Source organism: Peromyscus californicus, unplaced genomic scaffold (assembly GCF_007827085.1).
Source record: "Peromyscus californicus insignis strain IS unplaced genomic scaffold, ASM782708v3 Scaffold_10__1_contigs__length_136768540, whole genome shotgun sequence".
NCBI classification, from domain to species: Eukaryota; Metazoa; Chordata; class Mammalia; order Rodentia; family Cricetidae; genus Peromyscus; species Peromyscus californicus.
This window is the reverse complement of record NW_026294391.1, coordinates 38,318,607-38,462,785: the sequence shown is the minus strand read 5'-3', so window position 1 is coordinate 38,462,785 and position 144,179 is coordinate 38,318,607. Positions and strand designations below refer to the sequence as shown.

General features: G+C 38.2%; 1 protein-coding gene across 1 annotated transcript; it reads right to left on the bottom strand.

The window, feature by feature from the left end:
- Positions 1–113,542: 113,542 nt before the first annotated feature.
- Positions 113,543–113,848, bottom strand: LOC128116492 (histone H2A-Bbd type 1-like). The gene has a single exon (XM_052747793.1). It carries the CDS (start codon positions 113,846–113,848, stop codon positions 113,543–113,545), a length of 306 nt encoding a protein of 101 aa, XP_052603753.1.
- Positions 113,849–144,179: the final 30,331 nt, after the last annotated feature.

The following is a 144,179-nucleotide window of genomic DNA, read 5'->3' as shown; positions in this document are numbered from 1 at the left end:
CAACAAGAAAGATATAAAGAACCACAAAAATTAACATGAAATAAACACTAAATCTTTCTAAGAATAAATGAATTAATGAACTTGTAATTTGCGTTATATTGGTAAATTTTAGTGTCAAAATAGAACAATAAAAATAAAGAAATACCAAATGCCGGAAGGGTGTAGGATGCTGTGGGATGTTCTGTATATTAAATGTGTTGCTCTGATTGGTTAATAAATAAAACACTGATTGGCCAGTAACCAGGCAGGAAGTATAGGCAGGACAAGCAGAGAGGAGAATTCGGGGAAGTGGAAGGCTGAGAGGGAGAGCTGCCAGCCACCGCCATGAGAAGATGTTAAGATACCGGTAAGCCACGAGCCATGTGGCAAAGTACAGAATAATAGAAATGGATTAATTTAAGATATAAGAACAGCTAGCAAGAAGCCTGCCATGACCATACAGTTTATAATTAATATAAGTCTCTATGTGTTTACTTGGTTGGGTCTAAGTGGCTACGGGGACTGGCGGGTGAGAGAGATTTGTCCTGACTGTGGCCCAGGCAGGACCAGAAAAACTCTAGCTACAGTAGGAAATGATTAATCTTTTTGCACTGCTGGTAGAAATATAAAATGATATAGGCACTATGGAAACAAATAGATGTTTCCTCAAAAATTGAAAATAGATCTATCATTTGATTCAGCCATGGTATATACTTGTGATAGCTAGTCTTAGTTGTTAAACTTGACTACATGAGGAATCCACCCAAACAGCTGGGCACATCTGTGAAAACATTTCTTTTTTTTTTCTTTTTTTTTTTTTTTTTGTTTTTTGGAGACAGGGTTTCTCCCTAAACTTTTGGTGCCTGCCCTAGATCTTGCTCTGTAGACTAGGCTGGCCTCAAACTCACATAGATCTGCCTGGCTCTGCCTCTCAAGTGCTGGGATTAAAGGTGTGCACCACAGCCACCAGGCAAAAACATTTCTTGATTTGATTAATTGAGATAGGAAGATCCACCCAAAATCTGGGTCCTACTTCTGGAAGCAACCCATATAAAAGGTCATGGAAGAATGAAGCTTTGGTTTTTTGCCTGCTTTCTCTTAGTCTCACTGGCAAGTTTATCTGTCCTGTTGTGGAGGCATTCCTTAGCTGCCATTGTAACCTTCTTATTTAGGATCCTGATGTAAACTAAAGGCAAGCCGAGACATCTAGAATTGTAGACTAAACAAATACTGGATTCTTGACCTTTTAATTGAGAAATAGCCATTGTTGAGTTGGCCTAGCTGGCCCACAGCCTGTATGCTACTCTAAGCAATCCCACATATATCTATATTATATCAATTTTGCTCCTCTAGAAAACTCTAACTACTACAATTCCCAAGACTCTAAGTCAATGTACCACAGGAAAACTTGCACACCCATGTGTAGCTAGAGTTTTCCTGCCTGGCCCACAGTCAGGGCAAATTTCTCTCACCCGCCAGTCCCACAGCTGCTCAGACCCGACCAAGTAAACACAGAGACTTATATTGCTTACAAACTGTATGGCCGTGGCAGGCTTTTTTAAATCACTGATTGGCCAATCAGCAACACATTTGACATACAGACCATCCCACAGCACCCATGTTTATTGTAGCACTATTTTTAATAATGAGAAAATATACCCAGTCTACATGCACACCAACAGTTGAACTGCTAAGGAAAAGATGATGCATATACAAAATGAAATTTTATTTAGCTGTAAAGAAAAGTGAAATTGTGGTATTCGAAGGATAATGGATAAAACCAGGAACCAGTATGATAAGTAAATGAAGACAGGTTCAGAAAAAATAAGTAACACTGTTTTCATTCATGTAGGGAACCTAGATTTAAATACGTGTGCGTGTGTGTGTGTGTGTGTGTGTGTGTGTGTGTGTGTGTGTCTGTTTGTAGGTCATGAAACTAGAGTAAGAATTGAGAGGGGCAAAGAGGAAAGGGAAGGATATTAGAGGAGTGCAGAAATAGGGAAGCAATTTATAATTGAATGCTAATGATAAGAAACCAGAAGATAACATCATCTGGGGAAAGGAAGGAAACCATTCCGAAGGTGGTAAGGAAACAGGGAGGTCAGTGGGACAGGGGAACAAATAAGAACAAACTATGACAAATATGTATGAAAATGCCATAATGAAGTCAAATGATGGTGTACTTTGCCATACAGAAGTTATTCAGTTTTATGAGGTCCCATTTATTAATTGAATATAGCAAAAATGACTCCTAATGACATTCTGCTATACTCATAGAACAGTATCTTGTTCAGCCATCATCAGAGAAGCTTCCTTATGCAGTAGTTGGGAATAAATACAGAGATCCACAGTTGTACAATGTGCAAGAGAGTCAGAGACCTTGGAACACACAATCGTAAATGGGATGTTTCTATGAATTCCTTACCATTCTGGTAGAGGGAACCCTACAGAAGAGGAGGTAGAAAGAATGTTCAAGACAGAAGGGATGAAGGACATCAAAGTAACAAGGCCTTCTAAACACAGTAGGACCAATGAACATATGAACTCGGAGACTGTGGCAGGATGCATAGGGCCTGCACAGATCTGTGCCAAATGGGGTCCCAGCATAGAGAGAAGTGAACACAAATCTCCATCATTAACCTAGAAGGTATCTCCAATTGATAACCACATGCAAATGAAAATAATTGTTTTCTCCAATGGAGTCTTACTGCATATACAAACCACACTTAAGACCAGGTCCCATGTCCTGTAGGCAACACAAAATAAATTCAATGGCATTTCAGGAGTTTGTTTTGTCTCAGTGCTTTTTCTGAGCATTTTAAAAATTTTCACTTTCAAATTTTTCTTACATTACGTGTCTTTTGCTTATATATTATGGCTTCCAATTTTGCATTTTAGGAGCATTTCTTTGCATGCTAATGTGTGTGTCTTTGTGTCTATATGTGTTTCTTGTGCTTTTTCTTTGGCTCTTTTCCCCCCTGTATGGTTGTTTTCTGATATTCAGGTTTGTTTGTTTTTACATTATTATTATTGATTATTGCCATTATTATTACTATTTAAATGCCTGTTTGTTTTCTAATGACTGAAAGCTAGAATAATTATGAATTTGGGTGAGTGGGGAGGTAGGGAGAACCTGAGAAGATTTGTGGGAGTAGCAATGACAGTCAGAATATAAGAAATTAATACACTTAAAAATATAAATAAATGTGGAAAGAGAAAACTGAAAAATGTGTAAGATACAAAATTTTAGTTATTATAATAAGCAAGGAATTAAAATCTATGCTTTGTTTTTTTTGTTGTTGTTAAGCAATACTCTGAGATGTGTGGATTTATGTCAGGGTCTGTTTTCATTCTAATGCCAAGCTGTTTTTATTGCTATAGCTCTATAGTAGAGCTTGAAGTCAGGGATGGTGATACCTCCAGAAGTTCCTTTATTGTGCAGAATTGTTTTAGATATCCTGAGTTTTTTGTTTTTCCATAGGAAGTTGGGTATTGTTCTTTTGAGGTCTGTGAAAAATTGTGTTGGGATGTTGATGGGGATTGCATTGAATCGGTAGATTGCTTTTGGTAAGATTGCCATTTTTACTATATTAATCCTACCTATCCATAATCATGGGAGATCTTTCCATTATCTGATATCTTCTTCAATTTCTTTCTTCAGAGACTTAAAGTTCTTATCATATAGGTCTTTCTCTTGCTTAGTTAGAGTTACCCCAAGGTATTTTATATTATTTGTGGCTATTGTAAAGGGTGATGTTTCTCTGATTTCTTTCTCACCCATTTATCATTTGTATATAGTAGGGCTACTGCTTTTTTCTTTCAGTTAATCTTGTATTTCACCATATTACTGAAGGTGTTTATCAGCTGTGGGAGTTCTGAGGTAGAACTTTTGGGACCATTTATGTATACTATCATATCATCTGCAAATAGTGAAAGTTTGAATTCTTCCTTTCCAATTTGTATCCCCTTGATCTCCTTTTGTTGTCTTATTGGTCTAGCTAGAACTTCAAATACTATATTGAATAAATATGGGGAGAGTGGACAGCCTTGTCTTGTTCCTGATTTTAGTGGAATTGTTTTGAGTTTCTCTCCATTTAATTTGATGTTGACTGTCGGCTTGCTGTATATTGTTTTTATTGTGTTTAGGTATGTTCCTTGTATACCTGATCTCTCCAAGACCTTTATCATGAAGGGGTGTTGGATTTTCTCAAAGGCTTTTCCAGCATCTAATGAGATAACCATGTGTTTTTTCTTTCAGTTTGACATTGACAATTTTTATATATTGAACCATCCCAGCATCTCTGGAAAGAAGCCTGCTTGATCATGGTGGATAATTTTTTAAATGTGTTCTTGAATTTGGTTTGCCAGTATTTTATTGAGTGTTTTTGCATCAATGTTCATGAGGAAGACTGGCCTGTAATTCTCTTTCTTTGTTGCATCTTTGTGTGGCTGTGTATCAGGGAGGAGTGTAGATGGGAGTTGGGGGGAGGGAACAGGAGGATAAGAGAGAGGGGAAACTATAGTCGGTATATAAAATAAAGGAAAAAATGTTAATTGAATAAAATAAACTTTAAAAATGAGACAAAAAGATTAAGGAATGGAATAAAGGGAGTGATGACTTCAAAGCAAGATCCCACCCAGCTAAGTTTCCAAGTTGTAAAAGGGAATTAAAGAGAAGCTTAGAGCTAGGTGTGGTGGTGCCCACTTTTAATTCCAGCACTCTGAAGGCAAAGGCTAGCAAATCTCTCAATTTGAGGCCAACCTGGTCTACAGAGCAAATTCCAGGACAACCAAGTCTAGGTAATGAAAGTAACCTTTGGAAACAGAGAGCTGGTGAAGATGTAATTGCACCGGGGAGGGTTATGTTCCAGCGCCAACACTTGGCAGCTTTGGCCAACTTGTTCTGGATTTACCATTAAGCATAGAAGAAAGGAGTCATGGGATAAAGGTACTCAGGCCAGGCTTGTGTCAAGGGTGTCCCTGAATGAAGGCATAGAGAGGCTGTTGTGTGAAGCTGTGAAATTGAAGCCTTGGAGACTCTAAGATGCTGGAGATGCCATACTCATGGGATATCTGCTGAGGAGAGCTACTAACAGGGAGTGGAAAGAGCCCAAAAGTAAGAAGTATGGTGTACTCAACAAAGCTGAATGGAATTGAAGATCTGAAAAGGGTTTTGATATCAGCCATGGACATACAGAGCTTAGAGTTTGCCCAGCTAGGTTTCAGTCTTGCTTTGGTCCAGTATTTCCTCACTGTGCTCCCTTACCTATATTTTGGAATGGTAACATATATTCTGTGCCATTATATCTTGGAAGTATGTAATCTGCTTTTTGATGTTGATTTTTCAGGGGATTACAGTTAAGAGAGTTCATGAATCTTAGAAGAGACTTTGAAATTTAAAACATTGTTGAGACTGTGATAGACTGTTGGGACTTTGAAGTTGGACTAAATCCATCTTGTATTATCATATTATTACAAGCCCAGGGAGTGGTATGTGGTAGTTTGAATGTAAGTAGGCCCCAAAAGCTCAAAGAAGTGGCAATATTCAGAGATGTGGTTTTCTTGGAGTAGGTGTATGACCTTATTGGAGAAAATATTTCACTGTGGGTGAGCTTCTGGTCTCATATATACCCAAGCCATACCCAGTTGCTAGTCCACTTCTTGTTGTCTTCTGATCAAGAAGTAGACAGCACCATATCTGCCTGCATGCTGCCAAACTCACTGACATGAGGATAATGGACTGAACCTGTGAACTAACCTGCCACCTCAAAAAGTGTGTTTTCTTTATGAGAGTTGTTGTCATGGTATCTCTTCAGAGCAATAGAAACACTAACAAAGACACTTTATAACAGAATAAGCAGAATGGAAGATGAATAAATAAAGGGCTGAGTTCAGTTCTTCTGTTGAGTAAGCAGTAGACCAAAAGAGAATTAGAAAGAAAAAGCAGCATCCTTCTACCCTTCAGTCTTGGAAGATTGGTCTTCACTTCACTATTGTCAATAAAACAAGAAATCAAAAATATGAAAATTCAAATTCTAGTATTTATTTATTTAAATTTTGTTGCTGCTGATGGATTTTTTACCCATCTATCACTTCTAATTCTGAATATTTTCACAAAACAAATTTTATCCCTCTAGATAATGTCCTATATGTCACAGAAGAATACTCTACAAATAAAGTTATTTTTCTATGTTCTTTAAAAATTCTTGTTTTGTTAATAATACAAACTATCAACTGAATTTATTGTTAATACATTAATATTTAGTTATCACAAATAGGTAATATTAAAATTAATTTTTAATGGATTTTTTATTTTTGTATTTTGATATACCATGATTCAGCTGAGGAATTTATCAATATGAAAGGAAATACAATGATAGAAATAATACTTATATAGTTGTAAAATATCTACAAAATCTTCTGATATTTATTACAAATACCACAAGAGTATACTAGCTAATCAACTTAAGAAAAAGAAATAACCCTTTAAAATAAATATTTATAAAAATTTACAGACTACAGAACATCAGAATAATGGTTATGAATAGTGGAGTAATTTGAATGATTATGACCCCCATAGACACATGTATTTGAATATTTTGTTCTCAGTTGGTGGAAGTATTTGGGAAGGATTAGAATGTATGGCTTTGTTGGAAGCAGTGTGTCACAGGCGGGGGGGGGGGTGAACTTTTTGAGGTTTCAAAAGACTCATGCAATTTCTAATGTGACCTTTTTGTCTGACAGTTGTAGATCAACATGTGATTTCTCAGCTGTAAACTAAATTAAATGCTTTCTTTTATAAGTTACATTGATCTGATGTGTTATCATAACAATAGAAAAGTAACTAAGACAGCTAGTTTATAAAATAATATATGAGCTTGTCAAGTTTTTACGTACTAATACTCCTAACATTAAATAACATTTAAGACTATATTTAACATTGACTTTTTTCATGTCATTAAGTCATGAATCACTCAATAGAACAGTCTTATTCATAAAATCTTCAAATTTTGACAAATGGACTTAAATCTAGGACTGCAGTTGGAATGATAGCATCTCAAAAATTCACACTGACAGTCAATTATCAATACAATAGTACTTAGTATTATGTTTGAGGCCTTTAGAAAGTAATTAAATAAAAAACACAGAGCCCTCTTTGGAATTGCAGTCAGTTGTAGAATATTATTTTAAGATACGTTACATTTGTTTATGCTATAGAACACTTGTTTAATGATGTAAAAATGTGTTGCATTCCTTTATATTGCAATTATTTAATTCTGTGAAACTGTGTTACTTTGCCTGTATAAAACACCTGATGGTCTAATAAAGAGCTGAAGAGTCAATAGCTAGGCAGGAGAAAAGATAGGTGGGGTTGCCAGGGAAAAAGAATTAATAGGAGAAATCTGAGAAGAAAGAGCAAAAAAACAAGGAGAGTAGGATGCCGGGGGCCAGTAGGATGCCAGGGGCCAGGCACCCAGTCACACAGCCAGCCATGGAGTAAGACTAAAAGTAAGGTATTCAGAAGTAAGAGAAAGGTAAAAGCCCACAGGCAAAAGGTAGACGGGATAATTTAATTTAGAAAAGCTGGCTGGAAACAAGCCAAGGTAAGGCTGGATATTCATAAGAAATATTAAGTCTCTGTGCATGATTTATTTGAAAGCTGTGTAGTGGGTCCCCCCCAAAAAAAACCAATAGTAAAAAGAGCAAAAACAACCAACAACTGTCTACTATGGTTATGATAATGTTTATTTGCTCAGTAAATACTTAGCTGATAGAGGTCTTGTATAGGGTGATAGTATTAAAAAGTAACATAACCTAGCCGGGTGATGGTGGTGCACACCTATAATCCCAGCACTCAGGAGGCAGAAGCAGGCGGGTCTCTGTGAGTGTGAGGCCAGCCTGGGCTGCAGAGTGAGTTCCAGGAAAGACTCCAAAGCTACAGAGAGAAACCTTGTCTCAAAAACAAACAAACAAACAAACAAACAAAAAACTAACTAACTAAATAAATAAATATAACATAACATTTTGTAGTTTGGGACTAGTAGTTTGGGATCCTCAGATAATTGAAGATAATACCCTAAGAAGAGAAGACCAGTCTCCTAGAGGGATATCTCCTAACAACATTTTATAAAAGTCTTAGTCTGATCTTTGTGTTGCTCTGTGCTTCTTATATTGCTCTGTGACTTCCATCATCACAAGCTCTGACATTCAGCATGGGGTTTTGAGTAGATCTATGTCAAACTGCTTGGATTTTCTATCTTCATAAGGGTGAATTAAGTAAAATGCCTTTCTTCATAAATATAATCACCTTCAGAATTTAACTATAGTATCCAAAGTTGACTAATACAAACTATTGATACAGAAAGTATGTTGTAGGCCATGTGAAAGGAACAGCAAGCAGCTTCAGAACTCATTAACATGGCTTGGCATTCAGCAAAAACATGTCCAGTGAGCCTTGGAATGGCAGAGCTCAGAGGACTAAGTGTCCTAAGGACCTCATGCTGTTTTTGACCATAGCTCTGCTTATTACCTTCGTGGTCACCACATCCCTCATAATCTATGAGTTGTATGAAAACTCTAAAAGGGTTTCTAGCCCCTAACTTGGGCAATGTTACTGGTACTTAACACTGTGATTGATTTTTTCCAAGCATTATTGCTGGAACAGATTAATGATTCAACCACCACCCTTAGAAAGAATTTAGTCATATAGATTAGGTTAAGATGTTTTTATTAATGGCTGTGATGTAGAAAATCTTGGAGAACAATTTAAAGTTTAGAAAGGCACACTTTAATGGTTGAGTGGGGGACTCATTGAGGTCAAGGGAAAAAAATGGCAGCTTTGTTATTACTATCTGACAAGCCTTTCTTGCTAAAGATGGGTTGGTGATCAAAGGTGAAGGTTAATTCCTTGTACCCGTTTTTGTCCTCAGCTACCTGATATGATTTAATAAAAAAAAAACTGTTGATAAGTGGGTGTGTACTCTTATTATTTAAAGATGAAATTACTAATTATTTTTCATATATATAATATATGTTTAAATTAGTGATTCTTTTAAGATTTTTTACAAGATTACCTTTTGAGATAAATAATACATTGATTGATCTTCTCTTTGTAACCACAAAATGCAGCCTGCAAGTAAAGGAACTGGCTGAGAAAAATACCTTGCTTGCTTACACTTTGTTAATTATAACAAGTTGCTCAGACATGAATGTATGAGGTCCTTGGGAATAATTTATTTTTCAACTGTAATACATAAAATACTTAATCATGTAAGGGAAATGAGAAACATGCTGTTTTTTACTTGTATTCATTGTAATCATTCACTTGAAAAATAGAGTGTAACCACACTGTAAGTTTTATACTGCTTAAAAGATTTTGCTCGGGTATATAAGCTGTAAGGGAAAATAAATAAGGAAAGTAAGAAGGAAAACATCAGGGGAGATACAAAAGGGAAACATCAAGAAAGAGGTAAGGAACAAAATAAGGAAAAGAGACCCTGACATCTTGAAGATGTTTGTGTGTTTTCCCTTTTTTGTCAGCCCTAGAGAGTTAAGTTTTGTTCCCTCAGATAAAAAAAGTCAGCTGTGTGGTCAGTCGCTGACTCCATGTCCTCTCCTCAGTTCCTGAGCTACTGGGAGCGGGTTCTCTGCAGCAGCAAAAGTGGGATTGATTCTATACCTATACCTAAGTTACAGGAGCAGATTTGGAATTAAGTTTCTGACAGAAGCTGAAAGAGAGATCTCGAGCTCCAGTGAGATGGAGAATATTTCACTTTAGCCAGAATGGCTGTTGTCAAGAAATCTGACAACAAATGTGAGAGCATGTGAGGGAAGGACACTTATTCACTGCTTGTGGGGGTGCAAATTAGCATAGCCATTATGGAAATTAGTATGCCTGTGCCTCAAAAACTTAAAAATACCACTACTATATGACCTAGCTAGACCACTTCTGGGCATATATATTCAAAATACTCCATGTTGTACCATAAAGATACTTGCACATTCACATTTATTGTTGCCGTATTCACAATAGCAAGAAAATGAATCAAGCTTAGATGTCTATAAGCAGATGAATTGGGAAAGAAACTGTGATATACATATACAATGGAATACAAAATCTTGAAAATTTCATGAAGATAGATGGATTTGCAAAGCATAATATTCATGAAAGTAACTCAGCCCCAGAAAGACCAAAGCTGCTTTTTCTTCCTCATGTTCAGATTCTAACTTGTAATGTACTCATGTGTATATAAACAGGTGGAAGTAAAAATAACATCTAAAAATCTAGAAAGTATATCAAGAAATTGCATATTAGGTAATGAGAGACGTCGAGAAGTGAGCAAAAGGACACATGGAACATGAAAGAGGAAAATATCTGGGGAAGGGAAAGTGTGCAAGGGGAATCATGTGTATTAGGGCATGGGAGCCTATGGGAAGGAGATTTTTAAAAATTATTTGAAAATATCATAATTGTTTCTAACATATATGCTGATTTTTAAAAAAATGAAAATACATAATAAAAGGGAATTTTAAAGTTCTTGGAGGAGCATGTGTGATAAAACCAGACTTCTGTAAACAAAATATTATAGGTATTTCTGGCAAGGAATACAGGAGACTAGATTTAGAAGGAAATGAGGAATGTATTGGAATTTAAACAAAAACCTTCTTTGTTGTTTATTATACCTTGACAAAGAACTTGCCTACATTATGCCCATGCTCTATGACTTTGTGAAAGGATGAAATTATGAATATAGGTTTGGTTTAATTGATTGAGAAAATGTCACAGTAGTAAAGCATTATGATGTATATGGGCTATTTTGGTCAGATTCACAGTGAGATGTTGAAGCAGTGGAACTATTTGGAAAATTCTATTTGACCAAAAATTATGTTATTTGATAGCATGGTTTTAAAAATTTTAAACTTTTGCCCTTTATTATTATTGTATGTGGTATGGAGAATGGATTTGGAACTTAGGGGACAATTTACAAGAATCAGTTGTCTCCTTCCTCCTGTGGGTCCCAAGGATTGAATTCAAGTTATCCGTCTTGTGCAGGAAGTACTGAGTCATCTCATCAGCCAAGTTGAGGGTGTTTTAAAATTATTTTGTATATTGATTTTTTTGCCTAATTGTTATACCAGTTATTGAAAAGGTGATATTAAAATCTCCAAGTAGAATAAATAATTTTTATTTTATTTAAAGTTCTATTGATCTTTATTACTTTTTGCTTCATGTGTTTTCATGTCTTCTATGCAATTTGTCATTTTTGTAAACATTTAGTGCTTCTTTGCCTTCTTGGAAGTGTTGCCTATTTATCACAATATAACAATCCTCTTCATCACTAGTCATTTACTTTACTTGTAAATAGACTATACCTAAGTAAAATATCTACCCCAGTTTTCTTTTGATTAATTCCTATATGACATAAAATTTAATATTTTATGTATGGTTAGTATACCTATATGATAATATTTAAAGTGTCTTTCTTGAACACTACATGAGGGGTCTTTCATTTCCATACTGTATGTCAATCTTGGTTTATAATTTATAATGAGTGAAATTGTTTTTATGGTCTAAATGTATGGTTCTTTTTTTTTTTCTCTAGTTTTTTTTATAGTTACAATTTTTTCATCTTCCACTGAATTAAAGTATATTTAAACAAATTTTATTTTGATTTATCCTTAATGTTGTATTGATCTTCTTTGAATCCTTCAGTCGTTACTTTGGGTATTGACATACACACACACATTTTCGTTATGAAAATTATCCAGAGGACATCACCATATACTAAATGTATCAAAACATTATAATGAGTTTCATAAATACATACAAACATTAGGTGTCAACCAAAATAAATAATATAGTTAAAAGAAATTCATATATAATGTAAAATCAGAATTCAGATAAAAACAACATCTCTATTTTCCCTTAGTCTCCTTTTTTATAATATAATTGTCTTACATATTAACTCAAATACAGTGATTATCACAGAAGTCAATACTATAAAATTTTGAACCAACCATCAATTATAACTTAGACTAGTAACAAAAAAATGAATGTACCTTTCCTTTACTCAAATATTTGCTAATCATATATGGTTCACTTTACTGTAACATATTTTTATATGTATTTGGTTAAACAGTAGTTTTGATTCTCCTGAAACAGAATCCTATATGATTATTATACAAACACTTAAAGTTAGAAGGGTCTGGAAAGATTTATTTCAAGTTCAAAAATATCACAACTGTTAATGCAAACTATTAAGCCCAACAAAACTATCTTTCAAAATTGGGAGTGTATGCTTGTGGGTGCATTTGCATGTGGAGGGTGACAATCAACCACTTGTTCTCCACCTTATTTTTTGAGATAGGGATCTGTAACTTAACACTGATTGCTAGATTGTTAGGTAATGAGGTCTAGGGACGTTCCTGTACCCACCACTCCACTCCCTTGGCCCTGTGGTTGCAGATGTGCTCCACCACACCTGGTATTTTATGTGGGTGCAGTGGGTCCAAACTCAAGTCCTCAAGCTTGTTTACTGACAGAGACAGCTCTCTAACCTTAGGTGCGAGTTTGTTTCTGCATTTATCTTATTTAAACTTAGCTCATTTTCTTGGAATTATAAATCACACCTTTTGTTAAAATTTGTAGATGAAATGTGTTGCTAGAGTTTTCCTGTCTGGCCCACAGTCAGGACAAATCTCTCTCACCTGCCAGTCCCACAGCCACTCAGACCCAACCAAGTAAACACAGAGACTTATATTGCTTACAAACTGTATGGCCGTGGCAGGCTTCTTGCTAACTGTTCTTACAGCTTAAATTAATCCATTTCCATTAATCTATACCTTGCCACATGGCTCCTGGCTTACTGGCATCTTCACATGCTGTTTCTCATCATGGCGGCTGGCAGTGTCTCTCTCTCAGCCTTCCACTTCTCTCCTCTCCTCTCTGTTCGTCCCGCCTTACTTCCTGCCTGGCCACTGACCAATTAGTGATTTATTCATTGACCAATCAGCAACACATTTGACATACAAACCATCCCACAGCACTTCCCCTTTTCTTTTCTTAAAAAGGAAGGTTTTAACCTTTACACATCTCCAAAGTCAGAGATATTTGGGAATTTGGGCGTAGCTTCTCTTAATACTTCCTGCTGGAGGGGGGCGCTGTATCTTATGGGGACACAAAGAATATTTTAGGGTTATGGAGTAGTCCATGAGGGTGTATCGTCTGAGCCAGTTGCCTTGAAACGGTTCTGGATGTTGGATCATCTGGGCCATGGTGTCATCGGAGACCTTTCAGGTGGTCTTGGCTGGTCAAACCTGATGTGTCTTAATCTGGAACAAATCCATAGCCTCTTGCTTTCTGTGGAAACAAAAGCAGAGACTCCTTTCCAAGGCAACACATTCTTACATCCAAATTTTGAAGTCAAGTTATCTTTAAAATATACATTTTGGCATAACTCAACAGCTTTTACAATCAAATGTTTTTCTGCAGTTAAAAATCCCAAAGACAACACAATCCAGATTCTCTGTGTAATATTCATCTTTACGTGGCTTATTTTTTATATTAACTTTACTGTCTCTTTAAAGACTTTATTTTTTAAAACAACAAAGATTTATTTCAAGTTCAAAAATATCACAACTGTTAATGCAGACTATTAAGCCCAACAAAACTATCTTTCAAAATTGGGAGTGTATGCTTGTGGGTGCATTTGCATGTGGAGGGTGACAATCAACCACTTGTTCTCCACCTTATTTTTTGAGATAGGGATCTGTAACTTAACACTGATTGCTAGATTGTTAGGTAATGAGGTCTAGGGACGTTCCTGTACCCACCACTCCACTCCCTCGGCCCTGTGGTTGCAGATGTGCTCCACCACACCTGGTATTTTATGTGGGTGCAGTGGGTCCAAACTCAAGTCCTCAAGCTTGTTTACTGACAGAGACAGCTCTCTAACCTTAGGTGCGAGTTTGTTTCTGCATTTATCTTATTTAAACTTATCTCATTTTCTTGGAATTATAAATCACACCTTTTGTTAAAATTTGTAGATGAAATGTATTAAATCTTTGACTATCTTTTTAGCCCCACAATTTTTCTCTATTCCTTTCAAGTAACTACTGAGACAAATGTTAAATATTTTCTGTTACTTTAGTTTTGCTCATTATTTACAGCCTATATTCTGTTTTATAGAATTAATAGTTACAGTTTTTCTGTGTTAAAATTCATTGATTATTTTCTTTGTTCTCTACATTCTGTTATTAAGATTAACTACTGAATGCTTCTTAAAATTTAGTTATATATTCTGTAATATACTACAATTTAATGGGATATTTAAGGTTGTAGCTAAGTGTAGAGAAAATTGTAGAGATTCTGCTTCTTTACATTTTCAGCCTTTTCCACTGTCACTATATTAAAGGGATAAGGTTTGTTAAAATTGATATACCTGTAATGTTACATCATTACTGCTTTGCATAGTTTGCATCTGAAGCATCACCAAAGATTGATTTGGTAAAGGCTTAGTTCCTATATTTTTGAGCTTTTAAAATGTTGAAACTAGAAGCAGTTGTCTAGGTAATTAGTAATATGTCTTTCCTTCCAAAACAAAGTAAAAAATGTTATTTGCCATATTCTTCTACTATAACATGTTGCCTTGTTAAAGGTCCAAAATCAATTGAGTCACTTGGTTACAGATTGAGGTTCAGAGAGGAACAAGGACCTTATTATTAACTGGGTTAGGGGCTATTTTTGGGATACTTCGGCAAAGAATATTACTGTATCCTGCTCATGTCTCCAGAGCTTGCTTGTGGCTAAGTGGGCTAATTACTTTGCAGAGGAAACTGCAAGACAACCCAGTGTTGACTCTGCTATATTGTTATTACTGATTATGCAGATCTATATTAAAAATGAGGAGGAAATGGGGCAGAAAGAAATGAAACGTGTACAGTTTGGAGAAAAAAGGAGAACTATCAATCGTAATGTAATTGTTGAAAGGGTGTAGTTTCATTAAGGAAAAACTTCTGGGTCTGCATTGGAAAGATTGAAAGGTTCCTTTTAGGACAAAAGACCACCCAGCTAAGCTTTCATCCAGCAAAAGGAGAAGGGTCAAGGAATCTCCTGCTCTTAGAAAGCAATAGCACAAAAAATGCTTTTCCTGTGGCTTCAGTGGGTATAAATACATCCCAACAGGCAGTGAGCTTGGCAGTGTCATGTGTATACTACTTGCTCTGGAAAGAAAAAAAGATGCAATATTGAGATAACTTCCTCTACATGTTCAGAGAACTATTGAGACAAGCGAACTTGTAGAAAGGTCAGATTTCCTCCAAGAATGCTTAAGAGGACATTTTATGAAACTCTGAATGTAAAATGTGGATTTCCATAGAGACTGTAACATCCTTGAGATAAAGCCATGAGATGCTTTGAGACACGAAAAGAGAACTGCCCAGAGTGAGTATAACCAGCCCAAGAAAGAGATGTATGTTGCAAGTAGAAAAGCTGTAGAAAAAAAGTGTATCCTTTAACACACACAAAAAATCATAGACCAGATATAGAACTTCCAGTATTTGTTTATTCCTTGCTAGCTTCTGGCCTTACTTTGTCTCCCTCCCTCTCTCATTAATGTGTATTGTGTGCCATCATATGTTGAAAATATACTGGTTGTTTATTTTACACTAGGTATCACAGTTAAGAAAAAATTTTGAGGGCCTAGCAAGAAGCTCAGTGGTTAAGAGTACTGAATGCTCTACCAGAGGAAAAGGGTTTGATTCTCAGCACCTACACTGCAGTTCATTACAGTCTGCAATCCAGTTCTAGGGGATCTTATGTCCTCTTATGCACAGACATACATGAAAAAAAATGCCCAAACACATAAAAATTTTTAAAGAGATTGCTTTGGATTTAAGAAGAGACAGGACTTTGGAATTTTTTTATTTTATTTTATAATTTAATTTAATTTTACATATCAGCCACAGATTCCCTTGTTCTCCCCCCTCCTCCTGCCTTCCCCCCATCCACCTTCCATTCCCATCTCCTCCAGGGCAAAGACTCCCCTGGGGATTGAGTTCAACCTGGTAGATTCAGTCCAGGCAGGTCCAGTCCCCTCCTCCCAGGCTGGCTAAGCAAAATGTCCCTGCATAAGCCCCAGGTTCCAAACAGCCAGCATATGCACTGAGGACAGGTCCCGGTCTCACTGCCTGGATGCCTCCCAAACAGATCAAGCTAATCAGCTGTCTCACTTATCCAGAGGGCCTGATCCAGTTGGGGGCTCCTCAGCTATTGGTTCATAGTTCATGAGTTTCCATTTGTTTGACTATTTGTCCCTGTGCTTTATCCAGTCTTGGCCTCAACAATTCTCACTCATACAAACCCTCCTCTTTCTCGCTGCTGGACTGCTGGAGCTCCACCTGGGGCCTGGTCGTGGATCTCTGATTCCAGATCCCTCAGTCATTGGATGAGGTTTCTAGCTCAACAATTAGGGTGTTTGGCCATCTTATCACCACAGTAGGTCAGTTCGGGCTTTCTCTTGACCATTGCCAGTAGTCTATTGTGGAGGTATCTTTGTGGATTTCTGTGGACTTCTAGCACTTTGCTTCTTCCTATTCTCATGTGGTCTTCATTTATCATGATCTCTTTTTCCTTGTTCTCCCTCTCTGTTCTTGATCCAGCTGGGATCTCCCGCTCCCCTAAGCTCTCTTTCCCTCGACCCTTGCCCTTCATTACCCCCACTCATGTCCAGGTTGTTCATGTAGATCTCATCCATTTCTCTGTCAATGAACGATCCCTATCCCTGTGTCTTTCTTGGGGTCCTGTTTTCTAGGAGAGGATGTGGAGCTAGGGGAACTCTCCTCCACTGCTGGTGGGAATGCAAGCTTGTACAACCACTTTGGAAATCAATATGGTGCTTTCTCAGAAAATTGGTAATCAATCTCCCTCAAGACCCAGCTATACCACTCTTGGGTATATACCCAAGGAATGTTCAATCATACCACAAGAGCACTTGTTCAGCTATGTTCATATCAGCATTGTTTGTAATAGCCAGAACCTGGAAACAACCTAGATGCCCTTCAACTGAAGAATGGATAAATAAAATGTGGTACATATACACAATGGAATACTAATCAGCAGAGAAAAACAATGACATCATGAGGTTTGCAGGCAAATGGACGGATCTAGAAAAAATCATCCTGAGTTAGGTAACCTGTGGGAGCCCATTCTCGGGTTCCTCGTGGCTTTACCCAGCAGGTCCACATAGAGGATGATTAGGACTACGGGCCTGAGTGCAGGTGTCTGAGATGGTCTGCACTTGGCTGGGCTGGGGGAGGAGGTCTTTTGCTCACCCCTTGGCGTCTCTATAAAAACCCTGGGGCAGAGACAGTCGGGGCCCATTGGAATAGGTTCCAGGCCCTCTCGAGGCTATCTTTTATTTTCTATCTGTTTATCTCCACGATATTCTCTGCAATAAATCCTTCTATCTAATATTTCCTGCTGCTCGCACTCAAGAAAACTCTGGGGAACTGTGGGGGTGGTTGGGTAAACGCCCCACAGAATGGCACCTGAACAGGGACTACAGAAAAAAAGGAACTAAAGAAAAAAAGGGGGACTAAAAAAAGGGGTGACTAAAGATAAATGAACAGGGACTAAAGACAAAGTGATAGGGACTAAAGATAAAGGAAAATAAGTTTTATTACAGAGTTTTTGGCAAAAGTGCTGAGTCAGCCCTGCCAGTGGATAAGGCATGCCGGTGTTATGGAAAATATATATTTTTTATATATATTGAGAGGCAGGGGTTTTATCCTCGAGAGAAAAGGAAAGCGGACTGGAAGGATGTCCGATGCTGCAGCGAAATTCTCTTCTGTCAAAATTTTCTATCTTCTATCCCTTTCTCAATTTCTATCTGTGAAAAATAAGGCATAGGGTAGTAAAATAGTGTAGGAAAAACTTAGAAGTGTAAGATTGTGTAGGAAAAAATAAGTAAGGCAACTAGACAGAAAAACTCTTCAATTTTCTAACTTTGAGGGCTATGAACACAAACTGGGGAAAAAAATCTTTCTTTGGGCTTTACAGGTAGTAAAACTCTTCTTTGAGCTTATGGGGAAGAAAAAGTTTCCTCTGGAAGCTTTTGACCTGGGGACAGCTGAAATGCTAAATCCAAGCGGCAAGAGAAAGTGATTTCTCCCTGAGGCAAAAATGGGGGTGTAAAAAGCCAAAGTTTAAAGTTGGGAAGTTTTGGGAAAAGTTGGTCTTTCTCTCTTGGGGAAAAAAATCTTTCTCTTAAACTAAAAGCTTTTCTTGGAAAATTTGGGGGGAAAAACTCTAAAAAGCCTTCATCTTTCTCAAAAGCTCTCAAACTTAAAAACTAAAGCCTTTCAGAACTCACTCTCTCAGAAGGACAAAAATCAGAATCACCTGAAGATATTAGTATGGGGACCATCTGTGATTAGCTCTAAGGGAAACCAACAAACCTCTTAAGACAGCAAAACCTAAGTTCTTTCAAGCTTTAAAAATCCTCCCTGCAATGCAGGAGGCAGGGACAAGTTCCTAAAAACCTCTCTTCTAAGCTCTGTCTCTTCAAGCCAGTAAAAGACAGTGGGTCAGAGTACCCTGAGGGAAATTCTTGGGAGAGTGTGGGTAAAGAGCTATAGAGAGCCCAAAAGGGCAGGAAACTTTACCTGAGAAAAGCAAAAACGCCAACTTTTCAGTTACAGCTGAGCTGAGGCATCAAGGATTTTATTTGAGTGTTTCAGAATGAAAAGGTGCTCCTAATCGTCCTAATGCAAAGATCTCCTGAAGCAATGCAAACTCTGTGAGCATTGCATCCTCACTTCTGACCAAAAACCCAGAGGTGACTGGCCAGCATCTCTGAGTTGGAGTGCATTTCGGGGATACTAGGGTTCCTGTAGTGGTAAACTTCCTGGAGCACAGAGCTGAGGCAGGAAGGTGCAGGACCCAAGGGAAGATTACCAATGAACAAACAAAACTAAATCCGGTGGGAACAGCACAGTTGCCTGCTTTCCTACAAGTCCCGGGTTGATAGGTCCACAGCTGCAAAAAGAAATCTGAGAAAAAGCTTTCCTATCAGAGAAAGGACCTTTCTGGGAAAACAGTAAAGCTGAATGAACTGTGTCTGAAGCAGTTGTGCTGCTGAGTCAGAACGCTGTCTGGGGAAAGAGCCCAAGCCAGGGCAGAACAGAACTATCCAGGAGTAAAGCTTTCTTTTCTATCAGAGAAAGCATCTTTTTGAGAAAAGCTTTGTTTCAACTGACTCCCTGAGATTAGAGACTGTAGCCCAAAGGGGTGATTGCCTCTGGCATAAACTCTATCCTTGAGCACCCAGACAAGCAAACACAACCCACTGGGGGACTGGGCCAGGTGAAGGCCTGAGGGAAAAAACACCTGTCCTAATGGGAGTTTTGAAATGGCAAAAACCTCCCTTGTTAGATTTTCAGTCTGTACGCAAACCACACAGACCTGGAAAAAAAAACGGACAAAAAGCCCCTACCTTCAGGAGCAGGGAAAGCCACGACTGTAGTGTCGGAAACTGTTTCTGGGGTAGAGGGGATAAATTGAGACCAAACTGGGAACTGTCTGGGAAAAAGACTCCGAAGAAACAGAGAAGGGACATAATCCTCCCCAGAAAATGTGACCTGAAAAAGCTGCTAGAATTTGAGGCAGATTCGGGGGGAGAAAAAAAAAGCCCCTACTTCCAAAGGCAGCTAGCAGAGGAACAGAGCCGCAGACAGATACTTGAAGCTCTGCATCTGGGGAAGGGAGGAACAAGCAAAATGAGATAGATCAGTGGGAGAAAATCTCTCTGAAAGAGCTATGGAAAAGCTGTTGTACATGATCTTGTTTTTTCACTGACTGGCTAAGACAAACACAAGCCCCTAGGAAAGTTGCTATCAGAAATGCCAGCCTCAATGCCGGCTAACGAGGTAGGTGCGGTTCTGATTTGGGGCCAGTGTCTGATGAAGGAGAAACACCTGTTAAAGCCAGTTGAGGCGAGAATAGAAATCTCCCAAAGTGCCAAAGCTGAAAATGTAAAATGCTTGTTCAAATCTCCCATTGCAAAAGCAAAAAACTTTGTTCAAACCTCCCTGGCAAGAATTGGTAAGCAAGTCTGGTAAAAGAGAACCAGTTGACTCTCAGACCCAAAAAGAACTATGGGAAATGACTGATATAAGGGAAATGATATAAAGGACTGATATAAGGGACTGATACTATTATGGACTGATATAAGGGAAATGCATTCTGGGAAAGGTAGTTTTCCGTTAAAGATGGCGACATTGCCCTGAAACACTTTTGTCAGCTCGAAAATACGTTCATGGTAAACTTTAAAATACAGCTTTTAAAAAAATGAGGAAAATTGTCTAAGAGTTTAAGTGTCAGTTCCAATGAAAAATTGAAAGGATACGGAACTAGATGCTTCGCGGTTTGGGGCTCCGTTGGTAAAATGCCTTATTTACCCTAGTAACTGTGCAAAGTTTTTACGATAGTTGGATGACAAAGAGCTACCTATAAGAGCAGACAAGCCACTGCGCAGTTTATACACTGAACGTTGTCTTAGATATGAAGAAACTTATGCTGAAATTTAAAAAATTCTTTACCTTTTGAACAAACTGCCTGCAATGAGTGATTCCTTTGCAAATCTAATTAAGGAGACAAGGAAACAGGCATTCAAAAAGAAATGACTGCTTTATAGATGGGAAACAAACTTCAGAAAAATCTGTCTTAAAAAAAAAAGCTTCACCTGAAAGTTCCTTATAAGAAATCAATGCTAAATATCACAGCTGCTAATAACATCAGTAGTTAAAGCTAATGAAGTGAAAATACTAAATACAGTTCGGAGCTGTGCCACTTGTGGCTTTACTAGCTCCTTTAGAAAAATACTTTATATCACCTAATAGCTGTGCAGTATTTGTCAAAGAGCTTTACAGCAGCTAAATACGGTAATTTCACCCTCAGTGTGAAGTGAAGTTTTTCCGTAGAACAAACCAAAAGTACTGCTGTAATAGAAACGTTTGTCTGAGTTGAAGTACTTAGGGTAACTATTATGAATTTGGGCGAAGGGACTAGTTAAAAACTGTCTACCGCTGACAGTGCATCTCTGCCAGTTCCGGAACAGCTGAGAGAACTGGCAATCTTTGGAGTGTGGCTTCATCCTGGGAAGGTTACAGTCCCCTAGCAACACGTAACACAATTCTATAACAACAACACTCACTAAATCCCAGTGCTTTATAACAAAGCTGACTATAAACTCTAAACTTTAGAAATGATGTACGTACTTCCTGTCTAGTTAAGAGAATCTTTCTAATAGAGATAGTAATAATAATTAAGAGTAAGAAATAGAAAAAGATGAAGATGTGAGTTTGTAAAAATTCTCTTGTTAGATCTCTGTGTTAAGAAATCTTTAGGTGTTTGCTAAGTTAAATATATGCTAATGGTAGCCCTATATAAGTTTGTAAAATAGATCTATAGAGTTCCTTTAAGAATATAAGCTTGTAGCCGGGCAGTGGTGGCGCACGCCTTTAATCCCAGCACTCGGGAGGCAGAGCCAGGCGGATCTCTGTGAGTTCGAGGCCAGCCTGGGCTACCAAATGAGTTCCAGGAAAGGCACAAAGCTACACAGAGAAACCCTGTCTCGAAAAACCAAAAAAAAAAAAAAGAATATAAGCTTGCAAGAAATATCTAAGGTAGTCTTAAGACATGTAGTAATAAGCTTGTAAGAAGTAAAGATGCTAGTTGTAAATGTAAGTTTAAATAAGAAATAAGATGGAATGAACATAAGAAATACATAAGAAGTAATAAGAAATATATTTGCTAAAGTAGTTCTATAGTTTCCTTAAGGAGTATAAATAAGTAGATGTTAATGTTAAGAGTTTGTAAAAACATGTAAATATTGAATGTGAGTCTAAATGCTTTGCAAAAAATGTTATATGTGAGTTTGTAAAAAAGTGTAAATGTTAAGTGTGAGTCTATGCTTAATGTATATGATGAAAAACCTGAGATACAGAGTTAGTGTCCTAGGAGACTGCAAAGCAGGCAGTCTGAGCGGTTTTCAAAAGCTCCAGAAGCCGCTAAGAAGCTAAGAATGGCAGACGCCAGAACCAGCACAAGGCATCCACAGCTGAGATCCGTGGAAAATCAGCGCAACACAGAAAAACCTGTCGTAACATCAAAAAACGGTGCGGTTTAGAATACTACTGTACCTAAAAAGGTCTCTGGCTTGAGAATAAGTTCAGAGACGCTTGTTTGAACAAAAATTGTTAACTGCAAAAAGTTTTGGTTGAAAAACGTCTCTTCATATTTTGAAGTGAAAGCCTAATACCAGAATTTATTTGTTTGAACTTTTTGAACTTAAAATGAGATAAAACTACAAAATGATTTTGGTTATGGATTTCTTCATATTTGGAAGGCTAGTACCAGAATTTATCATTTGAATTTTGGGACTTAAGAAATTAAATGAACAATAGAGATTCATTGCAATGGGACAATTTTGAGTTTACTTATAGTAATGACCTAGGAACTGTTTGCTGGAATTGGGTTAAAAATGGAACTATTTAAATGAAGAAATTTATTATTTCTACATAGAATCAAGATGCAGTTTTGTGTATGCATATATGCTTTATTAATTGGTGATTCATGAATTGTTTTGTGGAACTGTTTATGTAAAAATGAAATTACTTACAGAACTGTTTTTGTGTTATAAATTGAACTGTTTAAATGGAAAAGTTGGGTTTTCTTTTTTTTTTTTTTTTTTTTTTGGTTTTTTGAGACAGGGTTTCTCTGTGTAGCTTTGCGCCTTTTCCTGGAACTCACTTGGTAGCCCAGGCTGGCCTCGAACTCACAGAGATCCGCCTGGCTCTGCCTCCCGAGTGCTGGGATTAAAGGCGTGCGCCACCACCGCCCGGCTAAAAGTTGGGTTTTCTAACGAGGCTTGAGATTTTGCTTAAATTATAAAGAAAAGGGGGAGAGTTAATATTCCTTAGTCTAATTTCAAAAGTTGTTTGAGTGGATTAATGTCATGTTTTTGTTAGTAAGAAATGCAAATGGGGTATACTAAGACTAAAGTGTGTAAAGAGTTTTATTAAGAAACTGCTTTTGGATGTTTTGCTAAAAGTTTTCCAAGTGTTCATGGTTAGATTGAAAATATTCCTTTTCAGTATGGGTTTGTAGGAATTGTATAAGTTTGGGTTCCTCTAACTAGGTTTGAGATTTTGTTTAAAAAATTATAAAGAAAAGGAGGAGTTATGAGATTGAATTACGTTTGTAGAAACCTATTGATATTAATGCACCCTGGATTTGTGGAGTTAAGGAAATATTTAAGTTTGATGTGAATACATTGAAGTTTTTCCTATGTTCTGTTAGCAAGAAAATTCAAATGATTGAATTAAAGTTGTAAGACGAAGAAAATTGTTAACTATATATAGCACCATATATGCTAATTCAAATGGTTCTGTTAAGAGTTTGCTTTGAGTTGTAAGATTGAGAGAATTGTGGCTATGTATAGCAATATTTATGTTAACCTGTTAGTGGTAATGATGAAGCTAAGGGATTCTTTAAGTTTGTAGTCGCCTTAAGAGTTTTTGGTTTAGAAAGGGCTTGAGGCAGCGAAGACTGCTGTAGTCACCTTGGACCTAATTCAAAAGAGAAATGCCATCTTTATCATCCTCTACTCCCATACTGGGAGGTGCAACACCTATGGAGATTGCTGTAAGCCATTAATAGTTATTTTTTATATATTAAGAAAGGGGGACCTGTGGGAGTCCATTCTCGGGTTCCTCATGGCTTTACCCAGCAGGTCCACATAGAGGATGATTAGGACTACGGGCCTGAGTGCAGGTGTCTGAGATGGTCTGCACTTGGCTGGGCTGGGGGAGGAGGTCTTTTGCTCACCCCTTGGCGTCTCTATAAAAACCCTGGGGCAGAGACAGTCGGGGCCCATTGGAATAGGTTCCAGGCCCTCTCGAGCCTATCCTTTATTTTCTATCTGTTTATCTCCACGATATTCTCTGCAATAAATCCTTCTATCTAATATTTCCTGCTGCTCATACTCAAGAAAACTCTGGGGAACTGTGGGGGTGGTTGGGTAAACGCCCCACAGTAACCCAGACTCAGAAAGACAAACATGCTATGTACTCACTCATAGGAGGATACTAGATGTAAAACAAAGATGACTAGACTGCTACTCACAACTCCAGGGACTTTGGAATTTTAAAGAGAGTCAAAAATGTAAAAGATTGTGGAGAAGTTGGATTACATGCGTTTTAAATTATGAGATCAGCTTTAGCCTATATGCTCAACAAATGTGCTGGTGGTTTGAAGGAAGAATGTCCCCTATAAGCTCATGTATTTCAGCATTTGGTATCTAATTGGTGAAACTGTTTCTGGAGGTTACAAAACATTTAAGAGGTGCAATCATGTTGGGGAAAGTTCATAACTGAGGGCAATATTTAAGTATCTCATGCACTAATGGTATCTTTTATAGAGATGGAGTCATTAATCTTAATGAAGTCCAACTAATCAATTATTTCCTTCATTGATTTTGTCAAAGAGGGTAAGGACAGGTACTAGAGACAAAGCTCCACCTTTCTGCAGATAGCAGTCTGAGCAGCTTCTTCAGCTTTCTGGGAACCTTGATTCAGTTGAAGATGGACTCCTGATTTTGACAAAGAAAAGAATTTCTTAATGAGATAGAATGAAGCAGAATTTGAAGCAGAATTGGAGCTTATTAAAAGATATTTGAAACATATATTTCAAAAAATAACAGGTAAGAAAAAGGGAGGCAATTGGGAAGAAAATAAGACACACCTGGGAAAATAGATGGAGACTTCATACAGAATCACAATGTCTTTAAAGTAGCCATTTGTACTGTTGACTTCTGAAATTACATTTTGAAGTTGCTAAGTGTCTCAGTTTGGGTTTTCATTTATGTGAAGAGACTCCGTGACCACAGCAACTCTTATAAAGAAAGCATTTAATTGGAGTGGCTCACTTTCAGTTTCAAAGGTTCAGTTCATTATAATCATGACGGAGAGCATGGAGGCATGCAGACAGACGTGGTGCTAGAGCTGAGAGTGCTACATCTTGACCAGAAGGCAGCAGGAAGTCGACTAACACACTGGGTGGTATCCTGAGTATAGGAAGCCTCAAAGCCTACTCCCACAGTGTCACACTTCCTCCAACAAGGCCATACCCACTTGAACAAAGCCACACCTCCAAATAGTGCCACTCCTTATGAGATTGTGAGAGCCAATTACATTCAAAATATCACACTAAGGAACACAGATGACACGATAGGTTATTTCCTATGAACCAGAGAGAATTACAACTATTAATGTAATAGCCTTGATGATGATTTGTGGAGTAATTTGGGGAGTTTTTATTGTAAAGAAAGTTTTGATCTTGCTTTTGAGATTTCTAGAAAATGTCTGAGAAAGGAACAAAGTTATACTTAAAATGGAGTTATAGGAGTTATAGGTGGCTATCACACATGCTTGCCTAGGTGCTGGGGAATTTAAATTGTACTCTTCGTAACTGTGATGGAAGTGCTTTACCCATTCAGCCATCTCATCAGCACCTATGATATATTTTGAGTTGATATTTTTGATGGGTATAAGGTGCATGTTTAGATATACATTCGTTTGCAGGTGTTTGTTCAATTCTTTTATCACTATTTGTTTAAATTTGTTAAGGAATTAAAAACCTGAGTTGATTCTTTTATAAAAATAAACATCTATCTCTGTACAGAAAATTTCCATTTTTTAGTTATTCCTGATGTGTGAGGGAGTGAGTCCAACCTCTGAAGCCAGGAATGAATGAGAGTGACATCAGGCTGGGTTGAGGAGAATGGACAGAGCCACAGACAGATAAAACACACTTTATTCACCAACCTACAGGACACTAGGCAGGCAGACAGTAGCAGGCATCCAGACACACACCAATACTCATGGGCCACACATAGGCAGGCATAGGCTCATATGAAGGCTGTCACACATGCCACAAAGAAGTGGGTCCACAGACCTATACAGACAGGCTGACAAAGACAAAGGCACTTTCCTCTGACCTCAAGACCAATTTATACAGAATCCAGATTTCACCATTGTTTAACTTTGTATTTCCAGTATATCTGCTGCCAGCCATTTTTTTGGTGACTCATAGTTCCCTGTAAGTCCAGTTTTAGATATCTTGGCCCATGCTGAATTAGCACCAAGTTGCCTAAATAATAAACTGGCCCTTATTTCCCTCTGTTTACTACAGATGCCTGCCTTATGATTTTTATGATGATTATTGTCTGTTATATCATTCAAAAATCTAAGCCATTTTGATGGTGATACCTTGATCTTTTTTATTCCACCTTTGTAATTTTCCTGAATCTTAGTATGTTTCTTGATTTTTCAGTTGGCCCCTGACACTTTCTGTTATAATGCCAAATTACTCTGGAAGCTGTTTAATCAAATGTTTTAGCATATATATTCTTATGGCAGCCAAGCACAAAAAAATGAGTGTTAGGTGTTCTACCTTGCTTATGGCATGTGGATCTAGCTTTTCTACATGTACTCCAGTGGTGCTTAAGTTGTAAGGGACTTCTTGTTACTATCTGACACATGGGAACACATTTGGATTCCATAAGATTGCTGTTGATACCACACTGTGTGGAAAAGAGTCATCTATATAGTGCTTTCTGCATGGCTTTCTGGACACTGTAGGTGGTAGGAAATTTGTCATTGCTGAACAAAGTAAAAGGCCTAGTTCTCTACTGTGCCACCTCTGGCATTGCCCCATGAGGAGAAAGAAAGAGGAGAACTAAAACTACTCATTGTCATTTCGTTGATTTGTTTTTTGTTTTTTGTTTTTGTCCTGTGTAATATTTGGACATGTGTTTTTGAAGGAACTACTAACTAGAGTTAGGCAGTGCAATAACATGTCTTAATATGAACTTCAAAATTTATACTTAGGGAAAATTCTTGGAAGAAAGGAAGATTTCATGAAAGGCACTGATAAAACAAAGGAGTGATAAAGGATCAAAAACATTTAATATTTTAATAATTTAACTTTGGAAAGAAAATATTATTGATTGGTTTCTGCTCCTATGGAAGCTGTTGATTCAGACCCATATAGGAAAATGTTAGGTCAGTAATCCATTCATGTATAAAATGAGACATAATTTCCACTGAGGTTCTTTGAAGTAAAAACAGTGTCCGTACACAAATGAGCTTTTTCTGAAGTGATAATTTTACAAATGCAGACTACACAGCAATAGCAAATGCCATAATGAGTTTTAATGAAGGCACAGCGATCCAAATAAAACATCACTCAGGGCAGGTGAAGAGACACATACTCTACTTTTTTATTATATTTGTACAGAATATAGGAAAGGCATTCTTCTTTTAAAAATCCTTTCAGTTTATTTTCCAGTGGCCCTTAGATTAAGGTAGCAAACAAAGCAAGAAGAAAATTACAGCCTTAAGAACTGTCAGACTCTTTGAATAGACTGCTGTTTTCTTTTGTATATAGTTAAGTGCCAAAGCTATAATTTCCCATTTACTTCCCTTTGTTATTGTATATATGGGGCATTTATTCCAATTTGATTCCATTTGCTCTTTGTCAGAGGAAGTCTTCCCACAGACTCATATTAACTGCAGTTTCTTTTTTAAAACACATTATAAAAGACTGTCCCCACCACTCTTCCTTTGACATTGGACATTTCCTATTACAGAGTTTAGTTCTCAGATGATTGAAAGCCTGTGTTATTCAGTTCTAATGGATTGTGTTTTAAACTGCTTTAGTTTAGAATAGCACAGCCCGTGGATTGTCAAGTGCACATGCTATGAAAGGATCAAGTTCTCCTGTCATTGTTGCCAGAGTACCTACCATGAAATTTTTCAGTGTATATTTTGTGAGGCTGAGTGCTTTATTTGAACAAAGAACCATGAAATAAAGGAGAGCTGGAGGACCTAGATTCACATTACTCAATATTGGGTAGTTTGAACAGCAATTGAAGCTGCACTTATTTTATTTATTATTTGTTTATTTATTTGCATATTTATTTATTTAATATACTGGTATTGATCTCTATATCAATTTTCCTTCAGCAATTTTTTAACTTAAATATTTTGGAATTGGAAAAGTGACTTAGTTTTAGATTGTATTTAAATGACAACATATTTTCTGTCTCATTCCTCCATCCAAACCATGCTATAAATCCCTCCCCTCTTTTCTTCTAATTCATGGAATTTTTCATCAATTGTTATTAAATGCATATATATAAATGTGCATATATATTCACAAGTATAACCAGTATCCATGAAAAAGCTAGAACCTCAGGACCCATGTTCAAGTGTTTCTGTAACCCTAGTAGTACTGCTGCTGAGCTGCAGAGGGTTGGAGATAGGTATATCCTCGATTACCCTTGGCAAGCCTGCAAAGACATTCAGTGAGTTCCAGGTTCAGTGAGAAACTGAGTCTCAAAAAATAAGGTGGAGAATGACAAAGCAAATATCTGATATTTACCTTGGCATAGACATGCATACACATACATGCTTTGCACATTATTATGAATACCTACATATGCACACACCACACACACAACATAAATAAATAAGCAAGCAAATTAACTAGTTAATGTAGACATGTTTTTAAAGACTGAATGTTCCCAGCAAGAGATAAAAGCCTTACCTTGACTATAGTGTTATTTTGGAAGAATTAGTTTAATGCATACTTTATAGTTGATTTTCCTTTACAAAGAATCTGAATATCTTATCACAAATTAATACTTTCTTCTAAAAAAATAAAATACTATCTACTACCATGTGAATTATCTTCCAAACATCTGAATAATACAGATCTTAATATATACGGCTGTTCTTTCCTATTGAGAGAGGCTGATGGTCCTTGATTATTAAAGGCATGGAGTATAGATGCTGGGGAGCCACATGGTCTCCTCTGAACACTTAAAAAAAGAGTCATGCTCATGAATTAATAATCCCTATGGTGACAAATTCACCATTTTAACACTCATAAATAGTTTAGTGTATAGGATTCACCAAGATGCAACTGGAAGTGAAAGACTGGAAGACAGGAAATACAAGGCTTATGTCCTAAATAGGATGGAACAAACATAATCAATACACTTACTGAGCCCATTGTATCTTCTTAGATTATCTCAGTACCAAGGGAAACTTGACAAGGTTCAGTCTTTAATTGTATTTGCAATTATCTGAGATCAGTTGGTGATTCTTCTTTACATTTAAATAAGAAAGTAAAATGAAATTACCAGTGTGTAATAAAGATTTGAATTGTTTGTCGAAAACCATATGTTCATAGGTGTGCGGATTAATGTCAGGGTCTTCAGTTCAGTTCCATTGGTCCACATGTCGGTTTTTATGCCAGTACCAAGCTGTTTTTATTACTATAACTCTATAGTAGAGCTTGAAGTCAGAGATCGTGATGCCTCCAGAGGTTGTTTTATTGTACAGGATTCTTTTGGCTATCCTGGGTTTTTTGATTTTCCATATGAAAATGAGTATTGTTCTTTCCAGATCTGTGAAGAATTGTGTTGGTATTTTGGTGGGGATTGCATTGAATCGGTAGATTGCTTTTGGTAAGATTGCCATTTTTACTATGTTAATCCTACCTATCCATGAGCATGAAAGATCTTCCCATTTTCTGACATCTTCTTCAATTTCTTTCTTCAGGGACGTAAAGTTCTTGTCATACAGGTCCTTCACTTGTTTAGTTAGAGTTACCCCAAGGTATTTTATATCATTTGTGGCTATTGTAAAGGGTGATGTATCTCTGATTTTTTTCTCAGCCTGTTTGTCATTTGTATACAGGAGGGCTACTGATTTTTTTGAGTTAATCTTGTATCCTGCTACATTGCTGAAGGTTTTTATAAGCTGTGTGAATTTTTGGGGTCACTTATGTATACTATCATGTCATCTGCAAATAGTGGAAGCTTGACTTCTTCTTTTCCAATTTGTATCCCCTTGATCTCCCTATGTTGTCTTATTGCTCTGGCTAGAATTTCAAGTACTATATTGAATGAGTATGGGGGGAGCGAACAGCCTTGTCTTGTTCCTGACTTTAGTGGAATCCTTTGACTTTCTCTCCATTTACATTGATGTTGGCTTTTGGCTTGCTATAAACTGCCTTTATTATATTTAGGTATGTTCCCTGTATTCCTGGTCTCTCCAAGACCTTTATCATGAAGGGGTGTTGGATTTTCTCAAAGGCCTTTTCAGTATCTAGTGAGATGATCATGTGGTTTTGTTCTTTAAATTTGTTTATATGGTATATTACATTGACAGACTTTCATATGTTGAATCACCCTTGCATCCCTGGGATGAAGCCTACTTGATCATGGTGGATAATTATTTTGATGTGTTCTTGGAGTCTGTTTGCCAATATTTTATTGAGTATTTTTGCATCAATGTTCATGAGGGAGATTGGTCTGTAGTTCTCTTTCCTTGTTGCATCTTTGTGTAGCTTGGGTATCAGGGTAATCCTAGCCTCACAGAAGGAGTTTGGTAATGTTCCTTCTGTTTCTATTGTATGGAACAATTTAAAGTATTGGTATTATCTCTTCTTTGAAGATCTGGTAGAATTCTGTGCTGGAACCATCTGGTCCTGGGCTTCTTTTTGGTTGGGAGACTTTTAATGAACATTTCTATTTCCTTTGGGGTTATTGGTCTATTTAAATAGTGTATCTGGCCTTGATTTAGTTTAGGTATGTGGTACCTATCCAGAAAATTATCCATTTCTTTTAGATTTTCCAGTTTTGTGGCGTACAGGTTTTTGAAGTATGACCTGATGGTTCTCTGGATTTCCTCAATGTTAGTTGTTATGTCTCCTTTTTCATTTCTGACTTTGCTAATTTGGATGTTCTCTCTCTCTGCCTATTGGTTAGTTTAGATAAGGGCTTGTCTATCTTGTTGATTTTCTCAAAGAACCAACTCTGTTTTATTGATTCTTTGTATTGTTCTCGACAAAGAAGCCAAAACTGTACAGTGGAAAAAAGAAAGCATCTTCAACAAATGGTGCTGGCATAACTGGATGTCAACACGTAGAAGACTGCAAATAGATCCATATCTGTCACCATGCACAAAACTTAAGTCCAAGTGGATCAAAGACCTTAACATAGATCCAGTTACTCTGAACCTGATAGAAGAGATAGTAGGAAGTAGTCTTGAATGCATTGGCACTGGAGATCACTCTTCCTAAATATAACACCAGTAGCACAGACACTGAGAGAAACAATTAATAAATTGACCTCTTGAAACTGAGAAGCTTTTGTAGGGCAAAGGACACAGTCAATAAGACAAAATGACAGCCTACAGAATGGGAAAAGATTTTCACCAACCCCACATCTGACAGAGGGCTGATATCCAGAATATATAAAGAACTCAAGAAATTAGACATCAAAATACCCAACAGTCCAATTAAAAAATGGGCTACAGAGCTTAACAGAGAATTCTCAATAGAAGAATCTCAAATGGCTGAAAGGCATTTAAGGAATTGCTCAACATCCTTAGTCATCAGGGAAATGCAAATCAAAACAACCCTGAGATACCATCTTACACCGTCAGAATGGCTAAGATCAAAACCACTGAAGACAGCTTATGTTGGAGAGGATGTGGAGCAAGGGGAACTCTCCTCCATTGTTGGTGGGAATGCAAGCTTGTATAGCCACTTTGGAAATCAATATGGTGCTTTCTTAGAAAATTGGGAATCAACCTCCCTTAAGACCCAGCTATTCCACTCTTGGACATACTCCCAAGGAAAGCTCAATCATACCACAAGGACACATGCTCAACTATGTCTATAGCAGCATTATTTGTAGTAGCCAGAACCTGGAAACAACCTAGATGCCCCTCAACTGAAAAGTGGATCAACAAAATGTGGTACATAAACACAATGGAGTACTACTCAGCAGAGAAAAACAATGACATCATGAGGTTTGTAGGCAAATGGATGGAACTAGAAAAAAATCGTCCTGAGTGAGGTAACCCAGACTCAGAAAGACAAACATGCTATGTACTCACTCGTAAGTGGATACTAGATGTAAAGCAAAGGTTAACCAGCCTGCAACGTACAACTCCAGGGAGGCTACCTAGTAAAGAGGACCCTAAGAAAGACACAGGGATCACCCAATAACAGAGAAATGGATGATGAGATCTACATGAGCAAACTGGGAGTGGGGGTAATGGAGGGCAAGGGTCAGGGGAAAGAGAGCTTAGTGGAGAGGGAGGTCCCAGCTGGATCAGGAGCAGTATGGGAGAATGGAGAGGGAGATACCATGATAAATGAAGACCTCAGGGAAATAGGAAGAAGCAGAGTGCTAGAGAGGTCCCCAGAAATCCACAAAGATACCTCCACTGTAGACTATTGGCAGTGGTCAAGAGAGTGCCTGAGCTGACTTGCTCTGGTGATTGGATGGCCTAACACCCTAGCTGTCATGATAGAACTCTCATCTAGTGTCTGATGGAAGCAGATGCAGAGATCCATGGTGGAGCCCCAGGTGGAGCTCCAGGAGTCCAATTAGTGAGAGAAAGGAGAGATTGTATGAGCGATAGATGTTGAGACCATGGTTGGAGAAAGCACAGGGACAAATAGCCAAACTAGTAGAATCACATGAATTGTGAACCAATGGCAGAGGAACCCCCATGGAACTGGACCAGGCCTTCTAGATAAGTGAGACAGTTGATTAGTTTGAACTGTTTGGGAGGCCCCCAGGCAGTGGAGCCAGGACCTGTCCTTGGTGCATGTGCTGACTTTTGGAGCCTGGGGCCTATGCTGAGATACTTTGCTCAACCTTGGTGTAGATAGGAGGGGTCTGGACCTGCCTTGGCTGAGTCTGCCAGGCTTGGCTGACTCCCCAGGGGAGAACTTGCCTTGGAGGAGGTGGGAGTGAGGGGTGGATTGGGGGTGAGGGCTGGGGGGGTGGGAGGAGGGAGGACAGGGTAATTCATGGCTGATATGTGAAATTAAGTTAATTATAAAATAAAAATACTATAAAAAGATTTGAATTGTATGGATTGAGTGGGGGAATAGGACAGTTGCTGTGATCATAAGTTTGGTATCTAATTCATTCTGAATGTGACATAATTAAAAATAGTGTTTTACCGTAAAACTCCATTATCATTTTAATGTAGTCCCAAGGGCAATTACAGCATAAGAATTTTCCTACTTCCAGGCACAAGGAGCCTATGCCATAATTAGTTATTGAAAATATTTAAGACACCTTCTTAGGCATGTCAATAAAGGCATACAAGTGTGTTTTAAATTGAGAAAAAATTAGATATTATTTCTGGATGGAATTTAAGAGAAAGGACATAGACATGCAGCTTTAAAAAGACAATTTTATGATCGTGGGGGCCTTGTTGAATGCTATTTTCTGACAAAATCATACATGACATGCTGATGCAGGCAAATTGCAATCTCACATACATTTTTTTATTTTCTCACCAGGTGTGAGCTAATATTTAAGATCTTTAAGTCCTCATAGACATTTGTGTGGAGCATCCCAGATTTTCTGAGGAAAAGGAACCATGAAACCCATATGTAAAAACATGATCCTTAGGAGATAAGAAGTAAAATTAAAAACAAAAACAAAACAAACAATGAGTATGAAAGCATTTACAACTATAGCAAAATGTTTACATAAGTAAATGTAGTGGGTGGCTGTTTGAGCCATGCCCTGAAGCACTGCCCCTAGTGAGGTAGCAGGTAACTGTTATACCTGCCTATGTCCTTAAGGTACATGCCCCTGGGGGACCCTTAAGACCTGGGATGCATGTACAAGCTCTATTTTGCTCTCTCTTTGCTACCTTGTGATTTTGGATGCTGGAACAGACCAGGGCAGAGCTCGCCAGAGAACAGCATTGAACCGTGCCTCACCTTTCCAAGATACTGTGACAAATTCCTTTATTCTGTCTTGGGAGTTAACCCCAAATAAATTCCTTTGCTCATTAAATAGACTCCTTGGATTGCTAGTGATATAGTCACAATAATTCTTCTTTGTATGCCAGAATGGCTAGAGATGCCAATTTAAATTAGGAAGTGGGAAGACAATCTATGACATTTTTAAAGACAATTTTCAGCTAAGAAAAATACACACACACACACACACACACACACACACACACACACACACACACACAAAAGAAGAAGGACAGAGAAACCATGTGATCTACTTACTAAACTCCTGGATTCTCCTGCCTTCACTTTGTAAATGCTGAGATTGCAGGTATATCTCTCCAGCCCAGGCATGGGTTTGTATCCCACTTCTGACACCAGGACTGGAGAGATATACCCACAATCTCAGCATTTACAAGGTGAAGGCAGGAGAATCCAAGAGTTTAGTAAGTGAACCACAGGTAAATAGTCAGGAAAAGGGTAGGATTATTAATTCTCATAGATTAAGCTTTTGGAATAATTTTGCAGGGGCATTAGAGAGAGAAATTATTACTTCAGAGAACACTTATTAACAGTGACTCTAAAGATATATTTTGCATCACAAGGCAATTCTTTCATATTCTTCAAAGTCTATCCAAAACCCAATATCATTCACTAGCCTCACTGGTTTAACCCTGTTTTAAGTTTCTATGGCAAAGGCAACTCTTCTGATCTAGTTTTCCTGTGTTCCCAATATACCCACATATTATTTTTCTTAAAAACTTGACATAACACACATAAAGACAAAAATCAAAAGAATTATTTTGATATAACCTAGTTGAATTATGTAGCTTTGCTGCTCCCAACCATTCGTGTGGAATCCTTCCATTCACAGAAATTGGCAAGTACCTTACAGTGCTAGCAGGCTCCATGTTGTCTATGCTCTTCTTCTTTTAATTTTCCACTGCTCATCTTTGCATCATTTTTCTTTAATGGTCCTAGAGTTATTTCATGAACGTATCAACCTGCTTCAGTCCTGAGTTCCATACATTAGATCTTTACCCTAAGAATGTTTTCCCTAGTATCTAGAAGACTAAGTGTTGGATATTTTTCAAATTTTTGCTCAATAGTGTCAATTTAGTAGGTCCTAATTTACCACCTTAATTAAAAGGTGAATATCCCTACAGACATGGAAACTAATAGACACATACATACAAAGACACTCCTTCTCCAATCAAATATACACATATACACATTAAGCCAAATCCTGTAATTATATTCTAATACATAGCATTTATTACATACTAATATACAATGATTTATTAATTTATTATGCTTTATGTTACTTTTCTTTTAATCATATATGGAAGTAAGTGTTATTTTCATGTTTTATTCATTGATATGTTCCCAACATCTTGAATAGTCTCTGACATATGACAGTCTTTTAACAAACATGTGGAAGAAAAAATGAATTACTGAAGTATATGAATGGACTCTATCTCTACTTTCTTGTCTTTGCATCTATAAGTTTAATACAAATTCATAGTTGAATGCCAGTTAAGCCTCTATATGAGAATAAAGAAACTGATCTATACTAGCAAATGCAGTACAATAGTAAGATACTACAAGGAGACTTATTTGCCTCTGGAGAGTCTCACAATTTTCCCAGACATGATGAATTGTTCTTAATCCATGTGCTCTACTTGGTGGATGGAGAAAAACAATTTTCAAACCATATTCTTTGACTATATATACTATGTGGTACAAATATCCACACACATACACATGCACATGAACATACACCCAATAAATGCAAGTTTTAAAAACGGAAGTATCAGAATTTGCAGTAACTCAAAATGATTACTTCTGGAAAAAGCTTTGAGACGATAAAAGGCAAACATTATCATAGATGGATCAAATCTAGTATTATCAGGGAGCACACAATAAATACACCTAAATAACGCTTAATAGATCAGCCATGGTGACACATTCTTGCAATGTCAGCACATAGGAAGCAGAGTCAGAAATGTTGGGGGTTTGCAGCATCCTAGACCATAAAAAGTTGTTTCAAAGGAAAATTAAGTATAAGCAATAAACATAGAGAATATAGCAAGTAAATTTTAGTTACTAAAAGGTTTTCTTGTGTTTTAAGTCTTTCTTTAAATGTATTCATCATACACATTTTCATTCTAGAGCAGTTTCTACTTGCTTTTATTTGTTGACTAGTAAGTCTTTAGAGTCATTATTAACAAAAATATACTTAAATGCTTTAGTCATTAAATCATATAATTGCAACACATTATAAATATTTGAGTGATTAAAGTCTTCCTAGTACTTATATTTTATCTTTACTACTATCACCAGAATTAATGAGTCTCTGCTTCAGTGTTAATTGCTTTCTACTTATATCAAATTGGGGAGGGACCTCGTGAGTCTTGTAACTCTCTGAGTTTCCTAGGCATAGTAAGTTTTCACAGTTTTGTGAGTCTTCTATGTTTCCCTTCCCTCTCTCCAAAGACGTTTCTATTTGAACAGAAGTGCTGCACAACCAGGAACATCTGCTATATAGGCAGTTGTGAAAATACTGACTTTAGAAGAGCACAACCTCACGTTTGGAGGAAAGGGGAGAGTATTTTAGTATACACAGAGGTACACAGAAGGAAATGAAACTATTTTGTTCTATGGAGTTCACAAGCTTGTAGAGATGCCCAATATGAATGCAAATGCAGAAAGGGTGAACAGTACCCATCAATTTCTTGACTCCCAGCTCAAATGCTCTCCTCTTTGTGATTCTGCAGCTGGACTTCTCCAATATCCTGAATTTTCTTTTTTCAGGAAAAGCAGAAGGTTACTGCAAAAGAAAGGAGCCTCCTTCCTGGTCATTGTAAATATTTTCTTTTTGATTTTAGTAGATTATATTTGCCACTCTTCTCAGCAAAATTTGACAATACCTCAGAGGGCAGATTCCCAGTGAGTTTCAATAATATTTTGTGACTTCCTGTTTTGTGTAAGTACCTTAATGAGGCCGAAGAACACACAGTACCACTTATCATTAGAAAACTGTGAAGATCACCCAGTGAATAGCTTCTTAGGGAATTTTGCCAGTGTACCAGTTCCTGTCTTTGAAGAAGGGATCATGTCACCCTGCTGAGGACTTGCCACCACTTTATACAAAGAGCCTAGCAGATGCCTTCTCAGAAAACTTTGTAGGTGTCTTAACTGGTTAGTAAACCTCATTGGACACTCTGTTGGTGATTTCTCATCTAGAGCCTCAGTTTGTGGCAGCTTAGCATATTTCTTAATTATGTAGTGGGCTTTGGCTACATTTTCATTGTGAAATGTTTTTCATATTGGCAAATATTTATTATCTACAGATGATTCTTTGGCTCAAAAATGCCTGTTTCCAGGTAACATATTATAGAGCCAAAGGAAAGAAGTTACTTATTAACATATTTTATAGTTACATATTGTTCACATGGGGTGAAGATATTTATATAATATAGTGTTTTCTGGGTCTTGCAAAAATTAAAAATGAAAATTTCTCTTTCATGGTTTCTTACATAACATATTTTTGTCAGTAGTGAATCTACTGATATGATGGGGGAATAATGCCCTATGCAAATAGAACATTCCTATGTTATAAACACCATAAGCTGAGCATATCAGATAGTCTGTCAATAAAGAATTTTAGTTGACTTTTAGTTGGGGAGATTATCCAAGTCTTTCCTATATAAACAAAGGGATATATGCTAGTAGAAAATTAAGACAGAGAAAAGGGTAAGATAAATGGGAGCCTGAGCCAGATTTGGTTCAATATTACAGGTTTTGAAAAGGAAGAAATGGCAGAGAAGTCAGGTGTCAAGAATGAGGGAAGCTTTTTGAACCTTGAAAAATGAGGAAACACATTTTCCCCTAAAAATTACCTAAAGAATAGTGCCAGCTAATATCTTCACTTTATCCTGCTGGTACTCACTTATTTGGCTTTTTGATTGTCTTAAATGTGGGAAAATAAATTTGCATGCTTTCAAGTCAGCAAATACTTGGTAACTTGTTACAGCAGCAATAGAGAACAAAGAATTGCTTAGCATGAGTGTTGTGGCTATGATTCGCCTGAAAGGATGGAAATAAGAATTTTGATTTTTCCTAAAATTCTGCACTTTCACTGGCATTGTATATATCATGTTATAGTATACTAAAGTATTTAATGTCTTCAAACAGGCTTGTTTGTATGTAACTGCTTGAAAGTATTTTAAAAGAAGTATTTTATAATTATCTAAAATGCATTTGATACATGGCTTGAAGATATTTATTCATTGTTTGATTGCTGCTTAATCTTCAGTTTCATAAAGCAAAGTAGTATTCATAATAGTACTGAATATCAGATGAGGGATGATGCACTCTAATTCTCTATGAACAAAACATTTATAATTAAGATGAATGTTACCCAGAACTATAATTAGGTGAAAAATGCACAATGTGGAAGAACCACTTTTTGATTCTAATTATTCAGAGACAGATATATCTTATCTAATAGCTGTGTCGGAACCCCTAAAGTTGAAATTATTCCTTTCTCTAATTATCATATCAAATACTAAAATCTTTGTATAACAACCACAGATTTCTCAAAAATTAATATTGAATTCTTCCTTTTAGTGTATGCAAGTCTTAGAAATTACGATGATGCTGACTCTATAAATGATATAATTTGTTTGTATTTTCTTCATTGCCTTATAGAAACAAAGACAAGGTATAGAAATGATGAAGGTTAACATTCTTCGTATCATGACATAATAATGGGTTCTGCTTATATGATCCTTTGTGACACTGGTGAAAATTGTAAAAATGGAAACTGAAAATTCAGGAAAGGATCCTAAGGAGAAGCAATAAACAAATAAAAACCTAGTCAATAAAACATATAAACATTTTATCAAGCACCAGGAAACTGGATGTTTAAAAAAATCACTTCTTCCCTCATTCCTCTCTACTCTGTGTGGAAGAAACTTCACACCAGAGTCAGTGAGATGGTTCAGTAATTAGAGAAGGAGGAGATATTGGGCTAAGAATTGTTCTCTGACCTTCACAAGTGTGCAGTAGCATGCATATGCCTGTGTATACACACACACACACACACACACACACACACACACACACACACTAATTTAAAAGAACAAAGAAAAATAAACTTTAATCCATAGTAATATGTCAAAGAGCACAATGGTTCCCTCTTCCCCCAGCTTCAAATGAAAGAGAGGCTTTCTTTCCAAGAAGAACAAGACTTTAACAGTTTCCCATTTTACCCTTCCCAAGCTGCCCTTTGCTGAAGGTAAATCCTGGATGAGTGTTAGCAAACGTATGAGGGTTATATTGTTCCTTGTTATTTCAATCCCCCTCACAAGTAGGGTTAAAATATAGTGAGTATACATTGGCTATCATTACTCCTACACTTGGCTTGTAGTGTGATAGTTCAGTGACAGTCAAGACTTTTTGTTTTTTCACAAGTTACTGTTACTGCCTTTGCCCTTCATTTATCAAGTCCTGGGGCATTCAAGTGTTCTACTCAGAAAGACACCATTTTCTACATGCCTAACTCCATATCTTGGGTCAGAGAATTTTCCTATTAGAAGAGGAAAGATGTATAACAGACAACTCCTAATATTTTCTGGATGAACTGGTTTCCTTTGCAGGAGAGCACCTAAATTCGACTTAAAAATATCTCATTAGTTGTGATGAGAAAGTAGTGAGAAGAATTTTGCAACCAAGAGAAGAAACAGCCTATACTGTAAGCTATCCAGTTTGCAGGAGAGAGTCTGAAAATTAGAAAACTGAGAGGAACTTTCCTGGGGTCAAAACAAATATCAAACGTTGACTCCAGAACTATCATTTTAAGGGAATCACAATTTTGACTCCTTTGTAGAGGGATTTATTTCAAAGAGCATTGTTGAATGCAGTTGAGCAATTGCTTGCAAGTAATGCAGTTATGGTTAAAAACAATGACAAGTTTGAAAACCATAGCAATATCTCTCTCATTCTAGGAGGACTGTGGATGTTCTTAACTCATGGATTATCCATGAATAATTGTATGTTAAGGTTAGTATCTTGGATGAAAGAAGAATAGATTTCACCAAGTAATCATGTTGCTCACTAAGCAAATATGAATAAGATGGATTGAAGGGCAGGTCTCAGACTTGAAACACTGTATCAAACTTATATTCTGGAAAAAACTGAGAGTGAACATAAAATGGGAAGTGTTACCCATGTATTAGGAAAAGTAAAAAAATTAGAAATTATTCCTCATCAGAAACAACGGAAGCATGAAGAAATGAGATTTGAACAAATTTTTAGAACAAAACCCTTAGCCTTAGTAACCATAATACACTGAGTTCACTACCCCATTACAGTATGCTCATTAAAGGGATGAGGATCTATAAAAGCAAAAATGATTTTATTTGAAAAGAGAAACAAATAGAGGGAATAAATTACCTCAAAGGGGAAAGCTTTTCTCAAATTCCTGTGAGGCAAGCACAATTGGGCCTCAGGTTTGTGGCCACATCAGTCAAAAGTAATTGGTTCTAAAATTTCAAGTTTACTAGAGATGTTGTTTTCACTCTGATATGCTTACCTGCTCAAATATGCTGAAATAGACCAAAAATTCCCTGACAGACCTTAAGCAGAGATAGTATATTGCAGTAGACATGGGAGTTTGTGTTCTTGGGGTTAGATAAGGTCTAGGGTACATTCTTCCAAGCAGAGAACCTGCCTTTAGATCAAATTCTTAAAAATTTCTAAGAATTGTGAATTTATTCTAAAGTTTGGACTTGTAGTCTTCTGTTATTACTTGTGTCTTTTGTGTTTTCTGGCTTAACCTTTTGTTAGTAGCAGCATATGAGCCATCTTGTCTCTGGTTACAGAGCAAGGGTTTCAGTAGAAAGCTGTTCATTCTTTTTGCTTGGTTGCCTTCTTAATTCTCCATGCTGCTTACAGTTCTAATCACTTTACTAGGTGTTGCAGCAACTTTTATCTTTTTCAAGCTCACTCCTCTCTTCCTTTCTCCTCCATCCTTATTCCTTCTCCTCTTCCTCTTCTTTCTTCTCTCTTTCCTTCTACCATTAATCTCATTTTCCAAACTTAGAATCTCAGCACATATTTTTTTTCTCTGTGTTCCATTCTCTTTCTCATAGCTTCAGACAAAGCATTTCTATCCAGCCATCTTGGATTTTTCCCCTCCACCATTTCTGTAGTGTATTTGAAAGTGTGTGTGTGTGTGTGTGTGTGTGTGTGTGTGTGTCTGTGTGTGTGCGCGCGCGCGCGCGCACGCGTGTGCCTACTCATGTGTGTGGTATACATGAGAGTATGTATGTTCACATTCTATATGCAGGTACACATACATGTGTGAGCAAATGCATGTGGAAATCTGAAATTGATGTTGGATATGTTCCATAATCACTCTCAAGTTTATTTATTAAGGTAGATTATTTATTGAATCCAGAGCTCTCCAATTCTTGTGAGCTTAGCAAAAACATTTGTCCTGGAGAATCCTTCCTTGTCTCTGCCTCCAGAGTGTTGAAATTATGTGTAATCTGAATGCCTGATGGGCTTTATTGTGTGCTGGAGACCCAAACTCCACTGTTCTCACTTGTGTTTTATCCATTAAGCCAACATCCCAGCCCTCTGGAGAGATTAATCAAGTAATATGATTCAATGATTCCAAGATTGTTCTTTGTTTATTATGATTGCTTTGTTTACTTTGAGGAATTGGTAAGATTTATTTCCCCTATTTATGCTAAGAAAACAGTGAATCTTTGGATACTTAAAAGTGATATGAACAATTTAATAATTTTAATTACTTCAGTCAATGGATAAAGAATAATTTTCCAATTATCTATACCCTCTTTAATTTCTTCAATTAGTATTTTTTTTATAGTTGTCATTGTAGAGATAGTTTACTTCCTTTGGTAAATTAAGTTTTGGTTATTTCATTTTGTGTGGTTTTCATATTTACCTGTCATAAAAGGTATTTCTTCATTTTTGATAGTCACTATTATCACATAAAAATGCAATTGATTATTTCATGCTGCTTTCGCATCTACAACTTTACAGAATTTGAAGATTTAAAAGAAACAAACAAACAAAAATCACATGCTTTTTTTTTGAGCCAGCTATTCACTGGCTATTTCAATGCTCATGAAATATATCAAGCTTTGCTTTGGCTTTGGTTTCGGTATACTGATAGAGTGTTACTTTTGAGTGCCACAATATCAAAAAGGCTGCAATAGACCTAGTAAGAAGGCACACAGTTATTCACATTATATTTAGTTCTAGTATTTTTTTACTTTGGTTTTTTGAGATAGAGTTTCTCTGTGTGGCTTTGTAGCCTTTCCTGGAACTAACTCTGTAGCCCAGGCTGGCCTCAAACTCACAGAGATCCACCTGGCTCTGCCTCCTGAGTGCTGGGATTAAAGGCATGCGCCACCACCACCCAGCTTCAGTTCTAGTATTAACATAGGTCTCTCATCAATAAATTTGATAGAATAACTGGATAATTTCCCTCTGACAAATTGTTTGAATGTCATGTTAAAGTGAGAATAATAATCTTTTTTTTTAAAGCACAAGGTACATATTTACTGAAACTTTCAGCAAGTAACTATTGGCTTATGCAGAATATTCACATGGTTGTGGTTCTGTGCTGGACCCTTCTTCTTCTCAAAACTGATCCCAGTATACACAAGCCATAACTCCCTATTTTCTGGGGTCAATAAGGAAATTGATAGAAAGTAGAGAATTAGAAGTGGGAATAGTTTTTAAAGTCTCACAATATTTAAACCTATTGTGCAAAATAAGCACTGTGGAAACTGCACTAGCATTTTTGAAGCCATGCATTGGAATGATAGTACTGAATAAAAGAAGAAAGGGACAAAGGAATGGAAAAGGAGAGTAACAGAGGGAGGAAAGAAAGGAATGAAAGAGGAACTTCTCATAAAATATGTTAGATGCTATGTTTTTGTTGGGTGTCCAAAATGCTTGTATTATATATGTACATGCATTTGTGTCCTGTGTGTGTGTGAGTGTGGGCATATGACATGAGGTCAGGGGATGCCTTGGCCTTCCTCCTTATTTGAGACAAAGTTTTCTTCTTTGATATTGCAAATGTCAGGCAATTTGGCTTGTAAGCTTCTGGGTATTCTCCTGTCTAAACTTCCATATTACCATGAGAGCACTGAGATTACAGATGCATGCTACCACACCCATATTTACTTGCATTCTTGGGATTCAAACTCATGCCCTCATGTTTGTATAGCAAGAGATTTTTGCATTTAACTATTCCTGGGTCTCCTAGTATCCAACCCAAACTCATATAAAAGGCCTCATCCCCTAGCAGGAGGCAATTAGTTAATTAATGAGGGTTCTGGGTTCTGGTCATATAAATAGGATAAATGTCTCTGTCCTGAACTTTCCAGACTCTAGACCTGTTAAAAATAAATCTGTGTTATTTATAATATATTACTAATTATATATATATATGTATATATATAAATTTGGTGTTATCACAAATGAAAGAAAACATCAGAATTTCCAGTTCTTGTAGACACATTTCTTAAGGCCTTGCTAATAAAAGAGAGTATGCCCATAGGGTCAATGTTGGTTGCTCTAAAATCATTAGCCAAAAGTGCATGTGTTTCACTATCAGCCCTGGAAAATCCTGACCTTTTCCAATGACAATTGAAGAAATATAATTTATTGCATTGTCAGCTTTTGTGTTTATGTTAGAGCTCCTTACTCTTATTGTAGTCAATTATTGAAAATATTGCATTACCGTGGCATTTTGACCAATACCTGGAAACATTTCATAAGGCAAAAGAATTTTGTTTGAAATATTTTATACTATGTTTGGTGAAATTTTCAAAAAAGCTGACTACACCCAATGAAAATTAAACCATGCTACTCAAGGTGAAACTTTCATTGGTTTGAACCAGTGATCATTTGATTTAGCATTGTTTTATGATTCCAACATGGTCAATTCCTGCTAGTCTATTGCTATCAAAAACAACAGAAAAGTATTTCTGTGTTTATAATTGTATCTCTCTGAAAACTAAGATACAGAACACAAATATTTAGGACATAGCTTCCTATAGAAACTAAATTCTCTCCTGGTTCTGTCTTCATGTGATGACTAGTTTACATTTCCTGTTATTTATTTGTAAAGTCTAGTGGCTTGTTTTGACACTGATGTAAATTGTGTATATTACAGACCATAGTAAGAAGCTAAGCAGGTGGATTCTTCTGATTTACTTCTTCTGTTTTGATGCTTATTTGTTATCATTATGTTTTCTGGCTTTCATTGCCAAAACAACTCATCTACCTTGTCCCCTTACACAAATGCACACTGCTACAATACCAGCTCTAAAACAAGAAACATTCTACATTTAAATTTATTTGAATATTTCTTCCTAACACAAACCTTTAAAACTTCAGCAATAACGTTGAAGCATGAAATACTATTGATAGAAAAATGAACCAGAGAAATGAGACATTCATATTTGTATTAGTTACTTTGGTTTGTGACAAAATATTTTACAAAAGCAACTTAAGAAAGAAGTATTTATTTCAGGGCCCAGTTTGAAAACATCCTATACATCATGACAGGGAACTTGTGGTGGCATGAACAAGAGGCAGCATAAACAAGACATTTACAGGTTCAAGCCAAACTGGACCCCATTATTAAAAGTGGGAAATTGACACATGATTCCATCCCTAACTAAGAACCTATTTATGATTGATATTCACTGAAAAAAAAAGAAAATTAGTTTCTCCTTCATAGTCTTACTGGGTATATCAACCACACTTTAGAATAGGCCCTTGTTCAGGACTTGTTGACCAATACAAAATAAACTCTGTGGTTGTATAAGGGTGTGTGTGTGTGTGTGTGTGTGTGTGTGTGTGTGTGTGTGTGTGTGTGGTTTTTTTTCACTTTGGCATGTTTTGGCTTATTGTTTGTTTACTTTGAGTTTTAATTTTGTGATTTGTATTTTTTGAAAGAGAGAAAAAAGAAAAAGAGAGCATGCACAAACTTGTTTGGGTAGGGAGTTAGAGAGGAGGAGAGAATTTTGGAGGAATTAGAGGATGAAAAGGCATGATAAAAATATATTGTATTATAAATACTTTTACATATGGAAAGAAACAGCATATTCCTTAAAAATCCCCATTGTTCTTAACAATTTCAACAGCATTCCAAAGTGTAAGTTCATAGTCTTTTGTAAGACTCAGACAATCTCTTTATTGTGACCCACTAGAATATCAGAACACAAGTCACACATTTCCAACATGCAACAGCACAGTGTAGACATTCCAGTTCTGAAAGAGAGAAATTGGGACAAGTCAATGAAGTATTAGAACAAAGTAAGACCAAAGCCAGCAGAAGAAACACCACATTTTGAAGCTACATGTACAGTACTTAAAGTGCATAATAGAACCATTGGAGCCCTGGACGACTTGAATAAAGCTCTTCCATTCCAGCTCTGCCACTTGCAGCACACATAGTCTCCCTCTTGTGACAAACTGTGTGCATGAAGCTTTCCTTGGCAGACATCCTATGTCTTCACATCTCCAAAATTCTGGAGTCTTCCCTGCAACTTAGGCTTCACCTTCACAGCTTCACAGTATGGCTTCTCAAGGCTACTTTGAAATAAATTTCATACTGATACACACTGCTGATTCTCGGGAGCCTTCTAGAACCTTGGTGCAGGCCTCCATGACATCCTCATTTTTGTATCTATTTTGTCTTCAAAGCCAGTACCATGTGGGCAATACTACCAAATTATGCCTACTAGCTGAAGATATAGGTGTATTTTCTACTCCTTGAACCTTACACCAACTTCTACATGCCTTCGAAACTGACCCAGGAGAAACATTTCCCAAAGCTAATGTTTTTAGCAAGGTACTCCATTAACGGCTTGTTTAATTCAGGTCCTCTCCTTTCAAGTGAATTTTTATTTTCAGAATGTATTCTTTAACAGGTTCTGTCAAGGAAACTTTCCTATTGCCCCAGTATAGACCAGAAAGTACACACACACACACACACACACACACACACACACACACACACACACACATATATATATGTTGCATCATTCATACCTACGTGTGTGTGTAGTGCAAAGCTATACAGAGAAACCCTGTCTTGAAAAAAAAAAGTAAGTCCTGTAGTTTTTAACCCAGCCTCACTCAAGTTCTCAGAACCTGGATAGAATGTACCCAGAATCATTTCCAAAATATTACATGAATAGCCTCTAGCACAGGACCTAATAGAGTCCTTATTTTCCTTTAAAATTTCTTGAGTCCATCTTACACTATCCAATTTTTTCTCTCATAATTATTTTCTTCGAAACCCCCACCAGAAAGGTGAGTTAAAATCTATTTACAGCCGGGCGGCAGTGTTGCATGCCTTTAATCTCAGCACTCGGGAAGCAGAGCCAGGTGGATCTCTGTGAGTTTGAGGCCAATCTGGTCTACAGATCGAGATCCAGGACAGGAATCATACACAGAGAAACTCTGTCTTGAAAATCAAAAAAAAAAAAAAAAAGAAAAAGAAAAAGAAAAAATCTGTTTACAGCATTATAGGACTTCTCTAGCCTAAATTTCTAAACTCATCATTTCTCCTTCAAACAGTTACAAAGGTTGAAAAACCACATGATCAGACTTATCAGAAGAATGATTCTACTTTTGGGTGCTAATTTTCTGTACATGGCTTTATAGTTGCTGTGTCAAAATACCTGGCGAAAGCACTAAGGAAAGTAGGGTTTTTTTTTTTTTTGGTCAAAATATGAGAGGATACAGTCCATCGTGATGGCTGTTATTTTCAACTCCATAGAAATTAAAATCACCTGGGAAATGGGCCTCTGGACACATTGGTGAATGATTGATTATCTTGATTGTGATCATGGAAGTGGGAAGACGTACTAATTTTGGGTGGCATCATTCTCCAGGCAGAAGATCCTGTACATTATAAGGTGGAGAAAAATTAACTAAGCACTACTATATATGGATTCATTGTAGTATTTTAACTGTGAATGTAAAGTGACCAGCTGCTTCATGTTTCTGTTTTCTTGGTTTCCCCCACCATGCCTATGCCTTGAACTGTGAGGTAAAATAAACTCCCCATTTCTTAATTTGCTTTTGGCAAGGTATTTATCATAGCTAAGAAAGCAGGGAACTTGTGGTGGCTTAAATGAGAAATTCCTCTAAAATATCAAACATTAGAACAGCTGGTCTTCAGTGGGTGGGTGTTGTTTAGGGGGGTAATATATAGTATTGCTGGAAGAAATAGACCACTGTGATGGGTTTTGATCAATTATAGCCTTATTCCACTTCCAATACACCCCCTTTGCTTCATTCTTGTGGCCAAAGATTGGCTCACTCAGCTTTCTGCTATGCTTCCCTGCCATGGTGGACTATTTTTCCCCTGAGACTGTTATACTCAAAATAAACTTTCTTCTGTAAGTTGTTTTTGGTCATGGTATTTAATCACAGCAACAGAAAAATTAGTAATATAGAACTCATATTGGTAGGATTTTGAGGTAGCTAGTTGCATCTACAATCAGGTATTACACATATATAAATACTAGTACTCAAGTTGTTTTCTCCTTTATATTTATTTACTCCAGTACCATATAGCTCATGCTATGTTGACCCTCATGTTTAGAATGAGTCTTCCATTCCAACTAACCTAATGAAGAAGTATTCTCTCAGGTATATGCACATCCCTGTTCATTGTGGATCTATCACAATAGCTATGAAAAGGGATCAACCTAGATTTCCATCAACTGATAAATGGATAATAAAAAATATGGTACATATACACAATGGAACATTATTCACCTGTAAAGAAATATGAAACCATGATTTTTTTTTTGGTTTTTTGAGACAGGGTTTCCCTATGTAGCTTTGCGCCTTTCCTGCGGTGGTGGCGCATGCCTTTAATCACAGCACTCAGGAGGCAGAGGCAGGCGGATCTCTGTGAGTTTGAAACCATGAAATTTACAGGTAAGTGGATGGCACTGGAAAAAATTATACTTAATGAAGTCACTAGGGCCTCCAAATACAAATGCCACAGGTTCTCTCTCAGATAAGGGTGCTACCATCAAATTTTCTGTTTATCCTGGAGTACATGTGGAAATCAGGAAAGTAGTGTAGGTCAGTGTGTGGTGGCATTCATTTATGGAGGTGGAATAGTATATTATAGGTGAGAAGAAAGTATAGAGGAGTCATACTTGGGGAAGAAATGTTCAAGCCAGTAGTAGAATTATTGGTATGGGGAAATAAGGGAACAAGTGGCTGACCAAAATGAAGTGTGCATGAAAAAGCTACATGAGAATTTACAATCGTACTACCCAAGTAAAAAGTATAATACAAGGGATAGTAGAACATAAATGATATAAAATAATTGGAAGGGGGATATTGAGCTAAAGGATTTAAGGAGGGATGGAGGCAAGAGTTGGGAAATGGCACTACAGTTGTTCCTGGAGCATATCATGACAAGACTGCAATTCTCATGGGTCAGTAAAAGGCACAGAGATGAACCATTCTGGAGATAGTTTCAGGGAACAGCATCTGCTTTAATACATGTGAGCAACTACTTATATAGTGGGGGAACATTGACTATGATTAGTTAACACAATACCTCCAACTGGACTGTGAGCGCTCATATCACCAGGGTCTCTAGGCAGAAGGAGCACATAAAAGCAGAAATGGAGAGTACAGACTCATCAGCAGGCCAGCAATGGACTAAATTTAGAATTTAGTCTTCTGACTTCAGGAAAACTCAGGAGCATGGTATTCCATGCTTCTTATTTAGAAATGGAGTTTGCCAGGTAGGCTAACTGCCAGGTCATGGCTGCACTTCTCCTACAGGGGAAAGGATGTGTAGTTGGGGCTTAATCAGTATTAAGGATGTAGAAAGAAACTTTATGAAATCCCACTAGTTACACTGATTAAATAAATAAGGAGTTTGAATAGAACTGTCCTACATGGTCAAGCAACACAGTTCTCAGAGGACATGGATTATTAAATGAAAAATCTCAGTACCAGGTTATTTCTTCTCTAAGAGTCATTGATCAAGGATGAACAAGAGGCACACAAAATAACACAGGATATGGCCATTGTTCTTGATGGCCCATCATAAGAATACTGTAAGGCACTGTTTATAAAAACATCACACATTTTAGTAGTAGGACATAGGAAAATCAGTCATGAATGGATTAGTAAACTGTTCCAGCTAGCAAGGTGACATAGTTTTGGAGAGCACTACATAGGTTTCTGGGAGAGAAAAGACACAAGTAGTTTTATGGTGAGCTGGATATGCATGCTGCAATTTCAACATGCCTGAAAAGCTACGCCCACTGGTGCAGTAGTGGAGAGACTGTTTATAAGATAACCAACGTCTACCTTGAATAGATTTGAGGGCTGTTCCACCAGAGGGAATTCATACATGATACTACAAATATGGTCAAAGCCCTTATCTAGGTAAGCAACAGACCCTAACGGAGAACATATTGATGTTGTTTTGCTAAATAGTCATGCTGTCAAACCTACTTCTAAATTTTTGTTATAACCATATATTTATGCTGCTCTTTTCCTTGGTCAGTGAAACTTTTTATTGTGGAATGTAGTGTTTAATACAGACATTCATAATTGTTAAAAATGTTGAGAATAAATGACTAAATTCTCAACCATACAGGGAACAATCTCCTCAAGGCTCAGGGAACATTATGAAAGACTGTAAATGCTGGAGGATGGGAAGAAGTGCTGTGAAAATCTGGCCTCTGGATATCACATTTTTGCTATACCCATGAACTCACAGCAGCTGTGGTTAACCACACAAGGTCTGTACAAGATCAAGAGACTTAGGAATTCCCGCATTGAAGGGTAAGTGGTTCCACATGCCCCACCCTAGCTGTGGAGGAAATGGCAGTTGATGGCTACTGAGAAAGGGAGAATGACCTACCTTTCTTTGTGGGGGCATCTGTCAGTAGGTTGCCTATGAATCAGTGGATGACTTTCCCCATGCATATAGGAGTGCTAATTGGACGTAGTGGGCTCTTTCCTTTTCATTTTCTTTTCGGGTATAGAGTATCTCCGTGTAGCACTAGCTCTCCTTGAACTCACTATGTAGACTTGACTGTCCTCTGTCTTCACAGAGATCCACCTGCCTCTGCCAATGGAGTTCTGGGATTAAAGACACGTACCACCATTCCTGGAAATGCGGGCTCTTTTAAAAAAGGCATGCAGTTGGAAAAGATGTAGGAGATATCTTAGTGGGTGAGAAATGGATATGACCAAGAAACTTTGTACACATGAATGAAACTTAGAAATTAAATTTTTCCTCAGAGGTGTTCAGAAGATTGTAGCAGAGGTGAATCTAGATCCTGTTAAGTTGACAATCAATATTAACCAACACAGTATTCACTCAAACACCATGAGTATGCACAGCTTACTAGTGAAAGTCTGTCTATAGAGAGCAAATGTTAGCCATTGCTTTAGGAAGATTATCCTTGAAATATTTTCAGTCCCATTGTTGGGGAGTTATCTTATAACTTTTCCATTATCTTTCTTTAAGTACAATGAAGAATTTGGATTTAGTCTTGAAATAATTTTTTCTGTTTATATTGTCAGTATTATTAATAGAGTTAAGCCTGTTTTCTTGAACAATCTTAGATTACACTTGTTTCTTATCCCTTTAATGCCACGTGACTCATTGCTACATTTCAAGTGTAAGTACCTTTGTATAAAAGTAAAACGTTGGATTATTAGTTCATCTTTGTCTTGATTTCTTTTCTGTGGCTGTTGTAAAATACTCTGAAAATAAAAATATTTAGTATATTGGGTCAAGGGACCTCTTGATGCTTTGAGTTATTTACTTACTGAGCATAAGGAACTTGCCTATTGGATGGAAAGTTTTACCTCCTTTAGATTAACCTGTATCTTTTTAAGATCTTTTAAGTGTGTGTGTGTGTATGTGTGTGTGTGTGTGTGTGTGTGTGTGTGTGTGTGTGTGTGTGTGTGTGTGTGTGGTCATTTCGCCTTCTATTTGCATGTGAACTGTTTGCATTCAGGTGACCATGGAGGCCAGAAAAGGTTATTGGATCCTCTGGAACTGGAGTTACAGACAGTTGTTGGGTGCTGCATACCAAATTCAAGTCTTCTGCAGGAGCATTGCTGAGCCATCTCTCCAGCACCACATCTTGTGTCTCAATGAGCTTCCCTGCAGTATGCAATGTTTTCACCTCCTCTTAGAGCATTCTGCTCTTTCACCTCCATTTAAAAATACTGAGACCTAAGCAACTTCCTTTAAGTTGGAAGGTTTTAAGAGGAAATGGCTAAACAACAGAGATGAAAAACACAGTGATTACTTTTAAGTAGCAACTTGGCATAAATAGAATCACTTGTGAAGGGAATCTCAAAGAGGAATTGGCTAGATCAGATTAGCTGGTGAGTTTGTCTGGGAGAATTATGTTGATTACATTGGTTGAGCTGAGAAGTCTTATCCATTCTGGGTGGCATCACTGTCTAACTGAGATCCTGGACTATATAATATATAGAAGGACCCTGAGTATAGGCAGGCATTCATTTATTGCTCTCTGCTTCTTGGATGGGCATGAAATTTGATTGGTTTGTTCACATTCCTGCTGCTGTGACCTCACCACTATCCTGGACTAACCTGAAACAGGAACCAAAATAAACCCTTTTCCCATAAGTTGCTTTTGTCAGATAATTTTATCACCAAAGCAGAAAAGAAACTAAGATACTGGCTATGAAACTCAGTCTAACAGAATAACTTGTAAAGTATTATTCAAGCATTGAATATCACTGTGTGTATAAAAAAATGTATTTTACTTTGCTAGTTAGTGGTCCAAAATAACTATTTGACATTCTCTGAGGACCCATAAGTCATATCAGAAAGTTTAGTTGATAGTAAAATATTTAAGTAGAAAGCAGAAGGATGCCTGTAAGTAAGGAGTAGAAAATTTTACTCATTCACTGAGGATAGTGTCCCACCTTTTATTCATATGCAAATTGCAACACAGGAAGTGATTCAGAGAAATCACTCAGACAAAAAATCCAGGCAGGCTAATCCTCATTCAGAATATTCTTTGGAATTCATAATTGTATCATTGTCTACAACTGCCAGGAGATGTGGTTTGCTTCACATCCCACCAATCTCACAATAAAAATTTAAATATTTGCTAATCAAACAAACTGAGAGACATAAATATAAAATGTCACTCAAATGACTGACAAGTAAATGTACATAAGAGTGGATTAGTTCCTAATATAGATATACAGTGATTCTTCTATCTATTCTTCTATGGCTAAAACCCTTTGTGAGTGTGTGCGTGTGTGTGTGTGTGTGTGTGTGTGTGTGTGTGTGTGTGTGTGTGTGTGTATACACTAAGCTTTCTATCATCATTACCACTTCTCCACTAGTGGACAGGTTACCTTTAACCATAATGCCTGAGATTTAGACATTTCCCAATTATTTCTGATTAAATCTGCCAGACAGCTATGTGCTTGTTTTGCTCTTTGAATATTTTATAACTTTAAGACTGCATGACATTTGCCTTCTTCTTGATTGGTGGTCAACTTGCAATGCAAAGCAAGATCTTGACTGCCTGTAAATTGTGAATTTAAAAGGAGAGGAAATGATTTGGTGAAACCAAGAGATGAGAGATGAAGAATGTTTGGAAAATAAAAAGCTGTGCGTTTGACTCCTTTAATTCTTATGCTAGTAAATGTTGGCCCTAAAATTGCTGAAGGAACTTTGCAGGTTATAATCAAGTGTGATTTCTCCTGATTACTTCAGTACTAATTAGGAGGTGCCTGCCCACCCTAAACCTGCATCTAATTAGAAATATCTGTGAAGAAGGTATTTGCATATCTTTCAAGTCATATTATGTCATGAGGACATTTGAGGTAATGAAAGCTGACATTTATTATAAAATAATAATGTTTCACATTGAAATCAGCAGTCATCAGAAACTCACAGCTGCAGATTTTGGAACCAGTGTTAATTGATGAGACACAGTGACTTTGTCTAGTGAAGCAAATCAGAGCGTGAAGCATAAGGAATGTAGCTATGAAAAGTCAGAATATCAAAGGCCAAGGAGTGGTAGAAAAATTTACTCAAGATTATCCCACTTGTTGAATGAGTGGAGAGGGTTTCTGTGGGGAAAACCACTTTAGAATAATAGCTGTAAGCCCATGAGTTTTACCACTCTTTCTTCAAGACAAGTGTGTTCCTATTAATGTAAAAGTGCTCTTGTGCATGCATGTACAACAGTTGGGTCAGAGTTGGGCCAATAGTGATTTAGCTAAGAAAATCAAAATTCTCTGCAGAACCTGATGTAACTCTTGAGGAAGAGGGGTTTTTGTTAATAAACAAAATTTTTGCTCTAAAAACAATAATGGATTTAAGCAGTATTTTTGCTTCCATAATGGAAACTTTGATCTACAGAAAACTTTAACAGAGAGAAAAACAACATTTAATATAAAAGCCAGAAGACTTATACTTTTTGAAGTAAGTCTAGTCCCTGAATCAGATAAGAACACAGCTACATATGTAGACAATGTGAACCATTCTTTTCATACTGTGCTGTATATCTGACTCTGGTTAAACCCAGGTGACAGTATCCACTGTTATAGGTCCAGAGAAAAACATTTCAATAGTGAAAAAGATGAAAAAATAAATAGGATGTTGTATATGTAAGAAAGCCTATGTATTATTTTTTACAGTAAGTAATCATTTGGAATTTGAATACCTTATCTCTGTTACTCAAAATATTAACCAATAACTTGATATTTGCATTACAGAAAGTATTTGAAAAATATTCTTCCTTAGTCTCTCCATTGTCTTGATGATATCTAAGTAGTTGAGAATGTCAAGTGTAGCAGGGAATGCCTGTAATCCTAGCAACAGGAAGCTGAAACGGGAGTATTCACATGAGGTAAAGGCCAGCCTGACTACATAGTAAATTCTAGGCTACTGAGAGGTACTCCCTCAAAAACAAAAAACAACAAAAAGGAAAAACTAGGGTAAAAAAGAACATAAATAAAGAAATGAGAAAGCAATTAGTGCAAATGAAATGAATATGAATTTTTAATAGTTTGTGAAATGTGATACCTCATTTTTTGAAACAATCTCAGTCTTTTGATGGCATATACTATTGTTTCCATTTTATAGATGAGAATACTGAGGCACAAGTAATTTTCACATTTTTATTATGATCAAAAAGAGACAGATATGAGATTTGAAAGCAAATAATTTGATCTAGATGCATTGCTGATTCATTTCTCAAGACAGTTTTCATTGTTAAGTATTCATTGTACATTGTACTGGCTGGTTTTCTATGTCAACAAGACACAAGTTTGAGTAATCAGAGAGCAAGGAGCCTCAGTTGAGGAAATGCCTCCATGAGATTCAGTTGTAAGGCATTTTCTCAATTAGTGATCAATGGGATGATCCCATTGTGGGTGGTGCTTCCCTGGGCTGATGGTCCTGGGTTCTATAAGAAAACCCATAGAATCAACAATCCTGACCTCATAGGGGCTCAGAGACTGAACTGACAACCAGAGAGCCTCCATGTGACTGATCTAGGCCTTCTGCATATATGTTACATTTGTGTATTTTAAAAATCTGGTGGAACTCCTAACAGTGGGAGCAGAGGCTGTCTCTGACTTTTGCTAGTTTGAGTAAGCAAGCTGAGTAAGCCATGAGAAGTCAGTAAGCAGCATCCCCACATGGCTTCTGCATCAACTCCTGCCCCCAAGATCCTATCCTGTTTGAATTTCTGTCCTGACTTCCTTCATCAATGAACAGCAATATAGAAATACAAGCCAAATAAACCCTTTCCACCACAACTTGCTTTTTCATCATGGTGTTATTTGGAGCAACAGAAACCCTAAGACAATAGTGTTGAACTTTATATGGATAGCTTCTTTAAAGTATATCATGAACTTTTCCATAATTCATCCTCATCCTATTCTGTCCTCTAGTCCTCTCTCCATATTTTCCCTTTTTTCTAGTCTCAGTTCCCCTAGTCTCCATATGTTTGTGGTTTCATGTATTTGTGCATATGTAGCTGCAAGGTTTAGAAAAGTATAGTTTCAGAATACACAAATGACAGAAAATATGGAGAATGGTCTTTTATTTTGTTTTATATCCCAACCTCAATTTTCCCTCTTTCCTCTCCTCCCAGGTCCTACCTATACACCTCCCCTCTGCTCCCTACTCATCTACTCCTCCTCATTTCTAGTTTCAATTCAGAAAAAGGCAGGACTCACATGGATATCAACAAAACATGGCATATCAAGTGGTAGTAAGACTAAGCATCTCCCCTCATATTAAGGTTGGACAAGGCAACCAAGTATGAGAAAGAGGGTCTCCAATCTATCAAAAGAGTCAGAAATAGCCTCTGCTCCCACTGTTAGGAGTTCCACCAGATTTCTAAAATACACAACTGTAACATATATGCAGAAGGCCTAGGTGAGTCACATGGAGGCTCTCTAGTTGTCAGTTCAGTCTCTGAGCCCCTATGAACCCAGATTAGTTGATTCTGTGGGTTTACTTGGGGTATTGTTGACCCCTCTGGCTACTGTCCTTCCTACTCTTCTTTCACAGGATTCCTCAAAGACCATCTAATGTTTGGCTGTGTGTTTCTGCATCTATTTCCATCATTTGCTGGATGAAGCCTCTCTGATGATAGTTGAACTAGGCACCAATCTATGAGTGTAGCATAATATCCTTATTAATTATTACCTTGCCTTTTTTTCTGCCCAGTTTTATTTGGGTCTACTCTAGGTCTCTGGGCCTTCCAACCTCTGGGGCTTGGTGTTCCAGACAGTGTCAAGGGTGGGTTCTTGTGACATGGGTCTAAGGCTGGACAAGTAATCATTGATTTGCCACTCCCAAAATCTCTGTACAACCCTTACACCAGCACATTCCTTTGGTAGGGCAGACTGTAGGTTAAAGGTTAGGTGACTGGGCTGGTACCCCAATCCCTCAACTGGAAGTCTTTCCTGGTCACAGAAGATGGCCAGTTCAGAGTACATATTATCTACTGCTAGGAGTTTTAGCTGGGGTCATCCTTGTAGATTTCTGGGAGTTTCTTTTACACTACTTTTCTACCTTACCCCAAAATGCCCCCTCTTTTCCAATCCTCTCTTTCAATACTGTCTTCCTTCACCATCCTCACCTGATCCCTCATGTTCCCATCCACACCCATCCCCAGTCTCCCCACAAAATCTATGCTGTTTTCCCTTCCCAGGGAGATATAAGCATCTCACTTGAGCCCTCCTTGTTGCCTAGCCTCTCTAGGTCAGTGGAATGTAGCATGATTATCCTTTACTTGAGAGCAAATACTACTCATAAGTGAGTACAAACAATGTTTGTCTTTCTGAGTGTGGGTTACCTCACTCAGGGGGATTTTTTTTAGTTCCATCCATTTGCCTGAAAATTTTACATGCCATTATTTTTAACAGCTGAGTAATCCTCTATTGTGTAAATGCACCCCATTTTCTTATCCATTCATCGATTGAGGAACATCTTGGTTGTTTCCTGTTTCTGGCTACGATGAATAAATTTGCTATGAACATAGCTGAGCAAGAGTCTTTGTGGTATGATGAAATATCCTGTGGGTATATGCACAAGAATGGTATAGCAAGGTGTTGAGGTAGATCTATGTTGTGGAATATTAGTTTAAGATGTGTCACATTCATTTATGCAGTGGAATTTTTTTTAATGATGTTGCATTTGTTTAACTCTGTAAAGCTCTGTTACTTTGCCTGCCTAAAACAACTGATTGGTATAATAAAGATCTGAATGGGTAATAGCTAGGCAGCAGAGAGAAACAGAAGGGGCTGGTGGGCAGAGAGAATAAATAGTAGAAATCTATGGAAGAGAGTGAGGATCAAGAAAAAAGGAGAAGGAGAGGAGGATGCCAGGGGTCAGTCACCCAGCCATACAGCCAGCCATGGAGTAAGAAGGAAAGATATATATAGAATAAAGAAAGGTAGAAAGACCAGAGGCAAAATGTAGTTAAAGAGAAACAGGATAATTTAAGTTAGAAAAGCTGTCAAAAAACAAGACAAGCTAAGGCCGGGAAGTCAAAAGTAAGAATAAGTCTCCATATATTTATTTGGAGCTGGGTGGCAGGTTCCCAAAGATTAAAAAAACAAAAACTGCATTGTGGCATACCAATGTGAGGCTCAAATATACACTTAAGGCATGAGAAAGCTGGAAAAATGAGAAAAGAAAAAAGAAAAAGGACACAGCTCCTTTAAGAGGTGCTGTTGTCCAGCATACAGTATTAAACAGAAACAGCAAGCTAAGTAAAAAAAACGACTGTGGCAGTACATGGACTGGCTTCCTAGAGCTAGGAAGGTTGATTGCAGTTGCTGGTCAAATGCATCACCAGACCAGGCATCAAGCTTAAGGCTTAGCTTTCACAGACTAGAGAAGGGGGCATAGCCAGCTGCTAGAGCCAGCGGAGAACCCAGCTGTGGCTTAGCAGTTTAACATTTGCTCACATGGTCAAAGACGGCTAAAAGATATGCAGTAAAAGAGGTCCACATTAAAAAAAAAACTCTAAACAGTTTCAGTGTGCTTAAAAATGTGCATAGGCTTAAGAAAGAAAAGAGAAAAGTTATAGAAAGCTATAGAAAAATTAAATAGTTTAAAAATAATAAAGTCTTTGAAGAAAGAAGTAAAGTAATAAAAAAAGAACAAGCTACATAGAGATGGGAAATGAATAGGGAGTCTGGACCGTGTATGTTATTGTGTTGCATTTGAATTTTTTATTGCTAATAAGCAAGCAACAGCTGAGAGACATGGGATTGAAAGGGGAACTGCAGAAATAAACCAGCCTAGATATTTTAAGAATATAATAATGTCTTAACTTTAAAATGGAAGTGAAAAACGTTTTATTTTGGGGAAGAAATTATGTTTTGTTTCTACAGGAAATGAAAGGCTGTGGGTTTATTCATAGTTAATATAGATCAGGTTTGATCAGAGAAGACCCCCTGAAAATCTTGGCTATAGATAAAAAGAAATAAACCTTTAAAAACTACAAGACAGGTGACATATATTTTACTTTCTCAAATATAAAAAAAAAATCACCTTTGGCTGGCTTATGTACAATGCACAGTCCACATTGTAGCTAGAGTTTTCCTGCCTGGCCCAGAGTCAGGACAAATTTCTATCACTCACCAGTTCTGCAGCCGCTCAGACCCAACCAAGTAAACACAGAGATTTATATTGCTTACAAACTGTATGGCCGTGCCAGGCTTCTTGCTAACTGTTCTTATATCTTAAACTAATCCATTTCTATAAATCTATACCTTGCCACATGGCTCGTGGCTTACCAGCTTCTTCACATGCTGCTTGTCATGGTGGTGGCTGGCAGTGTCTCCGACTCAGCCTTCCACTTCCCAGAATTCTTTTCCTCCTTGTTCTGCCTATACTTCCTCCTGCCTGACTACTGCCCAATCAGTGTTTTATTTACTAACCAATCAAAGCAACACATTTGCCATACAGAACATCCCACAGCACTTCCCCTTTTCTTTTTTTCAAAAAGGAAGGTTTTAACCTTAACCTAGTAAAATTACATATAATTTGGGAATTTGGGCATAGCTTCTCTTACTACTTCCTGCTGGAGGGGGGCGCTGTATCTTATGGGCACACAAAGAAAATTTTAGAATTATGGAATAGTCCATGAGGCTGTATTGTTTGAGCCAGTTGCCTTCAAACCATTCTGGATGTTGAATCATCTGGGCCATCGTGTCATCGGAGACCTTTCAGGGGGTCTTGGCTGGTCAAACCTGATGTATCTTAATCTGGAACAAATCCATAGCCTCTTGCTTTCTGTGGAAACAAAAGCAGAGCCTCCTTTCCAAAGCAACACATCCTTACATCCAAATTTTGAAGTCAAGTTATCTTTAAAATATACATATTGGTTTAACTCAACATCTTTTACGATCAAATGTTCTTTTGCAGTTAAAAATCCCAAAGACAACACAATCCAGATTCTCTGTGTAATATTCATCTTTACGTGGCTTATTTTTTATAATAATTTTACTGTCTCTTTAAAGACTTTATTTTTTAAAAACTATCTATTTGTTTATATAACTGTATATTTTCCTTTTTTCTCTCTTGTAAGCCTATGTACATTTTTACATACATTGTAAACTATTTCATCTGAATCAGTCTTATTGTGAAGCTATTGCTTTAAACTGCAGCCTTCTAAGACTGAAACAGCGCTGTGGCTGCTGGCTCCGCCCACTTTAGCTTCCCAACATGGTGGTGGTACGTTTTTCGTCAGCTCTGGGAGCTATCAACTCTCAGAAATAGTGGGTCTATGCTTTTATCAAAGCAGCATGTAGCCCAGAAACCTCTTTTTGTTTTGTATTAGCAAAGGCTAAATCCACCACACAGCTTAATGTGCCACTTGCAGAGGCCTCATTCCCACCCTACTGCAGGTTGAGCATGCATGCCAGGAACCCGCCACAGTAGCTCAAACAGGCAGGCTGCCTCTATCTTGAGAGAGACAACTAGGAACTGTTTTTAGCTCCTTTTTAGAATCTTTTTTGTCAGTTTTTAGGTGGAAACTCTTGCTAACATGTTGGGTGCCATTTGTAGCTAGAGTTTTCCTGCCTGGCCCACAGTCAGGACAAATCTCTATCACCCGCAAGTCCCTCAGTCGCTCAGACTGTGTAGTGGAACAGCAGCTGAAACAGTTATTCTTGAAGAGTGACTAAGCTCACGCCTCTCAATAGTAGACTGGCATTTAATAGAGGGATGTGGAGAAGAATGGGATGCTGAGATGAAGCCATATATACACAGCCAAGAAGAATGGACAACTGAATTAAAAAACCATCAACAATTTCCAGAATTTAAAATCCTGAATCATGACATGACACTAGTGGAATTCAGGTGTTTCTGGTACATAGACTGCTCTCACCCAATGTGAGGTTAAACTGTTGACCGTGTATATATCCTACTTCACAAATGAGTCTGTCAGATATGCTAAGCCTATAGGCTAAAGATGATGCTCCAACACTGTAGAGAAACCTCAGGTGACTGTCCAAGCAGCTGGCTGTTTCTGTCAACTCACAAATTTTTGGAAGTTGCTTGCATGCACTTCCTGTTTTTATTTTTGTTAGGTAATATTATTTTCCTTCTTGGCACTCCAAGGGAGTTGAAGATTAGTTAGTTATAGTTGAAGACTAGTTAGGATAGAAAGTGAATTAGGCACATTTTGGACTTACCAAAATAGGATAGATAATGGAATTATTTTCTCTGAATTTGTCAAATACAAATGGACTAGACATTGTTTAGGTATCTATTACTTGTATATATTGTATATAGTTATTGTACTTTTGTATATAGTTTTTCTTATGTTAGTTATAACCTTTTTCCTTTTTCTTTTTATTAAAATAGAAAAGGGGAAATATGCTGGTATTTTATTTGTACTGAAATGTGATTTTAATTGTATGCTAATAAATAAAGTTGCCCAGGTATCAGAGCTAATAGCAAGCCATAGCAGAGCTGGGCGTTCATGGTGCACACCTTTAATCCCAACACTTGGTAGGCAGAGCTAGGTAGATATCTGTGTGTTCAAGGATACAGCCAGCATTGGAGACACACACTCCAATGTGTGTCTGGAGGTCTGTACAGACAGGCAGTGATGAGGCAATCATGTGGTTGGGCTTACAACCAATGAGAAGGCAGAACAGAAAGTCTATATAAAGACAAACAGACAGAAAGTAGGTCTCTTTCGGAGAGGTCTCTTGGCTGAAGAGGATAGCTGCAGCAGGCGGGTAAGGTGCTTAGCTCTGATCTCTTGGCTTTCTTCTTTGCATTGGTTCTGTGTTTCTTATTTAATAAGATGGTCGGTTACATCTACACCACACTTGTATTAATGTAGATATGTATGTTGCCTTTGAAAGTTTGTGTGTTTTCAGAACATGGAGACCAGACACCAATGAAAATGGGTAGCCCAGGTAATCCAGCCTTTCAGAGTGCCACTGTTGCAGTTTCCTCAGAGTTCTTCATCCAAAACAGCTTCAAGGCTGCTGGCTGAGATGGTCAAGCCCCAGAGACTACTCTAGCCAAGACTGCAGATAAGGCTTATGCTTTCCTATTACACAGAGACTGGACAACATATGTTATAAATGGTTTTCCCAGGACTTGACCATTATTTCAATTTTTCTCAGGTTCCCTCAAATAATGCCTTTGTCCACAGACAACAGGAAGCAGTCTAGAGAACACAACGCCCAACTGCCAAGAAGTCAGATGTAGATGGTTTTTGATTATTTGGTGGGTTATGGATGTTGTTATTATTTAGGGGAATACAGAAATATAGGATAAAAAGACAACTATTAATCTCAGATATTTTTGTATTGGCATGGATTTTGGTATATTGATACAAGTTTAAAGTTATTTTTGTTATACTGTATATAAGTTTCTACTCTTGTTTCAGGTATTGTGCTTATGCAGCTCATTTAAAAATGCAATGTATTATCAAGAAATTAGGTTAGTAGTTAATCTATAATAATCAAACTTGTAGACACATTAGGTATGTTTTCAAGGTTACATGGGTATATTTTAGACAGATGGTTTTCAAACACTTCAAAGACATACAGAATATTGCATTTAAGATGTTTAATAACCTAAGGTTTTTCAGGACAATGAGACACATCTGCTCCTAGCCACACCAATTTACTTCATAAAAGGATGGTGTGCATCAAAGAAACTCCATACTGAGTTTGCTTTCGATTTGGCAAGACTAGCCATTTGGGCAAAAAAACTGCCCTTGCCTTAACTGCTGACAGTATGCTCTACAGACTGCACAAGTAGGACACAGGGAAAATACTATTGAACATTGACAATACAGGAAAGTACAGTCCTTTGAGATTCCCACTTCACAGAAGAGTCTGCCAGATATTCTGCAGGAGACAGAGGAAAGCAACTGAAGAACTTTGCCAATACAAGGAGTGAGACTTCTTAAAATTTCCTGTTTCACTGAAAAGTCTTCCAGATATTATAGGCATGTAAGCTGAAGATGGATACCCAACATCGCCCAGGAGTTTTGGGTGACTGTTTAGGCAGCAGGATGTCTCTATTGTTAGGTAACATTACTTCCTTCTAGGGTCTTTGATGGAGTTGAAGATTAGATAGTTAGAGTTGCAATTTTCCTTAGTTATGATAGAAAGTGAATTAGGTATAAAACTTTGGACTCACTAAGATAGGATTTGCCAGACACAAATGGACTGGACATTGTGAATGTCCTTACTTGATAAATGTTCTTATTGTATATTGTCTTATGATGTTTCAGTTAAAACTCTTTCCCTTTAATTAGACAAAAAGACAGAAATGTTGTGGAATATTAGTTTAAGATATGCTGTATTTGTTTATGTTGTGGAATATTTGTTTAATGATGCAAAGATATGTTGCATTATTTCATGTTGCACATGTTTAACTCTGCAAAGCTGTGTTACTTTGCCTGCCTAAAACACCTGATTGGTGTAATAAAGAGCTGAACACCCAATAGCTAGGTAGGAGAGAGAAATAGGTGGAGCTGCCAGGCAGAGAGAATAAATAGGAGAAGAAATCTAGGGAAGAGAATGAGGATCAAGAAAAAGGAGAAGGAAAGGAGGATGCCAGGGGTCAGCCACACAGACACACAGCCATACAGCCAGCCATGAAGTATGAAGGAAAGAAAGATATATAGAATAAAAAATGGTAGGAAGTCCAGAGGCAAAATGTAGTTAAAGAGAAGCAGGATAATTTAAGTTAGAAAAGCTAGTAACAAGCCAAGCTAAGACCAGGCATTCATAAATAGGAATAAGTCTTCATGTATTTATTTGGGAGCTGAGTTGTGGGCCATCAAAGAGTAAAAAACCAAATACAGATATATTCCCTATTTTTTTTTGAGAAACCTCCAAATTGATTTGCAAAGTGACTGTACAATTTTGCACTCTCACAGGCAATGAAGGAATGTTTCTCATTTTCCACATCCTCTCCAGCATGAGCTGTCACTTTTCTTTTTGATCTTAGCCATTCTGACAGGTGTAAGATAGGATCTCAGAGTTGTTTTGATTTGCATTTCCCTGATGGCTAAGGATGTTGAACATTTATTTAAGTGTTTCTCAGCCATTTGAGATTCTTCTGTTGAGAATTCTCTGTTTATATCAGTACCCTATTTTAACTGGATTGTTTGGTTTCTTGATATCTAGTTTCTTGATTTCTTTATATATATTAGAAATCAGATCTTTCTCAGACTATGTAGGGTTAGTGAAGATCTTTCCCCATTCTGTAGACTGCCATTTTGTCCTATTAACATTGTCCTTTGCGATACAGATGCTTTTCAGTTTCATGAGTCCCCTGTTATTAATTTTCAAACTTAGTGTGGGCAATATTGATGTTTTTTCAGGAAGTTATCTACTGTGCTAATGTGTTAATGTGGTCAAGGCTATTTCCCACTCTCTCTTCTATCAGGTTCAGTATATCTGGATTAATGTTGAGGTCTTTGATCCATTTCTACTTTAGTGTTTTTCATGGTGATAGATATGGATCTATTTGCATTCTTCTACATACAGACATCCAGTTATGCCTGCACCATTTGTTGAAGATGTTTTCCCTTTTCCATTGTAGAATTTTGGCTTCTCTGTCAAAAATCCGGTTTCCATAAGTTTGTAGATTTATAATTAGATCTTCAATTTGATTCCCTTGTTGCACCTATCTGTTTTTTTTCCCAAAAACATGTGGTTCTTTTTACTATAACTCAGGAGTAGAGCTGGAAATCAGGGACAGTGATACCTCTGAAAGTTCTTTTATTGTACAGGATTCTTTTATCTACCCTGGGTTTTTTGTTTTGCCATATGAAGTTGAGTATTACTCTTTCATGGTCTGTAAATAATTGTGGTTGAATTTTAAAGGGGATTGCAATCAATGTGTAGATTACTTTTGGGAAAATAGCCAACTTTATTAGGTTAATCCTATCAATCCATGAGCATGGGAAATGTTTCTATCTTCTGGTATCTTCTCCAATAACTTTCCTCAAAGATATGAAGTTCTTGTATACAGTCTTTCACTTGCTTGGTTAGAATTACCCCAAGATAAATATCATTATTTGGGGCTATTACTTTGTCTGCCAATTTATCAGTTGTAGATAGGAGGACTGTTGATCTTTTTATTTAATCTTGTATCCAGCCACTTCCCCAGAGATGTTTGACAGCTGAAGGAGTTTCTTGGTAGAATTTTTGGAGTCACTTATGAATCCTATCATATCATCTGTAAGTAGTGATACATTAACTTCTTCCTTCCCAATTATTATCCCCTTGATGTCCGTTAATTGTCTTATTGCTCTAGCTAGAACATCAAGTACTTTATTGAATAGATATGGAGAGAGTGGGCAGCCTTGTCTTGTTCCTGATTTCAGTGGAATTTCTTTGAGTTTCTCTCCATTTAATTGAATGTTGGCTATAGGCTTGCTCTAAATTACATTTAGTATGTTTAATTATGTCCTTTGTATCCCTGATGTATCCAAGAATTTTTCATGAAGGGGCATTGGAACTGTCAAAGGGTTTTTTCAGCATCTAATGAGATGATCATGTCATTTTCTTTAAGTTTGTTTATATGGTGGATCACACTGACATATTTTCATGTGTTGAATCATCCCAGTATCTCTGGGATGAAGCCTACTTGATCATAGTGGATGATCTTTTTGATGTGTTCTTGGATTAAGTTTGTGAGGGTTTTTTTTTTGGTATATTTACATCAACGTTCATGAGGAAAATTGGTCTCTAATACTCTTTTTTGTTGAGTCTTTGTGTGGTTTGAATATCAGGGTGTCTGTGGCCTCATAGACAGAATTTCATAATATTTCTCCTGTTCTATTTTGTGGAATTGTTTGAGGAGTATAGGTATTAGCTCTTCTTTGAAAGTCTAAACTGGGCAGTGGTGGCACATGTCTTTAATCCCAGCACTCAGGAAGCAGAGCCAGGCGAATCTCTGTGAGTTCAAGGCCAGCCTGGTCTACAGGGCGAGATCCAGGACAGGCACCAAAACTACACAGAGAAACACTGTCTCGAGGAAAAAAGAAAAAAGAAAAAAGTCTAGTAGACTGCTCTAAAACCTCTGGCCTTGGACTTTTTTTGATTGGGAGAATTTTAATGACTGATTTTATTTTCCTGGTGATTATAGGTCTATTTTTGTTTTTTTTACTCAATCTTTATTTAAGTTTTATAGGTAATATCTATCAAGAAATTTATCCATTTATTTTAGATTTTCTAATTTTTTTGGAGTATAGGGTTTTGAAGTATGACTTAAAGATTCTTTGTATTTCCTTAGTCTCTGTTCTAAAGCCCCTCCCCCCTCTTTGTTTCGGGTTTTGTTAATTTAGAGATTCTCTATATTCCTTTTAGTTAGTTTGGATACGAGTTTGTCTATCATACTGATTTTATCAAAGAAATAACTCTTTGTTTTATTGGTTCTTTGTATTTTTCTCTCTATTTCAGCTTTATTGATTTCAGCCCTCGGTTTAATTATTTCCTGCCATATACTCCTTTTGGGTGCATTTGCTTTTTTTTTTCTATAGTTTTCAGTGTTTGTTAAGTTGCTAGTATGAGATCTCTCCAAATTCTTTCTGAAGGTACTTAATGCTATGAACTTTCCTCTTAGCACTACTTTGATTGTGTCCCATGTAGTGGGTAGCTGTTCTAGCTATGACCTTGAAGTACTGCCCCTAGTGAGGTAGCAGGTAACTGAGGGCATGGCCACTCAGGACCCTTAAGACCTGGGATGCACATACGTTACTCTCTTTGCTTCCTCATGGGACTTGGATGCTGGGACAATCTCAGGTGGGAAAACAGCATGGGACTGTGCCTCACCTTTCAGGATCCTACAATAATTCCTCTGTTCTGTATCATGAGTTTCTTTCTCTAATAATAAATTACTTTGCCCCATGGATTACTAGTGATATGTCTCCCATTAGTCACATAACTTTGGGTATGTTGTGAATTCATTTTCATTGAATTCTTGGAAATCTTTAATTTCTTTCTTATTTCTTCCTTGACACAGAAGCCATTCAATAGAGAGTTATTAAGTTTCCATGCATTTGTAGACCTTCTGTTGTTTCTGGTGTTGTTGAAAGCCAGTTTTATTCCATGGTGTTCTGATATGATGCAGGCAGTTATTTCAATTTTCTTGTGTGTTAACACTTGGTTTGTGACCAAATACATGGGCAATTTTGGATAATATTCCATGAGGTGTGAAGAAGAAAGTACATACTTTTGTGTTTGGATGATATGTCTGTAGATATTTGTTAGATTCATTTGGTTCATAATATCTTTAACTCCAGTATTTCTCTGTTTACTTTTTGTCTGGATGATCTATCCATTGGTGAGAGTGGGGTACTGAAGTCTCCCATTATCAATGTGTGAAGGTCAATGTATGATTTAAGCTTAGTAGTGTTTTCTTTACAAACATGGGTACTCTTGTTTGGGGGGCATAGATATTAAGAATTGAAATGTCATCTTGGTGGATTTTTTCTTTGATGAATATAAAGTGTCTTTCCATTTCTCTTTTGACTAATTTTGGTTGGAAGTCTATTTTGATAGATATTAGAATAACTATAACAGCTTGTTTCTTGGGCCCATTTGTTTGGAAAATCTTTGTGCAACCCTTTACCCTGTGGTAATGTCTGTCTTTGACGTTGAGGTATGTTTCAGGTAGGCAGTAGAAGGATGGATCCTATTTTCACACCCATTCTGTTAGCCTGTGTCTTTTTATTGGAAAATTGAGTCCATTGACAGTGAAAGATATTAATAACCCATGACTGTTAATTCCAGTTATTTTGTTGGTTTTGGTTGTGGAGGTGATAGTGTGTTTGTGTACGTGTATGTGTGTGTTTCCCATCTTATTTTCTGGTGTGAGATTATTCATTTCCTGTGTTTTCATGGATGTAGTTATCCTCCTTAGGTTGGAATTTTCCTTCTAGATACTTCTGCATTGCTAGACTTGTGGATAGATACTGTTTAAATTTGACTTTCTCATGACATATTTTGTTTTCTCTATATATGGTGATTGAAAGCATTGCTGGGTATAGTAGTCTGGGCTACCATGTGTGGTATTTTACAGTCTTCATGACATCTGTCTGGGCCCTTTTGGCTTTTCCATTCTCCATTTAGAAGTAGGATGTGATTCAGGTAGATCTGCCTTTATATGCTACTTGGCCTTTTTCCTTTAAGCTTTTTGTAACATGAATCTTAAAAGGTCTTATTAATGAAAACAAACCTGGAGCCAGATATTGGGGTGAATGCTGAAAGATCAGAGAAACAGAACAAGTCACAGCCAACCTCACTTCGCCAATTTCTCTGTTGACCTTGTTTCCTAAGACTAAAAGCCTCTGAGTCCTCACCTAAATAGATCTCAGCTGAACTGCTGCTCAAAGCCTAAAAGCTTAAAAAAGCTCTAGTTCCTGGTCCTCACACTTTATATACCTTTCTGCTTCATGCCATCACTTCCTGGGATTAAAGGCATGAGTCATCATGACTGGCTGTTTCTAGTGTGGCTTTGAACTCAGAGATCCAGATGGATCTCTGCCCCTGGAATGCTAGGATTAAAGGCATGTTGCCACAATTTCCTGGGCTCTATGTCTATCTAGCAGCTGTTCTGTTCTCTGACCCCAGATAAGTTTATTAGAGTACACAACATATTGGGAGACAAAATATCACCACAGCTTTTAATAATTTTTCTTTGTTCTGTATGTTTAGTGTTTTGATTATTATGTGGTGAGGAGGAACTTTCTTTTCTAGTCAAATCTATTTGGCGTTCTGTAAGCTATTTGTACCTTTATAGGTACCTCCTTCTTTATGTTAGGAAAGCTTTCTTCTATTATTTTGTTGAATAAATTTCCTTGGCCTTTGAACTGGGTATCTTCTTCTATTCCTATTATTCTTAGGTTTGGTCTTCTGTAGCATGAATCTTAAAGATCTTATTAATAAAATCAAACCTGGAGCCAGGTATTGGGGTGAATGCTGGAAGATCAGAGAAGCAGAACAAGCCACAGCTACCTCACCTTGCCAATTCCCCAGCTGATCTTGTTTCCTCAGACTGGAAGCTTCTGAGTTCTCATCCAAATGAACCTCAGCTGAACTGATACTCAAGATTCTCGTTTCTGGTCCTCACACCTTATATACCTTTCTGCTTTCTACCATCACTCGCTGGGATTAAAAGCTCACTTCTTAGGATTAAAGGCGTGAGTCACTATGTCTGGCTGTTTCCAATGTGGCCTTGAACTCACAGAGATTGAGACAGATTTCTGTCTCTGGAATGCTAGGATTAAAGGTGTGAGTGCCACCATTTTCTAGCCTCTGTGTCTAGTGGCTGTTCTGTTCTTTGACCCCAGAGAGTTTATTAGCGTGCACAGTATTTTGGGGAAAACAATACCACCACATATCTCCTTTTTTGTCTAAAATTTAAAAAAAGCTTATAACTAATACAAGAAAAACTATCCAATAAGCATATACAATATATACAGTCAATAATTACATTAACAATGTCTAGTCCATTAACATTTGACAGATTCAGACAAAAAACTCCATTATATATACATATATTAACAATGTCCAGTCCGGTAACATTTGATAAACTCAGACAAAAATTTTTCATTATTTATCCTATTTAAAACAAGTAGTTACTTTTTAAAAGTATTTTTTCTTTTCATAATAGATTCAGTAATCTACCTTTTGTCATTTTTATATCTTCCCCTTTTCTTTTTTGAGTAGATTCAGTGATCTACCCATTTCTCCTATTATTGCTTTATCTTTTTTCTCAGAGTACAGTCAATGATCTACCTCATATCTATATTCTCTTCTTTCTTTTTTTAAACAAAAACTCTGAATCTAATCTCCTTGTTCAGCTTTTTCCCCTGACCATTAACAATTAACAACTTGTAACCAACCATCATAAGCAATGACAATTACCCATAAGTCATTGAACAACCAAAAAACTACCCCCACACACACACACCTCTTGGGAATGTGGGTGTTGTTTTCTTAAAATTACTTCCTGCTTTCTGGGGGTGAAGACATCTTTAGGGAATCCCGAAAAGAAAATTTTGGGGTTAATTGTCAAGTCCTGTATCATTTGTCCAGTCACCGCATAATGAGAAATTGCAGGGTTTGTTTCAAGTCCTTGTTCAAGTAGTCTGTCAGGCTGGATCATCTCAAATAGCCATCTCAAAATTATTCTGAGTAGTTTGTAGTTCAAAGTCGATCTTTTGGTGGTGTTAATCAGCTTAATGGCTTTATCATAGTCCATGTGAAATCGTCATTGTGGGCTCCTGTCATTCTTTTTGAATATTTTGAATATTTCAAAGTTGCTGTTAGGTATGGTCATGGTTCCCTGCAGACTTTTTTTTTTGTGCCTCCTCTGTGGTTTGGAGCAATCACAGTCTGATAAATGCCTGTCTCGGAACCATGAATTTTCTTCCATAGAAGAGAATATCTTCACAGCAATTTCTCCCCACCATTTGTCTTGCCAAACTTTTCCAAACTGACCTTTGCAAATGCTTTCTTATAAGACGATGGTCCTGTCAATTCTTCTCTGAATCAGCAGGAGTAAGCCTTTAGGCCCAGGTAGCAGAATCACCACAGTCACCAACACGATGAGAAGAAGCCAGCAACTTGCAGCAGCAGCCACTGCCTCCATGGTCCCACAACTATAGTACTTTACCTGTTACTGGAAATAGTGTTTGCCAAAATTTGTATGTATCTGTATGTTTTACTCCAGCCATGTATTATATGCATTTATAATAATTTTAAATATATTGAGAGAATAAAAGAGAACAAAGATATTTATTTTATCTTTTATAATTACATAATTGTTTTAGATGATAATGAAAATTTCATTTCAGCTTTGTTAGAGAAATGCTGGTGTAGATTTCAAGTGAAACATTCTTTTTTAAAAGATTTATTTATTTTTATTTTATAGGTATAAGTGTTTTACCTGACATATATGCATGTATACCATGTGTGTGCCTGGTCCTATAGAGGCTAAAAGAGCATCAGATCTCCTGGAACTGGAGTTACAGATGGTTGTGAATCACCATGTGGGTTCTTGGTACTGAAACTTGGTCCTCAGCCAGAGCAATAATTCCACTTAACACCTGAGTCATCTCTCCAGACTTAAATATTCTAAATTAGAATGGGAAAAGCTAATGTAAGAAATACAACTGGTGAAACAAAGAAAATCCTTAACTTTTATATACTTTTTAAAGGGGAGGAATAACTGACTAGAGACAAGGTAAACAAGCTTTGAGGCTTCTACTTGCTATGAACTTATAAAAAGTTCTAGACAGGATATAAGATGACAAACCAGGTTGTCTTGGACATAGTTTGCAGGGAGATTTTCTAGTATAAGCTTCTTTCCAGATCCTCTGATTCCCAAGCTGAGAAAGGAGTGGTGAACTGTATATTTTATCTCCAATACCCTCTGGCAGTTTCAATAAGATTTCCACTATAGGCCAATGCATTTGAACATGTTTGCCAGTTGGTAGTGCTGTTTGGGCAAGTTATAGGTATTTAGGAGATTGAGCCTTGTTAGGAAGTATGTCACTGAAGTCAGGCTATTGGGGTTAATAAACAAATCCCACTTTCTGTTCTATTTATTTTCTGTGAGTGGATCAAATATGATCCCTCAGCTTCTTGTTCCTGTTACCATGTCATTCTTTTCACACCATGATACTCTATCCCTCTGGAACTATAAACCACAATAAATTCTTACTTGAATTGCATTTTGGTTATAGTATTTTATCACAGCAATAGAAAAGTACCTAAAACACCTTCTTTAATATGAAATCACTTCCCCACATGAGAGATTCTAGCAACTGGGAGTCTTTTAGCTAGGGACTCACCTAGAATGTATCAATAGGGAGCCTTTTGATATCTGTGAAAGGGGAAAGGCTGCTTATATTGTGGCCTCGAAGGCTGATACATTCTAATATTATATTCACAAGGACACAATACTGAACTCCAGAGATAAAAAGGGGTCATTCAATCTGAGCAAAATGTGAGTGATCATTTCTCTGGACCCATGGGTTCAGGTAACATGGAATGAAATACTACACTTTGGATATTATTGCATGATGTTTGTATTATTGTTTGGTGGTGGTTTTGTTGTTTTGTAATCACAGAACCAGACAAACAAACAAACAAAAACAAAATAAAAATGTCATAAATCCATGCATTTACCAAATACATTAGTGGAGACATCAGGGTTTTATCAAAGTGTTGAAGTCTCTGGTATAAGTTTTAAATTATTTCTCATAACATTTTTAACTTGTGTCAGTGAAAACTTATAGCTACATTTGTCAAGGTTTTACCTGGTAATCAAGATGATGTTATGTCAGATAGATGGACAGGATTATGATAAATGCCTATTAAAGTGACAAATTAACGTGGGATAACAAGACAAGGAAAAGTAAGGGGATATGAGAAATGAGTCTTGTTGAATCCAGCACAATTAACAACATTTGCTCCAAAGATTACTGACATAAAGATAGTATTCCTTTTTACAAATATTTTAAATGTGAAATAGCAATTAAACATGTTTAAGACTTAGGACTCTCCAATATTCCATACTCCTCCCCTAGATACTTTCTGGGAATTTTCTAAACAAGAATCAGCCCTTGATTATGGTTCTTGTATCTTAACTTCTTCTAAAACTCTTATGACCTAGGGTTTTATCTTTCAACATAATCCGATTGAATATATATAAGGAATCACCCCATGGTATCCTTTTTGGAAAAAGAAAAGAAGAGTTTCTTTTGAAAGCCTTTGAGATGATAACTTCAGAAACCACTTTAAAAAATTATATTATGGTTACTGTAAAGACAATCACAATTCTTCTTTGAGAAGCCCTCAACCAAACTCTTGAGTTTATCCTACTCTTTTCTTGAGTCCCTCTCTTTCTTTTAACCCCACGGCATAAATCTGTTTTAAATGTCTTTTTGTAAGATTTAACTCTACTTCTACTTTCTGCCCCTGGAGTGCTTTTTTGTGGTGAATCCAAGGATCAATCAGACTTTGCCTGAGCAGAATTCCTTAAAGCATATCTGGAACTCCTTAGGCAGCTGCATTAAGTATCATGGAACACTGTCTCTGCTACCACAGCCATTAACATAAAGATAACCCTAGATATTTTGGTTCTGGATCTGCAGCATTCCAGCCTTCTGTACTCACAAAAGTCTAATGCCAGTCTTAAGAATCTTCAATGAAATTCCAGCATTTTTAAAGAACCTCTGTTCACATCTTTGATATTGCTTTTCCACAGGCAAAGCTTTGAGTATACACAGGCAAAGCTTTGGGTATACACAGGAAAGATGGATGTGGGCTGAGATGTTTCTCTTCTATGTCTTCTAGGCATATTTGTCTGTTAAACCTTACAAATTGTCAGATGATTGCTCTTTTATTCTCAAGGAAGCCTAGGGTATAAACCCCTCTACCTACTAGTCAAATAATATTGTGACTAGTCTTCAGTAGTTTTCTATTGGTCAATAGATTGATATCTATTTGATATTTGATAGATACTCTCATTCTAGGTAGTCAATCCCAGTTGTTTTCTTTACCGATTATTTCATTGCAAGCTAGCTTGCCTGCAACTGAGTTTTTGTCATTAAGTCTACTCCCAAATATCTTTCAGTGAAACTTTCTTTTGGCTGGAGCTGCTCTGTACTCTGTTGTAAATAAAGACAGTTGGTTTGAGAAGACATTGAGTGCTACTGGTATTATTAGTCAATGGTTTACTCTCCACCTGCATAAAAATTCAGAGGCAGGTTACTAAAGCCAGGTATGGGAACAATAAAAATATCCTTTTGTTTTAAAATTTATAAGTTCACATATATATTTATAATTCACATAGTACATTTATAATACCCCCTTTTTTCCCTTCAACTCCCCCCCATGTAAAATTTGTGGCCCATTATACAGGAAATGAATATTCCTGGGAAGATCCCAGTGGTCTTTCCCCATCCTTTTCTCCACCATTTTTAAAATCCCTTGTACTTAAATATTTCAACACGGAGTAAAATTTGACTCATATATCCCCACTTTTATCAACTGCTGTTATCCCTAAAGTGTGTGTAGTTTTCTCACTATGATGCTATTATAGAAGTTAGGACATGAGCCTGTTGATATATATATATATATATATATATATATATATATATATATATAAAATCAGGCGGTTAATCACTGAAGCAGACTGATTATCCATCTCTCATGAGCCATTAATTTCCTGTAGCTATTCATCTAGGGGTGGGCTTATGAAATTTTCCTCATACACATTAACATGCTAACTTGTATTGTCAGTTTTTATATTTCTTTGAAGCTTTTCTAAAATTAATTTAAAAAATTGATTCTTTGGTAATTTCATATCATGTACCCCTTTCTTCCATGTCTGCCTTCTACCTTTGTATCCTACCTCCCCCCCCAAAAAAAAAGAAAAGAAAAAAAAGAAAAACAACAAACACATTTCACTCCTCCATCTTTCCTGCTTCCCCATCATATATTCTTTTGTCATTGTGGCCTTGGGAGCTTTAGGGTGACATGTATTATAACCTTTTACCCAAATAACTTTACATGAAAATGTTCATTTCCATGAGTTGTTGGTCTGGGTCAAGGCCTCTTTTTTCTGGCACATCATCAATACTGTACCTTCACCAAAACTTATCTTGGATATTCTGCTGTTGCCCTGAATCAAGGAGATCCCTTGACTATGGCTCACATGACCAGTCCCTTCACATACTCCAGCAGGTGACAAATGGAGTAGATGGACCAACTCAAAGCCCTGGATGTGGGTAGATGTTGAGATGGGCCAACTCAAAGCCCTGGATGTGGGCCTGGATGGTGTCTGAGTTGGTCAGTCTAGACTTCCACAAGCACCACCCCCTCAGGTGAAGGTCAGGGTCATCTCTCCTGTGCCCATGCCACTAGGGCCAGCTTTCCCAAGCACATGGTAAGAGGTTGGTCTAGCTCTCTCACATGCAGGGCCAGCTCTCCTGTTGATGCAGCTGGGGGTGGGGTGGCAGTTTTCCCAGCACTGACAAAGACTGGGGACAATTTTCCTGTACCCACATCACTGGGCCAGTTCTGGGGTAGGAGCTCTCCAGCTGAGATGGCTAGTGAGGGGTGGGACCAGTTCTCTAGTCCCCAGACCACTGGGGCCAGCTCTCCCATGGCCTCTGTTGGGCTACAGACATCAATAAAGAACCCAGCTACAGTAGGAGCACAGGTCTAGACATGATCCTCTGACACAGCTCAGACATAGCCATGATCCTGGGTGGCAGGATAGGCCACTCAGATCAGTCTGGTCCCTGTGGTGTGGCCCTTGGACACCTATATGTCCTCAGGTGGTAGACCAGACCGTAGAAATCTGCACTGACTTTGGTTGAACATGGGCCATGGGACATCATCATAGACCACAGCTACAGCTGGGCCACAGACATGGCCCTTGACTACAGCACTGGCCTAGACATCCCCATAACCTCAAGAGGCAGGACAGGACACTCAGATTACTATAGCTCAGGTGGCAGCATGGCCCTCAGACATCAACCTGTCCTCAGGTGGCAGGCCAGACCATGGGCCTCTGTATGGCATTCAATGGTACCACAGGCCACATATATGAACATAGACCTCAGCTGAAATAGGGCTACAGACACAGAGATGGCCCTCAGCCACTCCTTGGACCAGGATATCACCATGGCCCTCAGCAGCAGTACAGGCCCAGACGTCACACGGCCTCATGTGGCAGCATAGCCCATCTGTATCAACCTGTCCCTTACTACCTTCACATTTTCAGTTCTGCTTCTCTCCGCAGAACAAGAACAGCCCCACTTCTCCTTCTCTCTCATTTCTCTAATGCATACCTGTTCATAGTAGTGGTGCCCACTTGTCCTCCTGCCCAGGCTGCAGAGTACCAGGACGGCATATAGCTGTTGTTCCACCCACGTGGGCCATGGGGCATTGTATGGGCCTGTTTTATTTAGGCATTTTAAAGTGACAAGACCTCTTAAAAGTTGAGAAGTCAGTGGAATGGGATAAACAGCCTGAGTTCCCCTTGTCTTGTTTCTCATCATATGCAAGATTAATCTTGTAAATGAGAGCAAGTGATATTAACCTCCCTCCGGTCTTCTCAACATGTTACCTAATGTAGAAAGTCCTAGTTACACAAATGAGGTATGAATGTTGGATGGGAGCCTCAATGCATCAGTGTCACTTGCCTCAATTGTATCTTTAGAAACAGTTTTATGAAGAGAGGATAAGAAATGTGAACACCCTTCTCTGATAGAAGAAATTCCTTCATCTGTGAAACCTGAAGTAGCCTGGACGGGATTCTTACACTCTGAATAGGGATGATGTAAGAATAACGTCTTTATCAAATGCCATAGATTTCTCTATTTTGTTTGTTTGTTTTTACATTATTGCTTTTATTTAACAGATACTTCTATTACAGGCACTTAGAAGCTACTTTTGCCAAAAAGCATTGATTTTTTTTCCTTGTGCAGACAAAGCAAATTAAAGCATTACCACTTTCATTTTTTTTTTATTTTGCAATACAATTCAGTTCTACATATCAGCCACGGATTCCCTTTTTCTCCTCCTGTCCCCCTCACCTTCCCCCCAGCCCACCCCCTATTCCCACCTCCTCCAGAGCAAAGCCTCCCCCGCAGACTGAGATCAACCTGGTAGACTCAGTCCAGGTAGGTCCAGTCCCCTCCTCCCAGGCCGAGCCAAGCGATCCTGCATAGGCCCCAGGTTTCAAACAGCCAACTCATGCAATGAGCACAGGACCCGGTCCCACTGCCTGGATGCCTCCCAAACAGATCAAGCCAATCAACTGTCTCACCACTTTCATTTTATGTCTATGTTCTTTAGTTCAGAATTCTGCTTGACTTTGCACAGGTATGTTCATTCATGAAAAAAAAAAATATCCCTAACTTATCTGAGGGCTAAAGGTGCAAAGATTAATTTCCCTAAACTAGCAGTAACCTGGGATTCCAAGAAGAGTAGACACTAGTAATGATTATTTTTTTAAGAACCAGATTGACCCCTTCAATGGCTGGTATCAAATTTCTTCTATCATCTTATAGAACTAGAACTGAGACAATGATCACCCAGATCATACTCTGACAAGGATTGATTAATTATGCATAGCTCTTGTCACTAGTCACAATATTTTCTCTAAAGCTCATGTCACTACACTGAACATAAATTTGGCATTTCTGAAGCATCATTTTATTGCTTTTTCTAACATATTCGATCTCCTTTTACTGCTTTTCAGTAATATTGGTATACTGAAAAAGAGATCCATATTACAGAAAAGCAGTAAAAGGAGATCGAATATGTTTATGTTCAGGGTACTGACATGAGCTTTAGGTTTAAGTAGAGAAAACATTGTGGCAGATGACAAGAGTTATGCATAATATATCATATAAGAAATGTGAACATACTGGTCCTGGTAGAAGAAATTCCTCAACTAGCCTGGACTGGATTCTTTTACTCTGCATTGGGATGAAGTCAGAGAAACGTCTTCATCAAGTACCATAGACTTCTCTGTTTTTAATATAATTATAATCATATTTAATAATATATTATTATGATATACATATTATATTTTAATGTGGATATTGCATTCATAAGTAGAGTGATTCAGTATTATCCCTCTTCTGTCCTGGAATATCTACAAGGTTTGTATTCTAAGATACTAAGTGGATGTCTAAGATTGTTCATAGTACCAGGCTGTATATGTTTTATTCTTTATGTAGATGACTATAATAATATTTAATTCATGAATGATGCAGAATAAAGTGTTAACAATAGATAATACATAAAGCAATTATAATAAAATATTTAGAATAGAAATTAGGTGAATATAGTCTTTCTATCTACCTATTATACTGTGCAAGTTAGAAACTTCACAACGTACAACTTTGTTCCTTTCCTTATTTAGTGGTGAATTTCCACCTTTTCTGTTATAGGCACTCCTGCTGTGGGATGTTCTGTATGGCAAATGTGTTGCTGATTGGTCAATAAATAAAACACTGATTGGCCATTGGCTAGGCAGGAAGTATAGGCGGGACAAGGAGGAGAATAAAGCTGGGAAGTGGAAGGCTGAGTCAGAGAGACACTGCCAGCCGCCACGATGACAAACAGCATACGAAGATGCCGGTAAGCCACGAGCCATGTGGCAAGGTATAGATTAATGGAAATGGATTAATTTAAGCTGTAAGAACAGTTAGCAAGAAGCCTGTCATGGCCATACAGTTTGTAACCAATATAAGTCTCTGTGTTTACTTGGTCGGGTCTGAGCAGCTGTGGGACTGGCAGGTGAGAGAGATTTGTCCTGACTGTGGGCCAGGCAGGAAAACTCCAGCTACACACTCCTCAACTTTTCTTTTGTATATCCAAATTAGTATCATCACTGTTTTTATTCCTTGACACTACTGTTCCACAGAGCAAGGGATATTTGAACACATGCACTATTCTATCCTAGAAATACCCAAAATAACAGATGGCTACTAGGTAACAAATGGGTAGGTAGCATACTCAGTGTGGATGCTGCTGACAATGGAATGATTCATGTGCTGGGACAGAAGAGAGTAATGTAAGATTTCATCATAGCAGTACAAACTTCAAAACACATGAATTGTTTAATTTTGGAAGTTAAAATTTAATGTTTTGCATTATAGCTGATGGCAGGCAGGTGACACTTCTTAATTCTAAGCCATAGACAATACTATAAATTTCACAAGATGTTTGAAAGAATAATGTAAAAAAAATCCTTTTTGTCAGTGCTAAGAATCAAACCTAGGTCCTGAAATATACTAGGTAAGTACTTAACCACACTGATCTATATCTCTGGCTTAAAACGTTAGACTTATTGCTCATATTTGTAAAATGTTCTGGTGATTTCCCAGTAAGATATCAAAGGTCTTATATTTTGTTAAGTTTTTAGCTTTATTTATCAAACAAGCACTGAACTTTTTATTGTACTAGTTACTTTTCTGTTGCTCTGACAAAGTATTCTGATAAGCAACTAAAAGGAGAGAGAGGTTTAATTTGTCTTATACTTCCAAGGGGATAGAATCCATAATGGCTGAGAAGGCTTGGCAGCAGCAGCAGAAATCTGGTTGATCACATATTTCTCCACACACAGAAAGCAAAGAGAAAAAGATAAGCATGTGTGGTGAGGTAATAAAACCTCAAAGTCTACTGGACTGATGTACTTTGTCTTGACTTAGTGCTCTCTTGCTCTGAAGAGATACCATGACCACAGAAGCATTTAATTGGGACTTGCCTACAGTTTGAGAGGCTTAGTCCATTATTATCATGGTAGGAACTATGGTATAATGCAGACAGACATGGTTCTGGAGAAGTATTTGAGAGTTCTATATTCAAATGCTCAGGCAGCACTGGGCCTGGTGTGGGCTTTTAAACCTCAAAGCTCACCCTCAGTGACACATTTCCTCCAGCAAAGCCACACCTTTCACAATAAGACCACACCTACACCAACAAGGCTTCCCAATTCCATGACCCTTTAATAAAATTCCTCATGTTGTGGTGACCCCAAACCATAAAATTATTTCATTGCTACTTCATAACTGTAATTTTCCTACTGTTATGAATCATAATGCAAGAATTTTTGTGTTTTCCAGTGGTCCTAGGTTACCCCTGTGAAAGGGTCATTCAACCCCAAAGGGGTTGTGACTCACAGGTTGAGAAATGCTGCCCTAAGCATTCAAATGTATAAACTATGGGTGCCATTCTTAGTCAAACTACCACATACTTCCTCCAACAAGACTCTACCTCCTAAAGGTTCTATAATCTATCCAAATAGTGTCACCAACTGGGAAGCAAGTGTTCAAACACATGATCCTATGAGGGAAATTCCTTATTCAAACAGCCGCAGGTATTTCTCCAGAACAATATGGAGGGTCTTATATTTTGCTGATTTTATTTCTCAAATTTCTTAATTTGTTATAATGGAATCACTGAATTCTTTGTTGTTTAACTCCTTACTTATAGTTTAAATTTCTTAAATGGACTATGAATGTGAAGTACCAATATCAATCAATTAAATGTTTGCAGAATTAATATGCAAATGAATAAAAACTACTTGGTGTTGTAGTATATTTTGATTACATTCTGACATACCCAAGACTTCCAATATAGTTTACTTTGAATCAGAGGATGGAGCTAGCTACTAGCTGACCAAAATGAGCCATAGAGGTTTTGGCTGACCAAGGACATATATAGAGACACAGGAAGTAGTATGGTGGGTCTTAGAAAGATTCTTGACCCCTTTTAGATCAAGGAAGGATAGAGAGAAGAGGTCATTGGTTGCTTCTCTGCAGCTTCTCTGATCATACAGGTTCTTACCCCAATATCTGACTCCTGAATTTTTATTGATAAAGAATAATTAGATAAATACTTCAACTTGTGAAATTTTGAGATTAACAATAGGCCCCCAATATTCATTGTTTCACTTTTTAAACCCATACTCTTCTGAAAATATATTGGCAGTGTAATTTTTTTGCATATGTAATATGTATTGGTTGCATCCTAGTATGTATTGGTTGCATAATGTGGAGTGTAGAGGAAGCCCTGAGTGAGTGAAGTCTTGAGTCAATATGTGCTGGTGATATGACCATGGCCATGTAGATAACTCCATAGCCTCATACCCAGTGGAAAATGACAAAGCCTCCCGAGCAATTCCTGGTTGGGGTGAAGCTCAGAGGAATGACAGAGCCTTCTGCAAGGGAGGTATGAGTGCAGATATTAATAGCATATAAAAAATGTCCTCCATAGATTTCTCTTCTAAGATGTGTGAGGTCTAAAAACTGCTCTCCTGCAGAGATCACTCCTATCAAGATTAACTAAACCTGCTTCCTTGATTTAGGTATATGCAATAACCCTGCCTCTCTGTTCAACTGTATGAACTTCTGGGGTTTTGTGGCTTCTCTATCTAAAAGACAAGGCTACCCCATTCCAGCTTTTCTGTGTGTCTATATGTTTGTCTTTTCTTCATTCCCTTACCATTAGATCCCTGGAGCTGTGCTGAATATGTCATGTTAAGATAGATGTAATAGAACTGTATGCTCTAGTGACAGTGTTGTGGGAAGATGAAATGAAAGTCACTTAAAAAGGAAAACATTAGATAATGTAGAAAAGCAAAAAGATCATCTTTCCTTGTTATCATTTCATGTTCTGATTTTTGCTCAAGTTCAAAAGGGTTGTCAGAAGTGACAAATTACTGAAAATAGAGAATTATCTATCTTGACATGACTGATTACCAGAGACTGGAGATGGAAGTTGTAATGACTGATAATCTGTAATCACAAGTACTTCAAGTCCAGAACCCCCGGCTGTTAGTAAGGTCATTGAACATGGCAATATCACAGAGCTGAGGATTTCAGCATAGTTGTATAATGAAGGTTTAGGTATCCAACAATGAAAAATACTAACAACAGTTTCTGGATCCCAAGGAAGAGGCAAGGTTAGCAGAGTCAGTGGAAGGGACTCTGACGACAGCAAGGAATCTATGTAAACCGTTATGGTACAGGCTGAATGACTGAACCACTATCCATTAGAAATTCCTCAGTGCCTCCTACTCAAATCACAGCATTTACACAGCGCTTTCATTGTGCTCAAGGAAAGTGTTTCCAGCTAGGTGAGTGTGATGCAGGTGCCATTGTAACAGAGACTTCTTAATAGGAGAAGGCCTAAGGAATGAAAATTACCACTCTGGGAAGTGAATTTGCAGAAGAGGCAGCTTCTCCTGAATGAAAATGGTCTGCCCTTAGGAGAACAAACTGGAAGAGCTCACACCCTACCAGATGAAGAATGCCTCTTGTGAGTCAGACTGAAAAGTTCCCCTAGCAGATGCAGCACATGTGTCTCCAAGTTTGAGAGAGAAATATGGGCTAGATATCAGTGTATTCTTTTCTGTATGACAGAGAATTCCAAGAGCACATAAAGCACACACATATCCAAAGTAGCATTGCTGAATCCTTTCTCAACTGAAGGCTTCTTTGCCCCTATATATGTATTTTCTCTCCTTTCTTAATACAACCATATCAAGTATATTGAAAATGCAAGTCTTTACACCTGTGAAGACCAATTTGACTTGTCTTTTCCACTTATTTTATGTTTAGCTGTCTAAAGTGATAGATCTGTGGTGAACTGGGTACTTTAGCCAATATCAGGTACAAAACCTTGAATTCAGGTGACCTCCACTGTCCCAGAAGAGGAGAAGCATCCAGAAATGATATCTGCTTCTCTAGTCATTCTGCCAGTGTCTTACAAGTCATCTGCAGTGATTTCTTCCAGAGGTAAGAGCATTTGGAACTCACAGCCACTGATTTCCTGGTCAGGGCACCAGAAACTGTCAATATAATGCAATCATGGCAAGGGTTGTTTTGTTACCCTTTTTTTCTTCTTCTTTCACAGTCATGATGAATTTTAATCACTGTAATCTGGACTGGATTTGGGCTATTGAATAGGTTTCACATTAACCACTTAATATTATGCTAGACTATAAGTCTAGAAAATTCCAAGTGGCTGAAGATTTAGGGCTTCCGCTCTGAGAGTTTGCAGTATTATATATTATGGGACAAACACACTGCAGGCTTTGGGGAGGTTGGGAAAATTGGGTTCCCATTTAAGTACTACAGCAATGTCCAGCAGGTCACCTCATGCCTTTGAAAACAAATCAGTATATTGCAAGTAAAATGGTTTATGACTCTGTGACTGTAAATTACACTATCTTGAAAGCACACTTGTAATTCTCTGAGAATTTTGTAGAGTGGCACATTAATTCTTAGGGACTTGCAAGGGGTGTGCAGTGCCTGTATCAAAGTCACCCTGGGCTTTCCTCAAGAAGCAGAGAGGCAGGCATGCTAAGCCAGGCAGAGGAGAACATGGCTAGGTGACTTTCCACTCACTCATAATTACCTTGATCACAGCGCTTGCCTGACTGCCATACTCATATACATTAAATATCAATGCAAACATGATAACAGTGATAGAATATTCCTGTTTGTCCCATTCATACCTCCCATACAAGAATAACATGTCAGCGATGGAGCAGGGCTCTTCATCTTTGTGTTATTTATTTCCTGATTAGAATTACACTATAACAACAAATGTTCTGTGGTCCTCTTGTTTGCTAGATGCACATTATTGTCCAGTCACACCATTACAATGATAGAGAAGGTCTGCTGTTCTTTTCATCCTTTTCCATACATGGGCAAATGAAAGCCTGGCATTAACAGTGTGAATATATTCCTTTGACAATGCTGAACCCTCTGGTTAGTTATACCACAGAGATGAACATACGAAGATCTTGATTTTACCCCTCCTTTACATTCTATGTCCACTCATACAACTGTGCCAGTGATTGGGGGGGCGGTATTTTCTTCTTTTCCATTTTCTTTCTTTCTTTTTTTTTGACAGGGTTTCTCTGTGTAGAAAGGAAGTCACTCTGTAGCCTCAAACTCACAGAGATCCACCTGGCTCTGCCTCCCGAGTGCTGGGATTGAAGGCATGTACCACCACCACCTGGCCCATTTTCTTTCTGTTTAAACCACTTCAGTGATAAAAAGAATACCAGATCATACAGGGCTGTTCCTGTTGGGAATTTCATCTCTATTTCTTTAACACTGCTCCTCTTACAGTTGGAGGATGCCACTGGGGAATCTTCGTAGCATGGATTCTAATTGGTATTAATAATAAAAACCAGGAATCAGATATCAGGGTGAAAACTGAAAGATCAGAGAAGCAGAGTAGCCAACCACCAAAGATGTCTTACCTCTAGGAATCCTCAGACTCAAAAGGGAGTGAGCTCCTGTCTCCTTATGCCTTATATTCCTTTCTCCACCCAGCAGTATCACTTCCTGTCTCCAGGAATATTTTAGTGCTGGGATTAAAGGCATAAGATCACAAGTACTGGGATCAAAGGTGTGTGCCACCACTGCCTAGCTCTGTTTCTCCTTTAGACTGCATCAGGGTGGCCTTGAAATCACAGAGATCCTCTGCCTCTCAAGTGCTGGGATTAAAGGTGTGTGCCACCACTGCCTGGTCTCTATGTGGCTCACAAGTGGCTTAGCTCTGTACTCTGTACTCTGATCTTCAGGCAAGCTTTATTTGTTAGATCACAAAGAAAATATCAACGCAGCTCTTCATTACTTGGTATGGTTGCTTACTCTTTATTTTTTTTCTTTTCCTTTTATTGAAAATAGATTTCTTTCTCACATAATATATCCTGATTATGGTTGTTAGCATTTAGGCATCTGCACTGGCCTTCCCTTAGGGTCCTGACAGGATATACCTCAGCTTCAGCCACTAAAAGCACCTCCTGTGCGCATTCCCTACATTTCCTTATCAAAAGGCAGGTCTTGCTCACCTCCCATGTCCTTTCTCTTTCCCTTCCTCAGCTCTAGGGATGGATCCCTGACCCCCTTCTCTGTCCTTTCTCTCTCCCCTTCCCCTCAATAAACCTTCTACATGGGCCCTGTTGTGTGGTGTGACTCCTTGATGCTGTTTTTAAAATACAACAATGGTGTCCACTCCCTGTACTCCAGTTCATCCCCACCTCCCCTCCTGGAAACAAGCAGGCTTCTAAAGGATAGTAATCAAATACAGTATAAGATAAAACAAAAATTAACACATTGAAATTAGACAAAACCAACAGAAAAAAAAAGCAAAATGGGGTCCAAAAAACAGAGACCCATGGGTTCACAAACACAGGAATCCCATGAAGACACTAAATTTGAAGTGATAATATATGCACAAAGGATATGTAAGGTAAAAAGAGAGAAGAAATAAAAGAAAAAACAGTAAGATAAATTTTTTTTAAAGAAAAAGCTCTGACAAGGAATGTCCAAAGATGCCACTTAGTTCATTTTCTATTGGACATCTACTGCAGGGCATGCAGCCTATTCTTAAGAGTATGTTATTTCCCTTGGAGGAAATTAAATACTCATTTTCAAGTGATTGTGCTTTGGAGATTGCTTCTGTTTTAGGAATGGGAGCATGTATCTACTTCTTCTTTCAGCTCTAAGGCCCCATCTTTCGCACACCCACATAGGCCCTGTCTATTCTGCCTTAGTCTCTGTAAGTTCACATGTGCATCAATCATGTCGATTTAGAGAGCTTTGTTCTCTTGGAGTCCTTCATCCCCTGTGCCTCTTAGACTCTTTCTGCACCTTCTTCCAAAAGGTTCTGTGAGCCTCAAGGGATTTGATGGAGACATCCCATTTGGGGCTGAGTGTTCCAAGGTCTCTTATTCTTTGCACACTCACTGGCTATGGGTCTTTATATTTGTTCCCATCTGCTACAGTAGGAAGCTTCTCTGATGATGGCTGAGCAAGACACTGATCTATGTGTATAGAACAATGTCATTAGGAGTCATTTTATTGCTACTTTTTTTTAGAAGAGTATTGTTTTGTTTTTGTTTTGTTGTTGGTGGTTGTTTGTTTTTATACCCTAGGTCCCTAGGCTATCTAATTTCAGATTCTTGGTGACTCAAGTGGTATCCAGTGTGTGTTCCATCTCAAGGACTGGGGCTTAAGTCAAATCAAATATTTAGTGGTTGTTCCTACAAACTTTATACCATCACTGCACTAGCATATCTTGCAAACGGGACACAATTATAGATCCATGGATTTGCAGTTGGTTTGGTGTTTATGTTTCTCCTTTGATAGACTGCAGAGTGTCTTTGTATACCAAAGACACTACCACAGGCTCTATGGAGGTACCATGTCAACTTCTTCATGTTCAATGAGCTGTGTAGGTATTGTCTTCAGCAAAGGGGTTTCACCATAAATTTACGGAGAGTAATCTATAGTCTTGGCAACAGAATGGGTAGTTTGGGGACTCCCAGGAAACCCCTTTTGGCCAAAAACTCAGTTAGATGTAACCCAATCCTGGTACTGCAAGCCTTCCTTGATGACTAGAAATGTCCAGGTGGATCTCTGTCTTCCCCACTATTTGGCAATTTCATTTAGATCACCTTCTTATATTTATACATTTTAGGAAGCTTTTTGTGTGTTAGGTTTCCATATTACCCATCAAAGGACCATTAATCTTTCTGTATTTCCTCCCTCATTCACATACTTCTTCCCCCTACCCAAATGATGCTTCAACTCAAGTCCACGCACCCCATCCATCCATAACTATCTAATCTATTTCCCTCAACTGAGGAGATCAACCTGCCCCTCTCAGTCCCTTACTCTGTAATAAACCTCTTTGGCTCTACAAATTTTAGCTTGGTTATCACTGACTTAACAAATATACATTTATAAATGAATGTACACTGTATTTGTCTTTCTGGATCTAGGATTCCTCACTCAGGATGATTTTTTTCTAATTCTATTCATGTACTTGATAATTTTATAATTTCATTTTTTACTGGTGAAGTAATATATATTCCATGGTCTAATGAACCACATTTCCTTTATCCCTTCTTTTGAGGGACATCTAGGTTTCCAATTCTGAGTATTATAAATAAGGTAGCAATGAACATGTGTCTCTGTGGTAGGATGAAGAATCTTTTGGATATATGTCCAAGAGTGGTATATCTGGATCTTTAGGTAGATAGATTCACCTCTTCCTGAGGGACTACAACACTAATTTACATAGTGGCTGTACAAATTTGCTTTCCAACCAGAAATAGATGAGTGTTCATCTAACTCCACATCCTCAACAGCATTACCTGTCACATGTTTTAGTGACCTTAGCCATTTTGACTGGTGTAAAATGAAACCTCAAAGTAGATTGGATTTGCATTTTCCCTGGTGGCTAATGATGTTGATCATTTCCTTAATTGTTTCTTAGCCATTTGAGATTCCTCTGTTGAGAATTCTCTTAGATCTGTATGCCATTTTTAATTGGATTGTTTGTTTTCTTGATACCTATTATTTTGTATTCTTTATTTATTTTGAATATTAGCCATCTATTGGCTGTATCATTGGTTTCCATTCTGTAGGCTGCTGATTTGTCCAAATGATGATGTCCTTTGGCATGCAGAAGCTTCTCAGTTCCATAAGGCCCCATTTGTTAATTGTTGATCTTAGTGCCTGTATGAATGTTCTGGTCAGGAAGTCTTCTCCTGTGCCAATGAGTTCAAAAATATGCCATGCTTTCTCTTTTATCAGGTTCAGTGTTTTTTATGTTAAGTCTTAGAGATGAGTTTTCTGCAAGGCCATACATAATTGGTCTAATTGGATTCTTATACATGCAGCCATCCAATTTGACCAACACCATTTGTTGAACATGATTTCTTTTTATTCAGTGTATATTTCAGGCTACTTCATCAATAATCAGATTTCCATAGACGTGTAAATTTATGTCTAGGTCTTCAATTTAATTCACTTGAACAACATTTATGCCAATACCATTCTGTTTTTATTACTATAGCTCTGCAGTACAACTTGAAATCAAGGATGATGATACCTCCAGTTTTTTTTTTTAAATTCAGGATTTTTTTTAGCCACCCTGATGGTGTGTATGTGTGTGTGTGTGTGTGTGTGTTTATGTTTCATGTGAAGCTGAAAACTTTCCTTCAAGATTTGTGAAGAATTGTGTTGGAATTTTATAGGGATTGCATTGAATCTGTAGATTGATTTTGATAGGATGGCCAGTTTTAAGATACTAATTCTACTGCTCCCCATGTGTATAGGAGATATTTCTGTCTTCTGATATATTCTTCAACTTTTTCCTTCAGTGCCTTAAAGTTTTTAGCTTATAAGTGGTTCAGCTTCTTGGATAGAGGTACCCCAAGATATTTTATAATATTTGAGGGTATTGTAAAACTTACTGTTTCCTTAATTTGTTTCTCAGCCTGTTTCTCATTTGTATACAGGAGGGCTACTGATTTTTGTTAGTATCTGTATTGCTTAAAGTATTATTAGCTCTAGGAGTTTCCAAATAGAATTTTGAGTCATTTATGTATACTATCTTGTCATTTGCAAGTAAAGATACCTTGACTTCTTCCTTTCCAATTTGTATTCCCTTGAACTCCCTCAGTTGTATTATTGCTCTAGAAAAGACTTCAAGTACTATATTAAATACACATGAAGAACATATGCATTTATGTCTTATTCCTACTTTTTCTAGAATTACTTTCAGTTTCTTCCAATTTCAGTGGATTTTGGCTATTAGGCTTTCTGTAAACTGCCTTTATTATGTTGAGGTATGTTGTTTGTATCCTAGTCTCTCTAGTACTTTTATCATGAAGAGGAGTCAAAGGCATTTTCTGCATCTAATTAGATGATTGTGTGGTTTATTTCCTTCAATTTGTTTATATAATATATTACCTTTATCGATTTATGTATGTTGAAACTTCCCTGCCTCTCTTGGACCCAGCCTACTTGATCATGGTGGATGATCTTTTTTTCATATGTTCTGGATTTGGTTTCCTAGTATATTATTGAGTAATTTTCCATCTGTGGTCATAAGGAAAATGGGTCTGCAATACTCTTTCTTTGTTGGGTCTTTATGTGATTTGTGTTTAGGGGAATTGTGGCCATATAAAATGAATTTGGCAATGTTCCCACTGTTTAAATTTGGAATAATTTGAGTAATATTGGTGTTAACTCTTCTCTGAAAGTCTGGTACAATTAGGAAGTAAATCGTCTGAATCTGAGATTTTGGGTTGGAAGACTTTTAATGACTGCTTCTATTTCACTAGGGATTAAAAGTATTTAAATTGTCTGCCCTGGGAGGAGGAAGCATGGGTCTGCTCAGCACCATTACAGACAGACGAGAAGACCCACACACACAGGGTCGTGCATTCTGCCCCAGAAGCCAAGGAGGAAGCTTTTCCCTGATCAGGACCATTATGGACTAAGGCGATCAAGGAGACCCACACACATGGCATCATGCAGTCTGCCCTAGGTGCCAAGAAGGGAACATGTTCTTGCCCAGCGCCATGACAAACTGGACTGAGTGGGACAAGGAGACCCACAGGCACATCTGGGTCAGTCCGCCCTGGGAGCCAAGAAGGAAGCATAGCTCTACTTAGTGCCATTATGGACTGAGCAGGACAAGGAGACCTGCACACAGGGAGGCCCAGGGCAGTCCCCACCCCACCCCACCCCACCCCCGGGCACCAGGGGGAAACATGATCTTGCCAAGTGCCATGACAGAGTGAGCTAGACAAGGAAACCCACACTCAGGCCTGGGGCAGTCATCCCCAGGAGCAACGAAGGAAGCATGGCCCTGCTGAGCACCATTATAGGGACAAGAAGACATATGAATGCCTGGGACAGTCCACTCCAGCACCGAGGTGGGGAAATGGTCCTGCCCAGTGCCATGAAGGACTGAGCAGGTCAAGGACACCTGTACACAGGCCAGGAACAATCCTACCTGGGAGCCGAAGAGGAAGCATGGCCTTGCTGAGCACCATTATGGACTATGGGGGACGAAGAGACCCACATGCAGGCCTGGGGTTGTCCACCTAAGATGCCAAGAAGGTAACATGGTGCACTAAATAGGACAAGGACACCTGCGCGCAGACCCAAGGCAGTGTGCCATTGTAGCTGAGGAGGAAGAACGGCACTACTCAGAACCATTATGGACAGAATGAGAGGGACAAGGAAACCCACACACAGGCCTGGGGCACCCCTCCCCCATCCCGGGAGCTGAGGAGGAAGCATGGCCCTGTTCAGCACCATAAGGAACTGAGAAGGTCAAGGAGACCATCAGCAGGTTTGGGACAGTCCACCTTGCTAGCCAAGGAGGAAGCATGACCCTGCTCAGTGCCATTATGGACTGAGGGGGACAAGGAGACCCACACACAGGCCTGTGGCAGTCATCCCCAGGAAAAGAGAAGACAGCATTGCTCTGCTCAGCACCATTATGGGCTGACAGGGACAAGCAGACCCACACCCAGGACCAGGGCAGTTCACCCAAGTTCCAAAGAGGAAATAAGGTCCTGCCCAGTGCTATGACCGACTGAACAGGACTAGCAGACTCACACGGAAACCTGGGACAGAATGCCCCAGGAGACAAAGAGGAATCATGGCCCTGTTGAGAGTAATTATGGATAGTGAGGAGACCCACTTACAGGCCCAGGGTGCTGTGCCCTGGGTGCAGAGGAGAAACCATGGTCGTGCCCAGTGCCATGACAGAATGAGCAGGACTAGGAGACCCTCACATAAGCCTAGGGCAGTACACCCTGGGAGACAAGCAGGAACCATTGCTCAGCTGAGCAGCCTTATGGATAGAGTGGGATAAGGAGACCCAATTGCATTCCCAGGGCAGTCTTCCCCCAGGAGCCAAGGAGGAAGCATGACCCTGCTGAGCACCTTAACAGACTGAGCAGGACAAGTATGCATGCAGACCCAGGGTAGTCCTCTTTGGGAGCCAAGGAGGAAGAATGACCCTTCTGAATGCCATTGCTTACAGAATGGGACAATGAGACCTACACACAGCCCCGGGGCAGTCTGTCCTGCGTGCTGAGGAGGAAACATGGTCCTGCTCAGCACTATTGTGGACTGGGTCGGAAAAGGAGAACCAATTACAGTCCCAGGGCAGTCCTCCCTGAGAAGCAGGGAGGAAGTATGGCAACACTCAGCGCCATCATGAACTGAGAAGGTCAAGGAGACCCACAGCAGGCTTAGCGCAATCTGCCCATGGAGTCGAGGAGGAGGAAGTATGGCTCTGCTCGGCGCCATGATGGACTAAGAGAGACAAGAAGACACAGGCAGTCCCGGGGCAGTATACCCTGGGAGCCAAGGAGGAAGCATAGCCTGGCTCAGCACCATTACAGACTGAATGGTACAAGGAGACCCCCCTGTTGTGAAACAGTGAGCGAGAGGCCTTAGTGGTTTTGAGCCAAGGAGACGGGACATGCAGGTGGCAGCCAAGGGGCATGGTAGGAAGTTACTCACAACATGCAAGGATGGCATCCACATGGAAAGTTTTATTATTAAAGAGGGAGGGGAGATGGAAGACAAAAAAAGGGATAGAGAGAGAAAGAAAGGGAAAGAGAGAAAAGGAAAGGGAAGGTGTACCTAGCCTCATGAAGAGAGGGAGAGTGGAAGAAGAAATAGGGGAAGGGATTTTTCCTCTTAAAGGGGACTTTATATAAGATGATGTCAGGACACTAGGCAGGTCCCCAAGGGTTGGACCTGAATGCCAACATTCCTCCATTTTTGATTAGTATAAAAAAGTGAGTTATGGATAGCAAGGGGAGGGGGGGGCGTTGAGGCACCAAATTCTCATGACTACATCCTGCTGATTTGGGGACAAAGTGGGGGAAGGGGAAGTTGGTAGTCATGCACAGTGGAAGCTGTGAGTGAAGAAACATTTATTTAGCTGACATCCTGGAGACCCTTTGAGGAAGCTGAGAAGGCAGGTTGCTAGGAAAAAAATAGATTGTTATCATTGGCTCTTGAGTGGGGCTAGTCATGGGGAAAGTGACAATTGCCAGAAAGAATGGGACAGAGATGTGCCCTGGTTGTACAGAAGAGGCAAGGGTGGATGAGCCAGGTGAAAGAGCAGATATGCCCTTGAGTCTGGAGTGGTGGCATCAGTAGTGATGTTCCAGGAGCTTGGGCAAGTGGCACATCAAATCAGAAGTACAGGTATCATCACATCTGCTGCTTCTCTGCTGACAGGAAATACCTTCATTTCTACTGTAAAAGTGTTAACAAGTTAGGAGATAATGGAGTTTTTATGAGTGGGCATATGGGTGAAGTTAACCTGCCAATATCCACCTGGCTGGTGTCCTCAGTTGGTGCAACTGGCTGGTGGTATATCTGGAGGTTCTTTGAGGGTCTGGCCTTGGCATGAGTCCGGTAGGAGGGGTGGATTTGGGCAGGGACCTGTAAGTGTCTGTAAAACAACTGAAACAGATTTATATCTTGGTGTCATAGCAAAAGCTGTGGTTTTGGGGTAAAAGGCATGAACATTTTCTAGGGCCTGGTTTCAGCCCAATGAAATACATCTTTAAATCTACAACAAGAGAAAATTTACTGAATGGAAGTGATTGAGAAAGTGAAGAAGGAAGAGGGAGGCTTCCCTATCCTCTCCAATGCTAACCTGTATCTAAAAGCTGGGACTGGTAAAATCCATAGAAATTTAAGGACTTCTAAAAACTTTCATCAGTGCTCTATCAGTTTATTAAAACTGCATTTATCAAAGTTAAAATTTTGAACCTCTGAAGTTACATCTGAAACCAGTTTTATCCTGTACCATGGAGTCTGTGAATGATACATACCTGCCTGTACTTTTGATAGGAAACTTATTAATGAACTACCAAGGTGCTTGTAGTCTCCATGGGGTTGGGGAGAGCTGTAAGATTGGCAAACCCTGGTCATCAAACACCATCAGATCTGAGAAGGATGAGTAAGTGAACAGAACTGAGACAGTTTTCCAGCTACATAGGCATTCCCAAGTTTCTCTTACATGAGAAGGAGAGTGTCCCATTCACCTCTGTGACAGGAATTGGCAAGGGACCTGAGGAAGAGGTTAAAATAGTGGGAAGCTTCCAAGTCCAGCAGAAGGTCAATGGACTTAGAGCTACCTGCAACACAAGGCATTCTGATCTCCAGTGTCCAGGCTGTTGGCAGACAGGGTATGGCCTCTTGGGTGGCTGAGTGTCAAGGCAATACTATGACTAGTGGCCTCAGGCTGCATTTGATGCAGGCTCTTGGCAGAGTTGACGTGGGCTTGAAAGGACCAAGCAGATGCCATAACAGGCTGCTCAGTCTTCTCTCAGAGATCAGACCTCAATTTCAGTTTCCTGAGACTTGAGCAAGCAGTTTCTGGGAGGGCCATGAACAAAAGACATAGTCCTTGCATGTACCTGTACTCTGACTGCTCAAGGTTCAGCCAGTTGTCTACTGTCTGGGACCCCTCACCAACTTAGGGCTCTGTGCATGGGTCAATGTGAACGTGCGAGGCCAGCCAGCCTCCATGGCAATTCAAGGAAAGAGCCTGGGACTTGTCCAGTCCTGCCTCAAAATGATAACTGTAACCTCCAACCAGTAAATTTAAAGGTTACATACCCTCAGCTAATCATATGATGCTAAGGCTTATACCACCATGCTTTTGGTTTTTCCCTGTAAAAAGCCCTCACCCTGAGAACTCAGGGCTGTCCTCCTCCACCCTCTGCATCAGAGTGTTGGACAGCGACCCTGGCTTGCTTGTTATCAAAAAAATCACTGTGTGTCTTGCATTGGATATCAGCTCTGTGGTGGTCTTGCTCGGGGGTCTTGCGACACGGGCATCAACAGGCTGAGCTCCAGCAGAATGGAGCCTCATGGTCAAGTTTCCTTGTTCCGCTTGGGGCAGGAGCAGTAACCTCAGGGCAGCTGCCAAGACATGGGCTTGGAGCATAGCCTTCTGTTGCAGCTGGGCCCATTGGGATGGCCTGTTTCTTTTTGGGTGTGAAAAAAAAAACATTTTCACCAATTCTTGTATGGGGATTGGGGACCCTCCTCAGCCCCTTTAAAGACTACCAATATGTAAGTAAAAGTACGGTTAGGCATAAATTGGTCTTTGTTAGCTTGAATAGACCTTAGATAAGGAGAGACATTTTTGTAAACCTGTTGAGACAAGTTTAAACTAGAAACATAAGTTAAAATTTATGAAATTATTTGGAATTTTTATGACCATAGTTTTAGTAATTGGACATGTAGGGAAAACTCAAGCTGTATTATTATTTTATAAAAGGAAATACAAGTTTTAGATACATTAGTATTACCAATCAATATTTAAATCCAAATTGTAGAAAAGCAGGTAATGGGTATCTAGGCTCATAACTTTGAGTTCTAGCAAAATTACAGATTTGGGTTAAAAGGTATGTACTTTTTTTGTTGTTGTTTAGAGATAACTGGTGTTCCAAGAGGCAGCAGAGCAGAAGAAGGGGCCATGCACATGTGTGCTGCCCCTGCCCATGCTTGAGCCATGGACAGGAAGTGACTTTTTGCTGCCCTTAGTAAAGATTGCCTATGGCAATGAGGCCATATTACCTGTCTGTCTTTGACGCTAGTCAAGATGGTACCTGGCTACGTAATCACCCTCTGGTGCCTAGCCACCTGGTCACATTTTTTTTCTAATCCTAGCGAAGATGGCTGGCAGGCATGTGGCTGATTAAAAATGGATTGCAATACAAAATGGAATCATGTTATATCTGCCACCCCTTCTGCTAGGCAGCTAGCAGGGATTGGGACCCTCAAACGCCTGAGGGTCCCTACATCCCATTGCACCAGATCCTGGCCTGCCTGTCATCCCAGGGTGGGGCTCAGGGCCACGAGCCACCATTGGCCCATGTGCCACCAGCCACCTGGAGAGCCCCAGCTCATGTGCCCCCTGTGGACTCCCATAGCAAGTTGGGGCACTCAGGGGCCCTGGGCCTCAGCCTCAGCCCAACCTTCCCCTGGTCAGCTGGAGACCAGTCAGGCAAGAGGGACAGGTAGTTTGCAGGGAAATGGTGGCACTGGGCTCAGAGGAAGAGGATATCTGCCACAGGTGCAAGAGACGGATGAGGTCCTGGCAACAGAGTTAAGTGAGAGAGAAAGGAAAAGTCAAGAAATGAAGGTTGATCTCAGTCTGCGGGGAAGGCTTTGCCCTTGGAGGAGGTGGGAATGGGGGGTGAGCTGGGGGGAAGGTGAGGGGGGCGTGAGGGGGGAGAACAAGGGAATCCGTGGCTGATATGTCGAACTGAATTGTATTGCAAAAGAAAAAAAAGGAAATGAAGTTACAGACAAGGAGAATAATAAGAGACAAGGGACAGGCAAAGAGAATGAGTTATGCCTGGTGGGCAATTTTGAAGGGTGCACATGCCACAGAAAGGGACCTGGTGACAGGTGATGATGTAACTGCTTTGGCAGAGGCTAGAGGAGCATGAGGGAACAGGAGAAAAGAAAGGAATCCAGCAGGCTAGAGTTGGGATAGGAGAGTGAACAGGACATGGATCACTAGCAGAAATTGTATAGATAGGGGTAATTAGAGGTTTGATGGTAGGCTCATTTTTCATGAATGAAGTAGAAAAGACACAACTCTGGCATCCCAGAGGTTCCGTGAGGACCAATAATGGCATAGACTGACCAGTGGATTGTCATCCAAAGGTCCAGGGGCCATGGGGTGAATGGAGGCAAGCTTTTCTCTTAGTCATCATGTGGGAACAGATGTCTAAGGGCTGAGCCCAAGACAAGCGGTTGCCCAGTACGAAGGCTTTGGGGCGGGCCAAAAGGTGAGAAACTGTGGTTGAAATGAGACAAATCCTCACTTGTGGAAAATGGCCAGGAGGGAGGGGCTTTCTGATAGGATCAAGGGTCCCAACTCCTCAACTGCACAGGTCCAGAACCAGGGGTTATGAGTTGGCCATTCCAATATCCACCCTGTCTATAATCTGCTGGAGCATGTGAAGTGGCATGTCAGGTAGATGCAAAGCTGCAGGATCTCCAAAACAAAGGGCTTTGGAATATTCCTTTACACCGTGTGAATATATGTTGCCATGACTGGTTTAATGAAGAAGTTGACTGGCCAATAGCTGGGCAGGATAAGGTCAGGTGGGAGAACCAGACTAAGGACACTGGGAAGAAGAAGGGTGGAGTCAGAGGAGCCACCAGCCAGACACAGAGAGGAAACAGGATGTGCAAGATGAAAGAGAGCTAATGCAATGTAGCAGAATGCAGATTAATATAAATGGGTTAATTTAAGTTGTAAGAGTTAGCTAGTAAGAAGACTGAGCTAATGGTTGAGTGTTTATAATTAATAATAAGTCTCTTATGGTTATTTGGGAGCAGCTGCCAGGACAGAAAAATTCCACCTATATATGGCCACTGAATGTCTAGCACCTACATCTACATAAAACCTGAGAAAACTTCAAAAAATTTCTAAACACAGAAAAACAGAGACAAACACAACTTCCTAGTCTTGTGTCTCTCATTCAGGCTGTATTACTGAGACATATCTCCAAGCAATTGCTTGCAGGAGGAGGCAGCCACCAGCCACCATACACTACCACCATGCACACAGGCAATGACTGACATAGCAGTTTAAGATTCATCTGATGTGATCAAAAAACATACAGATGCTCAGTAAAGATAGACCTAGATGGAAAAGACTCTAAACAGGTTACAGTGTGTTAAAAAATATTCATATATAGGTGGTGGTGGCACATGCCTTTAATCCCAGCACTTGGGAGGCAGAGCCAGGTGGATCTCTGTGAGTTCGAGGCCAGCCTAGGCTACCAAGTGAGTTCCAGGAAAAGGCGCAAAGCTACACAGAGAAACCTTGTCTTGAAAAAAAAAATATTCATATGCTTGGGATAGAAAAGAGAAAGGGTAGAGACAGGCATAGATTAAAAATAGTTTAAAAATAGTAAAGTCCTTATAAAAATAATAGAGTAACTTAAAAAATATATAAGCCACATAAAGATGGGAGATACACAGAGAGTCTAGATTCTGTATGATGTTGAATTGTCTTTAGATTTTTTGATTGCTAATAAAGGAACAATAGCTGCTAAGACACATTGTATTATGAAACTGCTAAATTAAATCAACCTATAAAAGATATGTTACTTTGGGGAAGAGGTTATGCTTTTATTTCCACAAGAAATGAGAGGCTGTGGATTCATTCCAGGGTTATATGGATCAGCTTTGATCAGGGAAGGCTCCCTGAAATCCTGGCTACAGACATAAAGAAATAAATCTAGTAAAACTACAAAAGATGTAATGTATATTTTACCTGCTCAAACACAAAACAAAATAATTTTTAACTGACTTGTACACACCACATATTCCATACTTGTGATGTATGATACCTTTAAAAAGTTTATGTATTTTCCAAACAAGGAGACCCAAACACCAATTAGAATGGATGGCTCAGGTGATCCAACATCTCAAAATGCCTCTGTTACAGTTTGTGAGTTTTGCATCCAAAATCACTTCAAGGTTGCTGGCTGAGATGATCCAGCCTCAGAGACCACTCCAACCAAGACTTAGCCATTATCTTGCATTTTCTCAAGGTTCGCCCAAAGATACCTGCACCCACAAACAACAGAAAGCAGTCTAGAGAAAGCAATGCTCATATTTCCAAAAGATGGGTTATGGATGTTTGTTATCATTTAAAGGGGGTTGGTTACAAGTTGATATTGGTCATAGTAAAAAAAAGGGGGGGATAAACAAGAGTTTAATTCAAAGATATCTTTCTTAGGGAAAAAAGAGGGATATGATATAGGAAGGATAGGGAAAAGGGGTAGATTATTGAATCTACTTTAATCCACAAAACAACGATTAATCTCAAAATGTTTTATATTGGTATGAATTTTAGTATATTGATACAAATTAAAGTTAATTTTGTATTAACTTTACAATAGAACCTTCCTTTTTAATTAGATGAGAAGAGGGAAATGCTGTAGAAAAATCCTTCTGTACACTGTGAAGACATGTTACTCTCATTGTTAATAAAAAGCTCATTGGCAGATGACTAGGCAGGATTTTGGGGGCAGAGACAATGCTGGGAAGAAGAGTGGAGTCTCACAATCACCAGTCAGATGCAGAGGGAAGCAAGATGAATGTGTCTTGTTGAAAGAAGTTACCATTATATGGCAGTGAGTAGACAAAAAATATGGGTTAATTTAAAATGTAAGAGTTAGCTAGTAAGAAGCCTGAGCTGTTGGCCAAATATTTATAATTAATAAATAGTCTCTGAATGGTTATTTGGAAACTGCTGCCAGGACACAGAAAAACTTGGCCTAAACAGGTAACAACAGGATATCCAAAAGGAGTCCCAGTGAGGGCTCTGTATTGATTATGTAGCAGAAACCAGAGGCCTCAAGCAGACCAATGACTCTTTGCAATGAACACTTGCAAGTAAAGATATATGGACAAAAGGATATACTGTTTGACTCATTACATCACATTACAGCTTCTATGATGAGATTTTCTTTTCTTTTTTTCCTTTTTCTTTTCTTTTTTTTTTCCTTCTCTTAAATTTTATTTTTTTTGTGGATAGGGTGCAAGGACAGAAGGTTGATACAAAGGGACGGGATCAAGATGTATGATGTGAAAGAAACAAAGAATAAAGAAAAATAAAGATAAAAAATCTAGCCGGGCGGTGGTGGCTCACGCCTTTAATCCCAGCACTCGGGAGGCAGAGCCAGGCAGATCTCTGTGAGTTCGAGGCCAGCCTGGGCTACCAAGTGAGTTCCAGGACAGGCGCAAAGCTACACAGAGAAACCCTGTCTCGAAAAACCAAAAAAAAAAAAAAAAAAAAAAAAAGAAAAAAAAAGAAAAGAAAAAAAAAGCCGGGCGGGTGGTGGCTCACGCCTTTAATCCCAGCACTCGGGAGGCAGAGCCAGGCGGATCTCTGTGAGTTCGAGGCCAGCCTGGGCTACCAAGTGAGTTCCAGGAAAGGCGCAAAGCTACACAGAGAAACCCTGTCTCGAAAAACCAAAAAAAAAAAAAAAAAAATCTAGAATCACACCAATCTTAGTAGAAAGCATGTGTATGTATCAGTATGTATTAGCATCAAGCAATGCTTTTTCAGAATTGTTTTGAAGCATAAATAATAGCTTTATAAAAACTATACATTGGATTACCTTCACCTAGGGTTACGGACATGCTAGGCCAATATCACCAGCCACTCTTAATTTTGATAGGGCATCTCTTTAAGTTGCCAGAGAAACTTCAATTTTGTGGTCCTCCTGCCTCAGCCTTCTACACAGCAAGAATTAGACACATGTACCATGATGACAAGTTGTAGCTAGAGTTTTCCTGCCTGGCCCACAGTCAGGAAAAATCTCTCTCACCTGCCAGTCCCATAGCCGCTCAGACCCAAGCAAGTAAACACAGAGACTTATATTGCTTACAAACTGTATGGCCATGGCAGGCTTCTTGCTAACTGTTCTTACAGCTTAAATTAATCCATTTCTATAAATCTATACCTTGCCACGTGGCTTGTGGCTTACCGGCATCTTCACATGCTGTTTGTCATCGTGGCGCCTGACAGTGTCTCTGACTCAGCCTTCCACTTACCAGCTTTATTCTCCTCCTTATCCCGCCTATACTTCCTCCTGCCTGACTACTGGCCAATCAGTGTTTTATTTACCAACCAATCAGAGCAACACATTTGCCATACAGAACATCCCACAGCAACTAGTTTTAAAAATCAAATATTATTTTACAGCATAAATTCTCTTGACTTAACGAAGTGATGGTTTTGTTATAGTATTTCCATACATGCTTTGTTTTGGATGATCCATCTCCCTCACTCCTCTTCCTACCTCCTGTGCTGCTTGCATGCTTCCACCTACAATAGCCCCTTTTAAATTCCATGCCATATATGTTCTATTACAGTCTCCCTATTCCTTCCTGAAATCTCTTTTCCACTTGCAAGATCTGCTATGTTGTTTCACAGCATGTACCCACACTCACAATCACAAATGTATATAGACAAACAAGATAGGACTTAAATATGAATTAGAACATGTGATACATATCTTTGTAAGCCTAGATTTCTTCATTTAGTGTAGCAATTCTCACATTCATTCATTTTTCTCCTAATTTCATGTTTTTTTTCCAAGCTGAATAAACCTTCATTGTGTATATGTACCAGAAAATAATTGTTTATTTGGTCTTGACTTAAAGTTGGTAAGTGGATCCTATTGAGAATACTAACCATTTCTTTGAGCTTTTTCCATTTGGTGGAGTACAGAATTTTAAAGTATGTCCTTGATTCTCTGAATTTCCTTGGGGCCTGTTGTTATGTCTCCCTTTTTGTTTTTGACTTTGTTAATTCAGATATTCTTTTTTTTTTTTTTTTTTTTTTTTTGGTTTTTCGAGACAGGGTTTCTCTGTGTAGCTTTATGCCTTTCCTGGAACTCACTCTGTAGCCCAGGCTGGCCTTGAACTCACAGAGATCTGCCTGCCTCTGCCTCCTGAGTGTTGGGATTAAAGGCATATGCCACCACCACCCAGCTAATTCAGATCTTCTTTATTAGCCTTTTAGTTAATTTGGATAAGAGTTTGTCAGTCTCAAAGAACCAACTCTTTGTTTCACTGATTTTTTGAATTGTTTTTGTTTCTGTTGTCTCTATTTTACTTCATTTATCCATGAGGTTTATTGTTTCTTGCCAACTACTCCCTTTGATTGTGAGGGGGTTTTGTTTGTTTGTTTTCTGTTTGTTTTTGTTTTTGTTGTTATAGAGCTTTCAGGAGTGCTGATAATTTGCTAGTATAAAATCTCTTCAATTTTTTTATGTAGGTACTTAGTGCTATGAACTTGTCTATTAGAACTGCCTTCATTTTGTCCCATAAGTTTTGGCATGTAGTGTATTCATTTTAACTCAATGCTAGAAAAGCTTCAATTTTTTTTCTTATTGTGGAATTACCTTAACTATGGAAAGATGCATTACATTTTTTTTATTTTGTGAAACATTTTAAATAGGCACAAATGTGTTACATTTGCTCATGATACATTTGTTTAATGATGTAAATATGTGTTATATTTGTTTATGCTATATTTGTTAATTTAGGTAAAGATGTGTTGCTGTTTCACCTTGCCTCACTAAGGCACCTGATTGGTTTAATAAAAAGCTAAGCTAACAGCCAATAGGTAGGCAGTAGAGGGATGGGTGGGTGAAGCATAAATCTAATTAATCTTATCAATAAGAACCAGAAATCAGATATCAGGCTAAAACCTGAAAGATTAGGGAAGCAGGAGAGCAGCCCCAGTTGCTTCCTTCCTCTTCCCTTCCTCCTTGTCCAAAAGGGCAAAGTTCCTGTCTCAGCCCCACCTTACCACTTCCTATACCTCTATCTACAGTCCTCCAAACCTCTATGGTTAATTAGTGGCTAGCTGTGCCCTCTGACTCCAAGCAAACTTCATTTGTCAGAACACAAACAAAATATCACATAGCAGGTGGGACTGAAAGGCAGGGAGAATAATTAGGAGGAATCTCAGTGAGGGAGAAGAGAATGAGAAAGAATGTGAGGGAGACACCCAGGGCCAGCCAGCTTGGCATCCATCAGACAGCTAGATAAGGATTAGGACATACAGAATGAAAGATAAAATGCCCTGAGGCAAAAGGTAGATAAAAAGAATCAGGATAATAAAAATTATAAGAGCTAGTGGGACAAACATAAGATAAGGCCAAGCATTCATAAGTAATACTAAGTCTCCATGTCATGATTTGGGAGCTCGTTGGTGGCCCAAAAGTCTGCCATACCTTGATTCATTTTTCATTCTGTAGTGAGCTCTTAGGTTTCTAGGAGTTTGGAAGCTTTCTGTTGTTTCTGCTGTTGTTGATAAAAAAAAAAAAAACTTTATTCCATGGAGTTCTGATAGGATTCAAGGAGTTATTTCAAATTTCTTGTATCTATTCGGGCTTGCTTTATGTCCATGTATGCTGCTAAATTTGGAGACACCAAGAGGTACTGAAAATAAGATATTCTTTTATGCTTGGGTGAAATGTTCTGCATATATCTGGTAGGTCCATTTGGTTTCTTATGTCAGTTAATTCCAGAAAAAATCCATTTTTTCTGTTTAGTTTTGTGTTCTTCTGGATGATCCATGTATACTGAGGTCTCTGACTATAAGTGCAAAGGTCAATATGTGATTTAAGCTGTAGTAGTGTTTCTTTTATGAAATTGGGTGCCCTTGTGTTTGGTGCATAGATATTAATAATTGCAGTGTCATTTTCCCCCTTTCATCAGTGTGTAGTATCCTTCCCTATCTCTTATCGGTTTTTGAGTTGAAGTCAGTTCTTCTCAGATATTAGAATGACTGCACCAGCTTGTTTCTTAGGTACATTTCCTTGGAATATCTTTTTCCATCCCTTTACCATGAGGTGATGTCTATCCTGATGTTAAGGTGTATTTCTTGGATGCAACAGAAGGATTGATACTATTTTCAGATCTATACTGTTAGTCTGTCTTTTTATTGGGAAATGGAGATCACTGATGATGAGAAATGTCAATGAGAAGTTGTTTGTGGTTTCTTGGTTTTTTTTGCTCTCTCTCTGTCTCTCTCTGTCTCTGTCTCTCTCTCAGTGTGTGTGTGTGTGTGTGTGTGTGTGTGTGTGTGTGTGTGTGTATGCATGTGTGTGTGTGTATGCATGCTGGTCTGGGATAATTTATTCCTGTGTTTTTCCTGGGTGTAGTTAAAGTGTTTAGATTTGAGTTTTCCTTATATTGCTTTCTGTAAGGCTGGATACGTAGAAATTTCATTAAATTTGGCTGAATAAATTTGATTTCTTTTTATCACAAAATGTCCTATTTTTTCTATTCCTTGTGGTTGAAATTTTGCTTTGTATAGTAACCTTGGCTTGCATTTGTGGTCTCTTAGAGTATGTAGAACATCTGTCCAAGCCTTTCTGGCTTTTGGAGTACCCATTGAGAGGTTAAGGATTATTCTAATAGATCTGCTTTTATGTGTTACTTGGTATTTCCCCTGTTGGTTTTAATATTCTTTCTTCATTCTGTACATTTAGTTTTTTGATTATTTGCTGAGGGGAATTTCTTTTCTGGTCTAGTTTTTGTTATTCTGTTTGCTTCTTGTACCATGATAAGCATCTTCTTCTTTAGGTTAGAGATATTTTATCCTATAATTTTGTTGAAAATGTTTCCTGTGCCTTTGACCTGGTTTTCTTCTCTTTCCTTTATTCCTATTATTCTTAGATTTACTCTAATCATAGTGTTCAGAATTCCTGGATGTTTTGTACCAGGATTATTTTAGATTTAACATTTTCTTTGACCTAGATATCATTTCTTCCATTATGTTTTCAATGCCTGAGAGTCTCTCTCTTGTATTCTGTGAGTGAGGCTTGCCTCTGAAGTTCCTAGTTCAGTTCCTAAGTATTTGATTTAAAGATTTTCCACATTTTTTGTTTTCTTTATTGATTCTATTTCTACTTTTAGGTCTTGAACTGTTTTATTCATTTCTTTCCACTGTTTATGTTTTCATGGATTTCTTTAAGGTATTTATTTGTTTCCTTTTTTAAGAACCTCTATTATAGCCATTAAAGTTATTTTAAGTTCCTTTTCTTGTATTTCTGCTATATTGCAATATTCAAGGCCTACTCTAATAGGGTTGCTGGACTCTAATGGAGACATATTGTCCTGCATGTTATTGAATACATTTTTAGGCTGGCATCTAGGCATCTGGGATTGGGAAGATTTTAATTCTAGGTGCTGATATCTGACCTTATCTTTGTTGGGTGGGTTTTTGTTCCTTGGTTTCTGTTGACCTCTCTGGTTCTTAGGATAGTGTCATGACTGTGGGTTGCCTGACTGAAAATTCTTCTTGGATCCTGATTGTTGAGGCCATTGAAGGTTCCAGGTAAAATGTGTTACTAGATATTGGGAGCTAACACATGTGAATGGGGATTTGCTATGATTGGGGACCTGAGGTGCTCCACAGATGGGAGGAAATTGGGGTGTTCTACCAGGATCTACTTAGTAACCTCAGAATGGGAGCAGAAAGTGAGGAGAGCCCAAAGTACAAGTTTTGAGACAGATCTGGGCATGATTATGGGGGATTTGACTTGGAGAACAAGAGGGATAGGTGGAGATCTGCACTTTGCCAACCTGCTTCCTTGGCTGGAGTAGCTGGTCAGTTCCCAGTAAGTGCCTGCTGGAGTTGTGGGCTGTGTTGCTGTCCAGAGTTCTCCCAGGTACTGTTATGAACTAATAATTTTGGGTTCCCATTATCTGCCCGATCCCTGTCATTTATCCATTAGTCCTCTGAATGGGATAAGTTTCTCTCTCCCATATTCAGTTATTCATTGAACTGACAGGAAAAAGGTTCCAATCATGATTCATGGTCATATCTGTGCTGTTACTTCATTTAGCTCAGACGCAGTTTGACTTTACTTCATTTAAGTCCTTCACAAATGAACTTATAGCCTGAGGCTATTTCTGTTCCAGCTACTTATTTTTTCTTTCCAGTTTCCAGATTATTCTTATGTTGTGATTGTGCTACTCTTTGAGCTCTTTACACACCCTGGACAGTTACTTGACTTTCCTGAAGCAGTGTTACTGTTCCTGTTGGTTTGTTCTCTAGGCTGGCACTCTCTTCTCACATACTTCTTTTTAAGTTTCATGGCTCATTTTTTATTTCTGAAATTATTTTAAAAGTTCTTTCTTTGAGAATTTAATATGATATATTTTATCATATTCTTTCCTATCCCCCAATTCCTCTATACCCTACCCTCTTCCCTACTCATGAAAATTCATATTCTTTTCCCTCTCTTAAGATAAAATTAGTCAAACACCAAACAAAATAAATTAGCCTTCAAAAAGCATGGGGCCCAACTTGTTTTAGGCAACTTCTACTGGGTTAGTACACAGAGATTTTACAGGAACAAGGACTGGTCTAATAAGGCCATGAATGATGACTCAGAATTATTTTAGGTGAAGGATAAGTTTTGGAGCACTCATGTATGTTAGTATGGATGAAGGTTCAATGGAAGGCTATAGTGGAATGTACCACAAGCTCAATATATTCAAATCACCACCATGTATATGACCTTCTACCATGAATAATTGTGTTAATAATGACCAATCTGTATGATAAGTATGCATAATTCATAGCAAATGAGGGCATCATTAATGTCTACAAACTTTCTTTCAAAGTCCTCTTCTTTGTACTCCAAATAAGGCAGCCTGGGATATTAAGTTTCCCAAAGCATCATATACATATCTGGCCATGAGCAAAGACAGACAGTAATGATGAACACCAGAAGTTCTTTCCATTAATGTGTAGTGAAGATGTTTTTGTTTTAATGTCTATGTTGAACCCTTAAAGGGATCCAAAATGCTCAGTATAAGCAGAGATGTATGAAGTCAAGATGAGTAGGGAAATTAATTGAAGTCTACCATACAGTGACAACCTATAAAAACATCTCCTGGGTGATAAAATCATTTTGTTCCCATTTTTCTGATCAAATGGATGCACAGTTGTTGCTTGTCTAGGAGGCAGTAACAATCTTGAATTTTCATAATCTTAGTCACTCTGAAACTCCACAGATAGTGTCATGCTTTCTCAATTAGACCAAATCATGTCCATTCATTGTGTTAGGAGCCTGAAGCACACTAGTATGCCACCTCTTTTCACTGAGGTCCACCATGTATGGTAGGTGATATTTGTCATTCACAACACACAGAAACACCCTTTCTGTATCAGACAGTTAACCCTAAGGACCTTCCTAGATTGCTGCTGGGAATGTTGAAATGTCACATTTTCAATTGTTATGGGTAGGGGGCAGAATATAGAATATGGATCCCTTTGGATTAATGCACCTGCATTAACTAAATTATGGATGTATTGTTTCCACTTAAGGGTATTGTGTAGCTATGCCTATCATCTTGGCTATGAGGCCTATGACCTGATTTAAAGGCCAATTAAGGCCCAGCCAGTTAGTGACTAAGTCTCTGGATAGGCCAGAATCTATTGTCTCAGAGGGGTAAATGTGCCTGCCATTTGAGAAACATATATTTGAAAAAAGCACATAGACAACTATTTAAAACTGTGACTATATCTGTAGTGGGTAGCCATTCCAGCCTTGATCTGGAAGTTCCAACCCCCATTGAGACTTCAGCAACTGTCACACCTACAAGGCGGGGCCAAGGGAGGCACCTGGAGATGAGATCTGGATCGGCGGGCTCCTTCCGGGACCCTGGATGGGAGAGGTGGACCAAACAGAGCTCCAGAGAACACCACTGGACTGCGATACACCTTCCCCAGACCCCGCAACCTACCTATCCTTTAATTTGTAAGTTAGGCCATTAAATAAATCTCCTTTTAACTACGTGGAGTGGCCTTAATAATTTCACCAATAATATCAGTGTCCAAAACACACAATTTGTGGTAGCCTTAGCCAAGACTCAAAAGTAGGGCTCCAAAGGACCAACAGGCAATGCTTGATGTATAGTCTTGTGACTGCGAAGCTTTACTATAGAGAAGATTCTCAATGTAAGGGGTATCTTTGTATATGGCATCACAGTGGTGTTTGATTACACTAGATAACTGTTGAGTGTATTTCCTTAAAATGTTGGAGACCCTTGGAAGTGTTTGAGACTTTCACAGTAGCTACCATACCCCAAGAGTAATTGGGTTTACAGAAAAGGAATAGTTATATGACAATCACACAGCATTTCCAAGACATATGTTTTCAAAGTACACATCTCTCCACCGTCCCCACCCTAAACGTGAAGTATATAAGTGTGAAACTTTTGTTTGAAAGCCTCATGAGACAATCTTCTAAGATTTCAAATTCTAGGTTTCTGTCCGTGTATTCCCTCCCTCAACCTCAACTCTCCTCCCACTCCCCACCTGAACCTCCTTTTCCCAGTTCCCTTGCCACCAATCTACCCAAAAAATTTATTCTATTTCCCCTTTCTGAGAGATCCATGTATCTTCCCTAGTCCCTTCCTCTATACCTATCCTCTCTGGGTATAGAAACTATAACTATATGGTTATTATTTATTTAATGGCTAATATCCACTTAGAAGTGAGTACACATCATGTTTATCTTTCTGGGTTTGAGTTATCTCACTCAGGATGATTTTTTTCTAGTTCCATACATTTGTCTGCAAATTTCATTATGTCATTTTTTAACAACTGAGTAATACTTTATTCTGTAACTGTACCACATTTTCTTTTTCTTCTTTTCTTATTAAGAAATTTTTTATTCATTTTACATACCAACCACAAATCCCCTTCTCATCCCTCCTCCCACTTTCCACCCCAGCCTTTCCCCCCCAAAACACTACCCCATCCCATCCTTTTCTGTTAAGGGACATCTGGGTTGCTTCCGATTTCTGGCTATTATTAACAGAGCAGCAATGAACATAGTTGAGAAAATGTCCGTGTGGTAGGATGAAGCGTCCTTTGGGTATATGCCAAAGAGTGATTTAACAGGGTCTTGAGGTAGACTGATTACCAGTTTTCTGAGGAACCATCATATTGATTTCCATAGTGACTGTAACTGTACAAGTTTGTACTCCAACCAGCAATGAAAGAATGTTCTCTTACTCCAAGTGTTCCCTTGCTTCACATCCTCAACAGAAAGAGCTGTCAATTGTTTTATTGATCTTAGCTATTGTGAAAGGTGTAAGATTGAAGCTAAAAGTAGTTTTGATTTACATTTACTTCATGGATAAGTGTGTTGATCATTTCTTTTGTTGTTGTTGGTTTCGTTTTGTTTTCTGTTTTGTTTGTTTGTTTGTTTTTATGAGACAGGGTTTCTCTGTATAACAGCCCTGGCTGTCCTAGAACTAACATTGTAGACCAGGCTAGCCTTGAACTCACAGAAGTCTGCCTGCCTCTGGCTCCCGAGTGTTGGGATTAAAGGCATACACCACCATGACCGGCAATGTGTTGAACATTTCTTTAAATGATTCTCGGCCATTTGAGTTTTATCTATTGATAATTCTCTGTTTAGATATGTCAGCCATTTTAAATTGGATTATTCATTTTTTAATATTTAGTTTTTGACATCTAGCATCTGATCTGAGGGGTGGTATGGAAATCTAGTTCAGTGGAAACTTCTTAAAATACATGTGGGTGATTATAATTCATTCTTCAAATAATGAGGGAGAAAGAGTCCCAACTGGACAGCTCTTGTCATGAAATGAAGCTTCCAGTATCTTGACTGGATTATATCCAATTGAGTTGTTGGATAAAGGGGACTGATGGGATCCCCAAATAATCCATGCTGTTGCCAAGATAATAGGTCACTCTACCTAAACTGACAGCAAAGACCCTTGCTGAAAACAACACCCACACAACTCATTGAACATGGAGAAGTCAAGCTGTTAATTGCATAAAAATCTCACCTCTTTGTTCTAGTGCCTTTGGTATGGGAAAGTACTCTGTAAGCTACCAGAAGAGAAACATGAACAACCCAGCTACAAACTCTTTGTTCTGCAATGGTGTTCTGCATACATGACAGTCTAGGGTGATAGTGGTATAAACTTGTGGGAGTAACAAATCAATTTGACTTAAAGCCCACGCCCACTGCGTGAGATAGATTCCATACTCAAGACTGCTTGGGTGACCAAGAACCTGAGACTAAATAGCCAGGGACCCAGGGTAAAACCAAACATTACTGGCCTTAAAATAAAAAAAAAAAAAAAACAGCAATAAAGTGACATTCTACTATACATCAGTGTCTTGCTTAGCCATCATCAAAGAAGCTTCCTCTTGAAGTAGATGGGAACAAATACAGAGACCCACAGCCGGACATTTACCCCACACACACACACACAAACACACACAACCACCATCAAATCCCCAAAATAACAGGAATTAACAATCACTGGTCATTGATATCTCTAAATATCAATGGAATCAACTCACCAATAAAAAGATGCAGGCTAACAGAATAGATATGAAAACAAAATTCATTCTTCTGCTGCATACAAGAAATGTACCTCAATGTCAAAGACAAACATTAGCTAAGAGCAAAGAGTTGGGAAAAGATTTTCCAATCAAATGGACCTAAGACACAAGGTGGTGTAGCTATCCTAATATCTGACAAAATAGACTTCAAACTAAAATTAATCAAAAGAGATGGAGAAGGATATTTCATATTCATCAAAGGAAAAATCCATCAAGATGAAGGTTCAATTCTGAACATCTATGCCCCAAATACAAGGATATCCACATTTGTAAAAGTCACATTACTAAAGCTTAAATCACACATCACACCCCACACATTAATAGTGGGAAACTTCAATACCCTACTCTCACCAATGGACAGGTCTGCCAAACAGAAACTAAACAGAAAAATAAGGAAACTAACAGATGTTATGACTCAAATGGACTTAACAGATATCTACAGAACATTTCACCCAAAAACAAAAGAATATACCTTCTTCTCAGCACCTCATGGAACCTTCTCTAAAACTGATCACATGCTTGGTCACAAAACAAATTTCAACAGATACAAAAAAAAATTGGAATAACATCCTGTATCTTATCAGGTCACCATGGGTTAAAGTTAGAATATAACAACAACACAAACTACAGAAAGCCTATGAACTCATGGAAACTGAAAAACTCTCAATTAAATTACGATTGGTTCAAGGAAGAAATTAAAGACTTCCTAGAATTCAGTGCAAATGAATGTAAACATACTCAAGCTTATGGAATACTATGAAAGCAGTGCTAATAGGAAACTTCATAGCATTAAGTGCCTGCATCAAAAATTTGGAGAAATCTTACACTATTAACTTAACAGCACACCTGAAAGCTATAGAACAAAAAGAATCAAACTCACCCAGGAGGAATAGATGGCAGGAAATAATCAAACTCAGGGCTGAAATCAATAAAATAGAAACAAAGAGAACCATACAAAGAATCAATGAAACAAGAACTGGTTCTTTGAGAAAATCAACTAGATAGACAACCCTTATTCAAACTAACTAAAAGGCAGAAAGAGAATATCCAAATTAACAAAATCAGAAACAAAAAGGGGGACATGAAACAGACACTGAGGAAATCCAGAGAATCATTAGGTGATATTTCAAAAACCTGTACTCCATAAAATTGGAAAATCTAAAGGAAACGGACAATTTTCTTGATAGGTACCACATACCAAAATTAAATCAAGACCAGATAAATAATTTAAATAGACCTATAGTGTAAAGAAATGAAGCAGTCATTAAAAGTCTCCCAATCAAAAGAAGCCCAGGGCCAAATGTTTTCCATGCAGAATTCTACCAGACTTTCAAAAAAGGGCTGATACCAATACTCCTCAAATTGTTCCACAAAATAGAAACAAAAGGAACATTCCCAAATTCTTTTTATGAGAATTAATAATAATTAATTATTACAGTTAATAATTAATTACTACAGTTAATAAGAAAGAGAATTACAAACCAATTTCCTTCATGAGCATTGATGCAAAAATACTCAATAAAATACTGGCAAGCTGAATTCAAGGTACATCCAAAAAAATCATGCACCATGATCAAATAGGCTCTATCCAAGAAGTACAGGGATGGTTCAACATATCAAAATCTGTCAATGCAATCCACCATATAAACAAACTGAAAGAAAAAACCACACATGATCATGTCATTAGATGCAGAAAATTCTTTGACAAAATCCCACATCCCTTCATGATGAAGGTCTTGGAGCAATCTGAGATACAAGGAACATATCTCAACATAATAAAAAGCAATATACAGCAAGCTCACAGCCAACATCAAGTTAAATGAAGAGAAACTCAAAGTGACTCCACTAAAATCAGGAACAAGACAAGGTTGTCCACTCTCTCCATGTCTACCCAATACAGCACTAGTAGAACTCACAGTTCTATCTAGAGCAATAAGAAAACAAAAGGAGATCAAGTGGATACAAATTGGAAAGGAAGAATTCAAACTTTCATTATTTGCAGATGATATGATAGGATACATAAGTGACCCCCAAAATTCTACCAGGGGTTTCCTACAGCTGATAAACACCTTCAGTGATATGACTGGATACAAGATGAACTAAAAAAACAAATAGCCATCCTATATATAAATGATAAACAAGATGAGAAAGAAATTGGGGAAACAACACCCTTTACAATAGCCACAAATAATATAAAATACCTTGGAGTAACAAACCAAACAAGGGAAACACCTGTATGACAAGAACTTCAAGTCTTTGAAGAAAGAAGTTAGAGAATATATCATAAAATGGAAATATCTCCCATTCTCATGGATGGGTAGGATTAACATAGTAAAGATGGCAATCTCACTAAAAGCAATCTACAGATTCAATGCAATCTCCATCAAAATTTCAGCATAACTCTTCACAGACCTCAAAAGAATAGTACTAAACTTCATATGGAAAGACAAAAAAATCAGGATAGCTAAAACAGTCCTGTATAATATGGTAACTTCCACAGGTATCACCATCCCTGACTTCAAGCTCTACTACAGAGCTAATAAAAACAGCATGGTATTGGGCTAAAAACAGACAGGTGCATCAATGAAATGGAGTCTAAGACTATGGCATAAATCCACACACCTATGAACACCTGATTTTTGACAAAGAAGTCAAAATTATATAATGGAAAAAAGAATCTTCAACAAATGGTGATGGCATAACTGGATGTGAGCATGTAATAGAATTCAAAGAGATCCATATCTATCACCCTGCACAAAACTCAAGTCCAAGTGGATCAAAGACCTCAACATAAATCCAGTTATACTGAACCTGATAGAAAAGAAAGTGGGAAGTAGCTTTGAATTCATTTGCACAGGAGACAACTTCCTGAATAAAATCACAGTAACATAGGCACTGAGAACAACAATTAGTAAATGGCACCTCAAGAAACTGAAAAGTTTCTGTAAAGCAAAAGATACTTTGTCAATAAGACAAAATGGCACCCTACAGGAAGGGAAAAGATCTTCACCTACTCCACATATGACAGAGGGCTAATCTCCAAAATATATAAAGAACTCAAGAAACTAGACAACAAAATACCAAATAATACGATTAAAAATGGGATAGTGATCTAAATAGAGAATTCTCAACAGAAGATCTCAAATGGCCCAGATACACTTAAAGAATTACCCAACATCCTTAGCCATCAGGGAAATGCAAATCAAAACAATTCTAAGATAGCATATTACACCTGTCAGAATGGCTAAGATCAAAAACTTTAATGACAGCTTACATTGGAGAGGATGTAGAGTAGAGGGAACACTCCTCCACTGCTGCTGGTAGTGAAAACTTGTACAGCCACTTTGGAAATTGATATGGCAGTTTCTCAGAAAATTAAGAATCAATTTACCTTAAGAGGCAGCTATATCAGTCTTTGGCATATACCCAAAGGATGCTCAATCATACCACAAGGACACTTGCTCAACTATGTTCATAGCAGCATTAGTCATAATAGCCAGAACCTGGAAACAACCTAAATACCTCTGAATCAAAAGAATGGATAAAGAAATTATGGTAAATTTACACAATGGAATATTACTCAGCTGTAAAAAATAATGAAATCATGAAATTTGCAGGCAAATGGATGGAACTAGAAAAACAATTCATCCTTGGTGAGATAACCCAGACCCGAAAAGACAAGCATGATATGTACTCACTCAAAAGTGGATGTTAGCTGTAAAGTAAAGGATAACCAGACTACAATCCACAGCCCCAGAGAGGCTAGGCAATAAGGTGGGCCCAAAGAGGGATGCATGACTTTCCTAGGAAAGGGAAATAGAAGAGATCTCCTGGGTATACAGGGTCTGGGTTGGGAGGTGATGAGAACATGAGAGATTGGGTTGGGTCAGTTGGTGGCAGGAAGGAGGGGGGTAATAAAAGAGATGTCTTGAGGGCTGTGGGAGTCCGGCTCTCTGTTTTTGCCAAAGTACTCTTGAGGAGAGAGGTATAAGAAATATTTGGATAGAAAGATAATGTGGAGAGGACAGACAGAAACACAGGATAGCTTTGGGATGACCTGAATCAATATCTACCAGCCCCTTCTGTCTCTTCAAAAGAAATTTTATAGGAATGCCAATGGGCAGGGCAAAAGACCTCCCCCTAGCACAGTCAAGTGCAGACCCTTCCAAACACCTGGTAACCACACAAGCCACTCCCTAATGCAGCCCTGCTGGGTAAAGCAAGCTCAGATCTCACTAGGAAACCTCTGTGGGCCTCCATGGGGATGGGGGGAGAAAGAGGGGCATCCCGGGGTTAGGGAGAAACCTGGTGCCAGGGAAACTCCTTGGAATCTACCAGGATGATTCCAGTTAAGACTCACAGAAAGAGTGGAGAGGGTGCCTCAACTGGCCATCTCCTGTAATCAGGTGGGCGACTAGCCTAATTGTCATCAGAGAACCTTCATCAATTAACTGGCTGAGGCAGATACACAGATCAACAGAGTCCTGTTGAAGTTAGGGAGGAGAGCTTATAGGAGTCAGGAGAGTCAAGGTCATGATGGGGGGGAACCCACAGAGACAGCTGACCTGAGCTCGTGGGAGCACAGGGACCTCAGGGACCTGGACCAACAGCTAGGGAGCCTGCATGGGACCGACTAAGGTCCTCTGCATATGTGTGACAGTTGTGTGGCTTGGTCTGTTGGTAGAGTTCCTAGCAATGGGATCAGGGCCTGTCCCTGGTGCTTGAGCTTGCTTTTGGGAACCCAATCCCCATGCTGGGTTACCTAGCCCAGCCTTGATGCAGGGGAAGGAACTTGGTCCTGCCTCAACTTGATATGTCAGGCTTTGCTGACTCTCATGGGAGGCCTGCCCCTTTCTGAATGAAGACAAAAGAGGAGTGGATTGGGGTAGCAGAGAAGAGGTAGGAGATGGGGAAGAGAAGGGAATCAGAGGAGAGGAGGGAGGGGAAATTGAGGACGAGATGTAGAATAAATGAAAAAATAATTAATAATAAAAAAGAATGAATTTTTGAATGTGCTTTATTAAAATCCACGACACCCTAACCCGTTTGAAGTGAAGGCTTGAGCTTCATGTCCAGAGGGGAGAACATCACAGGGGCATCTACCCACAGTGCTTCTCTCAGGACAGACTAGAGGAAAGAGCCTAAACAGCATGTACATGGGCTGGACCCTCACTGTTGCTATGCTTCTCTCACATTTGAGTCTTCGGGGAGCTGATTACCATCTCTGGACCTTGCTGGCCTCAGTTGTAAAGTAGCCACCATGAAAAGTTCCTGTTTTCTCACCTTATTTAACTGATGTACTATGACTTCTCCTATTTCACTCCAGGGCAAAGTGCTAGGCTTGGGGCTATGATAAGTCATATCTATAAGCCAAATAAACCACTTTTATACAACAGATAGCTATTTAACCTATGTGTCAAAGGTCTGAGAACAACAACTTTGGGAAGCAGCCTTACTATGCGCAGACAAGGAAGGAAACAGATGCAGTTGCTCACTGGTTATGCTGTGTGATGTCCTGTGAGATGCAGCGGTTTATGAACTACAAGCCAGCTTGTATTTGACAAATCAAAGATAGAGTGATTTTTATATCCCATACACATGAAGAAGCCACTGCTTGTATGAATAACATCACCCATTTGCTATTGCCAAAAGCTCGTTCCTCTCTATCCCTTGAACTGCTTCACACCATTTCCTTCACCTGTTAACCTGAGAACTCTCCTAAGAATGAAGTCCACAGTCCATGTCTTCAGTCACTTCTCTCAAGTTAGCTGGATGGTTCTGGGAACCCAACATGCCTGGGTGGCCTCAGACAATTTATAATCCTCCCAAAGCCTTCTAGGCCCCCAACCAGGGTGGCCTCCCAATCTCTATGGGGTCACCTCCTTCTAACAGGACCACTCTGCATACCATCTCCAATTAGCAACATTCTTCTGGAAATCACAGTTCAAATATCCTACACACTGATAACAGACAGCTTCCGCTACTGCACACACACACACACACACACACACACACACACACACACACACACACACACCCATATCTCAGAACATCTCTAGCTCAAAATGACAAACTTAAAGGAATCAAAACCACTCACCTGCTTATATTCTTTAATAGCATGACTGATTAGCTCCCCCAGCTACATTGGGGCTGGTGGAGGCTGAAAAGGGAGACCCTCAGCCTCTGAGACCCAACCATCATCAGCTCTCATTATGGCAAATCATCCAGAGATTTGGTGTTCTCTTCGAAGAGTTGACTGAGCTGTCTGTTGTTCTGAATCACCCAACACAAGTGCTCTGGGGTGATGTGCTTCTTGCCCCTGATGAAGGCTTCCTCAGCAGCCATCACAAGGATGTTGAATGTCAGGTACTCGAGTATACCAGCGAGCAACACAGGAGCAGAAGCACTCAGGCGCCGGCAATAGTTTCCTTCTCGAAGGTATCTGTCCACTCGGCTAACAGAGAATTGAAGCTTAGCTCTTGTGGAACAGGATCGTCTTTGCCTTCTCCATGCCATGGTGCAGGTTTGATGGATTTGGTTCAGCTAGATCTCTCTTCTGGCCTGGGTCTCTCAAAACAACCAGCCTCCATAACTACTCATGTGTTTACCTTGTTCTTCATACATCAGGAGAGGCCTTTGTGAACTTATACTTTGTGATGTCATTGGTTCCCAAGAAAGTCTGGTGTTTCTCACATTAAGAAACTGCATCAGCCGGGGTGTGGTGGCTCATGCCTTTAATCACAACATTCGGGAGGCAGAATGAGATCCAGGATAGGCACCAAAACTACACAGAGAAACCCTATCTCGAAAGAAACTCTATCTCGAAAAAACAAAAACAAAAACAAACAAACAAAAAAGAAAGTGCTCACCTTAGTAAATACACCACTCATTTTAATGCAAATGAAAAAAGAAAAATATAACTTTCTACTTGATTTTACCTCTTAAAGTTTTTGTGTTAACGCCAAACTTTTATCTGTAAGATGAAGCCTCTGGTTGTGGATGAGAGTGGTTTTACATTACCTTGAAGCACCTTTTAGAGCCTGTATATAAACCCTAGTTCACCTAGCATACATAAAACTGCCAACAGAGGCTCATATACCCTCTACTCACAAGAAAATGAAACTAATCTTGCTTCCATTTCATAGTTTCTAATCAATACTGCTGTTTCTATTATTTGACTCTTCTCTGGACTAGTTATTGAATTTAACAACACATTCATTATCTGCTAAATATTTGACAAATATTTAAAAATATTGCCCATATCTGTTTGAATTTTTCATTATTTCTACTCATTTTGGAGTACACACACTCATAAATTTAACAGATTCACTTACTATGGCCTTCAAAGTTCAGTCACAAAATTGTACCATCAAGCCTATCTAGTTAGGTTCTCTTATATATCCAATGCACCAGTGGGCTTATAAAAGTTTATTATCTTTTAGTAGTTATTAATTGTCTAAACCAAGGAATTCCATTCTATCATTATATCATTATATATATAAATATATCACTTGTTAACATATATATAATGTACTTTGATCACACTCTTTTATATCATTATAGTAGATATATATGTATCACTTATTAACATATACATAATGTACTTTGATCACACTCTTTTATATCATTATAGTATATATATATATATGTATCACTTATTAACATATACATAATGTACTTTGATCACACTCTTTTTGCTGTTTGTACTATTTTTGTTTTCTTGATTTCTAAATTGGTGGGTTTTTTTTTAATTCTTACAGCTGATAATTCTCCATTTTTGACCACTATGTTTTTATTTTTTAATGTTTTCTATTGAGACAAGTTTCATGTAACTACACCATTTTATTGTTTATGCACATAATAAAAAGGGGTGGATATATGGGATGACTCATCCCTAACGGGCTTGAGGGCCAGCGGGCCCAAACAAGTCAAAAAGATACTTTCTGAGAGCCAGCCTGGGTCTGCCTGAAGGTCTTGGCAACAGCAGCTGAAACATGATCTGAAGATGACCTGGACCAATGAGAGGCAGCCATGTCACACCAGCTGATGCATATTCATCAGACCTCCCCCCAGGGTGGGGTGGAGGGTATATAAGGCTTGCCTCTAACTGAATAAATTGAGCTTGTTGTTTCGACATTCACATTCTCCCAGAGTCTGTGTGGTTTGATTCTGTGCCTACTTGGCCCCCGCCCCCAAAGGGAACAACAGCAAGGACCCTGCTACATCTGGGATATCCATTCACAGCATTGTGGAGCTAACACCAATATCATATTATAAAATAACTTCATAATTCCATAAAGATACCTGTTCATTAGCCAGCTAAAATTCCCCATCAAATGTTGAAAAACCACTAGTCTACTTTTCTATATGTGTGTTTGGATATTCCAGACATATTATATAAATGTTATCATGTTTCATCTGTATCACAGAATATAATGATACTTCATTTTATGAATATAAAATATTCAGTTATAGCAATAGATCATATTTTGTTTATTCATCAGTTGAGGACATATTTGACTCTTCTGTACTTTGCTTATAAAAATGTTTTGATACTTTATGTGTAAATTTTTTGTGAGAAAATATATTTTCAGTTCTCATGTGTGTAACAGCAAACTGCAATTGTTTGTCCATATGGTAATACTTTGTTTTGTGATCAGATCTATGGTATATTTCTCTGAATCGATATTTTCCATATGTATGAGAGAAATCAGAATCTGGTTAATCAGACTTTATTCGTCTATTTGATATGTCAACACAAAGAAGAATTTCATAGTCTCAGTCAGGGATCAGCTACTGGATCTCTGTACTAAGGAAATATTCTATTTTTGTGTGTACCTTCCACCATAGTTTACACTTTTAAAACTGAAATGAAAATGCCTCTGTTTCTGGGCCAGTATTTCTACATAACTTATACCTTCACTCCTGATATGAATGTAAATTTTTCCTACCTTAAAATTAAAGAGCTCTCTTACAATTGACACGCCTAAGTAATTGTTTACAGAAATTTATTATTACTTCTTTATTAATTAAACTTGTTCCTTGACAATTACATAAATGCACTTTATGCATTCTGTTTACTCTCATCCACTTTACTCTCTTATACTCCTCCAACCAATATTATAACTACCCCTTTCCTAGAAGTACCTTTTCTACTTTAAGGTCTCAAAACATATGTGGCTGCTTATAATAGGTTTACACAAGACTTCCTTGTTTATATCCAGTCATGGATCAGGGTGCAGCTAATGGATGGTCTTATTGGTGAGCCCACCAGGCTTCAGTACATAGTCTAAATTCATAGTCACTCAGCGGGTCCTGGCTAAAGTCAGCAGGTTACAAAACAAAACAGAAAGGTATCAATTTAATATTTCTAAAACTCCTAGAAAATAGGAGATTGAATTACTGATTCTTTAGATATACTAAGTGATAAAAGTATATGTACACAGAGACCAACTTTAATTAGTTATTTTAATTAATACTCATAATTTATTTATGTATTTGCAAAAAATATATTACTTCAACAACATGAGATATCTTGGGATAAGCAGTGGCTCCACAATATTTTTCGTCTCCTTTCATATGTGGAGGGACCATCACTCAGGCTGCACTATAGTTTATAAATAGAAATTTATAAACTTTAAATGAAAAACAATATGGGCATGGGTATTTTGCCTACATATAGGTAAGTGTACTACATACCAGCATGGTGCCAGCAGAAACTGGAAGACATCATTGGATTTCCTGGAACTGGAGTTCTAAGACTGTTGTGAGTCAATGTGTAGATGTTGGGAATCTAACCCAAGTCTTCTGAAAGACCAACCAATGCCCTTCACTGCTAAGCCATCTCTCTAGCCGCAACAGAAACTTACAAAAAAATTTTCATTCTCTAAGACACAACATAATTTGTCTGATTTGCCATATAGGAGTTAAACTATAATTCAATTTTAATTTTTTACATGTTTTAATTTGTATGTGTGTGTGTGTGTGTACCCTTGGTACAATGGTATGCATGTGGATCAGAAGACAATTTGTGGAAATCTGTTCTCTTTCTACCATGTAGGACATGAGTAGCCAATTCAGATTGTCAGGGTGGGTAGCAAGTACCTTTACCAACTGAGCCAGCTCATCAGCTCCATTTGACAATTACCTATCTTACTTTAGCCAGATTATACTGTTATATTACTGAAATACTGACAAAAGATCCACTAAATACTTCAGTGCATATAAATGCTACTGAAATCATTCCTATGTTTAATGTTACCATTCCAAAAATTGGAGGAAATGAGCCTGAGTGATGGAGAGAAGGGAATTATAACTTAATGGGTAGAGTTTCTGCTTACAATGACAAAATTTAGGCAAAGTTTGAAAATGTGTAGTGGTTGGACTTTCACAACAAAATAAATGTATTTACTATTTCTGGAGGATACACTTAAACATGTCATGAAAATACAATAATAAAATTTTGAAAATTGACTTGAAACACATTTTAGTAAATAAACAACTCTGAGAATCAACAAATTTGTCCACACACACAAGAATTCTACCTAACAAAATATTTCTCAAAATCTCCTTACTGTCAGTGTGAAATAACCTTACAGAAACTTAGGTGAGATTGCTCTGATTTCCAAAGAATACCTGAACACTGCCTGTGATGGCCTGTCACCAAGTACACAATGTCATTTTAGAAGTGACTTTGGCATTGAAAGACTTCTTTTACTGTTGACTCTTCATAGAAATGCTTTAGTAAAGGAATGTGATATAGTTAAGGACACACCCACCTTGTTGTATTCAGATAATAATTTGTAGACGAATTTCAAATGGTCTTATTAAATAAGAAACACAGAGCCAAATACAGAGTTAAAGCCTAAGAGATCAGGGCAATAGCAATAGCCATGACTCCCTTTAGCTTACCACTCACTGTAATTCTTCCCCTGAGAGAGAGACCTTCTTCCTGTGTGTCTTGTGTTTTATTGCTTTCCTATTCTGCCTTCTCATTGGCTCTAAGCCCAGCCACATGACTTACTCATCACTGCCTGTCTATACAGACCTCCTGGTCTCTATGGTTGGTACTGGGATTAAAGACTCAAGGATCATCACGCTTGGCTGTGTCCTTGACACACAGAGATTCTGCCTGCCATGTGATTGGATTAAGGGCATGGGCTACCACCACCTGACTTCTATTTACTGTGGGATGGTCTTTATGTCAAATGTGTTGCTGATTGGTCAATAAATAAATCATTGATTGGCCCGTGGCCAGGCAGGAAGTATAGGCGGGACAAGGAGGAGAATAGAGCTGGGAAGTGGAAGGCTGAGAGGGAGACACTGCCAGCCGCCATCAGGACAAGGAAGATGTAAAGTACCGGTAAGCCACAAGCCACGTGGCAAGGTATAGATTAATAGAAATGGATTAATTTAAGCTGTAAGAACAGTTAGCAAGAAGCCTGCCATGGCCATACAGTTTGTAACCAATATAAGTGTCTGTGTTTACTTGATCGGGTTTGAGCGGCTTGGGACTGGCGGGTGAGAGAGATTTGTCCTGACTGTGGGCCAGGCAGGAAAACTCCAGCTACAAATGGCGTCCAACGTGGTGGCAAGAGTTTCCACCTAAAACCTGAGAAAAAAGATTCTAAAATGGAGCTAAAAACAGCTTCCTAATTGTCTCTCTCAAATGAGCGGCAGCTGCCGGTTTGAGCTACTGGCGGGTTGCTGGCGTGCGCGCTCGACCTGCAGTATGGCGGGAATGAGGTCTCTGCAAGTGGCACATTAAGCTACATTGTGGATTTAGCCTTTGCTAGTACAAAACAAAAAAAGAGGTTTCTGGGCTACACACTGCTTGGATAAAAGCATAGACCCACGATAGCTCCCAGAGCTGGTGGTAAAGTACCACGCCATGTTGGGAAGCTGCGGTGGGCGGAGCCAGCAGCCACAGCTGCTGCAGCTTAAAGCAATAGATTCACAATAAGACAGATTCAGATGTAATAGTTTAAAATGTGTGTAAAATATACGTAGGCTTGAAAGAGACAAAAAAAGGTGATATATACAGTATAGAAACAAATACATGGTTTTTAAAAAATAAAGTCTTTAAAGAGACAGTAAAATTAATATAAAAAATAAGCCACGTAGAGATGACTATTACACAGAGAGTCTGGATTGTGTTGTCTTTGGGATTCTTAACTACAGAGAGATGTTTGATTGTAAAGGAAGCTGAGTTAAACCAGTATGTATATTTTAAAGATACTTTGACTTCAAAATTTGGATGTAAGGATATGTTGCTTTGGAAAAGAGTCTCTTTTGTTTCCACAGAAAGCAAGAGGCTATGGATTTGTTCCAGAGTAAGATACATCAGGTTTGACCAGCCAAGACCCCCTAAAAGGTCTCCGATGACACCATGGCCCAGATGATCCAACATCCAGAACCGTTTCAAGACAACTGGCTCAGACGATACACCCTCACAGACTACTCCATGATCCTAAAATTTTCTTTGTTTCCCCAGAAGATACAGCGCCCCCCTCCAGCAGGAAGTAGTAAGAGAAGCTACGCCCAAATTCCCAAATATACCAAGTTGACTTTGGAGATGTGTAAAGATTAAAACCTTCCTTTTTAAGAAAAGAAAAGGGGAAGTACTGTGGGATGGTCTTTATGTCAAATGTGTTGCTGATTGGTCAATAAATAAATCACTGATTGGCCCGTGGCCAGGCAGGAAGTATAGGCGGGACAAGGAGGAGAATAGAGCTGGGAAGTGGAAGGCTGAGAGGGAGACACTGCCAGCCGCCATCAGGACAAGGAAGATGTAAAGTACCGGTAAGCCACAAGCCACGTGGCAAGGTATAGATTAATAGAAATGGATTAATTTAAGCTGTAAGAACAGTTAGCAAGAAGCCTGCCACGGCCATACAGTTTGTAACCAATATAAGTGTCTGTGTTTACTTGATCGGGTTTGAGCGGCTTGGGACTGGCGGGTGAGAGAGATTTGTCCTGACTGTGGGCCAGGCAGGAAAACTCTAGCGACATCTATTCCTGGCTCACTAATGACCTCTGATCTCCAGGCAAACTTCATTAACATACAAATAAAATCACATTTTAGCACAATTAAAATATAACCACAATAATTCAAGATTTTCTTATCCTTAAAAAACAAATAATGGCTATGGCTATTTGGTATAGAAATATATTTCTATATGGTATAAAAACAAATTTTTGGGTTGTTTTGTTTTGTCTTGTTTATACCTACATGAAACAGTAGTACAAATGTCAACTCATGACAAAATCATTGTTATTAAAAGCCCACCAGAAAAAGTGATTTCCTGGTTGCATAAAAGGCCATTCTGTCCATTATAATTTTTAACATTATATTTGAAACTATTTATGCAGAAGCATTGAAAACTAACTGTGCAGCACATTTATAGTACATAACAGTATAGATTTCATTACTCTTATAATGAAACAATTTGAAGTTCAACTTGTAGAACAATGTGACCTTCAAGCTGGGTACCAAGCCAATCTTCCATTTCATGTCAGCAAAAAGTATCCAGGGACCACTGGCTTAAATGTCAGTTAGATTGGTTTTTATAATATGATATATTTTCCCAACACAGACACACACACACACACACACACACATTTCTTCTTGAATCACTTTGTAAAATTATATAGTGTTCTGTCTTTTTACTAATTTAGTTTTTCTCAAACACTTATAATTTATCTGTTTCACTTCAGATTATTCCTCCAAAGTTACTTCTAATAAACAAAAGCAAGCATCAGCTTAAAAACAAATACTTCAAGTACATTTTCATCCTAAATAAATGACATTTATAATAACAAGTTTATGAGTCATTGTAGCATCACAATTGGGAAATTGAATGAAAAGCAAGTGTGACTTCTTTGGATTTAGTTTTTCTGATGCATCCAATTATATTTTCAGACCTTCCTTAGAACTAAACAAAGGCCCGGATGCCTTTAAATGTGCTGTGTTGTGCTCTGATCTTCACATTCTGACACCTATGTCTCCATTAAAACAATTTGTAGTCTTAATAACTTTCACCACTAATCTGGCCTCTATAAACCATTCTGCTGAGATCCACAATTGCCCAATCCAGATATTATATTTTAAAAATGTATTTTGAGCATACTATTCCTTATATGAAGTTGGATATAGATAGTATAATTTTCATAGAAGGTTGTTGGAAATAATTTACTGGGGACAATTATGTAAACAACTAAATATGTAATTGAACTATATGATTTATACATTTTCAAGGTGTTAATCACCATGGCACTAAGCATGTAGTTCATTTTTCATATAACATACAATAAGCATGATGGCAAGAAATAAATTCTTAATCCTTTTACAGAGAAACTAACTATTAAGGTAATATTGTTTGTAAAGTAACCCTTGCTGTTGTTCACTTAATGTGTTGCAGGAATGAAGAGAACTACTCTGTAGGGACAAATACTTCCGACATAAGCAAAATTAATATGCTTGAGAAATTTAGCCTAATCAAGTGTTGTACTAGGACAGGCCCATAGGTGGAGGAAATTGGCTCAAACCAGTGCCCAAGGAATGTACATAATGTACTTCCTTATAAGCCAACCTGAAGTCTGTCCCCAGGCAGACTCTACTTGTTCAGGAACTCTGACAGTTACCAGGAACTCTGACAGTGCCTGTTGCTAGGTCCCCAGGCAAACTTCAGGTTGGCTCATAAGGAAGTATATTATTTGCATGCCTTGGCAACTGGTTTGAGCCAGTTTCTTTGATCCTATTGGCATGTCATACTACAAACTGTATCATACCTTCTGACCCTAAATAAGAAAAAATAATTCAAGTCCTATCATAACAAAGTTGTAGCAGGCATTCTTAAACTGCCAGCCCACAAATCATGACACAGAGATTTATTATTAATTATGAATGTTAAATCTTAGCTTAAGCTTGTTTCATGCTAGCTTTTTTTAAACTTAAATCAACCTATTTTTATTAATCTATGTGTTGCCCTGAGGCTCATTTACCTCATTTATATACTATCTATTCTACTTTCCTGCTTCCTCCATTTCTGGCTGTCTGGCTCCTGGCTGACAGGTCCCTGGCTGGTTGGCTTGCTCCCCTTTTTACTCTGCCTGCCAGCCCTGCCCATCCCTCCTCTTCCTAGCTATTGGCAGTTCAGTTCTTTATTAGACCAACCAGGTGCATTCGGCAGACTAGGTAAAACAGCAACACATCCTTACACAGTTGAACAACTATTCTGCAACACAAACAAATATAACATATCTTTACTTAGTTAAATAAATATTGTATATCAGAACACAAAGTAGCTGTAATAATATTCACATTCTTCTCAAGTACAAGGCTACTTTAGATAATATTGCCTGCAATTCTGACATGTAATGTGATGTCTCCTCTATAGTTTTAAAGTGAATTAAGTGGTATACTCAGTTTTCATCTTTCAGATATTCATGGGCATATTAGGACAACTTGAGACCTGGCATCAATTACCATTGATTTTGTCCTCTAGAAGCTACACACTTGAAATCCACGCTTTCCCCATCCAAGATATTCCTAATTCTCTATATGTATGAGAAAACTGGAAAGTGTCTTTGTATTCCTCTTGTGAAGGGATGATATAGACAACTCATTTCAGAAAAAGTTGTTAAAAGTATTACATTTTTACCTAAGAGCACTCATTAGGATTTTTAAATAACAAGTTGGAAGAGACTTTCAGACTAAAGAATTCTAAAATAAAGCAATTTTTTGGTAATATCTCTTATTATTGGTTTAAAATGTTCTTGTATATAAAACTCAAAGTATATCTAGATTTTTTTATCCAGAACTACATGAGCAGAGTATTTTTATTTTAGTTCTGGTGATAACCTAAGATCTTGTGCTTTATATAACCTAGGATAGTGCTTTATAAGTGAGCTACATCTTCAGCCTTTATTTGGACTGGATGATACCACATGTATACCACCTTTCAAACAATGAAATTTTAACAATTTCAAACCCTCTTATTTGCCTTTCTACTTTTTATTGGTCCTACTTGCACTTTACATGGTGGAATTAAATCACTGCTTATATCTGTATTTTTTTAGAATAGATAAGTATTTATCATGAACTTATAGGAAAATACATCTCTATTGTTCTTCTAAATAGTTATTTATACATTATACTCACTGCAGATGTCCTGTAAATGTTGCAGTAAGAGTCTGCTTTTAGCAACAGAAACTTTCATATTTTTAGAAAACATTAAGGCAATATTTACAGTTGATACTTTTTGGGGTGTGTGTGTGTGTGTGTGTGTGTGTGTGTGTGTGTGTGTGTGTACATGCCACAGTGCATGTGTGGAGGTCACAGGAAAATTTGCAGGAATTGGTCTTTTCCTTTTACCATGTGCGTCCCAGGGATTGAGTCAGGTTGTCAGACTTCAAAGCAGGCACCTTTACCTACTGACATATCTCATTGCCCCAGAATTGTTACTTTTTAAATAATGTAAATTAAAAGACTAGTCACAAATACAATCTAAAATTATCCTCAACTTCAGTTATATATCGTCTTTCTAGTCATTATTTTAGACTATATGTTATTATAATAATATTCCTGCCTATAACTATCATCATATCATTTTTAAGATAGTTTTCTTGTGCCTCTACTGCATTGGAATGTACAGGTCTTGTGGCAGTAGGATAGCTGGGTTCTGGCAGTGCCATATTGCACTTTCTATCATTGACTGTATTCTTACATTGGCATTTAAGCATCAGAATTTGGGGAGATTATACTTCTATGAGTTGGTTCCTGCATTTGTCTTTGCTGAATGAGTGAATGAGCGTTTTGTTCCTTAGTTTCTGTTTCCTCTCTGGTAATCTGGCATAAGTGGACAAGGGTTCTGGGGACCAGTGAGTCTTCTGGTCCAGTAAGATGTCTCCATTGGGATTTTAGGGGCCTTGGGTCCCTAGATCTGGCCTGATCACAGATAAAGCTGAAGTCTTTTTCTGGAGTCCTTAGTACCAGCCTGGCCTCTGGTAAAGACTAAGTCTTCTTCTAAGGTTGTAGACATGAATATAGACACTCTAAAAGTCAGAAGGGCCTTGACAAATGTTTTACAGACTCTAAGAGACTACAGATGCCAGTACAGACTACTATACCCAGCAAAACTTTCAATTACTATGGATGGAAAAAACAAAATATTTCACAACAAAGTCAAATTTAAACAACATCTATCCATAAAACCAGCCCAACAGAAAGTACAAGAAGAAAAATTCCAACCCAAGGAAGTGAGCTACACCAACAAAAGCACAGGCAATAGATAATATCACACCAGCAAAACCCAAAGAATGGAAACACACACACACACACACACACACACACACACACACACACACACACACACACACACACAATCTACCACCATCACCCATCACCACCAAAAAAGAAAGGAAGAACCGGAATTAATTAATAATCACTGGTCATTAATGTCTCTCAATTTGCCAATAAAAAGATACAGGCTAACAGAACGGATATGAAAACAGGATCCATCTTTCTGTTACATGTAAGAAACACACATCCACAACAAAGGTAGACATTACTTCAGAGTGAAAAAATGCAGAGAGATTTCCCAAGCCAATGGATCTAAGAAGCAAGTTAGTATAGCTATCCTAATATCTACCAATATAGACTTGAAACCAAAATCAATCAAAAGAGATGGAGGACATTTCATACTCATCAAAGGAAAAATCCACCAAAATGGAGTCTCAATTCTCAATATCTAAGCCCCAAATACAAGGGTACCCTCATTTGTAAAAGAAACATTAAGCTTAAATCACACATAGAGCTCCACATATTATTAGTGGGAGATCTCAACATCTCACTCTTTCTTACTCATAGACAGGTCATAAAGTAAACAGAAACTAAACAGAAAAATAATGGAACTAACAGAAGTTATGACTCAAATGACCCTAACAGATATCTACAGAACATTTCACAAAAATACAAAAGAATATATCTTCTTCTCAGCATCTCATGAAACCATCTACAAAACTGACCATCTGTGCAGTCACAAAGCAAGTCTCAACAGATACAAAATTATTGGAATAACCCCCTGTATCTTGTCAAATCACCATTGATTAAAGCTAGAGCTCAACAAAGCAAAAACTACAGAAAGCCTACAAACACATGGAAACCGAAAAACTCTCAACTGAATTACCATTGGGTCAAGAAAGAAACAGCAACAACAACAAGAAATAAAGCCTTCCTAGAATTCAATGAAAAAGAATGCATAACATATCCAAACTTATGGGACACTATGAAAACAGTGCTGAGTAAAGTTGATATCACTAAGTTAACTGCTGAAAGAATTTGGAGAAATCACCCACTAGCAACTTAAAAGCCCACATGAAATATCTAGGAAAAAAAAGAAGCAAACACATCCAACAGGAGAAGATGGCAGAAAATAATCTAACTAGGGCTAAAATCAATAAAATAGAAACAGAAAAAATAATCAATGAAACAAGAGTTTGCTCATTGAGAAAATGAACAAGAGAGACAAACCTTTACCCAGACTAACTAAAAGGCAGAGAGAGAGAGAGAGAATATCCAAATTAACAAAACCAGAAATGAAAAGGGGGATGTAAAACAGACACTGAGTAAATTCAGAGAATCATTAGGTCATATTTCAAAAACCTGTACACCACAAAATTTGAAAATCTAAAAGAACTCAACAAAATTCTTGATAGATACCACATACTGAAATTAAATCAGGATTAGATAAAAAATTTAAATAGATCTATAACCCCCAAAGAAATAGAAGCATTTAATAAAAATCTCACAACCAAATAAAGACCAGGGCTGCATGGCTTTAGAGCATAATTTTACCAGACTTTCAAATAAGAGCTAATGCCAATACTCTTCAAATTATTCCACAAAATAGTAACAGAATGAACATTCCAAAATTCTTTTTATGAGGCCAAAGACACCCTGATACCCAAACCACACAGACGTGCTGTGGATGATTGATTGATGAATAAAACACTGATTGGCCAATAGCCAGGCATTAAGTATAGGCAGGACTACCAGAGAGGAGAATTGAGAGAACAGGAAGGCATAGAGGAGAAGACACCAGCCTGCTGTCCAGGGAGCATCATGTACAGGCAGCAGGTAAAGCCACGGAACACGTGGCGACATATAGATGAACAGAAATGGGCTGAGTATAAGAGTAAGAGCTAGACAATGGTAGACCTGAACTAATGGCCAAGCAGTTTAAGAAATATAAGCATCTGTATGTTTATTTTATAAGTGGGCTAAGGAACTGCCAGGGCTTGGCAGAACCCAGAGAGAAAAACAGACACAATAAAGACAGAGAATTACATCTCACTATTTTTCATGCACAATAATTCAAAAATACTCAGGAAAATACTCACAAACCAAATCCAAGTACCTATCAAAAATATCATCCACCATGATCAAGTAATCTTCATCCCAGAAATGTAAGGATGATTCACCAAATGAAAATATGTCAGTGTAATCTACCATATAAACAAACTGAAAAAAGTGAAAGCACATGATCATCTCATTAGATGCTGAAAAAGCCTTTGACAAAATGCAATACCCTTTCATGATAAAAGTCTTGGAATATAAGATCAGGGATAGAAGGAATATACCTAAACATAATAAAAGCAATATACAACAAGCTGGCAACCAACATCAAATTAAATGGAGAGAAACTCAAAGTAATTCCACTAAAAGCAGGAACAAGAAATGTTGTTCACTCTCTCTGTATCTATCCAATATAGTACTTGAATTTCTAGCTAGGGCAATAAGAAAACTAAAGGAGATCAAGGGGATACAAGTTGAGAAGGAAGATATCTAAGTATTGCTATTTGCGTATGATATGATAATATACATAAGCAACCCCAAAAACTATACCACAAGAATTTTTACAGTTGACAGACACCTTTAGTAAAATGGCTGGATAAAAAATTAACTCAAAAAAAATCAGTAGCCCCCATATATACAAATGATAAACAGGTAGAGAATGAAGTCAGGGAAACAACACCCTTTACAATAGCCACAAATAATATAAAATATCTTAGTGTGGTTATATTATGTTCCCCAATATATTGTGCACCCTAATAAATTTATCTGGGGTCAGAGAACAGAACAGCCACTAGACAGACATAGAGGCCAGAAAATGGTGGCACTCACACCTTTAATCCGTCTGGATCTCTGTGAGTTCAAAGTCACACTGGAAACAGTCAGGCATGGTAACAAGAGCCTTTAATCCCAGGAAGTGATGGCAGGAAGCAGAAAGGTACTTAAGGCATGAGGACCAGGAACTAACCTGGTTAAGCTTTCAGACTTTCGAGAAGCAGTTCAGCTGAGATCCATTTGAATGAGGACACAGAGGCTTCTAGTCTGAGGAAACAGTATCAGCTGAGGAATTGGCAAGGTGAGGTGGCTGTGGCTTGTGCTGCTTCTCTGATATTCCAGCATTCACCCCAATAATTGGCACCAGGTTTGATTTTATTAATAAGACCTGTTAAGATACTCTCTACATCTTAGGGTAACTCTAACCAAGCACTTGAAAGACCTACATGGCAAAGGGTTCAAGTCTTTCAAGAAAAAAATTGGAGGAGATAAAAGAAGATGGAACTATCTTCCATACTCATCTATCAATAGGGTTAACATAGTAAAAATGGCAATCTTACCAAAAGGAATCTACATATTCAATGCAATCCCATTCAAAATTCCAACACAATTCTTTACAGATTATGACATAACAGTACTCAGCTTCATATGGAAAAATAAAAAAACAGGATAACTAAAACAATTCTGTACAATAAAATAACTTTCACAGGTACCATCACCCTAATTTCAAGCTCTACTACAGAGCTATAGTAACAAAACTGCATGCTGTTGACATAAAAACAGAGAGACAGGTGGATCAATGGAATTGAATTGAAGACCCAGACATCAATTTATACTACACCTATAGATACCTGACTTTCAAAAAGAAGCCAAAAATACACAATGAAAAAAGAAATCATCTTCAACAAATGGTGCTGACACTACTGTATGCAGAAGAATGCAAATAGAACCATATCTATTACCTTGTATGAAACTCAAGTCTAAGTGGATAAAATACCTCAACATTAATCCAGTTATAATGAGCCTGGTAGAAGAGGAAGTGGAAAGTAGCCTTGAATGCATTGGTAAAAAACACAACTTCCTGAATAGAATACCAGTAGCACTGACTCTTAGATTAATAATTAATAAATGGAACCTCATGAAACCAAAAAGCTTCTATAAGGCAAAGGACATAGTCAATAGGACAAAATGGCAGCATACAGAATGGGAAAAGATTTTCACTAACTCCACATCCTACAGAAGGTCGATTTCCAAAATATATAAATAACTCAAGAAATTGGACATCAAAAAATTCCAATTAAAAATGACATACAGATATAAACAGTGAATTCTCAACAGAAGAATCTCAAATGGATGAGAAATCCTTAAAGAATCCTTAGCCATCAGGGAAATACAAATGAAACTGAATCTGAGATTCCCATCTTACAACTGTTAGAATGGCTAAGATAAAAAAAAAAACCCTCAAATGTCTGCTCATGCTGGAGATGATGTGGAGCAAGGGGAACATTCCTTCATTGCTGGTGGGAGTGCAAACTTGTACAGACACATTGGAAATCAAGATGGCAGTTTCTCCGAAAATTTGGAGTCAGTCTATTTCAACCCCCTGCTATACCACTCTTGAACATATACCAAAGTGATACTGAGTCATACCACAAGAACATTTGCTTAACTACATACATAGTAGCTCTATTTGTAATAACCAGAGCCTGGAAACAACCTTGATGTCCCTCAACTGAAGAATGGATAAAGACAATGTGGTACATTTACACCATGGAGTATTACTCAGCTGTTAAAAACAATGACATTTAGAAATTTGAAGGTAAATTAATGTAACTAGAAAATAGCATCCTGAGTGAGGTTAACCCAGATCTAGAAAGACAAACATAGTATGTACTCACTCATAAGTGGATATTAGCTGTGAAATAAAAGATAACCATGCTACCTATGATCCACACACCCAGAGAAGCTAGGTAGCAAGAGGGCCCCAGGGTGGAAGGCAGGTGTTTCCTTGTGAAAAGGAAATAGAAGAGATCTCATGGGTGGACTGGGTGAGGATGGGAACATAAGGGACTGGGTTGCATTTCGGGGTCAGGTAGAAACCTGCTGCAAGGGAAACTCCCAGGAATCTACCATGATGACCTGAGCTAAGACTCTTAGCACTAATGGGTAAATAGCATTAGCTGATCATATCCCGTGACAAGGCAAGACTTCCAGTGGAGGTATTGGGACACCAACCCAGCCACACAACTTTTTTTTTAAATTTTATAATTTGATTTAATTTTACATATCAGCCATGGATTCCCCTGTCCTCCCTCCTCCGGCCCCACTCCCGCCAGACCACCTCCCATTCCCATCTCCTCCAGGGCAAGGACTGCCCTGGGGATTTAGCTCAACCTGGTAGATTCAGTCCAGGCAGGTCCATTCCCCTCCTCCCAGGTTGAGCAAAGTGTTCCTGCATAGGCCCCAGGTTCCAAGCAGCCAGTTCATGCACTAAGGACAGGTCCCGGTCCCAAACAGTTCAAGCTAATCAACTATGTCAATTATCCAGAGGGCTTGATCCAGTTGGGGGCTCCTCAGCTATTGGTTCATAGTTCATGTGTTTCCACTATTTGGCTATTTGTCCCTGTGAAAGGCACAGGGATCGCCCAATGACAAAGAAATGGATGAGATCTACATGAGCAAACTGGACGTGAGGGGGGCAGGTAATGAAGGGCAAGGGTTGAGGGAAGGAGAGCTTAGGGGAGCGGGAGATCCCAGCTGGATCAAGAACAGAGAGGGAGAACATGGAAAAAGAGACCATGATAAATTAAGACCCCATGGGAATAGGAAGAAGCAAAGTGCTAGAGAGGTCCCCAGAAATCCACAAAGATACCTCCACAATAGACTACTGGCAATGGGTGAGAGAAAGCCCGAACTGACCTAATCTGGTGATCGGATAGCCAAACACCCTAACTGTCGTGCTAGAAATTTCATCTAATGACTGATGGAAGCAGATACAGAGATCCACGGCCAGGCCCCAGGTGGAGCTCCAGGAGACCAATGGGCAAAAAAGAGGAGGGATTGTATGAGCAAGAATTGTTGAGAACAAGATTGGAAAAAGCACAGCCACACAACTTTTGACCTATAGTCTGTCCTGCCTTCAGGATGTGTTGAAGTCAGGGTAGTACACAGATTGTGTAAGTGGCCAACCAATGACTGCTCCAGCCTGAGACCTGTGGCATGATAGTGTACTCAACCCTGACACTGTCTGTAGTGTCAGGACCCAGAGGCTGCATGGCCCAGAGGATAGAACCAAACAGTATTAGAGAAAAAATATTGACATAATGATGCTTAACTATATTCTTTTACACTCATAAATTGTTGCCTACTCCAGTTGACATCAGTGAGCCTTCTTCCAGTAATTAATGGAAACAGACGCAGAGACCTATAGCCAAACATTAGGCTGAGCTCCGCGAAACCTGATGAAGAGAGGGAAGGAGGATTGTAGGAGCCAGAGGGGTCAAGGACATCACAAGGAAACCCACTGGAACAACTAACATGGGCTCATAGGAGGTCACGGTGTCTGAACTGACAGCCAGGGAGCCAGCATGGGACCGATTTAGACCCTCTCTCTATATGTATGTGACAGTTGTATAGCTTGGTCTACTTGTGTGACTCCTAACAGTGGGAACAGGCTGTGTCCCTAACACTTTTGCTTCTGGTGACCTATTTCTCATTCTGGGTTGCCTTGCCCAGCATTAATACAAGGGGAGGTTCTTTGTTCTACTGCAACTTGATATGTCATGTTTTATTGATACCCATGGGAGGCTTGCCTCTTTCTGAACATCAACAGAGGAGTGGATTATTGGGGGGGTGGAGACAAGGTCGGGGGAGGAAATGGGAGGAGAGGATGGAGGAGAAACTGCAGTCAGGATATAAAACAAAGTTCATTTTTAAAATTATTATAATGACAGATTTAGTCCCTATTCTAAATGGTAGAACATTATTTAATATATCAGAAATTGCTTTTATAAATAACTTAAATGCATTTGACTTGTCCTTATGGGGTACTTGATAGTCTAGGCCATATATATATATATGCACCTTGGATGTTATAAACTACTACTAGATGGACATGGCAGTGCATGTTTGTAACCCCATCTTGAGATAGTAGGTGAGGCAGGAGGAACACAAACTTAAGGCTAGTCTATGCTACACAAAATCTAGTTTAAAAAACAAAAGCAAAGCTAGTGAGATGGTTTGACAGGTAAAGGTACTTTCCACCAATTTGGAGGACATCAATTCAATCCTCAGGTCCTGTATGGTGCAAGGAAAGGACCAATTCCTATAAAGTATCCCCTAACCTCCACAAGCATGTTGCAGCATGCGAGTTTTTTCACATTTAAACACCCATACTCATACCCAAAACAGGTACAAAAGTGTAATTATTTTTAAAGAAAGAAAAATAAAACCAAGAAACAAATAAAGCAGATGTAACTTACCAAAATTATACAGCTAGGGAAGGAGTAGCAAAGAAAGCTTTGGTTTGAACTACTAAGTTAAGCTTTTTGGGACTTAGTTACATTATTTTTAAAAAAATCTAATGGTACTGGATGTCATCATACATGTATTTTCCAAGTCATACAGAGGCAATGACTCAAAATAATTTGGCATACATAAAAATGAGGTGTCAGGCAGAACTCTGCTTTGTTTGTTGTGCTATGTTTTGTTTTGACTCGGTTTCACTATGTACTGCTAGTAAACTTTCTATATTTCAGTATGTTGATCAATCTAGCTTCAAATTCACAAAGGCCCACAAGCCTGTGCCTGTGTGCACCACCACACTCAGCACACTCCATAGTTTTTTTAACATTATTTAAATAGTATTTTATGATAATCTTGAAACCCTTGGCAATCTTTGTCTTACTTTTATGATTTTAAAATTGATTTTCATTTTTCTCTTAATGAATTATTGGGCTTTATTTGGAAATAAACTGCACCAGAAAGCAGGTTTTTAAGAATGTATAATTTAAGACAACAACAGCACAGTAGTTTTTAATCTATGATCTGTCTTCATATTCTCTGCATTCTGTGGAAGGCCTATATCTCAATTCATAAATAAGATTTCATATCTTACCCACAGCTCCTGCATTTAATTTAGATATAACAACTATACTCTTATGAGGAAATGGACTCAATCTTTGCTTAACTAATTGACAAAAGGTTAATCAGGAGACCCAAAAAGGTATGTCAAGTGCTGAGAGCCATCCCCAGAAGTGAGCCAGTCCCTGCAGAGGATATAAGGTGTTTGCAGAGGAAGGAATTAGCCAGGCCATGGTGGTCAGGAGAATCTTGCAGCCTGACTGACCAGCAGGCAGAATGCTTCTTTATTTATACAGAATTTAGTAAGCAAGGATACATTCATTGTGGTGGTATTTTACTTGTACTGAAATGTGATTTTAATTGTATGTTAATAAATAAAGTTGTCTGGGGGTCAGAGCTATTAGAGTCATAGCAAGTGCATGGCGTCGGTGGCGCACGCCTTTAAGGACCTGGAGGGCGGTACGTTCAGGCAGTGACGAGGCAGTCACATGTTTGGGTTTACAACCAATGACAAGGCAGAACAGGAAGACTTTAAAGACAGACACACAGGAAGTAGGTCTTTTTCGGAGAGCTCTCTTGGCTGGAGAGGATCCCTGAATCAGGAAGGGTGAGGCTCTTAGCTCTGACCTCTTGGCTTTCTTCTCTGAATTGGCTCTGTGTTTCTTATTTTATAAGACCGTTGGTTACATCTACATTTGGCGCCCAACGTGACAAGAATCCATTAAAAACCGCTTAACTTGGCTTGGCGGCAGGTCCGGTCTCCCGCCAGGGCGGCCGGCAGGTCTGGTCGGCCGGCAGGTCTGGTCGGCCGGCAGGTCTGGTCTCCCACCAGGGCGGCCAGCAGGTCCCGTTTCCCGCCAGGGCAGCCGGCTCCCTAGCCCGGGCCCAGGTCGGCTTGGCCTCAGGCCAGACTAACTTTGAGCTACTTGCTTAAAGCCGGTGCTACAGACAATTCAGGCCTGCCCTGCCGAACAGGGCCCCTGCCTGTAAAGCCAACACACGTGGTTGGAACTTAAGGTAGCCAGAGCCAAGGCTTGACTAGGCTCAAGCGGGAACACGTGGCTGGATTCAAGTTCTTAGGCAGAACTTGTGGCTACGGTTCTTGCGTGCTCTCTCTCTCTCTCTCTCTCTCTCTCTCTCTCTCTCTCTCTGGATTCACACCTCGGACACTAGGAGGCTGTTTTGAAATTCCCTTGGATTGGTACTGTTCTATGAGGACTTGGTAAGTCATTTAACATATCGAATATTTTAAAGGAAACTATTTAAAAGAGAAATTTTTTCCAAATTTAAAAAAAATGGGTTTTCTGTGTTCATTGGAAGAAAATTGGGCTTTGTTTGCACTTTTAGACAGTCTGACAATGGAACAGCTATATGAGAAGATTACTGTTGACCGAATTATGCTTTTTATTACTATGCTTATTCTCATTTTACTATTTAAAAAGATAGTCAATTTAAGTGCCAGGATGACAGCTTTAGAAAAACTTGATAAACCTGTAAAAACTCAGACAGAAGAAACTAACAGTGAAGTTGCTTCAAGATTGGATCATAGGGTTACAGAAAGAAAGCCTGTTTTCACACAGTCACCCTTAGTTTGTCCAGTAACCATACAGCAGTTGCCTGATCAAATGACTACACAAAATATTTGGGCTCCAATTGAAATGTTAGATTTACGAAGGTTTAAGGAGGCAATAGTATCTTATGGCATGCATTCCCCGTATGTAAAGCAAATGTTAAACTCTTGGTCAACATATAATAGGATTGTACCACAGGATTGGCGGGAGCTGGCACAAGCTGTTCTTGAACCCAGTCAAAGGCTTCAGTGGCTAACTTGGTTCAAGGATGAAGCTAAAAACATAGAAAAACAGTGGAGGGATAAAGGAATACAAGTCTGCCAGGATCAGCTTATTGGAGAAGGTCAATATGCTTCAGCACAAGCACAATGTTTATATGATGTCCAAACCCTAATTTTATGTCGAACAGCAGCCTTGAATGCATGGGACAGAGTTGAGGAACCAGGAAAAAAAACTGAGTCATTTACAAAGGTTGTACAAGGCCCAAAAGAATCTTTCACAGATTTTTTACAAAGATTGGCTTCAGCAGTAAAGAGAATGGTCCCGGATTCAGAAGCTAGTAAGATAATAATTGAAACTTTGGCCTTTGAGAATGCGAATGCAGCATGCAAAACAATAATCAGGCCGTTAAAGGCAAGATCTGCACCTTTGGAAGATTGGATTAGAGACACGGTTAATGTTGAAGCTCATGAGCATGATGATACGTGGGTAGGAGAAGCAATTTCAAGAGGTTTGAGGAATGTTAGATGTTTTGGATGTGGAAAGCAAGGACATTTGAAAAGGGACTGTAAACAGGTCATTCCTAGAAACAATGTTTCTTCAAGGAACAATGGCAACAGACTGCCCCTTCCTTCTGGAGTATGCAGAAGGTGTGGTAAGGGAAAACACTGGACCAACGAGTGTAGATCAACAAGGGGCAGACAGGGTAATCCTTTGCCTCAGTCTTCGGGAAACTCCCAGAGGGGCCTCATGCAGGCCCCAATAGCAAATCCAGTTCAAACCTTTCCTGCAGTCATAGAGGAAACTCCTACTCAGAGCAATTAAATAACCAAATGCCTATTGGAATAAGTCATGCTGGTCAGGATGATGAAACAGAGAGAATAGAAAATTCAGAAGAAAACATAAAGAAAATTTTTTGGCAAACTTCTATTAATGAACAAAGACCAAAATTATCGATAAAAATAAATGGTGTTTTGTTGTCTGGTCTGGTAGACACAGGTGCGGACGTTACCATAATTGCACCAGAATTTTGGCATCCAACTTGGCCTCTTCAGGAGGTAAACATTCAACTGTTAGGAATTGGGACATTATCTCAGGTGAAACAGAGTGCAAGATGGCTCGAATGTATAGGTCCAGAAGGACAGAGAGCAAAATTAAAACCATATGTGGCTAACATAGCTATGAACCTGTGGGGTCGAGACTTGTTACAACAATGGAATACTCAGATTAACATCCCTCCAATCTCAGAAACAAATCATCAACTAGCACATGTTTCTGAGAGAAATATTAGAAGGCATTATTCTGAGTGGTCACCAGCCATCCATATTATACAAGAACAGGGCACAACAACTGATGATCTTCCAAAGACATCAACAGCTCTACCTTTAAAATGGTTAACAGACAAGCCTGTATGGGTCCAGCAATGGCCTTTAACAACAGAGAAACTCCAGGCTTTAGAAGAGCTGGTAGAAGAACAGTTAAATGCTCAGCATATTGAAGAATCAACCAGCCCTTGGAATTCTCCTGTATTTGTTATTAAGAAGAAATCTGGTAAATGGAGAATGGTAACAGACCTTAGAGCAATTAACAAAGTAATTCAGCCAATGGGCTCTCTACAATCTGGAATTCCTTTGCCTACTCTGTTACCAAAAGGATGGCCTCTCATAGTTATTGATTTAAAAGACTGTTTCTTTTCAATACCCTTACAAGAAAAAGACAGAGAAAGATTTGCTTTCACAGTACCTACTTACAATAATTCTCAACCGGTTAAAAGATTTCAATGGAGAGTCCTCCCACAAGGAATGTTGAATAGCCCAACTCTGTGCCAATATTTTGTACAACAGCCATTGGAAGTGATACGTAAAAAATTTCCTAAATCTATAATTTATCATTATATGGATGATATTTTACTAGCTGACTCAAATGCAGATACTTTAGAAAGAATGTTTGAAGAAGTAAAGAAAATTTTGCCTTGCTGGGGATTACAAATTGCTCCTGAAAAGATACAAAGAGGAGATTCTATTAATTACTTAGGATATAAAATAGAACTACAAAAAATTAGACCCCAAAAGGTGCAAATTAGGAGAGATCGACTACAGACTCTTAATGACTTTCAAAGATTATTTGGAGATATTTCTCATCTAAGAACTATTGTTGGGGTAAAAAATGATGAACTGCATAATTTGTTCAAAACCTTAGAAGGTGACAAGGACTTAAATAGTCCAAGAGAATTATCACCTGAAGCTGAGAAAGAATTGGCATTGGTAGAAAAGAAAGTACATGAAGGACACGTGGATCGTATTGATCCAAAGCTGGATTGCATTTTGGTTATTTTACCTTCTAGACATTCTCCTACAGGAATATTAATGCAGAGGGAAGATATTATATTAGAATGGATATTTTTACCAAATAAGCCAAATAAAAAATTAAAAACTTATGTGGAAAAAAATCTCTGACTTGATTTGGAAAGGAAAATTGAGACTTCGTCAATTAGCAGGAATAGACCCAGCAGAAATTGTCATACCTTTAACTAAGGAGGATATTGAAAAATTATGGACAGAAAGTGAACCTTGGCAAAGAGCTTGCAGTAATTTTTTGGGAGAAATTAACAGCAAATATCCCAAAAGTGATAGAATTGATTTTATAAAGAGAGCTGATTGGATCTTGCCTTGAATTGTACGGGAAAAGCCCATATCTGGAGTTCGTACATTTTATACAGATGCCAACAAACAAGGAAAGGCAGGTTACAAATCAGAAAATTTAAGTAAAGTGGTTCAAAGTCCTTATAATTCAGTTCAAAAATCAGAATTGTATGCTATTCTGTTGGTATTAATGGATTTTTCAGAACCTCTAAACATAGTAACTGACTCTCAGTATGCTGAAAGAGTAGTATTACATATTGAAACTTCAGAATTTATCCCTGATGCTTCAGAATTAACTTCACTATTTATTCAATTACAAGATACAATCAGGAAAAGGAGTCATCCTTTATATATAACTCACATTCGATCCCATACTGGTCTGCCAGGCCCTCTAGCACAAGGCAATGATGAGATTGATAAATTATTGATAGGAAATGTGCTGGAGGCCTCAGAATTTCATAAAAAACATCACATCAATAGTAAAGGTTTAAAAAAGGATTTTTCCATAACCTGGCAACAAGCCAAAGAAATAGTAAAGAAATGTCCTACTTGTTCCTTCTACAATCAAACACCATTACCAGCTGGATGTAACCCAAAAGGTACTCAAAGGAATGAAATCTGGCAGATGGACGTGTTTCACTTTGCAGAATTTGGAAAACTGAAATATGTACACCACACTATCGATACTTATTCAGGATTTCAGTGGGCAACTGCTTTGAGTTCTGAAAAAGCTGATTCTGTAATCACTCATTTGCTTGAAGTTATGGCCATCATGAGTATACCTGCACAAATCAAAACTGATAATGCTCCATCATATGTCTCTATTAAAATGAAACAGTTTTTTGCTTATTACAATATAAAGCATATTACAGGCATACCACATAATCCTACAGGTCAAGCAATTGTAGAAAGATCAAACAGAACTCTAAAGGATATGCTAAATAAACAAAAAGGGGTAACAAAAACCCCCAGAAACAGACTGCATAATGCTCTATTAACTTTGAATTTTCTTAATGCCAATGAGAAAGGAACAACAGCTGCAGAGAGACATTGGATAATAGAAAAAACTACAGAATTAAATCAGCCTATATACTTTAAGGATGTGCTGACCTCAGAATGGAAACCAGGGTATGTGTTACGTTGGGGACGAGGTTTTGCTTTTGTTTCTACAGGAGAAGATAAACTGTGGGTACCATCAAAATTGATAAAGGTTCGATTTGAACAAGAGAAACCTCTTAATTAGAGGAGGTGATAGTTCTTCAACAAGCATGAACATCCAATTTAAACTAACTTATACCAGTAACACATGTCTTTTCATTTAATCAGATAATAACTTGCCAAAAAGGAACATCCCCAAAATTAGTCTTGGGGAAAGGTTTTTGTTTTTGTCTTTTAGGAGAATGAAGGTTAAGGAATCTGAAGAACACCGGACAAATGAGACAACTGAGAAAAGGGACAAATCATCTATCCCAGGAAACAGAGTGAAACGGCGCATGGGTATATATTATCTAAAAAATTTTATGTCTTCCTAAATGTTTGTTTCTGCTTTTCTCTAAAAATGTAACACTATTGATCTTCTAATAGTCCCAGTTCAATTAAAATTTAAAGCTGACTTTGGAGTTGGAGAATGGCTCTCTCCTTCTTTAAACTCAAGCATGTTGTTAAAAGGAAAATGCAAACCCCCTGCATCATGCCAGAATAAAAGAGCCATCTTCTGCTATGGGACAGGAGAAAAGCCAAATTAACTAAGGGACTATTCTATTACTAATCTCAACTCTTTGATTCTATTCTGATTCTTTAAAACTTTTCTTAAAGTATAAATTTTATATCAAAATTTACAAGATTAATATATAGATATATAGATATATATATATATATACATTTTAACCTTTGTTAAGATATGAATGGTCATATAGAGTATTAATTAATTCTAGAAAAAAGGCTTCAATTAGCTGCATATATATGTCTTTGTGTTCGAGTCTCTTATCAGTTTTCTGCAGGAAATCACGGCCAGGCCTAACATCAAATGAAGTCTCCAGGAAGAAGTTGGGGCCCCACAACAACAACAATTCCACGTGGACAATAATAACATCATTAAGCTGACAAACATCATCTACAGATCAGCTTTGAACTACAAGGTGCTCATAGCAATTATGAGATGACTAGCTGAGATGATCCAGTCTCAAAGACTACTTGAATAAAGACTTGAGATAAACCCTGAACTTTGGCATTATACACAGACTGGATAATGAAGGATATGGTTACCTTTCCTAGAATTTGACAATTAACCTAAAATTTTTCTTTCAGGATAAAGATACCTTTGCCCATACCCAGCAGGAAGCAATTTTAAGAATACGACGCCCACATTCCCAAAGAGGTGGTGTGGGGCGGGTGGTTTTTTGGTCTTTTTAATGGGTTTTGGGTTTGGGATAATTTTCATTGTTTAGGGGAGTTGGTTACAAGTTGTTGTCAAGGGTTAGGAAAAAGGCTAAGCAAAAGAGATTAGATTTAAGGTTCTTGTTTAAAAAAAAAGAGAAAGAAAGAAGAAGAAAAAGACAATTACTAGTTTTAAATACTTTACATTGGATTGGATTGTTTTATATTGTATACAAATTATATATATTGAAATTGATATTGTTAGAAAATGCTATATGTATATCTCTAATTGTACTTATACCATTCATTTAACAATGCAATTTTCTGATCCTTGAATGTTATTATTACCAACTATTAGGATATAAAGAAATGAAAGTTAGTAGTTAGACATTACAATAGAACTTGTAGTCATATTAGATATGTTTTAAAAATTGAGCAGATATATTTTAGACAGGTCATCTTCAAACCCTTCAGAGATCTACAGAATATGGCATTTAAAATGTTTTAATAACTTAGAAAATTTTTCTTTTTTGTTATGATTATGAGACATGTCGGCTCCTGGCAGTACCAATCTACTTCAGGGAAAATATGGGCATTGAAGAAACTGTGTATGGAGTTAACTTTCATTGTGGCAAAAGTTAGCCACTGGACAACAAAGTATCCTTGAATCAACTGCTGACAAAATGGACAGACAGGACATGAAACAAAGGACTACTGATTCTTGCCAAAACAAGTGTGGTTATGGCTTTATCAAAAGGCATCTTCTGAGGCCAGGACAATATGGCACCATCCCTGAAGTGGCCTTCGCAATTTGGAAAAGGTACAGTGCCCTTTTCTTCGAAGGCAGCTGAACAGGCAGTGGGCCGATGGCTTCTGATGTGCAATGGAACAGCAGCTGAAACAGTTATTCTTGAAGAGTAACTAAGCTCACGCCTTGCAATAGTAAACTGGCATTTGACAGAGGGATGTGGAGAAGAACGGGATGCTAAGATGAAGCCATATATACACAGCCAAGAAGAATGGACAGCTGAATTAAAAAATCAACAACAATTTCCAGAATTTAAAATCCTGAATCATGACATGACACTAGTGGAATTCAGGTGTTTCTGGTACATGGACTGCTCTCACCCAATGTGAGGTTGAACTGTTGACCTTGTGTACATCCTACTTCACAAATGAGTCTGTCAGATATGCTAAGCCTATAGGCTGAAGATGATGCCCCAACACTGTGGAGAAACCTCAGGTGACTGTCCAGGCAGCTGGCTGTTTCTGTCAACTCACAAAATTTTTGGAAGTTGCTTGCATGCACTTTCTGTTTTTATTTTTGTTAGCTAATATTATTTCCTTCTTGGGTCTCTGAGGGAGTTGAAGATTAGGTAGCTATAGTTGAAGGTTAGTTAGTTATAGTTGAAGATTAATTAGGATAGAAAGTGAATTAGATACATTTTGGACTTAACAAACTAGGATAGATAATGAAATTATTTTCTCTGAATTTGTCAAATACAAATGGACTAGACATTGTTTAGACATTTATTACTTGTATATATTGTATATAGTCATTGTACTTTTGTATATAGTTTTTCTTTTGTTAGTTATAACCTTTTTCTTTTTTTTCCTTTTTATTAAAATAGAAAAGGGGAAATGTGGTGGTATTTTACTTGTACTGAAATGTGATTTTAATTGTATGTTAATAAATAAAGTTATCTGGGGGTCAGAGCTATTAGAGTCATAGCAAGTGCATGGCGTCGGTGGCGCACGCCTTTAAGGACCTGGAGGGCGGTACATTCAGGCAGTGACGAGGCAGTCACATGTTTGGGTTTACAACCAATGACAAGGCAGAACAGGAAGACTTTAAAGACAGACACACAGGAAGTAGGTCTTTTTCAGAGAGCTCTCTTGGCTGGAGAGGATCCCTGAATCAGGAAGGGTGAGGCTCTTAGCTCTGACCTCTTGGCTTTCTTCTCTGAATTGGCTCTGTGTTTCTTATTTTATAAGACCGTTGGTTACATCTACAATTCATGATGTTCCAAAACATAGATCACATCATTTTTCGTTTTGGACATGTGTTGCACTTCCTCTTGCTCATCTTTTAGTCATCATTAATAAACTATGATAGAGTTATCTTTTCTACTCTTTTTCCCTCAGGTTTTGACATCATTGATAAACAGACTTATCATTTTTACTTGTTAACTCCATAACCCAATTTTTAAAGATCTAGAGGCATATGACAGCCTGTCCTCAGGCTAGAAGCTTTTGTAGCTATGAGGACATTAGACCAAAACAAAAACTTCAGACCAGCCCAGGCATATTGCTATGTCCCAAGCAGTGTATTATTAACTCTTAATGGTCAGAGTGCTCAAGAAAAATCCTCAAGCCAAAGCTGCTGCCGTTATTATTCAAATTTTGGCATAATACAATGTTTATATTTTATATCTTTATATAATTTGTCTAAATGTCTAATCTTGGCATTATGTTATTCCTTGGTCATATGATACTATAGTGGCTCTGTATGTGTTAACCTTTCTAAGAAAGGGAGGTCCTGACATCTCATTTTTTAAATAATCTTTCCATGCTGTTCTTGTCAGTATGAGTCCCTATATAGGACAGAGGTAATTTCAGTTAGTCTAACTTTGTTGCTGTATATGCCACATAGTTGCCTGAGTTTATGATGGAAAGAGGCTTGCAATCTGATCTGTGGCCAAATCTGATCTAGTCCACCAAATCTTGTTGACATTTTTGAGGAGTTTACTTTGTTTTGAATATATTGTTCCTGAATAAGTACTGGGACAGATGGTTCAAGAATGTCTCATAGCCTCCTAAAGAGACATCTGACTTCTTTATGTGTCACAACCTCCAAGGCATACGGAAGACCTTCAAGTAGATAAGGGTATCTTCCTAAAAGCAGGGGGAATAGTATGTTCAGAACTTTCTTGGTGAAGCTTAGAAGCAGCATTACTGGAAGAAGGCATAAATGATTCATAAGAAATTTTCCATCAATCCAATCTCCCCAAATTGTATGAATATTAAAAGTCCCCCAAGTATGCAACAGGTGGAGATGAAAACCAAAGGTGGCATAGCAGCCACCATGTGACTCAGCTTTGCTGGATCTTTGTCAAGCATCTGTGCTGGCTTTATGACTTCTTTCTTTATCATCCGATATGGCTGTGCCAATCAAGTCAAAACAATCAGCAGGTATAGGTGATTACCAGTAATCAGAAATAAACAGGGCTGGGAAAGCTAAGCTTCATGTGAATTCTCTTCTTACACAGTATATTTAAGATGATATTTTGTATGCATTCTTTATCTTTATTTACTGACATCATAGTCTTGTTTTCTTATTTTGCACAGATCTTCACTTAGTTCTCGGAATGTTCACAATTTTAACAAAGCAAGAGTATATACAGCTCCTATTATAGTGAGCTTTGAGCTTTCATTTATTATGTACTTTCTCCTTTATTTTAATTCACCTCTCCAGATAACTTTATGTGGACAGATATATTTTAACAATTTGTCAGCTATCTTACTCCTTTCAGTCTGCTATAAAAAAAACTAGCTAATTTATAACGAAAATGAATAGATCCAGTCAGTTATAAAAGGAAGGAAGTCCAAGATCAAGGTGACAGCAGGTCTGCTGTCTAATGAGGACTCTTTCCTTGTAGAGAGCACCTTCTTTGTATTCTCATTTGGACAACATAAATTAAATTCCTCTAGGTTCAGACACAGGGATTTCACTTTCACACCTTAAGCAACTGCTGCTGCTTCCTTCCTTTAATATTTGGGGATTAGGCTTTGGTATAGAAATTTTGAGAGGGCACAAATATCCAGATCTTAGCACCATGTGAGAGAACTGTGATCAATAGAAATCACAAAACAGCTGAGCTTGCCATTGATTTCAGCTTTTTAATCTACAAAGTCAATCAGCTTCCTATTGGCTCTATTTTTATATAAATTGTCTTCCAATATGTGAAATGCTTCTATGATTGTATCAAAATTATTACTATAACAAGAAAGTCTCTTATATCTTAGACATTTTCTTCTAGTAATTTCCTTTAAAAACAGAGACACATAAGAACAGTATGCCTTGCTTAAAGTTATTAATTTAGCAAATATTTTTGGTTGACAGGAAAACAGAAATCCAGAAAGGAATTATCTTTATTGACAATGAGATCTGATTTCATAAAATATCACAGTATAAATGAAAATTTGTCAAAGGCAAAAGTTTATGAAACATATTTCTTTGAAAATTTCCATGGACCTTTCTGAATACAAAGATTATTTCAATTTAAATTCATTAATGAGAAAATCTTGTTTCCCTTCATCATTAAAGCAGAAATAATACAGAAATGAAATCAAACACATGTTAAAGTTTTCTGTAAATCTCATACAACAAAAGAAGTAGTGAACATAGTAGCTTTTCTCTATAAAGATTTTCATAAACTATTATGACCATAAAATATAAGCAAATAATAAATATTAAAATCAATATCATAGATGTATCATTCATGTCTGATAGTATTTCTGTATCAGCTAAAACCAGACAAAAGTAACATTCCCATTATTAGTCTATTTCAATGCACATTTTCCCTGAATAAATGTGTGTGTGTGTGTGTGTGTGTGTGTGTGTGTGTGTGTGTGTGTGTCTGTGTGTGTCTGTGTCTGTGTGTGTGCTTATATTGGAAGGTATTGACACTAGAAAAATTACAGTGTCACTGGAAATTTCAATCTAGTTGCAACAACATAGGATAAAGGTCAGGTGGTTAAGAGTCTCTCCTGTCTTCTAAAGAGATTCTTTGCAATCAAGCCCTAATGTTGGGACAGAAGAAGTGAAG

Bases quoted from the DNA above. Each gene is read 5' to 3' on its own strand.
- LOC128116492 (XM_052747793.1), bottom strand. From the start codon at position 113,848: ATGGCATGGAGAAGGCAAAGACGATCCTGTTCCACAAGAGCTAAGCTT.